This window comes from Enhydra lutris, unplaced genomic scaffold, assembly GCF_002288905.1.
Source record: "Enhydra lutris kenyoni isolate GAN:26980312 unplaced genomic scaffold, ASM228890v2 scaffoldscaffold16, whole genome shotgun sequence".
In the NCBI taxonomy this organism is placed as follows: domain Eukaryota; kingdom Metazoa; phylum Chordata; class Mammalia; order Carnivora; family Mustelidae; genus Enhydra; species Enhydra lutris.
Window position 1 is genome coordinate 33,782,808 of NW_019154100.1, and position 102,525 is coordinate 33,885,332.

Consider the following 102,525-nt stretch of genomic DNA (forward strand, 5'->3'; position numbering starts at 1 on the left):
TAGGAAACGAAGGAAGACACTGCCCTGCACTGAGGAAAATCTACCATTACCCAACCCGCAGTGTTCACGCACAGTCTTCACATTTCAAAAAAATAAACAATATGTCCAGGAAAGAAGCCAATAGCTTTATAATCTCCTAACTCCCATACATACAAAAGCAAGCTATAGCCCAGTATTCCTACTTATTGACACAGAATAAAGGTAGAACTGTTTGAAATTCCAAGATGAAATAACCTAGTATATAACTTGATACTAAGCTAGTTATTTAGAACGCAGGGAGAACGATTATATGGAACGAACATTTGTTGAGTGACTTAGCTACATGTGCCAAACACTTTAACACACTACCTTACTAATCCTCGTCATGACACTGTCAAATAGGTAGTGTGAGTTCTAATTTCCAGGTGAAGAGACTGAAGCTCAGTCCTGTAACATGACCAAGCTGAATTAGCACAGTGCCTGGCATACAGTAAGTACTCATTAAATACTGTTGGAATGGATGGTAGGTAATACACCTGGTAAATAGAAGTGCCAGGATTTAAAATTAGACTCATCTAGTTACAAAGCTCACACTATTTCCATCACAGTACACTGCCTTCTGTGAGAGATGATGCAGAATTGTTTTTAAATGGCTAAGAAAGATCACTGCCTGTGTAAACACGGTTGATAAATTCAGGGACCTGTGATTTCTACCTTCATATCGGAATTATTTCAATGTCAAAATGTATGCTTGGTAAAGGATGAGAAAAGATAGAAAACACACAGAGGATCTTCAAGTGCTTTTTTAATTTTCAAATATACATAGTACATGAAAGTAACACAATCCATAGTAGTACATTTTATCTGTATGGAACATTTAACTAGTTAATACTATTCTTCCCTTTCTGTTGTTGAATTACAACTTTTTAAAAAAATAGATTATGACAACACCATCAAAAATGTGTTAATTTTATGAATATTAGGTTTTATATTTTTTTCCTTTGTTGCCCCACACACCAAAACAAATTATTTGAAAATGCTAAAATAAGTAAAATGTGGCATGCTTTCTTAGCTTGCTCTGCATCCTGTGTTTAAAATATTTTACGACTATAAAAGTTGAAAATAATTTTATTGGTTTTCCTATGTCAATCCACATAAGTATACTTTTGTATTTTATTAGCTAATACAGCTCTTTTAAAAAAATTCTACCAACTTCTTTAAAATATTTCCTATGAAAATATCATCCAAAATGTATTTTATTTTTATGAATATTAGATGTTAAGTCTCCTTTCCTTCTTTGCCCCATACTTAGGCCCAAATAAGTTATTTGAAAATACTGATAAAATGGGGCATGCTTTCTTAGATGTTTTGTATCCTGTATTAAAATATTTTACAATTACAAAAGTTGAAAAATAATTTTATCAGTTTTCTTAAATATAATCTCTTAACTCCCATGCATGAACTAACCTATAGAACGAAGTAATTTTGTTAGTCCAAATGCAGAGGGCCAAGAACATAAGGGAATTACAAAAACTCCAAGATGACTAATTTAAAGCAGATATTAAAATACTACAGATGTGGCATATTTACTGTCTCTCCAGCAGAGAACGAGTGTTTATCTTTGCATTCGGCAGTATCTTCCAGGCAATTATTTCCCACTCTCAAAGCATTACTGTTGCACAGGTTTCATATTGGAGGAGGAGATATATAAAACATCAATTTCCTTATCCAAAACCAAAAATAAATGAGGATTTAGAAATATGTTATTACAAAGATGGTGATCAGAAAGACTATGTCCACTGAATTACAGGGCTGTGGAGATGAAAAATGCCTTTGCTTCATTCAGGATCTAGGACCTTAAAAATTATAAATTTAGCTGGATTTTCTTTTCTGCTTATGTTTTAACCCCCAAATTTGGTCTTGTACCATAGCAGTTTTTATTTTACTTGAATGTTAAAAGAAAATTCACTGGATTATAAAGACAGATTAATAACCTGTTGAACCTCAGCTGGGAACTAATCAATAGAAAATACTTATTTGGTTGGGTAAATACATTTCAAGACATTTAAAATGTTACTAAATAAGTTGTTTTTAAAAATAGTTAACTTGAAATAATAAAAAACTATTAAAAGCTAGTAAAGATCTTTCCCGAGGGTTAATAAAAGCAAAAACAACCTTAATAGACACGTGGTTACACACAAATTTCCTCACAGAGGTAAAGAAGTTGTGATTAGTATCAGGATTTTAAGGAAGTGTCATTTCAGGAACTACATTAATCTATTGTAAGTGGTTTCAAGAGTCTGAGCTGGTGCATGCTGGTACTGGAGAAAATCTGAAGCATCTAGTTGGGTACAAAAGGACTGACATTTACCTCTAAATTATTAAATGTCATTGTTCTTTTTTTCTTTACAACTTCTAGGATGGACATTTGTTTATGCAGTATGAAATGATTTAATCATTTAAATAACAAGCTTAAAAAGGCTGACATTCAATGGAAACCAATGAAATAATTTACCTTTTGGTAATCAAAATAACCTGAGATAATTTTTAATATCTTCTTTTTAAGGACCCCTTATTAAAGCTTGTGATTTTAATTAATGCAAATAAGGCAAAGTCATTGTTTTCTACACACTTGTTTTCACCACAGTGTGGTGGGTTTTGTTCTCAGTTAACCTTTAATACTCTGTACATACTATTCTGAAATACTGTGGTGAAGTAAGGCCTCCCATCCTTGAGCAAGACACTACATAAGGGAGGATTAGCTGTATTGGAAGGGTCTTCCACATCCCAAATTTCCAGCATACTGCAACCAGGCCTAAAAAAAAAAAAAAGGCACATATATATCCATATTAAAAATGTAGTCATATGCAAGGAAAATATATAAATTATAAAGTAGCTCTAAGATTTTTGGAGACTCTTTTTTATTTTATTTATTTGAGAGAGAGACAGAGATATGGAGAGAGAGCATGAGTGGGGAGGAAAGGGAGAAGCTCAGCAGGGAGCTTGACACAGGGCTCCATCCCAGGACAGGGATCATGAACTGAGCCGAAGGCAGATGCTTAACTGACTGGGCCACCCAGGCACCCTGAGACTAATTTATTTAATAAAGATTTTAAAGCATCATTTCAAAAAATGTAAGTTCAACTTTTAAGGATAAAAATGAAATTAAATATGTTGTATTTTCATGTTCCACTTAACCAAATAACAAGCATATTATTAAACTTAACAGTAAAGGTCCAATATACATTCATATTTACATATTTAAAAATTTATTTTCAAAATGAAATATAAATAAATATATTTTCTAGGCCGTATCACCATCCAAACATAAGGCTCATGAGTAGTAGGAGACAGATTAAAGGAAAGCTAATCTAATTCCTGATGAATTTCCCATTTTTGAGTTTCATCTGAGTTAGGTCAGCATGAAAACATATAGTCCAAGGTAATGAAGGAAAGCTCTTGTTGGCCAGATTTGATCTTCTCTACCCTTTCCTATTTTGGGTGGCTTTATAATTGGACTGACTGGGATACTAGTTCTCACTAGGGAATAACCCTGCATGAGAAGCAGGCAGTAAAGGGAAGAAATCAGGCCAAACTGGCTATTATTTTTTAACAGCTATATTGAGGAAATATTTATGTACAATAAAATGCACCCATTTATGAGTAAAGTTTGATAAATATGGACAACTGTGTATAGGTGTGTGAGCACTTCCATAATCATAATATAGAAAATTCCTAGCACTGAAACAATTTCCCTTGAACCCTTCTGCAGTGGGTCCCCTAGCTCCAGCTTAGCCAGGAAAACACTGATCTCCTTTCTGCAATATAGCTTGGCCTTCTCTAAAATATTCCAGATATTTATATTCACTGCAGCTTTCATATGTTATTCACAAAACAATTCCATTCCTTTTCCTTGCATCGATACATGTATCTGTATTTAAAATGCATGTCTTCAAGGGGACACATAGTTGGGTTTTGCTTTTGTATTCAGTCTACTAAACTTTGTCTTTTGATTAGAGTGTTTTGTCCCCATTCGTATTTGTGATTACTGATATTGTTTGATTTAGGCTTTTTTTCCTTGTTTTCTATTTGTTTCATCTTTTTTATTTTTAATGTCTGTCTCTCTTTCTTTTATGTCAAGCAAAAAGTTTTACTATATCATCCATTTCATTCATTGGCTTATGCATTTTTTTGCCTGTGTGTGTGTGTGTTTGTGTGTGTGTCTGGTTGCTCTAGATATTGAAACAGGCATCTTCAATGTATCACAGTTACTTAACATTAAACTTGGATTATTTCCAGAAAATCATACATTTTATTTTTGTTTACTCCCCTTGCTTGTGCTATTGCTGTCATATATATATGACTTACATTATAAACTCAAAAATATAATGGTATTATCTTTGTTTTAACTAGTCATAAGGTTTTAAAAGATTTTCAAAGGATTATATATATATATATACATATAGTGATTAATATTTATCCACATTTTTAACATTTCCAGCACATTTTAGTATATCCTGTATTTCTGAATTTTGAATTATCATTTCAATGTCAGTTGACTTCTACTTATGAAAAGAACCAGATGTTTATCATATCATTCTTCTCTTGCTTCAAGATTTTCTCTTTTCTCCTTGTTTTTCACCAGTTTGACTATGATATTCCATGATGTAGATTTCCTTGGGTTTATCCTAGCTGCATTTGTTAACCTTAATTGGATCTTTAAGTTAATGGCTTTCAACAAACAAAAAATTTTTGGCCAAGATTTCTTCAGCTATTTTTTTTTCCTCCCATTTTTCTTTTCTTTCATTCTTTCTGGTATTACATTACCCACGTGTTGAACTATTTAATAACACACAGGTCTCTGTGGCTTTTGCTATTCTTCTTCAATCTTCTTGATTCCTGTTCTTTGGAGTGTACTTTTTCATTTTTTTTTTTAAAGATTTTATTTATTCATTTCACAGAGAGAGAGAGATCACAAGCAGGCAGAGAGGGAGAGAAGGAAACAGGCTCCCTGCTGAGCAGAGAGCCCGAATCGGGGCTAGATCCCAGGACCCTGAGATCATGACCTGAGCCAAAGGAAGAGGCTTAACCCACTGAGCCACCCAGGCGCCCCTGGATTGTACTTTTTCTTTACTTACCCTAAAGTCATTGATCTTTTTTCTGTTGTTACATCAAATCTCTTGAGAACTTTTAAAGAATTGTCATTCATTTATTATAATTTTCAATTCTAGAGTTTCCATTTTTCTGGGGCGGGTGTTCACTGTTGAGAATCATATCTTGTCCCTTACTGATATCATGTCTTCAATTCTTTAAACATGTTTTCCTTAATTCCTTGAATATAATCATAACAGCAGCTTTGCAGTGTTTCCCTGCTCAGTCCAACATCTCAAACTATTTGAATCAGATTCTACTAACTTTTTTCTGGAGTATTGAAAAATCTTTAAAAAAAAATGGATTTCCAAATATAAAAAAAAAATTTTTTTTTCACAGGTCTGGTAATTTTGGGTTGGAAACTGAACACTAGAGAAAACAACTGGCAGTGAGTCTGGAATCTGTTTTGTTTTTCTGATGATGTTTTTTGTTTCTGTTCTGATAGGCAGTTAATTTGTCTGGATCTCCTATCTTGTGCAACAGCTATCTCCACTCAGATTTTTTAGGTTCCCGCTTTTTTTTTTTTTAAAAAAATTTCTTTTTAGCGTAACAATTTTTCATGTTTTTTCCCCACCCCCCGTCCTCTATGCCATCCGTGCCCTCTCTAATCCCCACCACCTGGTTCCCCCAACCTCCCACCCCCCGCCCCTTCAAAACCCTCAGATTGTTTTTCAGAGTCCATAGTCTCTCATGGTTCACCTCCCCTTCCAATTTCCCTCAACTCCCTTCTCCTCTCCATTTCCCCTTGTCCTCCATGCTATTTGTTATGCTCCACAAATAAGTGAAACCATATGATAATTGACTATCTCTGCTTGACTTATTTCACTCAGCATAATCTCTTCTAGTCCCGTCCATGCTGCTACAAAAGTTGGGTATTCACCCTTTCTGATGGAGGCATAATACTCCATAGTGTATATGGACCACATCTTCCTTATCCATTCGTCCATTGAAGGGCATCTTGGTTCTTTCCACAGTTTGGCGACCGTGGCCATTGCTGCTATAAACATTGGGGTACAGATGGCCCTTCTTTTCACTACATCTGTATCTTTGGGGTAAATACCCAGTAGTGCCATTGCAGGGTCAATTAGAGCTCTATTTTTAATTTCTTGAGGAATCTCCACACTGTTCTCCAAAGTGGCTGCACCAACTTGCATTCCCACCAACAGTGTAAGAGGGTTCCCCTTTCTCCACATCCTCTCCAACACATGTTGTTTCCTGTCTTGCTAATTTTGGCCATTCTAACTGGTGTAAGGTGGTATCTCAATGTGGTTTTAATTTGAATCTCCCTGATGGCTAGTGATGATGAACATTTTTTCATGTGTCTGATAGCCATTTGTATGTCTTCATTGGAGAAGTGTCTGTTCATATCTTCTGCCCATTTTTTGATATGATTGTCTGTTTTGTGTGTGTTGAGTTTGAGGAGTTCTTTATAGATCCTGGATATCAACCTTTTGTCTGTACTGTCATTTGCAAATATCTTATTTAGTAGATTTCTAATTATTAATTTTTAATTTAATTCTCTATGATTTCAAATCTTTTAAACATACTGAAGCCATTTTTGTGGCCCAGCATATGTTTTCCCTTGGTGAAAACTCCATGTGCCCTTTAAAAGAATGTGTATTCTGCAGAATGTATTTTCCTATACTGTTCTATAAAAGTAATTAGGTCAGATTATTTGATACTGTTTTATGTTTCTATCTTTTAATCCTTACACTCTTTTTATCTAATTCTCTCAGTAATGAAAGGAAAGTTAACATTTCCAACTATCATTGAAAATTTGCTTATTTTTCTTTATATTCTATACATTTTAAATTTAATTTTAATTAAAATAGAGCTCTGAAGTTCTGTTTAGATATACACATTTTAGAATTTTTGATGAGTTAATCCTTTCTTCATTATAAAATGTCCATCTTTTTGTGGTAATATGCTTTGTTTTGAAGTCTATGTTGTCGTATTAAATTTTAAATTAATGTGATGTGCACATGCATCAACATTATGATGTTCCAGCTTCTTCTTTTACACGATGTCCTTTCTTCCTAGATATATTAGGTATTAAAATTAGCCACTAAAACTTATGAACTTCACTTTTCCAAAATGTTTTATAGTCTAATGCCCAATTATCCATATGAGAAATGAAAATTCTTAATGTTAGACTTAATACAGCTAAGGACCTCTTAAGTCAAGGAATCTAAAAGAAAGGCCTCAAGATATCTGTTAACCATTTTAGAATTTTGTGACTTTTAGAAATTGAAAATTCAGAAGTTAAAAATTATACTTAGGAATGTTTTACTTACTATATCTTCTTGAGTTATTGAAAACTTTTCTTATAGGTCTTATAAATTCAATGTTATCCAGTTGTAGTAAAAGAATGCTAATGTCTCACACTACTGTAAACTCAAATATGTATTTCATAATTCTAATAAAAACTATCATAAAAATTTGAAAAACTATGAAGGAAAGCAACACTTAAGATGTTAAAATAAAAAAATCAGGAAGCTAAGATACTCTATAGTTTCTTAAAATTAGATTCTACTGAAATGATATTTATTTTCCTACATGAAACAATTTTAAATAAAATACCAGGATAGTACTTTAATAGAATTAATTTAGAATAAAAATTCTTTTTTTCAGTATTTTTAAAATTAACATATAATGTATTATTTATTTCAGGGGTACAGGTGTCTGTGAATCATCAGTTTTACACAATTCACAGCACTCACCATAGCACATAACCTCCCCATTGCTCATCATTCAGCCACCCCTCCAGCAACCCTCAGTTTGTTTCCTGAGATTGAGAGTCTTTTACGTAAGTTTGTCTCCCTCCCCATCCCATCTTAAAGAATCACAACTACTGTAATAAGGTAAAACGGTTGTTGCTTAAAGATATTCCATACCATACAACGTAGGGCTCATACTCACTTAGTTCTCACAACACACCATGCCTCTTCTAAAATGTAATAATTCACATGTAACTCCAACAATTTATCTCTCACTTCTTTTGCAGATTTTCGACTATATGTGGAATAAACTATTTTTGTCCGAGCCCTTTACATTCAAAACACAATTAAATATTTTTTAATAAGTTAGAATAGAATGGACTGAAACAATTTTGCTAGTAAATGAAAATCTCAACACTCACTGGGTGGAACACTCATATATATGACCTCAAGCAGCATGAACTGTTTGGGGAACAGCACAGATTATTTTTGGATAGCAGTTTCTACTTTCCTGCTTTTATTTTGCATATGCTAAAACTTACAGTGGTTTGAATTTTGTAGGTACTGCTTGTTAGTTTTTACCAGAACAAACATCAAGTGGCTTAGAGACTACAGAGTTCAGGATATAAATTTGCTTTGCATATGCATAAAGTAATTAATCTGCTCACGGAATACATTCGAATAGAGGTCAACAGAAAACAGATTTTGGTAGATAATTTCACCTACTGAAATTATCTGCAAAGCATATGAATTGAAGTTGAAATGTAGCAAATCATACATTTAGACAGAGGGCATCTAGTGTAGCAGTGAGGAAGCTTGACAAACAGGATCAGTCACCAAAATATGGTACAACAGATAATTTGGCCCCCAAATAGGAGTTTTTATGAAATCCTGAATAATTACCATTTATGCATTGGATATTTCTTTTTTAACTTACTGAAGTTCAATGAGTTAACATAGAGTGTATCATCAGTTTCAGATGTAGCTTTCAGTTATTCATCTGTTGCATATAACACCCAGTGCTCAGTACATCATGTGCCTTCCTTAATGTCCATCACCCAGTTACCAATCTGCCCACCCAGCATTGGACATTTCTCAAAATTTCAAGCATACAGGATGTACAATGTCCAAAACCAGACATCAAACTTTAAATGATTTAAAATGTCAACTGTAAAAATAGGCCAAAGATGCATTAACAGGAAAAGATTACGTTGACAATGACTAAAAGATTAAGATAATTGAGAGTTTCATAACTAGCTAACCAAAAACACCCTAAATTTTCATAAAAGCATGTAATATAGCAAATTTCATGTACTTTTCTATTAGAAAAGGTTAGTTGTAGGCCATTGGTAAAATAGAGAATGGTTTCTTAAATCAGGCAGAGGAGCTTGTGGGGTTCAGAGCAGGGGCTGGCAAACTATGGCCATGGGTTAGAACCATCCCATCTCCTAGTAGTAGTACTTAGCAGTTCTACTGGAACAAATAGAATAACATACAGGTTAGTCATAAATACATGATATTTTCATTTTGAGAAAAATTAGCATGTCTGGTTAAAACATTCAATCAGTTGCCAACCTCAAGTCTGCATCCTCGTAATGTGGGTGATTCACAATGGGGTGCAGGGTAGACAGCTTGACACTGGCCATTGTAGGCATGGCACCTGCAAAAACAGCATCTGAAAAACAAGGACATTTTCCCTAATGACATATTTTAAAGAACACCAAAGATCAGTACTTATCTATAATATTTGAACTCAAATTAAGAAACATGAAATACATTTAAATAATAACTATTGGCATTATTCTTTTTCTTTGCTCAATATTGTCTGCTATAATAATAGCCAACTTTGTTATCTCTGTGCCAGGAACTGTGTTAAATAAGTTTACTAGGATTAAACAACTTAATTTGTAGAAATTTATGAAGTGGGTTCTATGTTATTCTTATTTTGTAAATTAGAAAACTGAGAACCAATGAAGATAATTGACTTGTCAAGTCTATACACCTAGGTGGAACCAGAGCCCACACTCAGGCACTTTACTACAACTTCCTACCATGTTCAAGCTCAGTGTAAAAGATAATGCTACAAAAACACATAGGACCAGAAAGAATTACAAAACTTTATACTTGTTCCAATAATTTAAAATGCCAAGAACTGAGAGACTGTTACAAAAGGCAAGTCTCATGCTATATGTTTTAAGGTGAAACTGTGAACTGTAGTTTCTTGGAAGACAAAAATGTTTACTTACCTCCTGACAATTCTATATAATAAATTATTAAATAATTTTGAAGGTTAACATTTTTAATCAATATAATAAAATCACTAACAAGGCATATTATTCAGATCTACTGTAAATAGCTGAATGTTTACTTGCAAATCTAACTAAATATTCTAAATGTAACTTCGAGTATCTTTACGTATGACTTAAATTTGAAGATATATAAGTCAATCAATGTAGAAATGTATATTTATTATCACAAGATTCAATAATTAATGATGGAAAGTTCTTAGGCTAGAGCAGTGGTTCTCAACCAGATGTGATTTTATTTTCTAGGGATATATATTTCTGGAGACATTTTTGATTGGCACACTGTGGGGAGAGAGGTATTGTGGGCAACTTGTGGGTTGAGGAAAGGTATGCTGCAAAATATTCTTCAATGCACAGGCCAGTCTCTAATGTCAATAGTGCCAAGGCTGCGAAAATGTGAGTTAGAGGATCCCAAAGCCCAGGGACATAGTTATCAGAAAAAAAGTAGGGGAGTCTGTCCAGCAACAGCTGAAATCACTGAAGAGAAACCACCTATGGCAGAGAGAGGGGCAGAAATACTCTGCAAAGTCTTAATTCTTGTTGGTGAGATAAATATGAAATAGTCTTGGACAAGATCATGGATTACTTATAGAAAATACTGTAGAATACACTTATTCTCTGGAAAGGTTTTTTAAAAATTGAAATATGTCTGCTTGAGGTGATTTTTTCCTATAAAGATAGGAAAAAAAGTAAGCTAAAAATATTTTGGAGTCTTTTTGAAATTATTTAGTGAAGAAAATGGAGTATATGAGATTTTAACTCTTCTGTGCGCAAATGGTTTTACAGGGTTGGAAGAGAGAGTCAGCACTGACTGAAGTGATATAAAGGGCACTGTTGACCTCCCCACAGTCAAAAGTATCTTCTCCAATGTCTGTTGACAGGGTGTGAAATTTTGTTATTGAAAATTTACTTGTCATTGTTAGGGTTAAAATATGATAATGATCTAAAGCATTATAGTACATATCTATGAACAATCATTAATTCCTCATGTTAATTAAAATTCTTGGCAGTTATCTAGGAGGCATCTAAAGAGGGCACAAAATTGTTTTTTGAAAAGGTTTGACTGGTGGACACTACAATTAGCATGCTTAAAATCTGTGAGTCAATTCATGACTCTTGTGTGTCTGTTTCTACATGTCTGTATACTAGCTTTACATAGAACTAAAGAGCTACATACCTGGTCTGGTATTATATTTGATCCATTGTATCAGTTCCTCCTGAGGTAAATTATTAAATTCTCCTATTATGCTCCATTGATTATGCAGGTTTGCACAACCTTGTATTGACATCACTGTTAGGATGCCAAAGATAACATTCTCAAAACGAACTCTGCAAAAAAGCCAGCCAAAGAGCTGAAATGAAAGAAACCATTTATTTTTAATTCTTATATGAAGTGTGCTATAGGGCCAATAATAAACTCTCACCTTGCTACTAAACCAAGGTGGGTTGTCATTTGAGATTATCAATGCACTAATAATATACAGAACGATGGTCATCTATTGTTTAAAAATAGTATATATTTTGGAATTATAGGGCCTAATAAAAATGGAACTTTCTTTATCCTCAAAAGAATAAAGAAAGAAACACACCTCATCCTTCTAGTACTGATTTACTACCAAGGATTAAGATTAGCAAATCACAAAAATGTGAAACATCCTGGAACTAAATCCTGTAAAATACCTGTAATAATGTCTAACGGACATCTAAAATAACTATGGAAACCTCACCAGCAGTAACACATACAGTTACTATAGTGTAGTGGCACCAAAATGAATACCTTACCCGTCGAGAACATATCAAGGAAGCCATAACACACATGTGAGGTGTTAAAAACAACTTCAGCCTCATGATTAAAATGGCAAGGACAGTGAAGGCTAACAGTTGCAATGTGTGAAAAATCAGCTGTAAAAACAAAACGAAATGATACTTCACTTTATATATTTTTAAATTAATACATATATATTAAAACTATTATCATTCATTAGGACAAGGATCTTTTAATTTAATAGTAAGTCTGGTAATATTTATTCATTCATTCAACAAAGATTTAGCAAATGTGTACTAAATGCCACGTACTGTTCTGGAGGCTATGGATACAACCGTGAACAAAATAACAGTGAGCAAAGTCTGACCTTGTGAGACTTACATTTTAGAACATTCACTAAGTAGAGATAGAAATAGTCATCGCAAGTAAATGAATCCATTATAGTCTCTTAGAAAGTGAAGAAAGTGGAACAGGAGAAGAAGGCTGGGAGTACACTGAGTGTGGTGTGAGGCCACGAGCTGGAGCAGTTGTAATTCCAAGGAGGACAATCAGGGAGGGCCTCACTAAAGAGGTGGCATTTGAACAGCACACATGCAAGGTGAGGAAGTGAGCCACAGAGACATACAAATATTGAATGCTTCACAAGTTTGCATGTCACTCAGCCAGCAACAAAAATCAGAACAAAACACAAGCTAGATTATTTTTAAAGTAATGGAATCATATATATAAATATTTGTACTGATTAGGAGAACACTCATTTTATTAAGATGGGGTTCCACTGAGCAAAGATTTCAGACAAAATTTTTCTAACAGACATACTCATAAAATATCAGCCAGTTCTTCACTAGAAAAATAGACTATGCAACCCAGTCAAGTGTTAATAAATATTTATGTTCGAATTTGCTAATATTCAACAAATTAAACATTGACAATAATAAGGTATTTTCACCTATAAAATGGACAACTATTAAATACTGAGTGTTAGAGAAGAGTCCTTGAAACATACACTGATGTAATTTGTACATTTAGCATTATTTATCAAGATGTTACAAAAGAGCCAACCCCTTTGACTTAAATTTCCATTCTAATTTAAGGGAATAGTCAAGACCAAAAATACTGTACAAAGAGGATCACTTAAGTGAATTTTTAGTGGCAAAAACAGAAAAAAAAACTATGTGACCATTATAGAGGAATAAGTAAATTACCACATTTCCCACATGTCTATAGCCATTAAAAGATTATGTGTTAGCAGATTATCTAATAGCATGGAAAATTTTCAATGTGTTTAATTATATACACAAAAGATTAATTTTGTGAAAATCATCTATCTGTATATATACATGCATGGCTGGGGTGGGAGGGATGGAGATGGCTACAAAAATATGTACCTACAAATAGAGGTTACTTCTGAATGGTGATTTTTCTGAATTTTACTTTTTAAACATGTTATTTTAGATTAGAAATATATAACTTATGTTTAAAACAAAATGCAAAGCTGTGTTTTTTTCCTTTTTAAGTAAAGATGTTTAAAAATGGAATTTGTTAATTTTTTCATTATTTTTGAATCCAAAGTCAGAATGTGGAAGATTTATTTCAAAGTCAATCCTTCATTTTTCCTCAAACTCCTCTTTGGACACAGTTAGGGCCATGTTGTGGAAGGAACAGAAGACATTAACACACTTCACACCCAAATAGGTCTTTTTGTTTAGGACCATTAAATCACAGATTGGTAGATTACATGGGTCATCTTATTTAACCCTGTATCCGAAACAGAGATCTCTTCTGTCAATCTATGAACTGGTGCTTCACTAATTCCTGAAAAGGAATATGCATAGGAGTGCCTATTATAATTATGGATGGCTGTAAATGTTAGAAAATATTTTCTGAAACTGAATCAATGTCTCCCTATAATTTCCACACCTCTGCAACTGCACAAAATTAGTCTAACCTATTTGCACATAGCAGTTCTCTATTATTCAAATACTGTACTCATGACTTTGCACTAATCCCACCTTTACCCTTAGAAAGCTTTCTATTTTTAAGTTTAATGTTCAGAAACTTGGAATCATTAGCTCTATGGTGTCATAATTCTGGTTGTCTTGCTCTGAACATGGTACAGATTGCCCATGTTCTGTTAAAATGTTAGGCTACAATAGGTGTGGTCTAATTTATGCAAGTGTACATCTGACTTCTCCCAATATGCCTTCCTTTGGTTATTCTGAGTCACAGGATGAGACTGTCATTGTCTCTTCGAAATCCCATCACTTGTACTCTATTATTTTTCCCATCACTTCTACCTTAGCACCAACTTCTCATATGATCAGAATTAAATCTAAAGTAGTAACTCTTCTTGACTTTCCTTTATCACCTAAAAGCTGAAGGGACTCTGTCTGCATATGGAGACCTGAAAGATCTTCACCATTTCCTTATCTTCCCTGCACAACGTTTTTTTGTGGGGGAATGACATAGAACAAGCACTCTAAATAGCACCACTCATATTTGTCTTCTATTGTTATCCACATGCTCTAAACTCTCTTCCACTCACAAGCTACAACTGACTTTCTAGGAGCTCTCTTGCCATAGTTAATTTATCTCCTATTCTATCACACAGTTTTCTTTTTAACCTACCAAGTAGAAGACAGAAGGCTACAGTTAAAAAGCACAGTCCAAAATTCTGTACTGTATGTAACCTACTGTCAATTTGTTAGTACCTCTCCACATAAAAATTACTAGGAAAATCCTCACAACATCTTTTAGAGGCCAGAAGCAAGGAAAGAAGAGCAGCTCAGGAAACTGTTCACTCCCCATCCCTGGAATAAGGGAGTGTGACTGGGTAGAGTGTGAGGTGGCAGCTCCCAAGCACAAAGAAAACAAAGTGTAGAAAGTCAGTCCAAATGGCAGACTGACCCTGTCAAACCTACCTCCCACAACAGTTGTGAAGATGCCTTGAGAACATGGTAGAAATACCCTTCACTGGCACAGTTAACAGAGGCAGAGTATTAGTTGGAGCCCCTGAGGTCTCGGTCCAGAAAGCACACAAATTTAAAAGTGGGCCTTTACACAGGGCTTAACACTAGGCATCATTTTAAGTATCTTACATATAACTCATTTAATCCTATAGCCACCATGTGGGATAAATATTGTTGTTACTGTTGTTGCTCTGGTTGTTCCCAAAAAGATGTAATGTAACTTGGCTATGATCACACAGCCAGTAAATGGAAGAAGAGGGATCTGGGGCCAGCCAACTCTCGAGTCTGGGTGTTTAACCATTACACTATGCTTCCTTTCCAGTAAACTATTCAACCACATAGTTCTATTAATCTGAGAACATGGAAGGGTACAGACCCCCAACATATATCACTCAATCTATTTTTCAAAAGAAGTAATTCTTCCCCCAAATTCTGATTACCTTTTAAAAAGCCATCCTTTTGACTGACAGCTGAACAAAAATATTTACAATTAGATCTGATTATACCATTTCTTATTAACAACAAAGTCCAGGATAGAGTCTACCTTCTTTGCATATGAAGTCACCATAGTCTGAACATGTATCACTTCTTTTCTATGCATCAGCAATTCTGATTTGCCTGTAATGCTTAACATACCATGTTACCTTACGCCTCCTTTGTACATGTATATGCTCTGACCTTGGTAAAGTCCTCTAACATCAATAAAAAAAAATCTGTCCCTAACTACCCCATCTTCTTCACACAGATGTAATCACTTTTTCTGCACTATTTTTCTACCTATTTCCTTTATCAAGGCACATGTCATTATCTGTTCACATTGCCTGTCTTCCTAAACTACACATTAAATTCTACAAAAGCAGGGACCTGGTGCCTAACAGACACATAAAAAAGATTAAACTGATTAGAACACAGAACAGAAGAAAAATTAAAATGGGCAAAATAAGGATAAATGGAGAAATAAAAGAGAATAAGAAAATAAAATTAATGTGAGAAAAGAGGGCAGAAAATTAAGGAACACTGTGTTTTTAAAAGGCAGTGGGTTTAAAAAAATAAATAAAAGCAGTGGGTTTTGAATACCCACTGAATATAAAGTATGTATGTGCCCTGCTAGGTAAAACTGGGCAATGTGACACAACTGATTTGCGTAAACACAGTTCACGTTAGGCCGTAGCATGTGTTGAATGATTAACAGCACGGACTCTGCTGCTACATGCCCTAGGTTCAAAGGCCTTGGTTCCACAGAGCTAAGGTCCCTAGATCCCTTCAGCTTTGTGACCCTAAGTTACTCAACTTCTCCATGCCATAGTTTTCTTTCACCTGTACAACACACAAAACAACTGTACTTACCTCAATGGGTTGTTGTGTGAATGAAATTATAACTATATGTAAATCCCTTCCACAAATGCCCTGCCTATAGGAGGCAGTAAGTATTGACTACTACTTCGAAGGCACTGGAAGTGGACTGCCAGTGCTGAAATGCAAGCTTTATTATGAATTAGAGGCAGACCTGAGGAAAACTATTTAATTTCTGTAGGTCTCTATTCTGTGGCCAGACTGCTTTGCTTTTCTTCTTAGACATGTAGCTAGTCTCCATTTCCCAGCTCCCTGCCGACAAGTGTGGCCATGTGCCTGAGGTCCAGCTGAGGACAGGAAGTCCACATTTCCATTTCCAGGCCCAGACATCACAAAATCTCCAAAGCAGGATCTTCCCTGTTCTTTCTCCTTTGCTGCCTTCATGTAGACAAGGACATCAGCCCTCCAGGGCAAAGTCTTCCCTGTTCTTTCTCCTTTGCTGATGTGATGCAGACAAGCACACCGCAGATAGCCAAGCTATAACTGGAAGGCATCTGGGTTCCTCAATCACTGCTTGCTGGGTTGGGGGGTCACCCACTAACCAGGAACTCCTGGTTTTAACTTTATGTGAACAAAGAATCAAACTTCACTGAGTTAAGTCATTGAAATATTAGTGTTTGTCTCTGTTAACAGCTACTTTCGTCTAATTAAGAATTTTCTTATTTGCAGAATGGGAATAATATTATGAGAATTAAAACAGCACAGTACATGGCACATAGTAACTATTAAAAACATTTGTTATCATTATAGACTGTTTTTATTAAGTCCAAATTCAGTTGTCCTGTCTCCTATATTTAGCCTTTCTTTTAAGACTCAAAGCGTTATTTCTTAGGAAATCGTATTTCTACCCTTATGAGCTTTCTCTTCATATGCCACAAAATAATTTGGCATCATATAATGTGTTGTCTTATTTGTTTCATGTCTCTGTGGAAAAATTGTGCATATCTGAGGGCAGCAACACTCTATACCATCTTCTGTATCCCATAACACTCCAAGATTGTAACTGACTGCACATCAAGTCTGGGTGTGGCCAAAGGCCACCAGTCACAGGGCCTCGGATGTCTGCCCTGATGGGCTGAAGCTGACTAGCTCAGTGGGTTAGGAATTAATGCTTTTATTGTTGAATGAATAAAAGAGTGAATGAAAAAATAAAAGCAATTTAATTATGTTCCATGGTCATAAATAAGCCTTCCATTTTTCAGAAATCCTTACTACTATTCAAAAAAGCAAAAGAACACAGGGGAAGGATCAACATTTATTACCAATGCTGAACCACTGAACCACAGCTGACAGTGCATTGGCAGCAAGGCAAAACCTTTGTGAATTATCCTTGAACTAGAATTTAATACACAAATATAGCAAAGATTAAAATGAAAGCTTTACCTCACCATGTTCAAGGAGCTGTTTTCTGGAATAAAAAACATTCTCTATTTACTGAATGTCCATTATGATTACATAAATACAAACTTAATTTATTTGTTCTTAAGTTTAAGAAATTTGATTCTCTCTACTCAGTAAATAAAAATTAGACAATATCACTAAAAATTATAAAAATTTGAAAGGCATGATTTATAGTCATCCTATGTAAGGTATATTAAAAAAGTCATGCTTTGGTTAAGATAAAATAGATTTTACTGATTGCTGGAGACTATACCTCTAGAAAGATTTAAAGAAAAATAATTTCTATTAAATATTCAACCATGTACATAAAACTCTGAGCAACCTTGAGTGTTTCTTCAGAATAAACTTCCAGAAGAAAACTTACTGGATAAAGCATATAAATATTTTTAGTTCTACAAAAATTTATGTCTAAAGAACCTATTGAGCTCTGGGCACTGTGAAGTGAACACAGTCTGAATGGTGTTGATGTTGTTGTTCCCCTCTTAGCTTGTGTGTTACACTCGTACCAGGGGTATGGACTGCCTGTTTAGTTGCTCCATTGAGAAAGTGGAAGACTCTGGTTTTACATGCAGAGGTTTTCTTCTATTATGGATTTTGGGGTTGGAGAGAAAAGTAATGCAGCTCAAGTAAGACACTAAGAGGTAAGGAAGTTCAAGGGCACACACAGATCCAGAGGGTGTTTGTTTGTTTGTTTGTTTGTTTTTAAAGGCTGGTCAGGGGGTGGCCTGTCAGGAGAGCTGTGCCATCACCAAATCACTCTGCCTCTGTTGCAGCTTGGCCCTGACTTGCCTGGTAGAGGGGGTGGGTAGGGGGCTTCCCACCTGTCCTGAAATCTACTGGTCACAACAGGATCCTGCGGTGAGCGGCTGTGTGCAAGGGAGGACAGGCCCTGACAATAATTGCTGATGCAAATAAATCTAGTAGCTAATCTAAAATATGAACGTACAATGAAATCTGCAAACATACAGATGATATAAATTGATGAAGAGCAATAACAGATGTTCGAAAAAGAGAGGCTAAAGCAAAAGATTAAGAGAGCCGACAATTCTCTGAGGTAAAGGATGTTGTGAATGTTCAGATTAAAATGTCCCATGAACTAATAAACATGTAAAATACATACACTCATGTATACATATGTACATTCATATCTCAAACTCCATAAATTTCCAGAGAGCAAAACTTTATATAAAATTTCTCATTGGTAATGCTCAATGCTAGAAAAAAATTGTCTATAGAATTTTTAAACATTTTATTTATTTATTAGAGAGAGAGAGAGATTGAGAGAATGAGTGGGAGGAGGGGCAGAGGGAGAAACAGACTCCCTACAGAGAAGGGAGCCAGACATGGGACTCGATCCCAGGACCTTGGGATCATGACCTGAGCTCAAGTCAGATGCTTAACTAACTGAACCACCATGGCATCCAATAATTATCTACAAAATGCTTTAAATAAAAAAACGAAACCAGAAGTATCTATTCACCAAACCATCAACTTAATGTGGGCAAAGTAAAGGTGTTTTTCAAATAAAAATGCACCCACCAATCCTTGGGTTGAGGACCCATGCAATCCTCATTGATGCTAAACTCAGTTGCACAGACACTACACTGCTGAGCCTTCCCCAGGAATGGAAACAGCACACCTTACCCAGCTGGCTCCTTACACCCACCTGCAAGTGAATGTCTTTCCTCTCCAAAACCAGTCCTTAAAGTCAGAAAGAAGTGATTCCTCCATCAAATATGAAGACATCAATGAAAGGCTATAAGAAACATGAAAAAACAAGGAAGCCTGACACAACCAAAGGAACACAATCATTTTCCAGTAACTGACCCCACAGAAGTAGAGATCTGTGAATTGCCAAAGAATTTAAAATAATTGTTTTAAGAAAGATGAGTGAACTACAGAGAATGTAGACAACACAATAAAATCAGGAAAACAAGTCATGAACAAAACAAGTTTAACTGCGAACTAGAAGTTATAAAAAAAAGAACTAAAAAAAATTCTAGAAGTAAAGAATGCAATGAATGAAAATGAAAAATGCAATTTACAACATCAACAGGAGACCTGATCAAGCAGAAGAATGAATCTGGGAACTTGAAGACTGATAAACTGAAATTATCCAGTAAGAAGAGAAAAGGAAAAAAGAATGAAAAAGAGAGAAGAATGCTTATGTGAATTATGAAATGCCATCAGGAGAAACAATATTTACATTATGGCAGCCTAAGAGAGAAGAGAGTGAAAAAGGGCAGAAATCTTATTTAAAGATCAGTTGAAATTTTGCCAAATCTGGAGACAGATATGTATATCAAGTACATGAGGCTTCATAGTCACCAATACAAATTTAATCTCCCAAATTCACTAGATACATTATAATGAAACTATAAAAACCAAAGACGATGAATTGTCAAAGCAGCAAATTATCTCATATAAGGGAACCCCCATAAGGCTGTTAGTGGATTTCTCAGCAGAATCCTTGCAGGTCAAGAGAGGATGGGATGATATATTCAAAATGCTGAAATTAAAGGATCTGCCAATTAAGAATACTTCAACCAGCAAAGCTGCCCTTCAAATGAAGTGAAAGAATAACTCTCAGACAAACAAAAGCTGAGGGACTTCATTACCACTAGACCTGCCTTACAAGAAATGCTAAAGGGAGTTATTCATGCTGAAATGAAAGAATGTTAAGAGTAATCTGAACACCTATGAAAGTATAAAACTCACCATAAAGTTAATTATACAGTCAAATTATTAACACTGTACTGCTGTAATAGTGCCATGTAAATCACTGAAATCTAGTATAAAAGTAAAAAAAAAAGTATTTAAAAATGAATATAGCACAACAATTTGTTAATGTATATACCAATATAAACAGATATAAACTGTAACAGCAAAAGGATAAGTAAAAAGGCAGAATTTTTATATGTGATTGAAGTTAAGTTTTTGTCAGCTTGAAATAGACTGTTATAACTATAAGATGTATTATGTAAGCTTCATGATAACCACAAAGAAAAAAAATACAGTAGATTCGCAGAAAATTAAGAGAAAGGAAACAAAGCGTTATTATTACAGAAAAAGAATACAGCATGAGAGGAAGAAGGGAACTATGAAATGGAAAACAACCAGATGATAACAAGATAACAAGTCCTTATCTATCAATAACAATCTTAAATATAAATGGATTTAGGGGTGCCTGGGTGGCTCAGTGGGTTAAAGCCTCTGCCTTTGGCTCAGGTCAAGATCCCAGGGTCCTGGGATCGAGCACTGTGTCAGGCTCTCCACTCAGCAGGGAGCCTTCTTCTCCATCTCTCTCTCTCTGCCTGCCTCTCTACTTGTGATCTCTCTGTTGAATAAATAAATAAAATCTTTAAAAAATATACATAAATGGATTTAATTCTCCAACCAAAAGACAGAAAGTGGCTAAATGAATTAAAAAACAAAAAAACAAGGGGCGCCTGGGTGGCTCCATGGGTTAAGCCTCTGCCTTAAGCTCGGGTCATGGTCTCAGGGTCCTGGGATGGAGCACCGCATCGGGCTCTCTGCTCAGCAGGGAGCCTGCTTCCCTCTCTCTATCTGCCCGCCTCTCTACCTACTTGTGCTCTCTCTCTTTAAAAAAAAAAAAAAAAAAGACAATTACATGCTGCCGACAAGAAGCTCATTTTAGCTCTATGGACACATTAAGATGAAAATGAAGGGATGAAAAAAGATACTCATTCAAATGGAAACAAAAAGAAAGCAGGGGTAACTCTACATATCATACACATACACACACACACCTATAGATGACACATATCTAAACCTAGATCTCAATTTATATTCTGGGTGAAATAGACTAAGTTGAAACTGTAACAAGAGACAAACAAAGTCACTGTATGATGATAAAGGTGTCAGTTCATCAAGAGGATATAGCAGTTGTAAATCTATATGTAACCCAACATTGGAACACCTAAATAAGTTAAGCAAATATTAATAGATCAGAGAGGAGAAATAGAAAACAGTGCTAAATAGAAGGACTTCAATACCCAATTCCAGCAATGGGTGGATCATCCAAACAGAAAATCAATGAGAAAATACTGGACTTGAACTACAATTTAGACCAAATGGACCTAACAAATATACACAGAACATTCCATCCAACAGCTGGAGAATACATATTCTCCTCAAATGCACACAGAACATTCTATGGATAGATCCTATGTTAGGTCACAAAACAATCATTAACAAATTTAAGACTGAAATCATATCAAGTATCTTTTCTGACCACGACAGTATGACATTAGAAATCAATAAAGTAGGAAAGATAGAAAATTCACAAATACATGGAAATTGAACAATCTAATCCTGAACAATTGATGGGTCGAAGAAAAAATCAAAAGGAAATAAAAAATATCTTGAAACAAATAAAAATAACACAACATACCAAAACATACAGGATGCAGCAAAAGTTCTAAGAGAGGATTTTATGATAAGTGCTTACATCAAGAAAAGAAGATTTCAAATAAACAATTATACACTTCAAGGAACTAGAAAAAGAACAAACTAAGACCAAAGTTAGTAAAAGGAAAGAAGAAACAAAGAAACAAAGGTCGTAAGAGAAATAAAAGAAACAGAGACAAGAAACAATAGAAAACATCAACAAAAATTAAGAGCTGATCTTTCAAAAAGATAAAATTTATAAGCCTTTAGTTAGACTAAGAAAAAAAGATTTAAATAAATAAAATTAAAAAATGAAAGAGGGAACATTAAAATTGATACCACAAAAATACAAAGGGTCATAAGAGACTATTATGAACAATTATACACCAACAACTGGATACCCCGAAGAAAGAACATATTCCTAGAAATAACCTACCAGGACTGAATCATGAAGAAAAAGAAAATCTGAATAAAATTAAAACTAGTAAGGGGGGGCAGCAATGTGACTCAGGGGGTTAAGCGTCTGACTCTTGATTTCAACTCTGGTCATGATCTCAGGTCCCAGGAATTGAGCTCTACATCAGGTTCTGCACTCAGAGTGAAGTGTGGTTGTCCCTCTCCCTCTGCTTCTCCCCCCACACCTCCACTCTCTGTCTCTCAAAAATAAATACATAAAATCTTAAAAAAAAAAAAACTAGTAAGGAGACTGAATCAGTAATCAAAAAAAATCTCTCTCAAAAAAAAAAAAAAAAAAAAGAAGTGGAGGACCAGATGTCTTCACTAGAGAATTCTACCAAACATTTAAACAAGAATTAATGCAAATCTTTCTCGAATTTTTCCAACAGACTTAAGATAAAGGGACATGCTTAATATCATTTTACAAGGCTAACATTACTCTCATACTGAAGTAAAATGAGGATAATAAAAGAAAAGAATTTTGTAGGCCAATATCCCTGATGAACATAGATGCAAAAAGCCTCAACAAATACTAGAAACCAAATTCAACATCATATTAAAAGGATCATGCAACATGAGCAGGTGGGATTTTATCTTTGGAATACAAGGATAGTTCAATATACACAAATCGATAAATGTGATATGCCACATTAAAAGAATGAAGGATAAAAACCATATGATCATCTCATTAGACACAGAAAAAAGCATTTGACAAAATTCAAAACCCCTCCATGGTAAGAAGTCTTAACAAATTAGGTAAAAAATGAATGTACCTCAACAGTACAATGGCGTATAATATATGACAAGCCCAAAGTTAACCTCATCCTCAATGTTGTAAAATCTCTAAGTTGTTCTTCTAAGATCAAGAACAAGAAAAGGATGCCCACTCTAACTATTTCTCTCCACCTTATACTAAAAGTCTTATACTAAAAGTCTAATCAATGCATTAGGCAAGAAAAAGAAATTTAAAAAAATAATAAAGGTAAAAGTAAAACTATCTATGTTTGCAGATGACATGATTTTATATGCATAAAACCCTAAAGACGTCACAAAAAAACTGTTAAAACTAATAAATAAATAAAGTTGTGGAATACCAAATCAACACACAAAAATCAGCTGCATTTCTACACAATCACAATGAACCATCTAAACAGATAATTTAGAAAGCAATCTCATTTATAATAGCATCAAAAACAATAAAGCACTTAGGAATACATTTCACAAAGGAGAAGCTAGACCTCTATACTGAAAACTATGAGACACTGATAAAAGAAACTGAAGACAACACAAATAAATAGAAAGATATTCTATGCTTTTGGTTTGGAAGACATATGTTAAAATATCCATACTACCCAAAGCAATCTACAGATTTAATGCAATCCCTATCAAAATCCAATGACATTTTTCACAGATATAAAAAGAACAATTCTAAAATTTATATGGAACCAAAAAAGACCTTAAATTTCCAAGATAAACTTGGGAAAGCAGAACAAAGCTACAGGTATTACACTTCCTGATTTCAAACCATACCACAAAGTTATAGTAATCAAAACAGTACAGGTACAGGAATAAAAAGACACATAGATCAATGGAACAGAATAGAGAGCCCAACAATAAACCCATGCACATACGGTCAATTTATCTTTGATAAGGGCACAAACACACAATGGGGAAAAGATAGTGTTTTCAATAAATGATGGTTGGAAAACGATATTCACATGCAAAACCATGTAACTAAGCTCCTATCTTACACCACTCACAAAGATTAAGTTGACAGGAGTCTTAGCAATAAATTTTTGAATCTGGCAACCAAAATCACCAGCAACAAAAGGAAAAATAAACAAGTGTGACGACATCACCTAAAAAGTTTCTGCATAGCAAAGGAAAAAAATCAACAAAATGAAAAGGTAACCTATGGAATGGGAGAAAATATTTGCAAACTGTGTATCTGATATGGGGTGAATATCTGGAGTACATAAGGAACTCATACAACTCAATGGCAAAAAAATATATGATAATAATCTGATTTTTAAATGGGCAAATGACTTGAAAAGACATTTTGGAAAACAGTATGGCGGTTCCTCAAAAAATTAAAAATAGAACTGCCATATGATCCAGCCATCATACTCTTGGGAATATATCCAAAATAATCAAAATCCATACTTTGAAGTGATATCAGCACTTCCATGTTCATTGAAGCATTATTCACAATAGCCAAGATATAGAAATAATGTAAGTTGATGGACAAGCAGATAAAGAATATGTGGGGTGTGTGTGTGTGTGTGTGTGTGTGTGTGTGTGTATACACATACATACATACATGCAATGGAGTATTATTCAGTCATAAAAAAAGAAGGAAATCCTGCCAATTGTGATAACATGGATGAACCTGAAGGGCGTTATGCTATGTGAAATAGGCCAAAGGAAAAAAATACTTTATGGTATCATTTACATGTGGAATCCAAAAAAGAGAAAAAAGTCAAACTCAGAAACAGAATAGAATGGTGGTTGCTGAGGCTGTGTAATGGGGGCTAACAGGGATGATGTTCATCAAAGGGTACAAACTTTTAGTTATAAGATGAAGAAGTTCTGAGAAACTGATATACAGCATAGTGACTGCAGTTAATAATACCATATTATATAAAGTTTGCTAAGAGTGTGGATCTTAAGCATTCTCACACACAGAAAGGTAACTGTGAGGTGAGGGATGTGTTAGATGTGTTATTAACTTAATTGTGGTAATCATTTCATAATGTATCTATAATCATATGTATATACATCATATGTATTTGGCAAAAAATGAAAATTATGAAAGAAAATATTTGGAAATAATTTAATGATTTTGATGTGGGTGTTTCTAAGTAATAAATTAACCCAGAAAATGTATAGGAGTGACTGTAAAGAAATTTTAAACTTCTATAAAGCAAAAACCATTAATAAATTATAAACTAATATCCTAGAAGAAATGTTATATACATGTAATAGGCAAAAGGTTACTGTCTATAATATAAAATATCCTATACATCAATTTTCAAGTGGTCAAGAAACATAAATATGCCACGCACATTTGAAAGATGTGAAACTTTACTAGGGAAGACTGGTAAAATTAGTTCCTTTTTTTTTAATCTGTCAGAAAGAAAAAGTTAAATGTTTGATAATACTGGTGTTTACGGAGCTGCAAGGAAATGGACACTTTCAGCATTAGTTTTCAGTATTTATCGAATTATAAATATTCATACATTATGATCTAGCAGTCTTATTTCAATATCCTAAATACTAAAATAAGTATGCAAAGAATACATACAAATATGTTCTTACTCTTAGCACTGGTTGTTATGACAAAAAGATAAACAGAATCTTAACGCCCACTGATGTGGGAGTGGTTAAGTACTTGGTAATCATTCATGATGACAAACAATAAAATGTGGAGACCACTAAAAAGTATGAAGAAGATATAGGCAGACACCCAAGATACACTATTAAGTAAAAATAAAAAGTTACATAATAATACTGATTCTATTTTTTTATAAAAACACTGTTTTTGGAAATGTTTTCTAGAATGATACATACAAAACCATTTACAATCAGCACCAGTGAGGAGTAGATCCAAGGGAGAGAAACACTCCCTCTTTCTTTGAAATATTTCATCTGTATGTCTTACTATATGCATGTATTATTTTGTAATTAAAAAACTCCTCTACATCCCTCCCCCACCACACACACAATCCTGTCACTTCCAGGAATGTAATCACCTTCTTATTTTGAGCTAAATATCTTCTCCCTTTGGTCCCCTTGAGTCTGTCTTCTTCTACACAGCACCCTCTCAAATATTGGAAGACAGCTGTCATGTAATTCTCAATCTTCTATTATTCAATTAAATATCCCAGATGCCATCATGCATTCCTTATGTGAATAGTTCTCAGAGCTCTAAAAACACTCTTTTTACAATGTTAAGGCATATTGCTCTGAGGTCCCTCAGACCAGAGCAAAGTAGAGTAGGTTATTAAGCCCTTTGATTTGGATTTTGACAAATAAGATTAAACTATTTCAACCATAAAGTTCTATTAAGCCCTTCTGATAACCATACGAAACTGTTTACTGAAAATATAAGCATGGGGTACAGGACTGATAGAATCTCTCTGTACTATCTTCACAACTATTCCGTAAATCTGAAACTGTCCTAAAAAATAAATTTCGTTAATACATCAAATTTAATCATATATCTGCAAGTATAAAATGTAATTTAAGGTTTTCCTCATAAGGAGGTTTTCTTCACAATCTCACATGTCCTGTAGCAATGTGTGATTTGAGTTATATTTTTCTCACATATATTTATGCCCGCGAAGTTAGTGACTTCACTTAAACCACCAAAAAAAATGTGATACAGCAAATGGTTTTAATAATAAATGCAGAAAAACTACTTCATGAATATGCAGAGAAACAAATAATTATGTTTTCTCTGAAAGTTAAAAAAACAAGGATTGCTAAAACAAAACTTTAGCTTATTTCTGTTTATGGACTTTATATATTAAAATTAAACTAAATTGATTAAAACTTTGAATTAATTAAAATAGAAATATCTCCAAAACAAGTCCAAACACATAAAAGAGGTGTCTAAAAATAATATATATTTTTTAAAGAGAACATCTAAGATTGGTTCATGTCTCCTTTCTTAATCAAACTGCTGGTTTAATATACATTCATTTGATATTACAGTAGTTATTTAATAACGGAATACAGTATGATTTAAAAACAATTATGATATAATTACCTTAGATAAGTATTTGCAGATAAGACACACAAAACATCACGATAAGCCTGTGAATAGAATAAATTAACTTTTCTAAGGAATTATGTGACATTTAAAATGCTCTGATTTATAAACATAAACACCCTCACTAGAAAGAAGTGTTTTTATTGTTAAAGTGAGTCATCAGGAGCACTTTAATCCCACCTCTGCCTCAGGCAAATATTTTCGTGAAGTTCTAAATTCTTTTATTAAAAAAAAAAAAAAAAGAAAGAAAGAAAAGGGCGTTGGGGTAAATCTTTAAGGTCCATTTCAACTCTAAAATTCTAAGCTCTTACACGTGGACAGCTCCTTATTAGAGTTTATATTTTACTGGGAAGGAAGTGGGCTGCAAGTGGGGAATTGGTTTCCACCAAGGAGGCACCTTCTTCCATGTACTTTGAGACTATTTTATCTTAACCTTCCAAGCAAAGCAGGACTCTCTCTCTCCTTCCCCCAACCCTCCCTTGCCCCACCCGCCCACCTCCTCCCACCCATGCAGTTTATATTCCTGCTTCAGTAAACTTCTGATTCTTATAAAAATTAGCTGTGGCATATCTTCTTCCCTGATCTAGCTCCCCCGGAAATAACAACAGAAGGCCGAAGTGCGCTTACCACAATGTACCACTTGATGGTGAGGGAGGAAGGGAGGAGTGAAGGTGAATGTGGGGGCTTAACTGGGCCAAAGAGTTTTTAGCTGCATCCTAGGCAACTTAAAGGTATAGTAAAAAAAATTATGGGGAACTTCAAGTTTTACACTGTGCATAATATGTGGATGAATGTTTCAAGTGACACAAGTGAGATTCTGGTCACTTAGGCAAGCAAAAAGCCTATTTAGTTTAGTTAATAGAACATATGCACTCATAGGAGTTCAAAATTCAGTAGTTTCACAGAAAAATCGTACGATATTTGCTTTCCTTCTTTCTTCCCAGAAGCGATTTCATACAACTGAAAAAGTAAATGAACATCAGAAGTATTCTTGAGGAAAAAAAAAATAAGCCACAATGGGACAAATAAAAAGGAAGGGTTTATATGGAGACAGAAAAGTGTTACACTTTAATGGGTACAGGGAAGGGGACATGTCTGCGCACACGTGTGTGTGCATATGCAGTAAATGCACAAAAATGCCTTTTAATGCATATGCATGGCTTGAACTGTGGTGTGTTTGGGAGCTAGTACTATGTTTATGAGTCGTGGATCTTAATTTTATGAAGATAGTAATAGTGGATCTAGCTGTCATTTTCTCCCATGTTAGCGATATCCCCACTGAGTAGTTAATTCCTGCATTAGCTCCTCTAAGTGGAGCCTTCAAAGAATAGCACCATTTGTCATGATGAAACAGAAACAGGCTAGTGGAGAGTTAGATGGAGCCAAAGGGACACGGTGTGTAGTTACCCATTTCTTCTTACTACCCCAATCCTCTTTCCAAGTGGTCTCTAGGGAATTGGGTCAAGGGAGAAACCACAGAGATGTAGAGGCAGATGCCTTTCTCACTCAAATTGTTCACATTTTATGTGAAAACACAGGAATGAGAAATGTGGGAGCTGGAACTATAGAGAGAGGAAAAGCAATTTGACTTTAAATAAAGAAAACCAGTTTTAACAGGACCACACCTGGTATAGTAGTAGAGAAATGTTATTGCTATCGACTTGAAGGTATAAAATAAATACATACTGACTTAAGACAACCTCTAAACAATATAAAGATGGTTCAAAAATGCTAAAAACTAAGACCCAGTGTTTTTAGCTAGAATTTTAGATACACCACTCCCAGACCAAGAAAATCTGCCAGAGGTATTTTAGAACATTATTTCTTTTATCATAGTAATATTTCTTTTGTTGGGAAAATAAATAGAATACACAATGTTTTAAAGAATTTCTATACAAAATTCTCCTGTGCGTGTCTTAAAATGGATCAAGACTTGCTTGAATGTGCTTTATATTCAGAAGATACTGAACTGTTGTTTTCCTTCCACAGCTCCTTCGACAATTTTAATTCTTCAAACTGTGCGATTATTTGCTTGAAGCCCACCAAGACTGTAAGTTCCCAGACAGGAGAAGACCTGTTTTATTTGTCCCAGTGGACTAACACTGTGAATGTAGTTTATGGTACATAGTGGGTAACTGATTTCTTTTGAAAGAATAAGAATATCCTTTCTGATGAGGCTTTCTAAAAAACTCATATAATAATTTTTAAAAAACCATATAATAATAAAGAGAAAGCTGAATAAGAAATTTTTTAAGGGAGGTATGGATTCCTCCTAAAAATAAAATGGAATTCCCAGTTATTAGCATTAATGCACTATAGTCCTTATCTTGAACCCAAAAGCAAGTGAAAAAATTTTTTAAAAATACCTTTTTAAAGATAAAATAAGTAATCGTCATAACAACTGGAAGCAATAATGTCTTTGTATATCTCAATGGAGTCTGAAATAAAGCAAATTATTCAAAATAGTCATTTATTAAATTTTACAGTAAATGAGTAAAAATCTGTCAAATTGAGTATCTCAATGAAATTTTTTTTCTTTCTTTTTTTTTTAATATTTATTCATTTGACAGAGAGAGACACAGCATGAGGGGGAACCCAAGTCTGGGGAGTGAGAGAGGGAGAAGCAGGCTTCCCGCTGAACAGGGAGCCCGATGTGATGGGGGGCTTGATCCCAGGACCCTGGGATCATGACCTGAGCCAAAGGCAGCTGCTTAACCACTGAGCCACCCAGGTGCACCTCACAGTGAAATTCCTTAAAGGTAAAAATGTTTTTGTCATTAATGTTATATATATTTATCAACCTTCATCTTCTACTACAAGAATGAAAATTATAAAAAAATTATATAAATGTAGCAAAGATTTTAACAGTAAAAAACATTAAACCAGAAATAAGCTATGTCTATTATTTTTTCCTTTCTTTTGGTTTTATCTTTCTTTTATTTACATAATATTAATTCTTAAATTTTATGTTTACTGATCCCCAGACCCTACATTATCATTTCCTGAGCTGCAAAGTTCCATTATTTTCATTGGTGAAACTAGAACAAACAAGGAAGAAAGCCAGTCTATGTAATAACTGTAAATATGAGTAAGCAATAAAATAACATCAGCAGCTAAATAATTCTCATGACCCATTATTGTGGTCTGAGAGATTTACCATGTCACTGAATTAAGTACTTCTTGAAGGCAGGAACCAAGACATTTTCCTCCTTGTAGTCAGCAAACTGCCTCACAGATAAATAAATAGTACTCATAATAGTTTTTGAGTGAATGTATGACTGGTTGGATAAAAAAGAGAATAATGTATGATTAGTAGTATACCTTTCATGGCAGCATCTTGTTAAAATTTTTTTATAATATTTGGAGTGTTGAGTGAAATAAAACTAAAGTTTCTAAAAATCAAAAGAGAATTTGGATTTGAGCAGGTGACCTAGATTATTAAAAGTAATTGAACTGTATGGGACACCTGGATGGTTCAGTTAGTTAAACATCTGCCTTTGGCTCTAGTCACGATCCCAGGGTGCTGGGATCAAGCCCATCATGGGCTCTGTGCTCACTGGAAGTCTGGTTCTTCCTCTACCTCTGACCTGCCCCTGTTCAAGCTCTGGCTCTCTCTCGTCTCTCAAATAAATAAATTAAAAACAACCTTTTAAAAAAATACATGAAAAATATATTTATGTTAAATATATTTAAATATATTTATATTAAAGTATTCAAATATATTTAACATAAATATATTAAATAACATAAATATATATTTTATATATTATAGAATATGAAATATATAATATAGAATATAATGTATAGAATATAATATATAGTATAAATATAAATTATTTATATTGAAAATGTATTAAAAAAATGAAAGCAATTGAACTGTGGATCAGAGAGTATGTTCAGCACTCTTCCTGGATTATCTCATTTAATCATCATCAATAACTCTTTAAGATAGAAGTTACTATATGACTAATAAAAGTTATAATAAAAAAATGATAAAGTTGGATGTCTCTGGACAAAAATTGTGAGTTTCAGACTACAAGGGAAATTCAAGAGCAAAAAACTATCATACCTGTAGAAAAGGAAAAAAAATCAAAAAAATATTCATACCGCTTTTTCCATGAAGTCAAATTCAGGAGCACAGGTGTAAATTAAGGTATCAAAATCTGTATACCTTAGGATTCTGGCTGCTATAAGGTCACTCAAGCGAATCTGAGAAGAAAATAAAATAAAATAAATTAAAATTACCCTAGGAATTATGGTCAATAATAATTGATTTGTTTTATTAGTAAAGTCTACAAAGGAGATAATCCAAGGTCCACAGATGCCCCTCAAAGAAAAATTTTTAAAAAATCCATGAACTATACATTCCTATGTACTGAATTATGAAGAAAACTGAAAACAAAGGGAAATATCACAAAAAATGAAAAGAAGAACAGAGGTCAGAAAAAATTAAACAGAGATGATAATATAAAGAGTGAGCTAAGACCAATACTCACTGGGCAGAAACCACCATGCAGTTAATCATGAGATTTTATAATCAGCATTTATTAGGAAGGAAACTATCTCACATAACCCTTTCACTACATATCGCAAATCATGATTAAATTTTCTATGTGTTGTTATTTTCTCAAAGCCTCATACACTGGTTACAATTTTTGGTGCTTGTTGAATTTTCCAGACATACACTCAAGCCATTAAACATAAGAGCTATTCATCATAAGAACTGCAACTACAAACACTACTTTGATTTAGTTAGTTAATCTCCAAGGCCTTTGAAATAAACATCTCCAACCAAACTCAATGTAGAACTCCTGTTTTCTACGGATTATTTATTACCTACTGTCAGTGAGACAATTATTTTTCTACTGCATTCTCAGAAGGCCAAAAAAAAAAAAAAAAAAAGAAAGAAAGAAAATATCTGGAATGTAAACCTTAATTCAAATTATTGTGCAGGAACAAAAATTATTTTATATCAAATGTAACAACTGTCTGGGTTTTCATTTATTCATGCTTCCCTTAACTATCAGTAGCAAGGATAATTCAGACTTTTCCAATTTGAACTAGGCCTGATGATTGATAATAATTTAACTAAACCACATTCATTTCAAGTCTCAAAACTGTCACGTACAGGAATTCACTTAAGAGTACCAAGAGTGTGGGTCAAGCGGGGAGGAGTCAAGATGGCGGAGGAGTAGCAGACTGAGATGACATCAGTTTGCAGGAGTTCAGCTAGATAGTTATCAAACCATTCCAAACACCTACAAACCCAACAGGAGATCGAAGAGAAGAAGAGCAGCAATTCTAGAAACAGAAAATTGAGTGCTCGCTTCGGCAGCACATATACTAGAAACAGAAAATTGACCACTTTTGGAAAGATAAAATGACAAGGTGGAAAAACTCACCACAAAAAAAAGAACAAGAGGCAGTACTGAAGGCTAGGGACCTAATCAATATGGACATTGGTAATGCATCAGATCTAGAGTTCAGAATGACGATTTCTCAAGGTGTTAGCTGGGGTCAAAAAAGGCATGGAAGATATTAGAGAAATCCTGTCTGGAGAAGTAAAAGCCCTTTCTGGAGAAATAAAAGAACTAAAATCTAACCATGCTGAAATCAAAAAAGCTATTAATGAGATGCAATAAAAAATGGAGGCTCTTACTGCTAGGATAAATGAGGCAGAAGAGAGAATTAGTGATATAGAAGATCAAATGACAGGCAATAAAGAAGCTCAGCAGAAGAGAAACAAACAACTACTGGACCATGAGGGAAGAATTCAAGAGATAAGTGATACCATTAAGATGGAACAATATTAGAATAATTGGGATTCCAGAAGAAGAAGAAAGAGAGAGGGGGGCAGAAGGTATATTGAAGCAAATTATTGTAGAGAATTTCCCTAATATGGCAAAGGGAACAAGCATCAAAATCCAGGACACACAGAGAACTCTCCCCAAAATCAATAAAAAATAGGTCCATACCCTGTCATCTAATAGTAAAACTTATAAGTCTTAGTGACAAAGAGAAAATCCTGAAAGCAGTCTGGGACAAGAAGTCTGTAACATACAAGGTTAAAAATATTAGATTGGCAGCAGACTTATCCACAGAGACCTGGCAGGCCAGAAAGAACTGGCATGATAAATTCAGAGCACTAAATGAGAAAAGCATGCAGCCAAGAATACTATATCCAGCTAGGTTATCATTGAAAATAGAAGGAGAGATAAAAAGCTTCCAGGACAAACAAAAACTAAAAGAGTTTGTAAACCCCAAGCCAGCTCTACAGGAAATATTGAAAGGGGTCTTCTAAGCAAAGAGAGAGCCTGAAAGTAGAAGACCAGAAAGGAACAGGGACAATATACAGTAACAGTCATCTTACAGGCAATACAATGGCACTAAATTCATATCTTTCAATAGTTACCCTGAATGTGAATGGGCTAAATGCCCCAATCAAAAGACACAGGGTATCAGAATGGATAAAAAACAAAACCCATCAATATGCTGCCTACAAGAAACTCATTTTAGACCCAAAGACACCTCCAGATTTAAAGTGAGGGGGTGGAAAACAATTTACCATGCTAATGGACATCCAAAGAAAGCTGGAGTGGCAATCCTTATATCAGCTAAATTAGATTTCTAAGCCAAAGACTATAATAAGAGATGAGGAAGGACGCTATATCATACTCAAAGGATCCATCCAACAAGGAGATCTAATAATTTTAAATATCTATGCCCCTAACAAGGGAGCAGCCAACTATATAAACCAATTAATAACAAAATCAAAGAAACACATTGATAATAATACAATAATAGTAGGGGACTTTAACACCCCCCTCAACAAAATGGACAGATCATCCAAGCAAAAGATCAACAAGGAAATAAAGATCTTAAATGACACACTGGACCAGATGGACATCACAGATATATTCAGAACATTCCATCCCAAAGCAACAGAATACACATTCTTCTCTAGTGCACATGGAACGTTCTCCAGAATAGGTCACATCCTGGATCATAAATCAGGTCTCAACCAGTATCAAAAGATTGGGATCATTCCCTGCATATTGTCAGACCACAATGCTTTGAAGCTAGAACTCAATAACAAGAGGAAACTTGGAATACATGGAGGCTAAAGAGCATCCTACTAAAGAATGAATGGGTCAACCAGGAAATTAAAGAAGAATTGAAAAAATTCATGGATGCAAATGATAATGAAAATACAACTATTCAAAATCCATGTGACACAGCAAAGGCAGTCCTGAGAGGAAAATATATAACGATACAAGCCTTTCTCAAGAAACAAGAAAGGTCTCAAATACACAACCTAACCCAACACCTAACGGAGCTGGAGAGAGAACAGCAAAGAAAGACTAAACCCAGCAAGAGAAGAGAATTAATAAAGATCAGAGCAGAAATCAATGAAATGGAAACCAAAAACAAAACAAAACAAAACAAACAGTGGAACAAATCAATGAAACTAGGAGCTGGTTCTTTGAAAGAATTAATAAGATTGATAAGCCCCTGGCCAGATTTATTAAAAAGAAAAGAGAAAGGACCCAAATAAATAAAATCATGAATGAAAGAGGAGAGATCACAACCAACACCAAATAAAAACAATTATAAGAACATATTATGAGCTACGATATGCCAGCAAATTTGACAATCTGGAAGAAATGGATACATTCTTAGAGACTTATAAACTACCAAAACTGAACCAGGAAGAAATAGAAAACCTGAACAGACCCATAACCAGTAAGGAGATTGAAACAGTCATAAAATTCTCCAACAAACAAGAGCGCAGGGACAGATGGCTTCCCAGGGAATTCTACCAAACATTTAAAGAAGAATTAATACCTATTCTCTTGAAACTGTTCCAAAAAATAGAAATGAAAGGAAAACTTCCAAACTCATTTTATGAGGCCAGCATTACCTTGATCCCAAACCAAAGACCCCATCAAAAAAGAGAATTACAGACCAATATCCTTGATGAACAAAGATGTGAAAATTCTCACCAAAATACTAGCCAATAGGATCCAACAGTACATTAAAAGGATTATCCACCACGACCAAGTGGGATTTATTCCTGGGCTGCAAGGTTGGTTCAACATCCACAAATCAATCAGTGTGATACAATACATTAATAAAAGAAAGGACAAGAACCATATGATACTCTCAATAGAAGCTGAAAAAGCATTTGACAAAGTACAGCATCCTTTCTTGATCAAAACTCTTCAAAGTATAAGGACAGAGGGTACTTTTCTCAATATCATCAAAGCCATCTATAAAAAACCCACAGCGAAAATCACTTTCAATGGAGAAAAACTGAGAGCTTTTCCACTAAGGTCAGGAACACAGCAGGGATGTCCACTATCACCACTGCTATTCAACATAGCGCTAGAAGTCCTAGCCTCCGCAATCAGACAAAAAGAAATTAAAGGCATCCAAATCGACAAAGAAGTCAAACTATCACTCTTTGTAGATGATATGATACTTTATGTGGAAAACCCAAAAGACTCCACTCCAAATCTGTTAGAACTCGTACAGAAATTCAGTATAGTGTCAGGATATAAAATCAATGCACAGAAATCAGTTGCATTTCTATACACCGACAAGACAGGAGAAAGAGAAATTAAGGAGTCAATCCCATTTACAATTGCACCCAAAACCATAAGATACCTAGGAATAAACCTAACCAAAGAGGCAAAGAATCTGTATGAGAAAACTATAAAGTACTCATGGAAGAAATTGAGAAAGACACAAAGAAATGGAAAAATGTTCCATGCTCATGGATTGGAAGAACAAATATTGTGAAAATGTCTATGCTACCTAAAGCAATCTACACATTTAATGCAATCTCTATCAAAATCCTATCCACTTTTTTCAAATAAATGGAACAAATAATCCTAAAATTTATATGGAACCAGAAAAGTCCTCGAATAGCCAGAGGAATGTTGAAAAAGAAAGCCAAAGTTGGTGGCAGCACAATTCCAGACTTCAAGTTTTATTACAAAGCTGTCGTCATCCAAACAGTATTGGACTGGCACAAAAACAGACACATAGATCAATGAAACAGAATAGAGAGCCCAGAAACAGACCCTCAACTTTATGGTTAACTAATCTTTGACAAAGCAGGAAAGAGTATATAGTGGAAAAAAGACAGTCTCTTCAACAAATGGTGTTGGGAAAATTGGAGAGCCACATGCATAAAAATGAAACTGGATCATTTCCTTACACCACACACGAAAATACACTCAAAATGGATGAAGGACCTCAATGTCAGAAGGGAATCCACCAAAATCCTTGAGGAGATCACAGGCAGCAACCTGTGATCACAGAGAGCAACCTCTTTGACCTCAGCCACAGCAACATCTTCCTAGAAACATCGCCAAAGGCAAAGGAAGCAAGGGCAAAAATGAACTATTGGGACTTCATCAAGATCAAAAGCTTTTGCACAGCAAAGGAGACAGTCAACAAAACCAAAAGACAACTGACAGAATGGGAGAAGATATTTGCAAATGATGTATCAAATAAAGTGCTAGTATCCAAAATCTATAAAGAGCTTTTCAAACTCAACACCCAAAGAACAAATAATCCAATAAGAAATGGGCAGAGAGCATGAACAGACATCTCTGCAAAGAAGACATCCAGATGGCCAACAGACACATGAAAAAGTGATCCACATTACTTGGTATCAGGGAAATACAAATCAAAACCACAATGAGATCCACCTCACACCAGTCAGAATGGCTAAAATTAACAAGTCAGGCAATGACAGATGCTGGAGAGGATACGGAGAAAGGGGAACCCTCCTACACTGTTGGTGGGAATGCAAGCTGGTACAACCACTCTGGAAAACAGCATGGAGGCTCCTCAAAAAGTTGAAAATAGAGTTACCCTATGACCCAGCAATTGCACTACTGGGTATTTACCCTAAAGATACAAATGTAGTGATCCGAAGGGGCACGTGCACCCGAATGTTTATAGCAGCACTGTCCACAATAGCCAAACTATGGAAATAACTTAGATGTCCATCAACAGATGAATGGATAAAGAAGATGTGGTGTGTATGTATGTATGTATGTGTGTGTGTGTGTGTGTGTGTGTATACATATATATATATATATATATATATATATATATATGTATAAAATGGAATACTACACAGTCATCAAAAGAAATGAAATCTTGCCATTTGCAATGATGCGGATGGACCTATAGGGTATTATGCTGAGCAAAATAAGTCAGTCAGAGAAAGACAATTATCAGATGATTTCCCTGATATGAGGAATTTGAGAGGCAAAGTTGGGGGGGGGTTGGCGGATAGGGAGGGAAAAATGAGACAAGATGGGATCGGGAGGGAGACAAACCATAAGAGACTCTTAATCTCACAAAACAAGCCGAGGGTTGCTGGTGGGGAGGGGAGTATGGAGAGGGTGGTTGGGTTATGGACACTGGGGAGGCTATGTGCTATGGTGAGTGTTGTGAAGTGTGTAAGCATGATGATTCATAGACCTGTACCCCTGGGGCTAATACATTATATGTTAATTTAAAAAAAAGACTATAGAAAAAAAAAATAGAGAGTACCAAGAATGTGTGTGTATGTGTGTGGGGGTGTGAGTGTGTGTGTAAGATTTGTAATCAGTTGGGTGACAATGTGGAGCAAGGCAGAAAAGAAAACCATAGACCAAATCAACATAAATAAATAACTTAGGAGGCTTCAGTAAAGTTTACCATAAAATGTACAGCCCCTACAGTTTAAAAAGTTAGGAACAGAAAGGGAAAGAAAAAAGGAAAATGTGTCAGACCTACCAGAGAACAGCAGCAACAACAAAAAAAAACCCTAATGAATCATCATGCAGAGATAGCAATAAATGATGAATAAATCCTTACATTTTGAAATTTTATTTAACCTCAACATGCAAGTAAGCTCAGTTCTCTTGGAGAGTGATAGCACTTTACCATTCAGTGAGTAAGTAACATAATCTCTGGTTAAAGGTGAAGAAACTTCAGTATTACACAGGTTCCGAACTGGATAGTACTAGATGAAGTGCATTCCAGAGTAGGTTACTGTATGATACACTCATGTACACTCATATCCAAACAGTAAGTGTCAAGAATCAAAAGTAAATTCCTGCACTGTTTTCTGTTCACCTGAACCAATTAGCTAAGTAGGGGCTTTGGTTTGACAAAGGCTATTCTGTAAGACACTGGCTTTAAAACACACACCACACATCAAGGATGGGTCCATATATTTTCCAGAAGCTGAAAAGATAAAGAATTTATAACATTTCCCATTTTCCTTTTATATTACTAGAAAACTTTTAAAATATCAAGTCACATCTTAATTTTAGTCTGTAATTATACACCTATAAAATGACATTGAGATTGTGAGAGTTTTATATTTCAAAGTGGAGTACAGACTTCTCATATGTTAACATTTCCAATAAATGTACAATTTATTATTTTAAACAAATGATTTTTTAAAAAAGATTTTAAAGTAATTTACACACCCAACATGGGCCTTGAACCCACCTTCCCAACAAGAGTTGTGCACTCTACTGAGTGAGCGAGCCAGATGCCCCATTTGTATTTTAACTGAAATACAAACACATAACTACTTAAGATATTATTAATATTTTTCCTGGATAGCTAAGTCAGCATTTATTGATAGGTTTTTCTTAGTGGGTTGAAAAGATCATTGAACTGCACGGTTTTATTACTGACTCAGCCAATAAATACCCCTAGGTCTTTGAGGAAGGCACTTAATCTCTATAAAATAAATAGGTAAAAATAGATGGTTTCAAAGTTTTCATCTATCTACATATTTGCAGGAATTTTTAAGCTTTAACTAGAAAGTACTTACATGATCTGAAACACCTAAGATTTTAGATGTCAGAAATTTCAAAATAATTGTTCCACACAACCAAGCACAACCTTGAATCAGCTAGAAAATAAAATTATAAAAAAAATTAAAAATGACCCAGTTAAAAAATTTAATTATATCAACAAATGTTACAGGAAAATTTTAATCATGTAAAGAATATTAATGATGAGGTCTAAAAAAAGATAGAAAATTCTGTTTATAAAGGCAAAGAACTAGAAGAGATGACACTGTTATAAAATATGTAACAACCCTAGGGTTCTACAAATTCTAAAGGAATATTTTTAAAGTTGTTTCTTTTCAATTTCGGTGAAAAAAGGAGCTATATGCATGTTTCCAAATATTATTTCCTAACTGAAAGTTCTTTTTTCAAAAAATAGGATTAAATTATAAAAAATTCTTCTATCAGTCTTTTAGAAATATATCCCTCTTCAAGAAAGGAAAATTTGAAAACTTAAGCTTTTATTTTAAAGAGAGAAATAGAAACTAAAACTTACGTGGGGTTCTGTTAATTTTTTATTTGTTTTTTTGGTTATCCTTGATTAGAAAAGAGCACAAGTATGGACTTCTAGATAACCTGAGGGAAATTATAGTGGCCTAAATCCTAATCTTTCCACACTTATCCAACAAGTAGAACAATGCAACCACAAATATTAAAAACAGGTAACAGTACAACTTCATATTACCTGTAAATAGAAAGAAACACCATATATAGCAAAGTTGAAATTCAAGTCCTGATCTAAGCCTTTGTAGAGAATGAGGGCTCTCAAAACCATATGTAAGAGGAAAGAGGGAAATGAGGGGTCCCAAACTGAGCTGAAATAACTTTAGAAAAAGAAAGTCCACTTTATGTGTGAGAAGACTGGAGAATGGGCTATAGAGCAGGGACTTCAAGTGTTCAGTATAAAAATACAAGGACACTACAAAAAAATTAACCTACTTCAAGTTCTGGAAAGAGAGGAAGGGGAAAGAAAAAGAGAGAAACCCTCCAGGATAGTGTGTGGAAAAGGAAATACGCAAGAAGGGAGAATTAATTATCCAGAAAAATAAATGAGGATCAAACAAAAAACAATCACTACTGTCACTAAAAGATGAATGAAGGAAGTTATTGTTAATTGATAAAAACCACATTTTGTTACATTAACAAAAAAGGCTGCACCTAGATTAGAAAACATCTGCTCTAACCACAAAATAATAAGGTGAAAGAGGTCTACAATAGCTATAATATAGCTTCTATAAGAAGTTAAAAAAAATGAGTCAAGCGTATCAGTTTATGATCTTTGCTCCAATAAATTAAAATCTCACAAAGCAAAAAAAAATCTATAATGCAGAATTAAATGTTGAGTTACCTAAGCTCAAATAAGCATTCAGAGAGGTTAAAAAAAAAAAGAACAAAAAATTTGAAAACTAAGGACAGAAATGGACACCCCCCCCCAAAATTGAGAATACTTAACTAAATATAGAAAATAAATGGAAGAAGAGGAGAAAACGGGGCACCTGTGTGGCTCAGTGGGTTAAAGCCTCTGCTTTCAGCTCAGGTCATGATCCCAGGGTCCTGGGATCGAGCCCCACATGGGGCTCTCTGCTCAGCAGGGAGCCTGCTTCCTCCTCTCTCTCTGCCTGCCTCTCTGCCTAGTTGTGATCTCTGTCTGTCAAATAAATAAATAAAATCTTTAAAAAAAAAAAAAGAAGAGGAGAAAACCATTGAAAAATGAAGACAATCTCAAGGTAATAAAGGAGAAGAGATTCAAATAAAAATTCAAAAAGAGCACTGAGGACAGAAACCCCAGGGAATAAAAATGAGATTAAAGAAGGTAGTAAAAGAATCAGAGACAGTGGCAGAAACAGAGGACAGGCAATGTACTTACAATAAGAGTACCTGAAAAAGAACAGCTACAATCCAAGAAAACTTCTTAGACATAAAAGACCTGAATTTACATTTGGAAAGGACCCACCATGTACTGACGAAATTGATCAGTATGGTAAACTACCTCAAGGTATTGCCTAGTAAAATTTAAAAATGAAAAATTCCTTAACACTTCTAGTCACAAAGTCCACATAACTTAGAAGGGCAAGAGAATTTGGTCTGCATCATATATGATTAAAAAAACATAAAAGCACATCAACGGTGTAGAAGCATTTTCAAGACACTCGAGAAAGTAGAAACCAGGAACTTTATATCTAACACAACAATCATTCACGTATAAAGATTATAGAAAACTAGTTTCAAGCATGCAATAACTGAGGAAATAACTTTCCTGATTATATAAAGAAAGTTAAAAATTAAAGAGTACCATGGAATGAAATATGGAGAGAAATAGTAAATACAATAAAAATATATGTAACATTTATGACATTAATAAAAATCTTTAAATTCTCACAAAGCAAGACCCTCCCTGTGCTGTACAAAGAGGTACAGAAACAGATTCAAAGAGGTGACAAAGACAAGAGCGACCAAAGCAAATAAGGATCATAGTTTATAATCCTGTCATCACTAAATTCACACCAATAAGCATTAGATTTAAAACATATCTTGACATTAAAAGACACTTCATGAAGAGAATGTGTAGGAACATTTATCCACTGAAAAACAGTCTTTATAAAGCAGAAGTTACTAGACATACAAGGAGAAATAGAAACACACTAATACCTAAAGATTTAAATTTACTTTTTCAATACAAGATAGGTCATGGGCAAATAATACATAAAGCTGTAACAGAACAAATTTTCTTAGTTTTCTTTCATCTGAGAATATCTTTTATTTCCCCTACACTCCTAAAAGACACTTTCACTGGATGTGTAATTTGTGGATGACAATTCTTTCAGCATTTGACAAACATTATGCCATCTCCTTCTGGCTCCATAGTTTCAGATGAGGTTACCGTAATCCAAATCTGTTTTGCCTGATAGGTAACACATTGTTTCTCTCTGCCTAAATTTAAGATTCGTCTTTAATTTTCAGAAATTTAATTATGATGTGCCTTTGCGTGGATTTTGTTGGGTTTATCCTACTTAGGATTCACTGAGTTTCTTGACTCTGTAGATTTAGGTCTTTTATCAAATTTGGAAAGTCTTCAGCCTTTACTTATTCAAGATGTTTTTAGTCCCACTCTCTTTTACCTCTCCTTGTGGAATTTCAATGATATGAATATTTAGATGTATGTGTGTATATGCATCTATCTGTCTATCTATCAGCAAGGACAGAGCGGTAGCAATGAGGATACTCAGCATTCAGATCTTTGGTTTCTAAATACCATACAGAGTAAGATACACAGTATAATTTTTATTCCACAGGCATGAAAGAATTACTTGGGACTAACAAAGATTTGGGGGAGGAGGTTGCAAAAAAAAGTGTCAGTTCACAAAACTTCTTTGCTTTACCTTTCTGTCTTTTATGAAAAAAAAAAGGCATAAAAATCCACAATATCCTTTGTATTGTCTAGATGACTGACGTGATTTGTTTTTTTTTTTTTTTTAAGATTTTATTTATTTATTTGACAGAGAGAGGGATCACAAGTAGGCAGAGAGGCAGGCAGAGAGAGCGAGGGGGAAGCAGGCTCCCCGCTGAGCAGAGAGCCCGATGCAGGGCTCGATCCCAGGACCCTGGGACCATGACCCAAGCCGAAGGCGGAGGCTCAACCCACTTAGCCACTTAGGTGCCCCTTGTTTCTTCCTTTTGCAAAAGACTGACAATATCAATTATATTGACTTCAAAATATAAAGGTAAGCTGAACATTAATTATATCTCAACTTTTTTCTCCTTAGATTTTTGTTCCTATGAAATTCTTGAGTTGAAAGCATAAGTTTTTTACTCTTTCCAGTCTAAACTGTAAATACTTAAGACAATAAATTTTCTTCTTAGTACAGCTTTGACATAATTCCCTAAATGTCTTTGTACACTGTTCTATTTGTTGTCATTTTTCAATAGTTTGTAATGGAAATTTTTATTTTCTTTTGAGTTCAGTTATTAAATGAGATCTTTGAATGTTCCATTGATTTCCTGGTTTAATCTTTTAAAATCATTAATTTTTCTGAAGTAAAAATCATCTAATAACTCAACTACACAAATATCCCTACATTTTCATCATTAGGGATGGGAGAAAGCCTCCAGCAGTAACTGGCAACTGTCCATTTTGTTCTTTTGCATTCTGATTAGGAATCTACCTGATCTTACCATAACTTCTCCAGTTTTACCTTATTAATATATCATATGTAATCACATAAATTTTTAATATAGGTTTTATTTTTTAATACATATACATCTACATTAAAGGCCAAGAGAAAAAAAGGAATGTCATCTGTCCAATATTACAAGAATTAGTAATTGCAATGCCTACCTGATAATATACTTATTTTATTTGGGAACAAGACACACAAATATAGAGGTAACATGGGCCATCCATTTGCATATTTAGGAAGAAGTCAAAGAGATTAGGTAGTAGCTGAGTTGAGATAAGAAGGGACTGGGAAACTGTAGGGAAAATAGTATAAGGACAAAAATAATAGTCTAAAGTAGGAAGCAGAAGAACAGACAGATGACAGATGCAGAGGAAAAAGAAAAGGGAAAGTAGGTTCAGGACTACAGACTGAGTTATTTTGAAGAGAAGGTTAGTAAATCTAAAGAGAGAAACTCAAAATTTATAAAGCAAGGTAGTAAGGGTATAGCAAGATGAAAGTAAAGAGAGGTGTGAGCATAGTGCTGAAATAAATGAACTCATTTCTTGATAATGACTTGTAGATGTTGCTATGAGCTATTTCTCTCCCTATGTGAGAAGGTATTGACCATAAGTCATTCAATTTTTAAGTTATATTGTCTATATTCAGTCTATAGAAATAGAGTTGAAGAAATGGTTGAAACTATTGACTCTTACCCAAAAGTTGAGTTCAGACACTCCCAATCTTTGAATTTTATTTCTCTTTAGAATTATCACCTAAAATGCACATGATATAAAATGAAACAATTAAATAAAATTGACATTTTATATGAATGATACATTTCAAAAAGTATACAGTGACCCACTTCCATCTTGGCTATCACCACCCATTCTCCTTCTTAATTGTTGATTTTTCAAAATTTGGACCTGGAAAATTTCCTTGTAGTGAGAGCTAAATGCTTTGTGTGCCAAAAAGTTGCTTTTAGGGTCAAGTTAATTCCTCACTGAGTTACTTGAGATGTCCTGTGCAAGCCAATCCTCTCAGGGTATAGATGGTATGTGGGAGGTGTGTCCATGCAAAATTAGTGGTCTAAGTTAACATAAAAACCTTTCCTCTCTGAATTCCTAAATAAAATATTTTAAAATGCTTAAAATATGCCTAAGTGAACGTGTAAGAAAGAAAACGAATTTTCCAGGTGCCAGAGAAAAGCAGACGACTTTAAAAAACTGAAACAATTAGGAGAGAATATAGGGTAGTCTTAAAGGAGGACAGCAGAATAAAGTTTTCACTATGGACTTGCACCAAAAGTAGAAAAGGGCTTGGGACTATGGAAGGTAAGAATGTGGACTTAAGACAGGCATAAGCTGGGGCCCTCAAAAACTATACCCTCAGTCCATCTGAGGTGCTATCAACTAAATGTTTATGTTCTACACCAAACATATGTGTTGAAACTCTAATCCTCAATGTGACATATGGGAAGGGGAAACCTTTGGGAGGTAATTAGACCATGTGGGTGGAGCCCTCATGAAGGGGACTAGTGCTATTATAAGAAGAAATATGGGAGAGATGTCTCTCCACTATGTAAGGATATGGTGAAGGTATCTGTCTGCAAATCAAGAAAAGGGCCCTCACCAAGAACCAAAATGACTGGCACCCTGATCATGGACTTCCATGAAAAATATGAAAAATAAATTTCTGTGTAAGTTATCCAGTCTGTAATATTTTTACTACAGCAGCCCAAACTGACAGACACTCAATTAGTAGGAGTACTCCTCCTACCATTGCTACAAGGTGATACAGTAGTTGTTTATTCTCAAGTTTGGGAAGGAAAAAAAAAAAACTTCCTATAAGAAACTGAAATCTTAGGCCTGTGTATTATATAGATTTTGAGTGGAATTTTGCATCATCTAGTTAGTTCAAGGTGAGCCAGGATTCCTGAACTTCCAACAACAGGAAAATATAAATGTACCAGATTATACACTGTAACACTGTAAATACAAAATGTAGGCACAACCTACATGCCCAAACATCGAAGAGTAGTTGAATTATCTATGGAACATCCACAGTGCAGTACTATGAAACTATAAAAGGAATGAAGAAGAGCTCTGTGAAATTATATAGAATGATATCCAGGATAGATTGTTACATATCCACAACAGGCTGATAAACCAAAGTGCTGATAAACCAACAGGCTGATAAACCAAAGTGCAGCAATATAGTATGCTACTTTTCATGTAAATAAGAGGAGATATAATTTTAAAAATATGTAATGTTTATTAGTGCAAAAAAGAAAAAAAAAACAACTAAATGGGCAAACCAGAAAACCATGAGATATCTTACAAGAAAGGTAAAACCAAGGTGAAAAGAGAGGTGGAGAAAATGGGGTAAGAAGAAATGGGAGGGAGTGACATTTTCTGAATATAGCTTTTTGTATATTTCTTATTCTTATAAATGTAATATTTTATCCCCAAAATAAATTATTAAAATCAATCAAGATGGAATTTCTGCTTCTGATCAAGTTGATATAACAAGAATTACACATACTCTCCCATCTGAAATAACTAAACCCAAACAAAATAGATTATAAAAGACTACTAGATGCTAACAAATTGGATTACATAGAAGAGATACATTCCTAGAAGTATACAATCTACCAAGACAGAATCATAAAGAAACAGAAACTCTGAGCACCTATAACTAGTAAGGTGATTGAATAAAAACAAAAAGAAAACAAAAAATTCCCAACAAAGAGAAGACCAAGACCAGACGGCTTTGCTTGTGAACTCTACCAGACATTTAAGGAAAAATTAATGTCAACCCTTCTTGAACTGTTCCAAAAAACTTAGTAGGAGAGAACATTTCCAAACACGTTTCATGAGGCCAGCATGACCCTGATACCAAAGCCAGACAAGGACACTACAAAAAAATTAACCTACAGACTAATACCCCTGGTGAACATAAATGCAAAAATTCTTAACAAAATACAAGCAAACCAGATTTAACAGCACACATTAAAAGGATCATACACCATGATTAAGTGAGATTTATCTTGCAAGTAGGATGGTTCAACATATGCAAATCAATTAACCTAACACGCTACAATACCAGAATGAGGGATTTTTTTTTTTTTAAGATTTTGTATATTTATTTGACAGACAGAGATCACAAGTAGCCAGAGAGGCAGGCAGAGAGAGAGAGGAAGAAAAGCAGGCTCCCTGCTGAGCAGAGAGCCCGATGCGGGCTCGATCCCAGGTCCCTGAGCCGAAGGCAGAGGCTTTAACCCACTGAGCCACCCAGGTGCCCCCAAAATGAGGGATTAAAATCACAAGATCATCTCAATAGATGCAGGAAAACATCTGATGAAATTCAACATCCTATCACGATAAAAACTCTCAACAAACTAGGAATAGAAGGAAATTACCTTAACATAACAAGAGTCATATTTGAAAATCCCACAGCTAACATCATACTACATGGTGAAAAACTGTAAGCTTTTACTCTAAGATGAGGAAAAAGGCAAGGATGCCAACTTTAATGATTTTTATTCAGTATAGTACTGGAAGTCCTAGCTATAGCAATAAAGCAAGAAAAAGAAATAAAAGGCATAAAAATTGTAAAGGAAGATGTAAAATTCTCTCTCTCTGCAGATGATGTGATCTTCTATGAAGAAAACACTAAATATCATACACACACACTGTTAGAATTAACTTTTAAAAAGTAGCAGGATACAAAATCAACATACAAAAATATGTTGCATTTCTACACACTAACAACACTCTGAAAAGGAAATTAAAAAAACACTCCCACTTACAATAGCTTGAAAAAGAATAAAATATTAAGAATAAACTTAGCTAAAGGTGTGAAAGACTTAATACACTAAACTACAAAACATCACTGAAAGAAACTAAAGACACAAATGGAAAGACAGTATTTGTCTTTCTCTCTTATTTCATACAGCTTGGTGGCACGTTTGTCAAATAACAGTTGATTTATCAGTAGTTATTAGTAATAGTACTAAGTATACAAATCTTGTTTCATGTAGTTTCCTAGATGTGTGCTACATTTCAAAATAAAGTGTTTTCATAAAAAGAGGTAGATGATTCCAAGTTCTCTACTTTGTACGGATAACAAAGCTTGATAAAATGTTGAAAATGTTTTTGAGGAAAAAGAAAAAGGAGGGATTACTTGGGATGAGGCCAAAGAAAAAAAAGGCTTGGGGAGCAAATTGTTAAAATATAGGGATGATCTCAAGAGTCAGTCAATGCACCATATTTGAAAAAGTGCCGTATTTTGGTATTACTGTGGTTCATATAATTTCTGATCATTGTGGAAAGAGAATATGTCAGAAACATTCTAGTGGAGGAAAACACTCCATGTTCTGTTTCATGAATATTAGAAGTGTGACTATAAAGCAATGAAACAATTTTACTGAACCACCATTCCAAATACATATTCAAATGAGTGTTATCCCATGGAAGTAAGCCACATGAGTTACTTTATAGACTATATATAAAGTATTGTTAGACTATATATATATATATGTGTGTATATATATATATATATATATAATTCTAATCACGTTGCCATTGCTCAAAACAGTTTGAAACTCCTTTTTCCAAACTGCCTTCAGAGATAATTTAGTTATGGTCAAGAAAATCAGTCTAGTTACTGTCACACCATATTCTGATCAAGATCTAGATTACCCAAGATCTAATCACCTACCTTGTTCACAAGGTTTTGGTCATTTCCAAAATTAAATCCACCCTTGAAAGATGAAGATTTGCCGCCAATGAAGATATTCAAAAGGATGTGCCATAGTCTGTGAAAGCATTTCAGAGGAGTTCCAAAAATGTTTTGGGAAATGGTAAACGTCATTGCAGTAACTATATAGTGTACTGAAGTGATGTAGAAGGAAATAACTAATTTTTATTATAAATTATGGCATAGTTTTAAAGTAAGTCTTTTTACCTTAAGATTTTAAAAAAATACTTACCTGGACATTACTTTAAAGAGATAAACTTAATATTGTATTCATTTTTCAAGAATGAGAGAGAGAAAAAGCATTATTTGGGAAAAAGTTTTTCATGTGAGTAAATAATAATCAAGGAAAGGTACTATTTATTCTCCTAAACTTACATTACATGAGTAAACCTACTATATGACAGTTAAAAAAAAATCTTCATGAGCTTAGCAAACACTTACCAATGTCATTAACAAAGATGAAGAATAATAAGAAGATAAATACATTGGATTTCCAAACATCAATACAAAACAAAGGAGAACTGAAACCTGCCAATTGAAGAAAGGAAATATCTGTTTTATTGTTATTAGATATATAGCATAATGCATACTTTGTCTACAGGCATAGTCATTTCTAATACAAACTTCATATGCATAAATAAGATTAACAAACAGATAGAGTCCAGCCAAATGATAATAGAATTTCAATACATGGATAGGTTCTAAGTTTTTCAATACCATAAATTATATATAGAATTTAATCTTATTTCTCTGATACTTGATATAAAGAAAACAGAAAAAAAGCCCTAGTGCTTCTATTGATTCAATAATGGAATGATATACTAAGAAAGACTTAGTCATGAGTATTAATTTTCTGATATTATTTTTGTTGGACTACTTGAGGATTTCCATCACTAACAAAGCTTTGTTTTATTTTCTTATCTAAAATATATGTATGTGTTTAGAAACTGAGATTTTAAAAAGTGCAAAAACAAAATTTACAGTGTCATATTAATGCAAAGTGCCAAAAGTCTCAGGTCTTGGGGAGAAAAAGCAATTTCAAGTGTAGTGACAATAATAAATAAAACATTAACATTTTAAAAAGTTTCACCAGAACATAAAACATCTGAATGTTATAGATCTGAATATGATAGGTATAGATATATAATAATGTAATCTATCCTTCTGGATAATATCAATACCATGTATATTAATTAAATACTACTTGCAAAGAGGTACCCCATAAAATAGTCAGTAATGTTTTACAAATCCTGAAATCTTATTTTAATATTTGACATTTGAATATTAAAAATGTTACCATGTTCATATAAATGATCTTCTGAAATTTGTTTGGCTCAATGTATCCCACAACATACATGGGAAATAATGAAGCTATCTGAAATAAAAATATTAAAAAAGCAAACATGAAAAAAAAGTAAAAAACAAACACTTCACTGTTCATAAGTAAATATAAGAGTTGCATTTATTTCCAATAATGATAGTCAAAATAATTTGAACCAACCTTATCATTAAGAACTAGAAAAGCTAGGGAAAAAATATTTCAAAACCTGTATGAAATCCACAGATTACTAACAAAGCAAAAAAGAATTAGGAAGTTAAAACCAGAGAAGAGATGAAAACATACAGTGATGAGCATGATATTTTAAGTTGCTTTTATCCCAGAAGTATCTGCCAATTCCCACAGAAGCAGTCTAATAGAGGCAGTTGAGAGATTTCAATGGACTCAGTACTCAGGACACACCAAGAATGTGATCTCAGCTAAGTCCCAAGCTTTGGTTTGGGCTGTTGTATGAGCCAGGGAGAACGAGAAATTAAACAGCCTTCAGACAGACTAAAGCCCTCCTTTGAATTAGCTCATTCTCTCACTGCATGTGATGATTCAAGGTTGCTAGTGCCTTTATTTGCCTACCAGAAGCAACTTTCAATCTTCTCTGGAAGAAGTTAATATCAACATAGTCCCAAATTAACTCTGTAATTATTCATGTACAATATCCAATACCACATCAAAACTAACCAGATAGAGGAGATAAGACATCATCACTATGACAATAGAAACAGATCCATAAAGAATCTACTTCATGGGTCCATAGATATTTTATGTAAAAAGTCAGATAGTAAATGTGTTATACTCTGTGGGCCATATACAGTCTCTGTTGTATATTCTTCTTCTATTTTTTTAAACAACACTTTAAAAATGCAAAAACAGGGGCGCCTGGGTGGCTCAGTGGGTTGAGCCGCTGCCTTCGGCTCGGGTCATGATCCCAGGTCCTGGGTTCGAGCCCCACATTGGGCTTTCTGCTCAGCAGGGAGCCTGCTTCCTCCTCTCTCTCTGCCTGCCTCTCTGCTTACTTGTGATTTCTCTCTGTCAAATAAATAAATAAAATCTTTTAAAAAAATAAATAAATAAAAATGCAAAAACAGCTCTTTTCTTGAAAACTACTCAGAAACATGTTTGGCATCATCAGACATAGACTATCCCTTTGATATGTGCAAAGAAATAACAGATAATACTGAAAATTCCCGGAGAATATTGGAAGCCATAATAGAAAGTGAAATGTGTAACTAAATATTACAATAATCACTATTAAGAAGTCAGAGATGGATTTAAAAAACAAATTGAACAGAATCAAACAAAGAAGTGATAAATTGGAAGGTAGAAGAAAACATTTAGAAAAAAGTATAAAATGACAGAAATGAAAAATATATGAAAGAACATAATAGATACAGAACATATAGTGTAAAGATCTAATATATTTTACTGTATATCTCAGGATGGGATGAAGGAATGAAATAAAAGCTATATTTAAAGAGATTGTATCTGAGAAGTTCCCAACATTTGTAGAAGAAATCAAACACTAATTCATAAAATATTACAAATCCCCAAGAAGGGATAAATTAAAAAACAAACAAAAACTTGACCACACTTAGGCATATCATGGTAAAAACTGCTCAAAATCAAAGACAAAAAGAAAACTCTAAAAAAGCTGGATACTAGCTGACTTTAAGACTTCCCCAAAACTGCAGTAATCAAGACAACACAGTATTGGAAAAATAATAGACAAATTAAACAATGCACTAAAACAGAAAGCCCAGAAACAGATCCACACAACTACAGGCAACTAAATTTTTGACAAAGGAGCAAAGGTAATTAAATGGAGAAATGACAGTCTTTCCAAGAAATGGGCTGGAAGACTTGGATATCCATCCACAAAAGATGAACCTAGACCTAGACCTTACACCTTTCCAAAAAAAATTAACTCAAAATGGGTCTTAGACCTAAATTTAAAACACCAACTATAAAACTTCTAAAAGATAACATAAGGAGAAAACCTAGATGACCTTATTTGATAATGAGTTTTTAGATATAAAATCAGAAGCATGACCCATGAAAAAAAATTAGTAAATTGGACATTCTTAAAATTAAAAACCTCAGTTCTGTAAAAGACGCTATTAAGAAAATTAAAAGACAAGGAAGAAACTGTGAGAAAATCTTTGCAAAGCTCATATCTGATAAAGGTCTGGTATGCAAAATATACCAAGAATCCTTAAAACTCAGAAATCAGAAAATAGCCCAATTTAAAAATGGGCAAAAGGGGGCGCCTGGGTGGTTCAGTGGGTTGAGGCCTCTGCTTTTGGCTCAGGTCGTTGTCCCAGGGTCCTGGGATCGAGCCCCACATCGGGCTCCCCGCTTGGCGGGGATCCTGCTTCCCTTCCTCTCTCTCTGCCTGCCTCTCTGCCTACTTGTGGTCTCTGTCTGTCAAATAAATAAATAAATAAAAATCTTTTAAAAAAAAATAAATAAAATAGAAAAATTTTTAAAAATGGGCAAAAGATCTGAACAAATACCTTACCCAAAGAATATATACAGACAGCAAATAACCACATGTAAAGCTGGTAAATGTAATATTCCATTAGGCCACTGTATATTAAAGTAACAAGGACAATCTTCTACATACCTACTACAATGGTTGAAATCCAAAAACCTGATAAAATTGGCAATTTTCTTTTTTTAAAGATTTTATTTATTTGTCAGAGAGAGAGAGGGAGAGAGAGCGAGCACAGGCAGACAGAATGGCAGGCAGAGGCAGAGGGAGAAGCAGGCTCTCTGCCGAGCAAGGAGCCCGATGTGGGACTCGATCTCAGGACGCTGGGATCATGACCTGAGCCGAAGGCAGCTGCTTAACCAACTGAGCCACCCAGGCGTCCCTAAAATTGGCAATTTTTTATAAAATTAAACGTAGCCTTACAATACAATCCGCCAATCACACTCCTGGGTATTTACCCACTTGAGTTAAAATCTTACATGCATGCAAAACCTGCAAACAAATGTTTATAGAATCACCGAAGACTAGAAGCAACCATGATGTCCTTCAAGAGGTGAATGGGTAAACAAATTGTGGTATATCCGTACAATGAAATATTACTCAGCAGTATAAAAAAATGAGCTATCCAAAGTCGTGAAAAGACATGCATATTGCTAAATGAAAGAAGCCAGGGTGGAAAGGCAATATGCTCTATGATTCCAAGTACCCAAGATTTTATTTGGGTTACATTTTATTAAATTGAAGGTTGCAAAGCTCTACCGCTAATTACAGTATTACCATTTCTTTTATTTTAGAAGACTGCATTCATAGTCATTATTATGACTGGGCCCAGGAATTCTTTTGTTTGGGCCTTCGGAGAGAAAAGTCCCATGCAATTTAACATTCAGTAGTAATGAAGTTAGGGGTTCACTGTACAGTTCAAAAATTTTTTAAGTACAGAAACAATGAGTAATTCACCCAAGAATCCCAAGGAGATGTTTGTTTTAAACAGCTGAAGATGGTAATACTTTGAAGTAATAATCAATTTACCTGAATATAGTTTTCCAGGGCTTTGCTTATACCTTAGTTGCTTGGAGTTTAAAACAGTTTTTTTCTTAAAAACAGTGCTATAAATTCAAATTCCTTCAATGGATACTAGAGTACCAATGGTATCTCCACCCTAAGGGAACTAACTTGCTCGTGGTAGGGAAAAATAGGCAAGGACAAACCGCTCAGCAAACCTCTCTTCAACACATTATCAAGTGCCTCATAAAACAAGCTCAGCACACCAAGAAGCTACCATCAAATCTCAGAGTCAGAGAAGGCATAAATTGTTACAAGATCAATAGATCAGCTACCCAGAATTTGGAAGTTTAGGGCTAAAATCTTACTCTCAAACCTTTTGTCATTTCTTGTTCTCTCAGCCTAAATATCCCACTACCCACTTCCTCTCCCCAAAATAGACAAGGTAGGTTTAAGTGGCTCCAGGTAATATTCTAGGTAATGGAACCCTTTTTATTATGAATTTATTATGAATAAATAATTATTTACTAGAATCTCTACCAAGGACTCTCCTATTACTCTCCCCCCCCCAGGATTTATTAAGATATAATTGACTTCTAACAACATATAAGTTGAAGGAGTACACATATTGATTGGATACACTTATCTATTACAATGTGATTACCACTGCAGTGTTAGCTGAAACCATTATGCCACAAAACTCTTTTCATTTTAGCAATAAGAACATTTAAGATCTACTCTCCTAGCAACTTTCAAGTACATAAAAAAATAGTAAACTATAATCACTTCACTGTGCATTAGATCCCTAAAACTCATCTTCTTTTTTCTTTTCTTTCTTTTTTAAGCTCCACACCCAGCATGGAACCCAAAGCAGGGCTTGAACTCACAACCCTGAGATCAAGACCTGACCTGAGATAAAGACACTTAACCAAATGAGCAACACAGGTGCCCCCATTCATCTAATCGCAAAAGCATACTCTTTGGCCAGTAGCTTCCTATTTCCCAACCTCCACCCCCACACACTGGTAACCATCATTCAAGTCTGTTTCTGCTAGTTTGGCTTTTTTAGTTTCCACATATAAGTGATATGATACAGTATTTATCTTTTTCTGCCTGACTTATTTCACTTAGAACAAAGGCCTCAACGTCCATCTACATTGTCAAAGCTGGCAGGATTTCCTTCTCTCGTATAGCAGAATATTCCATTGTGTTTATGTTTATGTGTATGTGAGATATATATGTCCCATTTTCTTTATGCATTTATTTGTTGACACTTAGTTGTTTCCACACCTTGGCTAGTGTGAACAATGCTGCAATAAACATGGAAGTGCAAATATCTCTTTGATATTCTGTTTTCATTTCTTTTGGATATATACACTTAAGAATGGAATTGCTAGATCATATGATAGTTCTATCTTTAATTTTATAAGGAACTTCCCATAGTCTTTTCCAGAGTGGCTGGCCAATTTAAATTCACACCAACAAAACAGAAGGGTTCACTCCCTTCCTATTACATCCTCTCCAACACTCATTATCTCTTATCTTCTTAATGATATTAATCCCTTATAAGATACACAGATAAATAAGATTGGATCCAATTTAAAAGCTTCTGGACAGCAAAGGACACAATCAACAGAGTAAAAACGCAATGTACAGAATGGGAGAAAATATTTGCAAAACATATATCTGATAAGAGCTTAATATCCAAAATATATCAAAGAACTCATAATACTCTAGGGAAAGACAACTTTATTAAAAAATGGGCAAAGGACTTGAACAGGTATTTATCCACCAAAGATATGCAAACAGCTAACAGATATTCTCAATTTCATTAATTATCAGTGAAATACAAATCAAAACCACAATGATAACAATGTTTATTCTTCCAACCCATGTGCATGGAATGTTTTTCCATCTTTTTGTGTCTTCTTCTATTTCTTTCATGAGTGTCTGTAGGTCCTCTAGTATAGATCCTTTACCTCTTTGGTTAGGTTTATTCCAAGGTATCTTATGGTTTTTGGTGCTATAGTAAATAAAATCGATTCTCTAATTTCCCTTTCTATAGTTTCATTGTTAGTGTATAAGAAAGCAACTGATTTCTGTGCATTGATTTTGTATCCTGCCACATTACTGAATTGCTCTATGAGTTCTAGTAATTTGGGGGTGGAGTCTTTTGGGTTTTCTATATAAAGCATCATGTCATCTGCAAAGAGAGAGAGTTTGACTTCTTCTTTGCCAATTTGAATGCCTTTATTTCTCTTTGTTGTCTGACTGCTGTGCTAGAAGTGCTAGGACTCCTAGTTGAACAATGGTGGCAAGAGTGGGCATCCTTGTCGTGTTCCTGATCTCAATGGGAAGACTCTCAGCTTTTCCCCATTAAGAATGATATTCACAGGGCGCCTGGGTGGCTCAGTGGATTAAAGCCTCTGCCTTCGGCTCAGGTCATGATCCCAGGGTCCTGCGATCAATCCCGCATCAGGCTCTCTGCTCAGCAGGGAGCCTGCTTCTCCCTCTCTCTCTCTGCCTGACTCTATGCTTACTTGTGATCTCTGCCAAATAAAATAAAAATCTTAAAAAAAAAAATGATATTCACTGTGGGTTTTTCATAGACGGATTCCGTGAGGTTGAGGAACATTCCCTCTATCCCTATAATCTGAAGAGTTTTAATCAGGAAAGGATGCTGTATCTTGTCAAATACTTTTTCTGAGAGGACCATGTGGTTCTTCTCTCTTCTCTTATTGATTTGTTCTATCACATTGTTAAAATGTCTATACCACCCAGAGCAATCTATACTTTCAATGCCATCCTGATCCAAATACCACAAGCATTTTTCAAAGAGCTGGAACAAATAATCCTAAAATTTGTATGGAACCAGAAAAGACCCTGAATCACTAAGGAAATGTTGAAAAAGAAAAACAAAGTTGGGGGTATCACGTTGCCTGATTTCAAGCTTTATTACAAAGCTGTGATCACCAAGGCAGCATGGTACTGGCATAAAAATAGACACACAGACTAGTGGAACAGAGTAGAGAACCCAGATATGGACCCTCAAAACTCTATGGTCAAATAATCTTTGACAAAGCAGGAAAAAATACCAGTGGAAAAAAGACTGTCTCTTCAATAAATGGTGCTGGGAAAATTGGACAACTATGTATAGAAGATAGAAACTCGACCATTCCTTTACACCATACACAAAAGTTAAACTCAAAATGGATGAAAGACTTCAACGTGAGACAGGAATTCATCAAAATCCTAGAGGAGAACATAGGCAGCAACTTCTTCAACATCGGCCACAACAACTTCTTTCAAGACATGTCTCCAAAGGCAAAGGAAACAAATGCGAAAATGAACTTTTTGGACTTCATCAAGATAAAACGTTTCTGCACAGCAAAGGAAACATTCAACAAAACAAAGAGGCAGCCCACAGAATGGGAGAAGATATTCGCAAATGACACTACAGACAAAGGGCTGATACCCAAGATCTGTAAAGAATTCCTCAAACTCAACACCCAAAAAAACAGATAATCATGTCAAAAAATGGGCAGAAGGCATGAAAAGACACTTCTCCAATGAAGACACACAAATGGCTAGCAGACACATGAAAAATGTTCATCATTATTAGCCATCAGGGGAATTAAAATCAAAACCACATTGAGATACCACCTTACACCAGTTAGAATGGCCAAAATTAACAAGACAGGAAGCAACAAATTTTGGAGGGGATGTGGAGAAAGATGAACCTTCTTACACTGTTGGTGGGAATGCAATTTGGTACAGTCACTTTAGAAAACAGTGTGGAGATTCCTCAAAAAATTAACAGTAGAGCTACCCTATGACCCTGCAATTGCACTACTGAGTATTTACCCCAAAGATACAGATGTAGTGAAAAGAAGGGCCATATGTACCCCAGTGTTCAATAGCCACAATTGCCAACTGCAGAAAAAGCCAAGATGCCCTTCAAAAGACGAATGGATAAAGAAGACATGGTCCGTATATACAATGGAATATTATGCCTCACCAGAAAGTATGAATACCCAACTTTTGTATCAACATGGATGGGACTGGAGGAGATTATCCTGAGTGAAGTAAGTCAAGCAAGGAAAGTCAATTATCATATGGTTTCACTTACTTGTGGAACATAAGGAATAACATGAAGAACATTAGAAGAAGGAATGGAAAAGTGAACTGGGGGAAATTGGAGGGAGAGATGAACCATGAGACACTGTGGACGTTGAGAAACAAACTGAGGGTTTTAGAGGGGAGGGACTGGGGAGGACGGGTGAGCCTGGTGGTGGGTATTATGGGGGGCACGTACTACATGGAGCACTGGGTGTGATACATAAACAATGAATCTTGGAACACTGAAAAAATAAAACTAAAAAAAAATACAACACAATGCTGTGTTATCTCATACTCATTAGGATGGCTATTATCACAAAAACAAGCAACAATTAATAATGAAGGTGTGGAAGAAAGGGAATTCTTTCACACAGCTGTTGCATATGCAAAACTGTGCAGCCACTATGGAAAACAGTATTAAGGTTCCTCAAAAAATTCAAAACAGGGCACCTGGGTGGTTCAGTTGGTTAAGCGTCTGCTTGGCTCAGGTCATGATCCCAGGGTCCTGGGATCAAGTCCCACATCAAGATCCCTGTTCAGTGGGGAGTCTGCTTCTCCCTCTACCCTTCCCACCCTGCTGTGATCTCTTTCTTTCTCTCTCACTCAAATAAATAAATAAATAATCTTTTTAAAAAAATTTCTGTAAGAAAAATTAAATAGAACTATCCTATAATCCAGGAATCTCATTTCCTAGGTATTTAATTCATTCCTACGTATTTAATTTTAAGAAATGAAAATAGAGTCTTGAAGAGATTAGCATTCTTATGTTTACTGTAGCACTACTCGTGTATCCAAGGTGCGGAAATAACCTAAGTCACACTCAGTGAATAAATGGATTAAAAATGTGTCATACACATACAATGGCCTATCATTAGCCTTAAAAAAGAGCTAAATCCTGTAATATGGAACTATATGAATGAGGCATTACGTTAAGTGAAATAAACTAGTTATAGGACAAATACTGCATGATTCCACTTTATGAGGTATCTAGAATAACCAAACTCACAGAAGCACAGAATAGAATAGTGATAGCCAGGGCTGGGTGGAGAGGAAGAAATGGGAAGTTGCTGCTAATCAATACATTTACAATTTCAGTTATGCAGTATCAGTAAACTCTAGAGGTAAGTTGCGCAACACTGTGCTTGTAGATAACAATACTGTACTCTACCAGCACTGACAAGTCTGTGAGGGGCGGATGTCTCAAGTTAAGTGTTCTTACTACACACACAAAGATGCACTTAAAAAATTTTAAGACACATTACATAAAAATAAAAAGAATGTTTAACAATTGTGGACATAATATTGATCAAAATATTTAAAGTAATAATTTGCAGAACTAAAAGTAGACATCAACAGATCATTGGTAAAGTTGAAAATTTTAAGACACTCCTCCTCTAGTAGGTGAAATAAACAAAAATAGTAGATATATAAAAAATTTAATAGCAAAATTAACATATTTTGCCTAATTAACACATGTAGGACTATATACCTAAAAATACAAAATACTCAATCTTCTAAAATGCAACAAAAATAGAAAATTGAATGTACTCTGTTATCTAATTGCTTTCTATATATGGAAACAAATCTAATGAAACATCTGTAAGATTTCTAAAAATCTATGTAACATTATTGAAAGAAATTAAGCAAGAACTAAATAAATAGATATATATCATTTTAATGGCCAGAAGACAAACAATTTTAAAGATCTAAAAAAAACTCAAAAAGATTTTTTTTACTGAAATGATACTTTTCTTCAAAATGAAAAGGAAAAGAATATGTATGGAACCTCCTAAGATTTCATCTAAATTTGGGGGGTGGAGGAGAAACAAGTCTAGAACACAGGTTTTAAGAGACATCAGGAGAAAAAAATGCAATTGCTTACTGCTTGTCTCCTATTGAATACAACTCATTTAATAGAATAGTTGCAGTTTGTTAAAAGGAAGTTCGTAAATTCACCTTGAGAAGAAAATTAATCTTGACGCTAATCATGAAAAACGTGTCATATAGGTACTTAGAAAGCAATTAGATAACACAGTGTACTCAGTTAATTATAGTTTTATAGTTTCACAAAAAAGTACAGAAATATTCTTCAAATGCATATTTATTTTATTAATGCTGCACGAAAGCTGAAGGCATTTTAGCAAGGAAGTAAGGTAATTTAGTCAAGTGTATAACTTTCAATAGAGAAGAGTTCAAAGGCCTTAGAGCTGCAACAAAAAATAAATTGGAAAATGCTGGAGCTTTGCAATTGGACAGAACTTGATTTTAATTTAATCTTTAAGTCTTTGTGTCTTTATCTGTAATATCAGTCTGAATGGACTCCTTGAGGATTAAATGAAATAAACTCTAATACTGAAGTAGAGCATATGTTAGTTTCCTTTTCTTTCCTCTCATAGACCAATATTGTTACGATATCTAAGTCTAGACCACTGCCCTTAAGAATCACAAATAAGGGGTGCCTGGGTGGCTCAGTGGGTTAAGCCGCTGCCTTCGGCTCAGGTCATGATCTCAGGGTCCTGGGATCGAGTCCCGCATCGGGCTCTCTGCTCAGCAGGGAGCCTGCTTCCCTCCCTCTCTCTCTGCCTGCCTCTCTGTCTACTTGTGATCTCTCTCTGTCAAAATAAATAAAATCTTTAAAAAAAAAAAAAAAGAATCACAAATAAGCTCTGGTTAAGAGAAACATTCATGGGTGAAAATTCTGCTCAGTTGCTGAAATGTTACTTGAATTACTGGTTGAAAAGAGAGCCCTCTCATTTAGATACAAGTAAGAGTCAAATTCTGCTGTGAAACTGTAGAAAATGGATTTTTCTTCTTCCCTCCAGATGAAGGTTTCAACATGCTCTTGCAAATATTAGCCTCAAGGTGAGTAGGTCTGAGGGTGGGTGAATTTTTTTTTCCCAGAAAACAGAAAAGAGTTTTCAATCAGTTCAGGTCTTGGACCAATTTTGTTCCTGAAATCAGAGATGATGGCATTGTGCATTGAAAACATAAAATTGAAACTGAACTAAAAACTTTCTGTATGCTAATTTTTGATTCCCTGTTACTTATACATAGAATTTAACAGAGATGGACCGTGAAGACATTATGCTAAGTGAGGTAAGTCAGACAGAGAAAGACAAATACTATGGTATCACTTACATGTGGAATCTTAAAAAGCCTAACTTGTAGAAACGAAGAGTAGAATTGTGGCTATGAGGGGCTGAGGGGTGAGGGAATACAACAGACATTGGACAGAGGGTCCAATTTGCAACTAGAAGATGGATAAGTTCTAGATATCTAACACAGAGCACAGTGATTATATTCAATGCTGTATTATACACTTCAAAGTTACTTAGAGACTAATTTTAAATGCTCTCACCACAAAAAAGATATAAGAGTTATGTGGCCTAATAGATATATTTAACACTAAGGTGGTAATCATATTGAAATATAATAATGTATCAAATCAACATATTGCATACTTTAAACATACAAAATATTGTTTGTCAATTACATCTCAATAATTAAAGAAAAAAAACAAAAAAGAAAACTAAAAGCCTAGCACATCTTTTGAATGGAGAGAAAATCATTAAAGCAATATCAAAATTATCCAAACAGCTACTTAAACTGTCTCATTAGAACCAGTGGATTAATAAATGTGCTTGCAAGGAAGTGACGCACATTAGAAATCTATGTTGGCATGAGCAAATAATGGAAACCACAGACTTTCCGTGTTACAACCTGGAAGGGCCAACTATAAGGAAGTAAAGCAGAGAGAATACTTTAAACATGCAGCACCAATTAAGTTGAGTTTATAGTTTAATTTTTGTAACTAACCAGCAGCACAAGCCTTCTTGGCACAATTTCTCACTGCCAATAGAGAACATTATTATTATCAGTGTTGGTTAGTTAGGTGGAAAGGAGTTCTAACATAAAATTGGATATCATGAAATTTCATCAAAATTTTACTACTTTCCTAGCTCAGTTTCTTGCCATTAGCTACTTAGTTGTTTTGGGGAAACAGGATATGGCCTCAAATTCACCCAAGTAATGTCATGATTGAAGCTCTGAGAAATGGTGTCCATAAAGACCCTATTCTTCAGACAAAAGAACCAACAGTTAGCTAGATTAGAAGCAGATACCCTTTACCATGAAGAGCAGGCTTCGCCCTTATCATGTTGTGTAACTTGACATCCAAAATGATTCCTAAGATAAAAGGAAGATCTACAGGCAAATATATAGAGATCATCTCAAATACACACAAGAAAAACTTTGAATTAAAGTAACAGGAAAAAGTCTTTTGCAGGTTGATCATTAAGATCTGCCTAGATAAACCAATACATTAATAGAATGTAGATTTATATAATTTTTTTAAAAATCATACACATATAGAAACTTTATAATTATTCCACATTTTGAAAATCTATTAGGGCAGAAACATAATGACATTATAAAACTTCTAAAAAACAACTAAGTACATCTTTCATTCAACTTAAATTAGCTTAAAATAATCTTACCTGCGTAAAAAGTATAAACTGAGCAAACTGCCAGGGAAGCATAAAAGCAACATTGGAAAAACAGAGTGCAATATAATGCCTTCTATTATTGTTCGAGGTCCTTAATAGAGAGAATTGATACCGGTAAGTTTTACCATAAAAGTAGTCTATCACTAAACAGAAAAACTAACTGAAAAATGATGAAATCTAATGACCACTTACCTTTGATGTAAGATAACAAAATACAGTTGAATCTAAAGCCCATTAAGAAGAACTGAATATAACTGGGTTACAAAAAAACTTAGCATAAAACAATCTTACTTAGAGCTTTAAATATTGTAACTAGTTTATCAGTAAATAAGATACCTTAAACATTAAAGTTTCTTCTCCTTTCACTAATGCATGATATTACAAATTTAATACTCCAGCGATGTGGTCAGAAAACAGTGTGAACTGACCCTGCGTATCTCAAAATATGTAGCCTATACAAGCAGCAACAGTTTTACATACCACTGCTTTTAGATTTCAAAAAGCAATGAAGAAAATTCTAAGTGTTGGTGCCATATTAACAACTATGAGAACATTTTAAAGGAAAAAATTAAAATAATGACTGAAAAAGAATTCTAGAATGCAGTTACAAACTACTGCATATTGAAGTTTAAACTGTCCAGTCTGGGGTGCCTGGGTGGCTCAGTGGGTTAAAGCCTCTGCCTTTGGCTCAGGTCATGATCCCAGGGTCCTGGGATCGAGCCCCGCATCAGGCTCTCTGCTCAGCAAGAGAGCCTATTTCCTTCCTCTTCCTCTGCCTGCCTCTCTGCCTACTTGTGATCTCTGTCTGTCAAATAAACAAATAAAATCTTAAAAAAATAAAGAATAAAAAAATAAACTGTCCAGTCTGCAATGGAAAGATGTATCAATTAACCAATACCTTTTACCACAGATAGTTTTAGTGTCTTTTAGAATATGAAAAAAGAAATGTAAACATTTTGTGTAAATAATAAAACTGTAGCTGTTCTTTTTTATAAAAGGTGTACTCGATTTTTGATAAATCCTTATAATATGATATATAAATTTTCAAATGAAAAAACTTAAAAGTTCATATTGTTTAGGGATATTATCACAAAATATATTAAGTTCTCAGTTATCTTTTATTTACCAAACAAAGTGACTTTTGGTTAATCTACAGAGTATATAGCTTATGTACTCAAGGCTACAATCCTAAATGTTGTAGTTAACACATTTCATTCCATGAAACCCAACTGGTCAGACTAAAATCACTTCCTAAAATTAGAAAATAAACCATCTTTCCAGGAATTTAGATCACCTAAAACGTGTAGTCTAGACTCAGTGGAAAGAAATTTTTTACATAGTAAATTTAGATTATTTTCTCAACTGGATACTCTATTTTAAAGTAACTAAAAGGGAAAACTAAATTTAATAATTATAACTTAATAGGTTGAAGTATATTTTAAGAAACTTAACTTATAATTTATTTAGATTTATTTTATAAATAAAATCACCTGAGAATCAAAGTTAAAATGCACATCTGAAGTACAAGAAATGGATATGAAAAACTTTCCCGGAGAGGTGGTGTCCACATTACACGAGTAGCCTGAAATCAATAAAATATTTACTTCATTTTATGTTCCATTGCAATAAATATTAATCTAAAAGTCATTAGTAGGCTGTTCAAATAATTTTAAAACTAGGCTCATTAATTTCTGAATGCCTGGGATAGCTTCTCCGTTTCTGGAGCTCTCTTAATGGGCATATAGGCATTAGGTAGAGAGCCATTAACTAGCAAGACCAGACACAAGAACGCCAGACGTAAGAAAACCTAAAGGACAAAAAAAGGTGGTAGTTATAGGAGTGGTGAGGATTTTGGAAATGAAAAACCAGATGCACATTTCAGCTCTGCAGTGAGGACACTCGCATCCCAGGGCTTTGGCATGTATGTATGCCCAGAAAAAAATCTAACCAGGTATCACTTAGGGCATTCGAAAACACCAAGAGAGTTTATACATAACAAGTTTAATGAGTATAGACACACACTACAAGTAATTAAGATTGTGTCTGAATTTGTGAAATATGCCTTTAAAAGAGTTAACTGTAAATTTCTAAAAACAACTGAAAGTATTTTGAAATCACTAATGTGATACATAAATGAAAGTACTGACACTTTGTATAGACTTTAAAACTAATTATTTCTAAAATGTAAGTGAGAATACTATAAAAGTTTTGTATCAATAATTCTAAAATTCTAGAAAGAGTTAAAACTCTTATAAACTCTTATTACTCCTCTTCCAAGAAACGAAAACTAAATTTTAAAAGATGAATTATGGTATGTATAAGAAAGTTAATTCATCTGGCATACTCAAAGATAAGATTTTGTCTTTACATGAACATATTGGTAAGTGACAATGCATTTGTTTAAGTTTATATATTTATGTATGTATAATTTCTTTGATTCCTTTGCCTGATTTTCTAAAATTCACCAATTATTTACCTTTCCTAGAAGTAATGGATAAAAACTTCAATCCTATGTAACCTGTTCCACAACATATTACATATTTTGTTTTCAAAAGCTAGTAGTCATACTCTCTCACTTTTCACTGCCACATCTCAATCCCCGAACAGGATCCAGCACAGGTTACATATTCAGTATATTGCTGAATGAATCTAACATATTCTAGATAAGTTTCTATGTGTTCTTTGCAGGTGAACTATATCCCATTTGACTGGGTTAGTAAATTTCTATTTTGAGTTCATCATGTTGTGTAATTGTAATTGAAAAGGCAGCACATGATGTAATAGAAGGAAGCAAGGTTTTAAAGCCAGACAGATGGAGAACTGAAGCTCAGTTTCACTAGATTTTGAATTTGGAATCTTGTATGAGTAACATAACAACTATAAATTTCAATTTCATATCTTCTACTCGTAAGGATAATAACCACCTTCCATAAAAGTGTGGTAGGAGTAAATGAGATAATGTTTATATAAAGTGCCTGAATTCAACAGGTACAGTATTTCCTTTTCAGCAAAATACAGTATTTGGTTTTTCTACAAAATATAGGTACACTAAAAATCAAGCAAGATATTTCATTCATAAATTCTATTATGTAAAAATGTGGACAAACATGATTAAAATATGACTATTAACATAAAATATTGCTAAGTCCTAAATAACATTCAATTATATATTGTATTGATGAATATATTTCCTTGTTCTTATACAGCACCTTCTATCTTAAAAATTGTTTTCTAGAAAACAAACCTCTCCATGGTTGAAAAAGTAGCACAAAACTGTAATTAGACCTCCAAGTTGAGTCCCACTGTTAAAAAAAGAGTATACATTAATAATTAATAAAATATAGTGTTTTACAAAATTACCTTAGAATTTAAAGTCATATTTAAATGCTATAGTACTAAACCATGTAAAATAATGCCAAAATTTCAGAAGTACACATGTAATATTTTAATCTTGAATGTATAAGTATACAAAGTATACATATAAAATAATCTGAATTTTATAATTTGTTGTATTTAAGGGGAACCCTCTTACACTGTTGGTGGGAATGCAAGTTGGTGCAGCCACTTTGAAAAACAGTGTGGAGATTCCTTAAGAAATTAAAAATAGAGCTACCCTATGACACTCCAACTGCACTACTGGGTATTTACCCCCAAAATACAGATGTAGTGAAAAGAAGGGCCATCTGTACCCCAATGTTCATAGCAGCAATGGCCACAGTCACCAAATGGTGGAAAGAACCAAGATGCCCTTCCACGGACAAATGGATAAAGAAGATATGGTCCATATATACTATGGAGTATTATGTATCCATCAGAAAGGATGAATACCCAACTTTTGTGTCAACATGGATGGGACTAGAGGAGATTAAGCAGAGGGAAATAAGTCAAGCAGAGAAAGTCAATTATCATATGGTTTCACTTACTTGTGGAGCATAAGGAGTAACATGGAGGACATGAGGAGAAGGAGAGGAGAAGTGAGTTGGAAGAAATTGGAGGGGGAGATGAACCATGAGAGACTGTGGACTCTGAGAAACAAACTGAGGGTTTTGGAAGGGAGGGGGTGGGGGGATGGGTAAGCCTGGTGGTGGGTATTATGGGGGGCACGTATTGCATGGAGCACTGAGTGTGGTGTATAAACAATGAATCTTGGAACACTGAAAAAAGAAAAGAAATGAAAATGATTTCTTAAAGTTGCCTTTTCTTCAGATATTGTCATCACTGTATCCACAGCTTTACACTTGGAAGATAATAAATACCCCATGAATGATGGAAGAACAGAAGGAATGAGCTCAAAACAAGCAAAGCTAATGGGAAGTGATTTACCATTAATAGATTTTCACTAAAGGAAATTCAAAGGATGCCTTTGAAAAGGAAGAAATTGCGAGGAGGAAGGTGTTAGAAGCAAAACAACTAACTGCAGCCTATAGAATGTAGGATCATGTGGATATAAATCTAAGCAAGATTTGACAATATAAACAGCAATAATAGTGCCTGCTGTGGAAGGGTAATAGAAGCACTTAACTATGATAATAATTTTAAGATGTGAGGGGCTATTTTGAAGCAAATTGTCCTAAAATTCTTTGTACTGATTAGAAAATCAGTACAAATCAATCAATTTTGGACTTGATCGATAAAGTCAGATATGCATGTTACCATTTTATCATTAACCACCAAAAGAATAGAAATGGGAAATTTTTATTCTTCTTTCCAGGTTAGCTCCAACAGGAGAGAGTGGCCAGGGTAAGATATAAAAATTTACCCCCAATTCCTATTTCTTTTGTTTCTCATATGCCATCACTTTCAATCTCTTCACAGTTTTGGCAACACTTTTATAACCAACATTTGTTATATCTACATATCCTTCTCAAAGACTGGAGCCCAATAATGTATTGATATTACAGAACTGTGTAGCCAATTTAGAGAAGACCATCACCTCCTGAGGAGCTCTCCCAATGAAAAATATTAGTTAAAAAAAAATTTAGTCTGTGTAACATTTCTGTATTTAAAAAAAGCATAATATGAAATAATTTCAAAAATAGAACATTTTAAAGCCTGCCAACATAATCTAAAAGTAATTCTTTTCCCTCAAAATGCTGATGAGTTTATATTTTCCTATAAGGCATACATAAGAAAGTACATAAAATTTTCTAGTTCCTAGAACAATTATGGAGTGAACATACTTGTAACTAAAAGCATAATTATCATTGGAATCAAAAATTGATCACACCCTGAGTCCCCATGTGACACCCCTTCAGAGAGCCACTATCCTGATTTTTGTGATTATTAACATAACCACATCTATACACATATAGATACTATGATTTAATCATTCTTAAACTTTATACAAATGGAAGATGCATCTTTTAAGTTTGTGCTTACCTTCATCATTCAACACTATATTGTTAATATTTGTCCATGTTGATGTGTGTAGCTATAGCTCACTCATTCTCAATATTCTATAGTATTCCACCGTATTAACGAACTGTAATGTGTACATTTCTCTGTTGTTAGACATTTGAGTTGTTTCCAGTTTGCAGCTGTTACAAACTATGCTGTTATATTCTTGTACATACTTCCTGGTGTATATGTACAAAGTTTCTTAGGCATATGTATACTTACATATCTATATGTATTAGTATAATTGATACACAATGTTACAATAGTTTCAGGTATGCATCATAACGATTCAACATCTCTATACTTATGCTGTGTTCCCAAGTGTAGGTACCACCTGTCACCACATAATGCTATTACAATGCTATGGACTATATTCCCTATGCTGTACCTTTCCTCCCTGTGAATTATTCATTCCATAACTGGACGCCTGTATCTCTCACTCCCCCTTCCCTATTTTGCTCATCCCCTCTCCCTTCCCCAGTGGCAACCACCAAGTTTGTTTCCTTTATTTATAAGTCTATAAACTTTAAATAGGAATTGCAGAGTTAGAAGATATCTACACCTTCAACTCTACTAAATTATGCACAGTTTTCCCAAAATAATTGTACTAATTTATATGTCCATCTGCCATGGATAAAAGTTCTTTTTGTCAATCTAGTACATATAAAATAGTATGTTGTGGTTTAAATTTGTATTTTTCTGATAATTAGTGATGGTGGTCAACTTTACAAATGTTTATTGGCAATTTGGAATTCTTCTGGTATATATCTGATCACGAATATTTTGTCTACTTTTCTATCGGGTTGTCTGTCTTCTTAGTCTTTGTCTACCCTCTAGAATATATATATTCCATGAGGACAGAGATTGTTTGTATTCCTGGCACCTAGTGTAGTGATTCTGGTCACAGTAAGCATTAAATAAATTAATTAAATCATTGAATTAGACTGTAATGTCTGGATACCATGTTGGGCATATACTTTGCAATGTTTTCCCAGTCTGTGGCGTATCTTTTCATTGTATAGTATATCTTGAGGAACTTAAATTCTTCCTACCAAATTTATTAGTTTTTTTCTTCATGGCAAAACTTTTCTTAAGTTTTCTTAAGTTCAAAAGAATCTTTTCTTACCTCAAGTTGCTGGTATTCTTCCATATAACATTCTAAGCATTTTATAATTTTGTCTTTGTATTTTTTAATCTAACTAGAATTTAATTTTCATATAGTTCTAACTTCTCTGTTTCTTATGATCTTCCAATTATTCCAGCAGCATTTATTGAGAAAATGGTCTTTACCTACTGATGTGCAATATTCACCCTATCATATACCAAGTGTTTTTAAATGCAACAAGTGTTTCTGAGATCTGCTTTATTCCACTGATCTACTTGTCTAATCCCTATGCCACAATCACATTGCCTTATTTACATCAGTTTTATAATCAGAAATGATTACTAAAGCTAGTCCTCCTATCTTGTTCAGAATGTCTCCATTATTTTAAGCCCTGTGCATTTCTGAACAATTTTAAAATTGGTATTTACCAAGGCAAACAAAATTGGCAATGTATTGAATCTACAAATCAATTCAAATAACTCTCAACTTTTAAATATTGTCTTCTAATCCATGAATTATTTATAGTTAGTTATATCTCCATTTATTTAGATCTTCCCAAAAGTCTCTCAATAAAGTTCTACAATTTGGGGCGCCTGGGTGGCTCAGTGGGTTAGGCCGCTGCCTTCGGCTCAGGTCATGATCTCAGAGTCCTGGGATCGAGCCCCGCATTGGGCTCTCTGCTCAGCGGGGAGCCTGCTTCCTCCTCTCTCTCTGCCTGCCTCTCTGCCTGCTTGTGATCTCTCTGTCAAATAAATAAATAAAATCTATAAAAAAAATAAAAATAAAAAAATAAAGTTCTACAATTTTCCCAAAGAGGAAAAAGAGGTCATATATATTTCTTGTCAGATATTTATCAAAAACTTTATGCTTTCAATACTCTTCTAAATGACATCCTTTTAAAATTTCACTTAAAAAACAAAGTATAGATTTATAATGTCTGCATACTAATTTTTGTATTCAGTAAAATTATAAATTCTTATTATTTTAATACTTTATCTATAGTTTCTTTTGAATTTTCTACATAAAATCATGTGATCTGCTTTTAAGGAAAGACACTTGTTTCTTTTTTTCAAGTTTTCCAGTCTTTATACTTACTACTACTTTTTCTTGACTTACTGTGCTGGATAGGATACCTGGTACGATGTTGCAATGTTATAATTTTTTATTGGTACTACGCTAGTATTTTTATGCTGAAAACTTCCTAAAATAAGAAGTGTGTATCTACATTAATGTCTATATAGACATAAAGCCTACAAAAACCCAATATGAAAACTCAATACTTACTGAAAGATTAGATCTAGATTTTTAACTTTAAATGTTGTGCAGTTCCAGAATAACATTATAAAGAAAGCTGATGATCAGTTAGGAATATATTCTGCTGCAAGAAACAAAACCTAACAAAAGTGGCTTAAATAACATGGATGTTTATTATATCATTCAACAAGAAAATGAAAGGTAAGTGTCTGTTGGCACTGGTTCAGCAGCACAAGGACATTAGGGCAGACTTATGTTATGTTTATGGCCTTTCCCTCATGGTCACAAGATGACTGCAGCAGCTCCAGGTATAACACACTTAAGTTCAAAAGCAGGGGCAGAGAAGGGGCAACGGAAATCTGTCCTTTTGTGAGACAGAAAAATGCTTTCCTAGGTGTAAACAAAACCGATTTCACCATATTTTTCACTGGAAAAACTAGCTCATATGCCTATCTCAAGAAGCAATGGAGAGTGGGAAGCAAAATATGATTGTCATAATTAACTTCAGCCTATCATCTGAGACTGGACATATTGCTACCCCAAACCAAATTGTGGTACTATTAACAACAAAGACAGGCTATCAAATATAAGTGTCTGCTACAGTGATACACATTTTCCTCTACTGCTTTCTTAATTTCACATGTACAGACATTAAAATTAGAAATAACCTGCCACTAATGCCAACCAAAGATTCCCCTAACATTATAATAATTTTACATATTGTCTAGAAGTATTCTCATTAAAAACTTTGTTAAGGAATCTTCATTAGTTTTAAAAAAATCCCCACAAGGGTAAGAGAGAGGCCTTTAAGATATTTTAGTGACAGCTCTAATTTCTGATTGCATGACATTAGCTAAGTTTCTGAAAAAATAAATTTATAAAATTTCCTATTAATCAATTAATCTCATAATTATCCTCATCATTTAATCAGAAAATGTCAGCCAGTCCTTATAAGCCCACTGAAATATCTCTTAATACAGTAATCTTACCTCAGGTATGCACCATATAAGAAGAACAATCCCATCATTATTCCATTTAAAATAAAAATCACAGCAACATAAAAACAAGCAGGGTCTCCCAATCCTTTAAAAAGACACAGATTATTCAGTATTTAATGAATAAAAGACTATAAAGCAATCAGGCATAATTATCTCAGTGCTTTGTAATCAAGGGTTCATGAACTTGTTGAAAACATTTGCTGTTCAGAGTGCTGAGCAGCCCTCTATTTAATAGTTACATTAGTACTTTCCCCTTACCTAAGGTATTATTATACTGTAATGATTAGTTGGTGCTTCACTTTGTTTAGGTGATGCTATTGTTCAGTGTCTAGAACTCTCTGTGGAGTCACTGCATGCATTACCGGAGAAAACCCACTGCATTATTTTTATCCTTTGCTAGGTTTTAGGATGAATTAAGATTTGGCCCCTGACGTCAAGGAGCACATTAAGTCTATATGAGATGACCTAATTATTTGATCCATTACTACGTATGGATAAACCTTAATTCTTAATATATCCCATGTATAAACCTGTGTGTGTGTGTGTGTGTGTGTGTGTGTGTGTGTGTGTTAGTAAGAAAATACTCTTACTACTGACTGAGATAACAGAACACAGAAAACTTAAATAGCTTGCCAAAAATTATTCAGGTGTAACTGATGGAGCCAAGATCTGAAGGATGGCTTTTGTGATTCCTTCTATTGTAATAACTTCATGACACACCACCCCTCTTCCCTGTTAGATCACCTTAAGTTCTGTCATAGGCCCTCTTCTTTTCTTGGTCTGCATATTCTCCTTAAAAAATTCTTTAAAAATATTTTTACTTATTTTATTTAAATTCAATCAGTTAACACATAGTGTATCATTATTTCAGTTGTAGAGTTCAGTAATTTATCAGTTGCATATTAACACCCAATGCTTATTACATCACGTGCCCTCATTAATGTCCATTACCCAGGTAACCCATCTCTTCCACCTACCCTCCAGCAACCCTCAGTTAGTTTCCTACAGTCAAGAGTCTCTTAAGAGGGTTTGTCTCCCTCTCTGATTTTGTCTTATTTTATTTTTCTCTCTCTTCCCCTTCTGATACTCTGTTTTGTTTCTAAAATTCTACAAATGAGTGAAATCATATGATAACAGTCTTTCTCTGATTGACTTATTTTGCTCAGCATAATATCCTCCAGTTCCATTCATGTTGATGGAAATGGTAAGATCATCCTTTTTGATAGCTGAGTAATATTTCATTGTATGTGTGTATATATATATATACACATACATACATACATACACACTATATCGTCTTTATCCATTCATCTGTCAGCGGACATCTGGGCTCTTTCCATAGTTTGGCTATCGTGGACATTACTGCTATAAATATTGGGGTGCAGGGGCCCCTTTGGATCACATTTGTTCTTTTTGGGTAAATACCTAGTAGTGTGCAATTGCTGGGTCATAGGGTAGCTCTATTTTCAACTTCTTGAGGAACACCCATACTGTCTTTCAGAGTGGCTGCACCAGCTTGCATTCTTACTAGCAGCGTAACAAGGTTCCCCTTTCTCCACATCCTTGCCAACATTTGTTTCCTGACTTGTTAGTTTTAGCCACTCTCCACAATGCAGGGATAGAGGAAACATACCTCAATATCATAAAAGCCATATATGAAATGCTTCCACAGAGAATATCATTCTCAATGAGGAAAAACTGAGAGCTTTTCCCCTAAGGTCAGGAACACAATAGGGATGTCGACTCTCATCACTGCTGTTCAATATAGTACTAGAAGTCCTAGCCTCAGCAATCAGACAACAGAAGAAATAAAGGGCATCTGAATTGGCAAAGAAGAAGTAAAACTCACTCTCTTCACAGATAACATACTTTACGTAGAAAACCCAAAAGAGTCCATCCAAAAATTGCCAGGTCTCATACGAGAAACCTTAAGGAAATTCTTATACTTCCAAGGCTCCAATGATCATCTGTACACAGATGACTCCAGGTTTAGAGTCAGACCAGAACTTTCTTCTTTCTATATGTGTCCAGGCAGGTGGTCTCTTGACATCTCCACTTTGAGGTCTCCCAGGTACTTCAAACTACTGTAGCAATTCAAACCTGCTACTTTTAAAATGTCTTTACCATTTGAAGAAACTCGATTACTTAAGCCAGAAACCAGTGTTACATGACTGCACCCTCCTTCCCCTCTCTCAACAATCGATTACCAAATCTTGTCAATTCTGCTTCTAAAATCTCCCAAATATCTGCATTTCCCAGTTATTTGTCCTGCAGTCAGCTGCTGAGAGCATAACAGTCTTCCTTCTGTTATCACTGAACCCACTTTTGTCTTTTACTAATATCTTTTCCATATAACTGGCAAAATAATGTTTTTTAAATACTAGCTTATGAAAATCCCTCAATGAATGAGAAAATCCTTAGCCTGCAAGTGGCCTTTCCTTTTCTGACCCTCGCTTACATGCCCAGCATCGTTTCACAACATTTTTCCCTCTTTCTCTGCACCCAGAAGTCTAGCCTTTTTTCAGTTTTCTCTCATCTTGGGACTTCTGAATATTCTTGTTCTTATTCTTTAGACACTTCTCCCTTACTGCTAACCTTAACAACCTCATTTTCTTACTTGTAATATCCATCAAGTATTACTACCAATCCTCTTCTTATGTGTAAACTCTATGAGGGTGAGGTCCGTGTCTACCTGGGTCAACCTGATTCCAACAGCAAATACTAACCTATCACTTTGTAACAACTTAATAAATATCATATATGTACATATATACAATTAATGACAAAAAAGCAACATTTTAGAAAGAAACATGCCTTCACAGCTTTGAACTTCATTTAAAGGTTCTACCCTGGTGACATTCCAGCAGGTCTTAGCTTCTAGCCCAAATAAATTCATTATTCCCACAAATATGCGATACCAGAAGGCTATAATCACCTACAAAGACAAAAACAAAAAGAGATGATAGAAGAAAAGATCCTATCTTCATAATAATTTTTCCAAAATACTATTTTATAATGTTTTCCTTTGACATTATAAATTTTGACAAATTTATTTAAATCATTTCACTTGGAAAACATCATTTAAAAATTATATATATATATATATATATACATACACACACACACTAAAGTTGTATATTACTAATTAGTGAATTAGTGCACATCTACGAAAATTTGTTATGATCACCATCTCTGCAATATATTCTTGTCATCAATTCTATAACATAAATAACAGTAGCTATAAAATAGGTAAATAGCATATAATTAAAACATGATGGTGATTAACAGGAAAATACAATGATTTATAGGAATATTTCATAACATTTCATTTATTGAATTTATTTGCGACACGGACTAAAAAATATAAAACCAATTGCATATGGAATAATAGCTCCTGTGCCCATTAAAACTTTTTTTTTTCAGCATAACAGTATTCATTGTTTTTGTACCACACCCAGTGCTCCATGCAGTCCGTGCCCTCTCTAATTAATACCCACCACCTGGTTCCCCCAACCTCCCACCCCCCCCACCTCTTCAAACCCTTCAGATTGTTTTTCAGAGACCATAGTCTCTCATTGTTCACCTCCCCTTCCAATTTCCCCCAACTGCCTTCTCCTAACTCCCCATGTCCTCCATGCTATTTGTTATGCTCCACAAATAAGTGAAACCATATGATAATTGACTCTCTCTGCTTGACTTATTTCACTCAGCAAAATCTCTTCCAGTCCCACTAAAACTTTGACCAAACAGGTTTAATTAACCAATTCTTCCCATTCTGCAAACCACTTTGTGAAGTTTAAAGAAAAAGGGAAAAGAACAACCATAGAAAACTACAAACAAAATGCTCATGCCTAGGAGATTTGGGAAAAATTTATAGATTTGGGAAAAATAATGCAAGATCATTGGGAAAAGAATAAAAAATAAAATAAAAATAGAGTTCAAAGTGAAAGCAAAAACCACCCAGCACTAACTATTTTTAATATGTTGGTCATCACCCCTCCATTCTTGCCCTTGGTATGTAAAAAACACATAGCTAGATCTAGTTTTCAATAATATTATATAAGATGTTATTGTAATACACAACACCAAACATCATAAACATCTATCCATGAACAAAAAGTATAAATTTATTATTTTATCACTTTTACAAACTTGACCTTATATAAAAAATTGTAATATATATTCTACGTATTTATCATCCATGTATAAAAACTTACCATATTAAATGTATGTTCTAAATCTAGAATTATATTCCTTTCTGGAAATTAGTGTGATATAATAAGAAAGCACTGCTTTAAAGTCAGAATTGAGTCGAATTCTGACTCTGTTATCCTCTGACTCTTTTGATATCCTCAAGAAAATCCTTCAACCTTTGAACCTTGGCCACCTCATTTCTAAAATGATGTTAACAATAACCATCTTGTAGGAGTGCTGGGGGATTAGAGCTTACATGCCAGCATGTAGTTAAGCCTTAAATGCTTTGCCTTTTCAAAATATATTATTCCAAATTTAACTCTTTATCTTTGGGAAAAATTAATCTCCTTATGAACACAAAAAGTATGGACATTCATTTCAACATTGAAGTACCATATCAGGTTGCAAGCATAACTAGATCTTCTCCATACTGTATCTATGCAATGTGAAATAAGACTGAATGATTCCTTCTTGCTTCATCCTTTATGATACTATCTATTTATGATATCATGATTACTTTTCCATAACATCAAGGAGATTGAAAACTGCTAATTATTCAGTATCTTTGAATAAGTAAAAAGAAAAAAAATTAGCTCATGTCTTGGAGAACATACTGTTAGAAATTAATGGGACAAGAAATAAGCATTTTATTAAAGTTCTAAAAATAGCCCTAAAACTAGTGTAATAAGCTAAATCTTCATCTTACATACACAGAATAAGTCAACATTAACTAAAATTGAAGATTCGAGAAGTAAGTTGTCTTTTAACTTTTGCACTTACACCAGGGTCCTACAGAAGAATCATCATCACAGGAAACAAGAACAGAAGAGTGTCTCTGAAGTGTAAGCTGGGATATAAAGAAAGCTGGTGCAGAAAACAGCTTCCTTCATCTTAGATCTTAGGTGTATACTACACAGTCGTTACTACTGAAAATTACCTTGAAAAATACTTACAGAATAAAAAAAGGGGAAGACACCTGGGTGGCTCAGTCCTTTAAGCATCTGACTCTTGATTTTAGCTCAGGTCAGGATCTCAGGGTCATGAGATCAAGTCCCACTGTCATGTTCCACACTGGGCATGGAGCCTGCTTAAGATTGTCTCTCTCCCTCTCCCTCTACCCCTCCCCTGTCTTTTTTCCCTTTCTAAAAAACAGAAATAAAAGAAATTTAAATAAAGAAATCTGGGAAACACCCAACTACTTGGAAATTAAGCAACATAATACCAAATATCCAATAGATCAAAGAGAAAAATCACATGGGAAATTAGAAAATAACTTGAACAGAACAGAAATAAAAAGCAATATATAAATAGTTAAATAACATGAATTTCTGCTTTGGGAGAGATGGAGTAGATATACTTTTTGTTGTTTCTCCTGGAAATTACATAAATCAAATATAAGAAGACCCTGAAAGGTAGAGAGAAGGCAAACCACCTAGGGATCTTAGGACCCAAAGAACAACATGGTGATACGTTTTCTGGATTTTACTTTTACTTCATTTTGAGATTTGGAGTTAAAGAGCCTGAAAACCAGAAATACCAAACCAACCAGACACAAAAAAAGACTGACAAAAGCCTGTTCTCTCTACCTAAAGGACCAGGAAAGTGGCAGCCTGGGAATACATAAAAATGTTATAAACAATTTTCTCTCTCTTCACCCAAATAGCACAGAAAACAACAAAAACCTATAAGGTCCCACCCTCACCAACAAAGGTTAAATTGGGAACCTAGACTTCAACCTTCTCTAAGCTTTTAACAAGTCATCTTAATTCACCCACTAAGATGTTGCAACAGAAAGCCAAGAAGGAAGCTCTCTATCTCCATGGTGTCAGTATAGACTATGTGAGGAGCTTGGACTTCTACCCCAACCAGCAATAAGCCATTCTTTCCCCCTCCCAGTGTGGTAATGTCAGAGGAGGCCTACTGGAGTCAGGGCTTTCATAACCACTCTGGGGTAACCAGGCTATCCACACAGTGGTGTCTGTAGAGATCAGAGTTGGTCAGAGCTCTGATCTCACTCAAAGGTAATGAGGAATAAATACTTCTACCTTGGGATCAGCAGAGGCTGGGAGAGAAACCTGAACTTTGATACCCATCTGGCAATAACTGGATAGCAGACATCCTCATTTCTTTGCTGGAGTGATGCCAAAGAAAGCCACTTAAAACTAAGGTTTAAATAAAACCAGTTTCATAAAATAATGTACATATATCCATCAGCTGATGGACATTGATGTCCAATATGATGAAACTCACTCATCATATCAAGTACTATAAAGATTTCAAACTGAATGAAAAAAAAAGAGATTCCAACAATGAGATGACAAAAAATTAGAATAATTGCTCCAATTAGAAATTATGAATGTGCTGGAACAAAAACTCAAAAAGTCTCAGGAAAGAAATAGAAGATATGAAAGAAACAAACAAATATTTCAGAACTGAAAAATACAATAACCAAAACTAAAACACAGTGGATGGGCTTAACTGATGAATGAAAGGATAGAGGAAAATAATCCATGAACTCGCAGACAAAGCAATAGAATTTGCCCAATCTGGGAAACAGAGAAAAAACAGATTTGATAAATAAATAAATAAGGTTCCCTAGGAACCTCTGGGACTATAAGAAAAGATCTAACATTTGTTCTCACTAAAGTCTTGAAAAGAGAAAAGAAGAAACCAAAGCTGAGCAAAACAAAAATAGGATAAAAAACAAAGAAATCCACACCACGACAAATCACATTTTTTAAAATGTTTAAACATCACATTTGTGAACACTTGTGAAAACTAAAAAAATAAATAAATCAGTAGGTAGATATATAAAATAGCAACAAGGAAGAAAAAAAATCTTACCTAAAGGAGAAAAACAATTCAACTGACAATAGATTTCACATCAGAAGCTGTGAAAGACCAGAGTGAAGTAGCATATTTAACAAATGCTGAAAGAAAAAACCTGTCAACCTAGAATCCCATATTCGGCAAATAAATAAATAAATAAATAAACAACCTTCAAGAATTAAAGAGAGTTTGACATAAAAGATGAAACAAAACTAGTAAAGTATGTTTCTAGCAGACTTAGCCTAAAAGAATGGCTAAAGAAAATTCTCTAAACAGAAATGAAATGATAAAAGACGGCATCTTAGAACATAAGGAAGAAATTTTAAAAATGGATAAGATAAACTTCTTGAGTTTTTTTTTCCAAAGATTGTATTTATTTATTTGACAGAGAGAGAGATCACAAGTAGACATAGAGGCAGGCAGAAAGAGAGGGGGAAGCAAGCTCCCCATTGAGCAGAGAGCCCAATGTGGGGCTCAATCCCAGGACCCTGAGATCATGACCTGAGCTGAAGGCAGAGGCTTAACCCACTGAGCCACCCAGGTCTCCCGACTTCTTGAGTTTTTTAAAAATAACTTTGAAGACTAAAAGAAATATCACAGTACTGTCTGATGTGGTATTAAATGGATGTATTTAAGATGATTATATTATAAAAGGAGAAGGGTAAAGAGAGGTATACTTGATATTAGCCAAAAGGCAGAGAAGCAATGAGGGTAAAGAGATGTAAAGACAGGTAAGTTTTCTGTACCTTATTTGAGCTAGTAAAATGATAACAGCAGTAGACTGTAGTAGTTATGTAAAGTTATGTATAGGTAATATATCTAATACATAGCTATAACAACTAAAAATGCTACATAAAGTGATACATTCAAAAAGGATAGATAAAATAGAATTTAAAAATCTTCAAATAACCCACAGGAAAGCAGAGAAAAGAAGAGATAAATGAAAAACAAAAGACAAACAGAAAAAATAAAAGACTGAAGCTGAAACAGATTAATAATTACATTATGTGTAAGTCATAAAACACAACAAATAAAAATGTAATATAGACAGATTAAAAAACATGACTCAACTATAAGAAACAGACTTCAAATATAAGGATAAAGGCAGGTTGAAAATAGAAGGATGAAAAACATATCATGTACATATTAATCAAATGAAAAAAGTTTGTTACTATCAAAAAATTAGACTTCAAGGCAAACAAAATTATAAGCAAATGGGGTAGGGTTATTATATATTGATAAAAATCTAACAAGAGGATGTAGCAATACTAAATGCAATGTGTACTAAACACACTGTTATAAAATATATGAAGAATAACTGACAGACCTAAAAGGAGAAATAGATGGATCCAGAACTATAGTTGGAGACTTTAGTATCCCTCTCCCAACAATGGATGGATTATCTAGACAGAAAATCAAAAGGATTGAGAAAATATCACCACCACTATCATTGCATAGGATCTAGTCAACATTCATAAAATACTTTACTCAATAATGACATAAAATGGAGCTTTTTCAAGTGCTCACAGAATATGTCAAGATGAACCATATTCTGGGCCATAAAACAAACCTCAATAAATTTAAAAGAATCAAAATGATACAAAGTATATTTTCTAAACACAATTTTTTTAAAATATTTTATTTATTTATTTGAGAGACAGTGAGAGAGAGCATGAGAGGGGAGAATGTCAGAGGGAGAAGCAGTCCTTGCTGAGCAGGAAGCCCGAGGCAGGACTCAATCCCGGGACTCCGGGATTATGACCTGAGCCGAAGGCAGTAGCTTAACCAACTGAGCCACCCAGGCACCCTACGCACAATGAATTTAAGCCACAAATTAGTAACACAAAAATAAACAGGAAATCTCCCAATACTTGGAAACTAAAAAAACCCACTTTTAAAAATCCATGAAGCAAGGGGCACCTAGCTGGTTCAGTTGATAGAGCATGGGACTCTTGATCTTGGGGTTGTGAGTTCAAGCCCTGCACTGAGTGTAGAGATTACTTAAAATTAAAAAAAAAAAGTTTTTTAAAAAATCCATGAATCAAATAGAAAATCTCAAGGGAAATAAAAATATACACTAAATTGATTATTAATGAAATACAAAGTTTTCAAGTCCAGCATCTTAGAAGCTTATTAGTTGCAACTCCATCCTAACAAGTAAAAAGCTGAACAAACTGAAAAATGAGCAACTCTTCTTAGATTCCTTCCTTTGACTTTATATAAGCAGATTCTGGCATCTTTAAAATTTAAGAGGAATTTTTGATACTCTGCCCAACTATAAGGACACATACAATCAATAAGCCTTAAAGGTTCCCTCCTTTTTATAACATCACTGTATTCACTATTTTTATGACAAAAAAGGATCATTCTACAAATATTTTTCCCCAAACAGTACTCACCTCTGGATAAAGATGGAAGCGTTTCACTGTATTAATTACAAGGGGATATTCAGTAAGCCTGTCATTCATTATCATCCAGAGTCCTTCCAAAAACGATGGTGCTTCAATAATGGTCTTGAAGTAGGAATAATAAAGTCCCTTAAAAATGCACAAATTGTTGATGTAATTAAATATGAAAATATTTGAACAATTTCTTCTGAATAAAAGGAAAAATCAATAATAAGACTTCCTATTTCTCCTTGCTACTGCATTGTTGGGCTCAAAAAAAGGCATGCCTTTTCAGGTTACCACTGTGCTATTCTTTCATATTTTCTGCATGTTTGAAAAAGAGTGGGAGGGATAGTTAAATGTTTTAAGGAGTTTTTCTGACCATGGCTTAAAACATAACTACAATATATTTTTAATTCCAGCACACCTGATTTTGCCCCATTATGAGATGTCTAGAGGTTGAGATCTGATGAATTCTGGCATAAACAGAGATGCTTTCGTGTCCTTGTGCAACTCTGCATATAGATACTTTTTTTCTACCTCTTAAGAAATAACATGCAATGATCATAAGCAAAAATGAGACAGAACTTAATGTTTGCAACTTACTTACTTCCTAGCTCCATCTAACAGCTCTGCACATGTCAAATGTTATGTCAAAATAAATGTCAATTGACTACTGTTGTTCAAGACACAATGCAGTCCTGAGAAAGGGATTAACTTAGTGTATTATTCCAGCACAGGAAATAATGACTTTATTAGGCCAGCCAAAGCGCTGTTCAGTTAAAACTCAGAGATTAACGAAAGCATGTTGTTTCACATTACTTTCTTCATCAATTTCTTGCTTTTCTTCCTAAAATCGAAAAGCAAATAAAGGGCCACACTGTTTGTAATACACGCTCCCAAAAACATTAAAATAATCTTTAACTCTACACTCATGCATGTCTATACAACTACTTTGTCATCAACAGATGAAGCAATGCCAGGCTACTAAGTTGAAGTTCTGTTTTAGCTGATGTCTGAAAGAGCATTCCTCGGAGTTTTGATTGGTAAAATATGAGTTCACATAAAGATTGTTCCTTTTGGCTTAGAAGGACAAGACAATACTACAACTAAAGGATATTTAATATGCATAAGCCACTATTTAGAGAAATAAGAAATACACAGATATGTTTTTATTAATAACATCTATTGTTTTTGTGCCAAGTACTGTGTTAATATGCTTCATTCATTATCTCCCTTCATAGTCAATAAAATCCTGTAAAGCTGGCATTATTTCTAGACAACAGATGAGATTACTGAGGATCAGAGGTTAACTGCCTAGCCATCACATAAGGAAGCAGAGACCTGCTATCTGAATCCAATTATCTGTCATCAATGCCCAGACTCTGCCACAACTACACAATTTATTTAAGAATATCTTATATCCTCTTTTGGGAAATAATACCTACAAAACACTAAAAATTTAAATACCATGCAAATGCTCATGTATTCATTTTTTCAAAGAATTAAGTGGGAGGATATTAGGGTAAGATCTAAAAAGCCGTGGTTAAGGTACCTCCATTAGACAAATATGCAGAGACAGAAAGCAGAACAGAGGTTACAGGGGGCTGGGGAGAGAGTTAGTTTTAATGGGTATAGTTTCTGTTTGAGGTCATAAAGTTCTGGAGATGAATGGTGGTGAGGACAAGCAATTTCTGATAACATTCAGTATCCCTATATCACTTCTTAAATGTTGTCTTTTCTCTCCTTCTTCCCCAGCTATTCTAATTGATCTTTTTTATATTAAAAGAGTCTGCATTAGAAAAGTAGGGTAATGAGGTAAGTAAAAGAATCCCCAAACATTTTCTATTTACATAAGAAACCTAGGCTATAGTTTGAGAAACAGTGCAACAAAAATCCATTTCAGTTCCTAATAAATGTCTACCTTATAATCTTACTATTGTTAAACTACAAATTAATTTATTATAAGAAACTAACCATTTCAGTTCGAAAAGTCATCTCCCGTTCTAAAGATGACAGGTGGGAAAAATGACGATCATTTTCAAAAAGTGTTACTAAATGTATCCTAGAAAAAAAATGAAGCACCATATTCTAAGAATAAGAACATTTCAAAACCAGTACTAAAATAGTTAACTAAGTATTAAAGTACAAAAACCACAAAAGGAAAAAGAATAAATTTTATAATAAATGAGATAATTTTATAATTTTCTTAGTAATTTGTGTATTTTTAGGCATTTATAATTTAGTGTAGCACACAGCTGAAATTCCTTACTTCTTGGTTCTTAATTATAATTGTTTATCTAAACTCCTGTGGTTTCTCTGTCCCCTTCCACTCTATGCCTCTAAGTCAGAACAGAGGCAAGTTTTTAAGTTTCATAAGTGATTCTATTTTAACAGTTTTGAGAAATGTCTCTGTCACTGATGAAAAACATTTGGAACACTGCTTTAAATAAAATTACTTTACATTAAAGCAGTTTAAAAATAAAGAGAATACCATGTAAGGGATCAACTTGCAAGTGCCAAAGGACAAAGAACTATACTTTAAGATATTTGATTAGTCCAACTCAAGAAAAAGCAGTAGGCAGTAAAAATGGGAGCATATGCGAAAGTAAAGTTAGTCAGCAATTATGCTACCCTAAATTTAAATAGTAGATCTTTCCAAATAAATAGAAAACAAAATTCCAAATATCAACCCTGTCTTCCACTCACCTTGATTGACATGTGAGATGTATGTCAGGGTATCAACAGCTTTAGGAAATATTTCTTCCCAGTACAGTCTTAGTTCTAAAATCAAAATCTCCCTGCAGACTAAATGGCCAGAACAGCACTGTCCCAGAAGGATATGAACACACACTTCCCAAAAGTAAAAATTCCTGAGCTCAGGTAGAAATGAAAATACATCAGAGGAAAAATATTATTTTACTTATAATTTTTACAAATAGACGACTTGTGTAAAGTAAGGTACATTATACACACACTGAAAGTCTCATTTAATCTGTATTACTACAGCCCAGTCTTTATTTTCATTTCTACTTGATTTCTAATTGACAGGTGTTACCTCTAAGCTTATGTCACTAAGAACACATAATTACTGTAAAATAAGAGTTTAAGATGAAATAAAAATGCAAAGTACACTAGGAAAAGCTAGAGGTTAAAGAAATAAAGTAGTGAATTCTTCAGTAACAGAAAAATATTTTAATTCCTAAGTGCTATTCCTCTAACACATCTGTTTTGTAAATTTTGCTACACATACTTTTTCAAAAAAATTACGTGTAAACTGGTGCACAAACACATTCTACACACATAGCAAGTGGCTATTGTTTTATTGTACGCAAACAGCAATGTCAATTTTAATCCAAATGTTTTTATTTGTTTAAAACTGAAACAAATCTTACCAGTGCAAAACTCCCACAAAGGCAGCTGGAAAAACAAAAAAAGGCATTAAAAGCTGCTTTATTATAATATACCTTTAAAACAACTATTTCAAATGCATTCCGTTATATTCCTGAAGAGCAGACACAGGAAGATGGCTAGCTAATTCTATCTACATAAAATAGGAAAAATTTACAAACTGACATAAAACAAATTATGAGTAGCGCCTTCCCTCTGCGGGGGGGAGGAAGAGTTCAAGGAGCAAAGGGAAGTTTGGAAGACGATGTTGCATTTACATAACTTGCCAAAAAAGTGGTGAAATCATTAATGATTTTGACCTTTGGAGGGGATTTTCAGTTTATTCTCTCTTCTCCCTCTTATTCTCTATTTCTTTACGTAAATTTTTTAAAACAAGCACATATATATACACGGTGCTCAGCTCAGTCCTTTCAGAAGTGACTCTAGCTTACAGGAGCCATTCTAAACCATCTTCCCCAGGGCTCTTCAGATATTGTTTTTTTTTTATTTTTTTTTTAAGATTTTATTTATTTATTTGTCAGAGAGAGAGAGGGAGAGAGAGCAAGCACAGGCAGACAGAATGGCAGGCAGAGGCAGAGGAAGAAGCAGGCTCCCTGATGAGCAAGGAGCCCAATGTGGGACTCGATCCCAGGACGCTGGGATCATGACCTGAGCCGAAGGCAGCTGCTTAACCAACTGAGCCACCCAGGCGTCCCTCTTCAGATATTGTTAAATGCAGGGAATCACTTCCTCAGCAGCACACCTGAAAGTCCCTATTTATGGAGTTTTGATTGCTCCCAGCCTAGTGGCCTCGGAGATTCATCTAGAGTCGCCCAGCCTGCACCCTATGCGTGAGGCTTTATCAGAGGGTGTGGAGATGGGTCAAACAGGATCACTATTTTGGGTATGGGTTTCTCAGGAGCTCCTAATACTGTCTGTCCCGTTTGCTGGCTGGGATGCTGCTTGTTTTCAAGGATACCATAAAACTGGGAGGGGGCATAGGATAAGGCCAGATTAAAATGCCACTAAACCCTGCTGTTCTTATACAATTGCAGTAGTGTTTTTAAATACATGCTCTTTGAGTAAACCTTTGGTTAACTTATAAAGTTTTGAAAAGTTGATTTTGACAATTTTCCAAATATTTTGGTCACTATCGTGGAGGAGTAAATTTACTCAGCTATTCCTAAAGTCCTGCCTCCCCTCCAAGATTCTATAATAGTACTTCTTACAAATGTCCCAAATACACTTGGCAAGTCATTTTAACAAACCACCAACTTTACCCTCTCAAAAATTCAAGAAATTATCTTGACTAACAAAATAAATGTGAATCGATAAAGAAATTAATAACAAACTATAACTTCAAAAAAAAAATTCCCAATCATGCTTCTCCAGAGCTTATTCTCCATATTCCTAACCATCCTGGGCTCATTCCTACCACTCTTCAATACTTCTCAGAAGACCATGATCAGCAAACTACAGCCCATGGTCTGTTTCTATACTGTCCACAAACTAAAAATGCTTGTCACAATTTTAAAGGGTTGTACAAATATGGAAGAAGAAGAATAAGCAATGGAGACCATATGTGGCCTGTGAAGCCTAAAATATTTACTACCTGGCTCTTTATAGAAAAAATACATACTACTTATGTTAGCTCTTTCTAATATGTAATATACCCTGAACCACTTTGAAATTTGACCTATACCTTCTTTCTAAAATTAAACAGATGCCTTTTTGATAAGGCTTCATTAGCTTTAAGATACATATGCCATCCTATTTCAGCCATGTTTCTTTTCTCATTCTTACTCTCTAGACAATCACATGTATTGGCAAAAACTCTTAAAAATGATGTTAAAGGAAAGGGAAAAGATCAAATATCCTACTAAATCCATCTAGCCTACCATATATCCTCAAAATACTCTTGTGTCTTTCAATCCCTCCCGACTCCACATTCCACACCTGAAAAAATGATAAAGTGTAATGATTCCAATATTCTAAATGCACGAAGTTTTATATTGCCTCTTCCAAAGATGTGATAAAAAGCATGTCTCCCGATGCCTGTATCCTGTCAATCTCACCTCTGAAAGGGACCTAGCCTTATAGTTCATTGAAACAGAGATCATTTGATGTAAGTTCTCCCAACTTCCCTTATATCCACTTTTAAAATTTCTCTACATACTAATCCTTGTTTTTCTATTCTCTACCATCTCAGCCAAGGAAGTATCTCTTCTCTTTCCTAGTTAGCTTCTCAAATTTGTGTCTCTAATTCCATCCTTCTCAAATATTCCAAGACTTGGCTCCATCAACTATTTCCTCTCTTGGAACCTAATCTCACCCTCTCCCCGAGATCTTTCTCTACAGCCTTCAATTCTCCTAAGCCTTAAAACATTTCCATTGATCTAAAAGCCCTTCAAACTATGACATATTCTGTCGCCCCCATTTGCTGATGAGATTCTTAGCCAGCTACTTTCTTCTAAGTTCCTATAACTTAAAAAAAAAAAATGACCAATGACATTTTAGTTAGCAACATCAATGGCCTCTTTAAAGTCTTATGTCTTTCAAACCTCTCTGTAGGATCTTGAATTTCTTCATCTTTTATTACACCAACTCTTCTAGTTCTTCCATGCTTCTGACCACTCTATTTTAAATGCTTTTCTGCCTCTTCCTTTTCCTCCCATCTCTTAAAACTAAGTATAAGGGGTTTTCCCAAATATCTCTGTTTTGCCCACTTTTCTTTCTTTGGGAGTATCAATCTTCAAGTTTCAATCCACTTCTATATGGATAATTCCCAAATCTACAGTCCTCGTGCTAAACTTTCTCTCTTTCCTTCCACCTCACCACCTACCCAGTCCTCACAAGATGTTTCCATTGCTCTCACCTCTGTCCTCTCTTCTCCATTCCTGTTGTTAACTATCTCATTAAAACCACTATTGCCTGGATTCCAGTATTCAATTATTTCTTTTTGCTTCTTTTTTCCATCCATCTCCAGTCTATTTTACAAACCACTGTTAGGTTAATGATGTTACTCTATTTAAAAATTATTCAATGTTAACATTGTGAATGTACTAAATGCCACAGAATTATTCAGTTTAAAATGGTTAATTCTATATGATGTGCATTTCATCTCCTTAAAGGTTTTTTTCTTAAAGAATCAATCAGTGCCTTCTACAGAATTAATTTCAAATTCCTTAAATGAAGTTTTGAATTAGACTTTTCACAGCTGGTCCCCGCCAACCTTTTGAACTGCCTTTCCACTTCCTCCTCCTTTTGTGTCTTTCCTTTTCACCTTACTTTACCTTCAGGTTTTCTGACTACTTTGACTTCAATTATGCCATTCTGCTGGCTTCTAATACTTGTTCTCTGCCTCACAGATCCAAATGTTAGCCTTAATGTCACAATTCTAATCCCACCTTTTCCTAAAAGTCTTCTCTGATCTCAATTCCCATCTCCCATCCTAAAGTATTAGTTTGCTCTTCTGAACTCTCTTAGCACTTAATATACTGGGTCATTATTTCACACAGCACTCACTGAGCACTGCCTTCGGTGTGCCAGACATGGGTGCTCAGGAGCTTGTGTTTGGGATGGCAAAACGGCCTGGTATCAAGAGCATTCTGATTCTGGATGTGGGATGTTATCTATTGCTTTAGTTAGACACCTGATAAAATGTAAGTGTGAATTCCCATCTATTATTCCTCTGGTACTTGTAACATCCCAAATGTGGAGACACCTCCTTCTTTAACATCAGCAGTCAACTTATGATGAAAAGAAATCACAACAACTTATATTAGTAGACATTTCTCTATGTTTCAATGTCTATCAGTAGCCAGTCTGATCAAGGACTAGGCTCAAATTTGATTCTAATGAAACAGCAACAACATTTAATTTAACTCAAAGCAACAGAAAAGGAAGAATGTAAATGAAGAAAATCTTTCAAGAGCTTAAACTAGAAGAAAAGTCCCCAAATCTAGGCAGTGAGGTTCCACAGCAATATGAAAGTAAATGAGTACTGACATGAGAAAATATATTGTCTGATTTGACCTTATTTCCACTATTAAAGATTCTCAACTAATTAAGCAATGCTTTACTTAAGATACAGAGCATATGTGCCCACCATTCTTAAACCTGCGATAAATGGTTGCCCTGACTAAAATGACATTTTGTTGGTGACAAAGGGGTGATCACTACACCCCAAAACCCTGGAAAATGTTTTAAAACAAGAGCAAAGGGAGCTGGAACTCTTGTCCGAGATTTTCTCGAGTTTGGACATTGTCATTAGGACGGCTAAGCTTGTTTGTTAAACTGATCTTTAAGACTCACCCAAACCACCTGACACCCCAGGCTCAGAGGGCACCCTCCAGCCTTGCCACGGCCTCTCCCGGCCCGTTCTGCTCACCTATGCCCAGAGAGGTCCTGCTGTTGACCTGCCGTCTCCGCAACTGCTGCACCTTGTCGCGGAGCTGCTCCAGCAAACAGTTGAGGAACTGGAAGCGGCCGAGAAGGAGGGTCTTTGCGACCACCTCCATTTGCATGCAATTCTGCGCGTTCGGATTTCGGGTCCTCCGCGGCGAGTAGCCTCGGGCGCCCCCCGGCAGGATCCCCCCGCCTACGGGCAACGGAGGCTGCGGCTTTTCCACCTGCGCCTGCGGCTCCTCCATCTCCGGCTCCCCGGCTCCGGTGGCCAGGCGCCGCCGCCTGGACGGCATGGCGCGGGAGGAGTGCGCCGGCTCTGAAGCCGCTTCTTTGAACTTACTCCTCGTCTGCCCGACCATTTTCTCATAGTCCCTGTTCGGATGGAGCTGGGTCTCTCTGGCGCGGGCCCCGCCCGGTCGGGCGAGGTCCCTAGGGTCCTAGTTCGGCTCACAGCCTCAACGACTTGCCCCGGCCGCCGTTGCCGGCCGCCCGGTCGTCATGACGACCGGGAAAGCTGAAGGGCGGGGCCTGAGATCCCTGCGGCCCTGCGCTGCTCGTGCGTCCTCCACGCGCCCCGCGCACCATCTCGGCGCGCAGGCCACGCGCACGGCCTTAGGGCTCTGCGTCACGTGCATCCCCCCAGGCGCACCGTCCGCCGCGCGGCGCCGACGCACTGGCCCACGCAAGTCCCGCGCGCATCCTCGCGCGCCCGAAGACTTGTGCCCCGCTGGGCTGCAGGGTCCGACGCGCTGGTGGGGAGGTCGGAGGAATTCTCTTCGATTTCTTTCTTTTTTTCCAGTACAGGCTTAGCTTTTTTATTTTTACCAAAAGGTCATTTCTACCGAAACGTCTGGAAGTAATTAAAAGGTAAGCGATCTTAGTTGAAAGAAAGAGCCATAGAAAGAGCGAGGGAAGAAAGGGGTGCGCCTCCCACTTTGGGAACAGCTTTCTCCCTGCCCTGAACACCTTGCATTGGACATTGAGTTTCTCCTACATAGTGGGATTGGCCCACGGCCATAGGCAACATGTGGCAGAACAGGCCGAGCCAGGTGAGTCTAACCTCAAGGCCCCGGGTTGGCCCAACAGCTGGCTGATACCGGCTTTCCCTTTGGAGGACGGCGTTTATAAATCCATTCTTGAAGTATGTGGGCCTTGAAATTGAAAGTGATTTTATCAGAAAAAAAAAATGTGTTTATTAAGGAATAGCAGAGAAATGCAATTCAGGACATATGGGCAAAACGATAGGCAAGTACAACAAAGGAGAGAAACTTTGGAGAAGGAGCCAGTTGAGAGGGGTTATTTTGAACAAAAATCCACTGGACAACATTAAGAGTGCACGGTGAAGAGGACTTCTCATTGGAAGAGTTGCCGGCTTAGCGAAGTTCTTGCGGGAGATAAAATTTACACCTTTTCCTGTTAGGGCTTTTAAGGGATGATTCTTTGTAGTTGTTGAGTCTTCCGTTCGGGGTCTGTAGTTCACCTCCACTGGCACAGTGAGGGAGCTCCCCCTTCTGGCCTATAGACTCCATTTGAAATGAGGTTTCCTTTTATTAATTTTCACAAGTGAAATTATGTGTCCCAAGAATGTTGCCAAGACAGAACTCCTTGCGCATAGAATCATTGTGCTCAGTGCTCTCACCTTCCTAAACCAGACCCTACCAAGCCCCATAGTCACTACATAGCCATACATGATGCCATAGCAGCTGGCAAAGCTTTATGGACGGGGTTCATTGATATTTTCCACGTCCTCTGGCACCACTGGAGTCCACACTGTTTCACTTTCCATTTGTTTTGAACTCCCTAATCCCCACCTCCCCCATCTAGTAATCTATGGCTCATTATGGTCAGATTAATTTTCCTGATACAACATCTCTCAGAAATGTTCATGGTTCTCATAGTCCACAAATGAAATGTAGTGTCTTCAATAATGTGCCCCAATCTGCCTTTTCAACTTTAATTTTCCACTTCTGTGGACACAGATCTTCCATTAATTTTGAGTGAGTTTAGAAGGAGTTTGAGTTACGCTCTCTGGAGATTGTGAGACTTCATAACTATCCCTTTACTCATACCAGAAAACTACCATATGCATTTCTCCCTGTGCATCTGAGTTCTTTCACCTTCCAAGCCCCAGCCTACATTAATTCCCCCTTCTCTAAAGGTCTAAAGCAACTATCAACAAGTATTCATCTTGTTACTTATTTAAACTCAGTAAGTTCTGTTACAAATTTGTTTTGTAAGCTTTATTCAGGGAGCATTTCTACATTCCTGGCACTATGGGTTTTTTCTTCTTCTTCTTCTTCTTCTTTTTTTTTTTATTGGTGCTTAAAATATTGTCTCATTTAAGTCATATAGTAACTTTGTACAAGTTAGAAAACTGAGGATCAGGGCTATAGTAATTTGCCCAAGTTTTAACAGTTAATAAGTTGTCCAATAGTGAGTTTAAAATGAAAGGTATTTATAGGGTGGCTGATAAAAATATATTATTGAATAAATACGCAAACTCAAAATACCTTATTTTTTTAAAAGATTTTATTTATTTATTTGACAAACAGAGATCACAAGTAGGCAGAGAGGCAGGCAGAGAGAGAGGAGGAAGCAGGCTCCCTGCCGAGCAGAGAGCCCAGGACCCCGGGATCATTACCTGAGCCGAAGGCAGAGGCTTTAACCCACTGAGACACCCAGGTGCCCCCAAAATGCCTTATTTTTATGTTTTAATATTTTTGAGAACAGTAAGTGGAATGTTATATTATTTTTATTAGAGTTATATTAGATTCATAAAACGAACTGGGTAGATTTGGACCTTTTTGTATTAGAACATCTGGTTTGGGAACCTTTTTTATCCTTTAATCTTTCAGTTTCCTTCATGGTTATTGGTCCATCTACATTGTCTGCCTCTTCTGGGGACAATTTGAGAAATTTGTATTTTCCCTTAGACATTTCAAGTTGGCTGAATTCTGCATCCTACTCTACCTGAGGTTAATATGATTATGTGTGTTTAAAAAAAAAAAAGTGATTGCCCGATGAATCTGTTTATCCATAAACTCTGTGTGATTTTAACAGATGTGTTTCTTTTAAGCTGTATGTTGTTGAAAATTTTTAAGATAATCTGAGGGTCCTTGTTTATATAGATTATTCATTTAAGTGATTTTATATACTTTATGTTTTTTTCATGAGGGGTGGGCATTTTTGTGGGAAGGAAGGAGTGGCTGCTACTGGGAAGTTGACCAGATGTCATTTTCAGTGCCATTTTCCTATATAGTTCTGTAGTGAACGTTCTGATTTTGGTTTCCTACCCTTCCGTTTATGTTCCATTTCTTATGTTACACTTTTTGGTCAATTTGTTTGCTTCCTGGAATTTCCAGTTGCCTCTTGGATCACTGATTGTATTAACAGAATAAAGCATATTCTTATATCCTTGGTTTAGCCCTTGAAAGTACTAATATGGTCACTTTTTCTATTTAAAAAATAATTTTTATAAGAATATTCATTGTATTATTGTTTCTACTGGTGAAAATTAGAAACAATCTCAACATCAAATAATGAATTATAGAACACTCATGCAGTGAAGTGTCCCCACATTGACATATTCATTCATTTGAATATTGAATAATATTGAAAATACTCATGATATAGTGTTTAAGGTGTAAGAAGCAGAATGTATATGATTTAGGCATATAGTAAATACATGATTAAGTATATATCAAGTTCCATTTTAAATCTTTTACATAGTGAACTCATACGTGGAAGATTCCTGTGGTGTGACCTTAAGCTAGTAACTTAGCCACCCTAATAGTAATCTTCTGAAAAATGCTGAAGCACCTAAAACAAATACATGCTTAATTTTAAAAAAAGTTCCTATATCTTGTCTAGATGACCGTATTAAAATTATACAGGTCAGTATTACTTAATATTTTGCTAACCTGAATTCTTTTTCATTAAATTATATTTCTGTGCAGTTCTATTACTAGACAGTAATATGAGTTCTAGGTTCATTAGTTAACTTTAAAAAAACTGAGAGACCGTTGCATAAATATGCGTTTTCTTACTAAGAAGAGGAATAGATTTGTGTATGTGAGGGAAAACATAGCTGAATAGAATCATGGCACATTTTCATCTTTCTATAACTTCCAACAGCAGTCACTTATTTTACTTAGTTATTTTGAACAGTTATTTGAGTTGTATATTAGCTACATTCTTATTAATGACAATATCTTAAACCAATATGCCTGATACTTATCTATGATGAACTGATAATTAAAATAAAACATTATAATTTGAGGGGCACCTGGGTGGCTCAGTGGGTTAAGCCATTGCCTTTGGCTCAGGTCATGATCTCAGAGTCCTGGGATCGAGCCCCACATCGGGCTCTCTGCTCAGAGGGGAGCCTTCTTCCCCCTCTCTCTCTGCCTGCCTCTCTGCCTACTTGTGATCTCTCTCTCTCTCTCTCTCTCTCTCTCTGTCAAATAAATAAAATCTTTTAAAAAAAATAATTGATATAATACAATATATTCTTGAATATTGTATCCTATTTAAAGTGAATATGCCTCGTGATTTAGCAAGTCATTTCTCTTACCTAGAGATTTCTAATTCAGTCTGTTATATAAAACTCATTTGTTTTCTCTTTGTCTCTCTTAGTAAAGCCATTGGTAATTTTTAACCCCCAAAAATGCAGTGAAACAAAATAACCAGCAGATGGCAATAATGACTTATAAATCAGAATTTTAAAAATTTCAGTAGTTTTAAAATTTGTTCTTAAAAAAAGAAAAAAATCACTATTCTTGTAATAAATCAGTTTACTAAATATGACATGTAGGGAAACTCCAAATTTAATCCCACATAAAAATAATTCTGTTGCATATTTTATATATCAAATGATTAAGATACTCACGACCAACATTTGGTTTTTGAAATAATAATGACTGCTTAAATTTATTCAATTAATTTTTTATCAAGTTTAAATGTTTGAACTTCACATAAATATAAATTGAAGTGGATAGCTAAGTTATATCTATATCTAGCTTGATTATATGGATCAGGAAAGAGAGGTAATTCAGAACATCATTTTGAAAAGGTTAAATTTTCCACTATAATTTAATAACTTACCAAACCAATTTCACTTTAATTAATACTCTTCTGCATAAAAGATGGGTTTTTATCTGTGTTGTTTCACACTTTCTTATACATTAAGGTACTTTTTTCCTCTTCAGCGGTACAAGGAGTTGGAATTGGCGTCAAAGTGTGTACCTCTAGCCTGTCACCATTAGATACTTCCACCAAAGATGGTAGCAGAGTTTTTAGGATCTCATAATTATGTCAACTGTAATTGAACTGCATATCCAAGATTCTTTTAGAGCCATTTTATTTAGTCATTTCTTCCTTTCAGTTAAGAAGTTTTAGAAGGGTGAACCAAATGAAACTCTTCTATTTTTGTAGGACTTCCTATAAAATTGCAAAGACAAAGAAACTTTTTAATTTAATCATGTATCTCTTTTCTTTTGTCTCCAAAAAATAGGATATCTATAGGTATGTGCTTCTTGGTGACTGTGGGTTTTCTAATTGGTCTGTTTCTATATGTTAAAAGATCTTTCAAATTCTTCTTCGGCAAGTTGCCTCCACTAAAAGAAATGTTTTTGCACATGTGTATTTTATAAAACAACTACTTCAGTCTAAAACCGTTACACATCTTGGATTGATTCATTTTTTAAATAGTATGTTTGATGCTGTTGATTTACTTTATAGATCCTCCTTTAATTCTAGTTGGATGCAGATGCTGCTTCATAGGAGAAAATGGAAAGTCACCAGGTTGTGGCTAAGCATACAGCTTGAACGTAAACACGTCTGTATGTAGTGCTTTGCATGAGGCTGCCTTTTCATCCACATGAGAAAGGTACCAATGATAAGCTGGAATTTCTAGGAGTTCTACTCTATTTTCTGTGTCCACGAGGGGCTTATTCTCTTTCTAAAACTGGAGCTCCTTCTGCCATCCATACTCTGCTCAGTTGTTACCAAGCCTATATTAGATGAAATGAGATCTCTTTGCCCTTGACAGCTTTATATAGGCAGAGTTCATTCAAAGTATTTGATTCTGATTAGTATTTGTACAAATACCTAAGTAGCAAGAAAAATAAGCGTCTTGAGTCATACAGTGCCCTGTATCCAACTCTCTTCTTACCACTGCTTCCCTTCTATCCTCATTTGTGTCCCCCTGCGTTCAGATTCCACCCTGAGGGTCTTCCTCTCTGCAGTCTACCCCACAGTTTATCCTCATCCTGTACTCCAGTTGTTCCACTTCACTGTCAGTCCAGATGAGCTAAGCCTATCTCCCTCTAACCTGTTCAGCCCAGCCCCAACCTGGCCTCCCCTCCATCCCTGGTCTCTGTTCTGGGTCCTCCCTGCTGTCCAGCCTTTTGGTATCATGGACTGCATTACTTCTATGCTATAGCAGAACTAAGTTGGAACCAGACTATAAGGGAGAAGGAAAAACATCCCTAAGTGAGTGATAAGTGTTTACATTAAAACCACCAGACTCTTGCTTTGGGCAGCAGAGTCCTGCTTTCACATAGATACTGACCCATCCCCAAAAGATAAATTTCCTATTTTTTGCCATAACCTAAAACTCTTCTTGAGATGCTTACCAGTGACAGTACTATAATCTACTAAGAGAGGATTTGTTGGGTTATGCAGGTTTTATGTTTCTTGATTAAGGTTGTTTATATGGGTTCAGTAAAGGTAATGTAGACTTTCAAAAAAATTTTCTTTTTTTAGTATATGTGCTGCCGAAGCGAGCACTCAAAAAAATTTCTTAACATTTAGAAATATTTGGGGCACCTGGGTGGCTAAGTGGGTTAAAGCCTCTGCCTTCGGCTCAGGTCATGGTCCCAGGGTCCTGGGATCGAGCCCCGCATTGGGCTCTCTGCTTAGCAGGGAGCCTGCTTCCACCTCTCTCTCTCTCTACCTGCCTCTCTGCCTAATTGTGATCTCTGTCTGTCAAATAAATAAATAAATCTTTAAAAAAATTTTAGAAATATTTGAGGGGGTAGCATGGTATCTCAGTTACGAGTACAGACGGGATTTGAATCCTGGCTATCTTGCCTATCTACATTCTGAGCACTAGTTTTCTCTACACCATAGCTTTTTCATACCTCAAATGGAAATAATACTAGCTCCTACCTCAGAGAACTGTTGCATAAATTAAATAATGTATATAAAGTGCATAGATATAGCAAATGTTCTATAAAAGATAGAAGTTAATGCCATATCAAGGCTCAGGGAAGAGAGGGAATTATTTATATCATATTTTTCCTGCCCTAGGGAGTCCAAAGATTTAGTTACGATTCTTTCTAGGAAAAAAACCTGGAGGGGATAAAAATAAATTAATATAAATGGAGGGTCTAAGGCCATACAGTGCTATCAAATAGGCAGTATTATCTTCCTTTTACAAGTTAAAAAAAAATGAGGTAGGGAGAGGATTCTAGAATGCCCACTCTTAACTCACAAGTATGTAAGATTTATTCCTCTTGAAGTCCTCAAAGTTGACAAGTTGGGCACTAAAAATGGAAATAAAATACTTGCTGCATAGCTTTTTCTATTATGTTTTAAAGTAACAGTGAGCTATAATTCACATACCATAGAAGACATTCTTTTAAAGTGTAGAATTCAGTGATTTGAGTATATTCACAAAGTTGTGCAACCATCACTACTAGTTCCATGTTTTCACTACCCCCAAAAAAGGCCCCCATGTCCGTTGGCAGTAATTCTCATTCCTCCTTCCTCCCAGCCCCGGGTAACTACTAATCTGCCTTCTATCTCTATGACTATACCTATGCTATCTATCTCTATGACTATACCTATGCTAGGTATTTTGTATAAATGGAATCAAACAATATGTGGTTTTCTGTGTCTGGCTCCTTTTACAGGTTTTCAAGGTTCATCCACGTTGTACTATTTATCAGTATTTCATTTCTTTCTATACCTAAATATTCCATTGTATAGGTATGCCAGATTTTACCCAGTTGATGAACGTTTGGGCTTTTTCTACATTTGTCTATTATGAAAAATGCTGCTGTGATATTCATGTACAAGTTTTTATGTGGACATGTGTTTTCATTTCTCCTAGGTATTTCCCTAGGAGTGGAAGTCCTGGGCCATATGCAACTCTGTTTAACCTGTTGATGAATTGCCAGGCTGTTTTCCAAAGCGGTGCACCATTTTCCCAAAACCGAGGTACAAGATTTATTTTCTTGAGCCTCTATTGTTTGTTAATCTACTTGTCTATTATTCACCAATACCATACTGTCTTTATTACTTTAATTTCATAGTAAGTTCTGAGGACGGGTGTGGCCAGCCTCCAACTTTGTTCTTCTTCAGTATTTTTTTTGGCTCTTCTGGGTCTCTTGCCATTCCGTATAGAGTGAGTTTGTTGGTAGCCACAAAAGTTGTTGGGATTTTGATTGGGATTATGTTCAATCTGTAGATCAAGGGGAAAAAAAACTGACATTTTGAGAATATTGAGTCTTCTTATCCAGAAACATGGAATATCTCTCCATTTATTTAGATCTTTGATTTCTTTCATCAGAGTTTTATAAAGTTTTCCTCATATAGCTCTTGTACATGTTACATTTATATATATATATATAATATATATATTACATATATATAAATACTTCAGTATTTTCTTTTGCCTTTTTGGGTGCTGATAATAAATAGTGTTATGTTTTTAATTTCAAATTTCAGTTGTCCATTGCTGATACACGAGAAAGCAATTTACTTATTTATATTAATCTTGCATTCTACAACCTTGATGTAACTTCTTACAAGTTCTATGAGTTTTTCGTTGGAAGCATGTTAATGTTCTATGTTTTTTAAAAAATCGATAAGAATGAAAAGGAAAAAAATCTTTAAAATTGTAAGCAACTGGCTGGCTTGGTTGGTAAAGCATGTGACTCTTGAACTTGGCGTCATGAATTCAAGCCCCATGTTGGGTATAGAGCTTACTTATTAAATAAATAAATAAATGTTTATTATTAAGAAAAAAACCTATTAGAAACTGGAAAGTGAACCCAGTTGTATTGTGAATGACTGACATAACTATACAGGAGGATAAAAAAGAAACTGATCTAAGTAACTGCTAAATGTGTGACCTGACTGTATTCCCTTAGTTGGGGGTGGCGTGGCAGGGAGCAATTGCAAACAAAAATCTAAACTCTTCTTAGGTTTGTTTATTGAAGTTTTATGAATGAAGCAGTATGAAATTATTTGGGGTATATGGTAGAATTGAGTAAGTATGTTGATGTTGGGAGCCAGAGAGTTCTCCCTGTGGAAGAAGACACATACAGATATAGAATAGGTCAAAATCAAGGGGAAAAGGCCCTATGGGAGTGCACTGGAATTGGAAATAGCAACATAACCCCATGATGTCTTACACATCCCGTACACAAACACGTGTGTGTATGCTTATATACATATATATCCCCAATTCTGTTGGCTGAGATGGCCTAGACACAAACATACCCTAGTGATCACATCTGGCATCCAGATTTTGGTTTCTAATATAGTTCCTCAACTAAAAGGAATCTGATTCCTTGGAGAAATAGCTGGTTCCAGAAAGCGTACAAGATGAACCTCGAACAATGTTATGCCAGAAACTGAAATGCAAAAACACACACACTAAAGAACCAATTAGGGCATGTCAAAAGGACACAGGAGCCAACTTGAGGGGCTCCAGATGACCAAATCTGGGGTGATTTGAGCATTAAGATAATTGAGAATGGTAATCATAAAATATTGAAAAACAGGAGTTCTTTTGCCATGAAAGAGACAGGCCAAAGAACTGTACTAGCTTAAAGGACTGAAGAAGCATGTTAACTACAAGCAAGATGCACTCCTGCACTGGATCTGTGCTGAAGGAAGAAATATTCTACAAAGGACATCACTGGGTCATTTGACAAAATTGGAATACAGATGATAGAACACGGCATTTTACCACTGTTAATTTTCCCAAATTGTTAACTCTCCTGTGGCTATTTAATGGAATCTTCTTGGTTTTAGAAAGTGCACTTGGAATTACTTAGGGATAGTGAAGCATGATATGTGAAGCTTACTCTCAAATGGAGGAAAACAATTTGTATATATTACATTTGAGGGGGGGCTACATACACTACCTCAGTGTGAATGCAAATGACCAACCAAATAGGGGGAGGTTCACGATGGGTGAATCTGGGTAAAGAGTATTTCTTTATACTCTTTATACTATCCTTGCAGCTTTTCTGTCAGCTTGGATTTATTCCAAATAAAAGATTTTTTAAAGGTTGGTGTTTGGCATGCACAAAAAATTAAGAATAATAGAGCAGGCTTCTGAAAGCAGAAGGTATGATAACGTCAGATATTCTGAAGGACTGCCATGTGGAAGGATTAAGACTTTGAATTTAGCTAATCTTATTTTATATCGGCCTGCTTTGTGTAATACCATTACAGCACATTCAAGGGTTCAGGGCTGGAATGAGAGGTAGTTCTTTAAGCTTTATGGAGTCTTCAGTATTATTCCGTACAGAGAGGCACAAAGTCCCATGATTCTAAGTGTTCATCAGGAGGAGTTAATGAGTGAAAGGGATTAGGTGTAGAACAGGAACCAGTGGGAACTTGTGAGCAGTGTCTTCTCTATAGGCTTCCAGATACAATTAAAGACAAAAAACAAACTCTGTATAGCAATCTTGTTGGCTGTGTCTGGCCTGGGAGTGGCCAGCTATGACCCCTAATCTTACCTAATCCATTTTTTTTTTCCAGGTGAGCAAACGGGTACCAAAAGTCATGAAGCAAGTGTATAAGATAAAGAAAGGTGTAAATGTGTGCATATATATCAAAACACACCATTTTTAATGAAAGAAATTAATATCCGCACATGTGTACTTCTGTACAATTTTGGGTAATATATAATTTTAAGCTGTTTACAAATAACATGTAATGCTTCAAATATTACATAATGTTGATAATACATTTCTAGCAGAAATAAATATATTGCACTTAAAAAGAACTTCATTAGATGTTACTTCATAGTATTAGGCTTATAACTTCTTTTTTCATAAAACATTTCCCCTGCCCTTCCCCCCACCCCCAACACACACACTTCATTACAGTGACTGTTCTCACGCAATTCATTAAGCAAATGAACACAGCAAACGACAGAACTGTGATAGAGTCTACTAAAGAGGCTATATCCAATTTTATACTTCAGGAAATAAAAGACATTCTTTCATGTTTCTGAAAATAAGAAAAAAATGAATACACATTTTAATGTATCAGAAGTAAAATACAACAAATTGTATTTTTTGTCCAGATGTATTGTTTTACCAATGTTTTTATTTTCTTATTATCAGGGGAAGGGATTAGAATTGAGGGAGGGACAGAGAAAGAAGGGCCAGAAAATACTTAAGGATTATTTGCCTATTAAATATTTATAAATGAACCTTTGCGTATTTAAGCATGCTGAAGAAAGATAAATATTAGAATATTTTATAACTGGCATGGAATATTAGGGAAGAAATTATTTTATGGTTTTCTAAAGTTTTAAGAATCTGTAACCTTCCCTTTGCTTGCTTACAGAAAATCCTTGCATTCTGAAATAATATAAAAACATGTAAAATCCATTCTTCCACCCAAGCTGTCTAAAGGAGTCAGCTGAAAATCTTTTCTATGTCCACTGCTTTCTTTCTTTCTAGTCTAGACTAGGGTATAATAGCTTTGTTTTTAATGATTATCAATTTCATACATGTTTATTAATGTAAAGTTTCCTTACTCAGTGGAAGACTGAATAAAAATATTGTTTTTCTTGCAATATGTGACCCTGCACATTACATAACTGAGTTTTTGGAACTTTAGTTGCTGAGTCATGGCTAAGTTTGACTGCATATTTAATGGGGTGATAAAGTCATCCTATCCATTTTATTTGAAGCTTATTTTTCTCAATAGAATTCAGCTTAAATATTAGTAAGACAGGCTGAAAAGCTAACATGAAATTTAGAAATGGGTTAAATACCCTAACCTCTCTCTGAAAAATCCATAGGCAGTATGGGAATAGGGATCCTTTTCTTCCAAAGCTATTTTTTCTTGGGCATTTGGAGGGTGTCTTTTTTCTTTTTTTGCATGAGGGGCTGGAGATGTTGTGGCTGGAGAAGTGTAGTAACAGATGTGGATGAGAGTGGGGGAGGGGAGATCTTGGAATACCCCAGAAGTTAATGTAACTTCTATAGTATGACTCTACACAGGGTTTTTCTTAGTATCTTTTTAATACCTCCCATTCAGTGCCATCTACTAGGAATAACAACAAACCTTTGTTAGAAACTCAAAAGGACTCGCAGTGCAACCTAAATTGATTAATATAGAACTTGTAACCTAATAATTTATTATATATTAGACACCAGATGGATATATTTAACAACTTATATACTGCTAAGAGTGGACAGAGGTGGGGGAAGACTTGAAAAAGTAGTAAAAGAAATAACTGAACTTACTCAGCATTATTGATACATGTTTTAAAAATAAATCAGGTCTGCAGAACCTACTAAGATATGAATTAATCCCTTCAGGTTAGATAAAGCAGTTCTGGAAGGGCCTCATTTTAGCAGCACTGCACATTAGCCATGCATTTTGATACTGTAATAAACCTTGGGGGAAACCCTGGATTTATTCTAAATATACTATAACTCATGCTCTGAATTATTCAATTGGCTTTCCCACTATCTAGTTCTTGCAATTACTTTTGGTAGGATAGATTTTAGACTTTAAAATTTTAAATACCCAAAGAGTTAAAGAATCACAACTAGAATAGCTCAGAAAGACCCCGGTTGGAATAAATTTCTACCCTTGCTTCTCATGGCTAGGATGACTTTGATCAGTTTAAGCTCCATTGTACCTTGTGCTTTTTATTTCTGGTTCAAATAATGCCAGATACTTCAAGAATACATCCAATTTAGAATTTCAGGTGTTATTTCCAAAGAGCATGCTTTGGTATCCTAGTTTTTGCTTTTCTCTAAGCGCTCTACTTATTTTTAGCCTTATATTGCTTAATTACAATATCAAGTTATGAAGTCAGGAAATACTGGCGTAAAACCATATTTAGCAAAAACATACAATCCTACTTTAAGATATGTCAATTGGGAAAAATGTCTAAGTGGTATTGAACTGATCCTGCCATTCTCATCGGAAGGATTCACTTTAGTAGACCAGTAATTTACCAGAGTATCGAGTAGCATCATGTTAAATAGCATCTAGTTTTGTTATTCCTGCCATAAGCAGCAGTACCGTGTATTGAAAGGAGCACTTGGCAATAGACCAACTATTAAGTGTCAAATCCCTATCCTAATCTGTATGGTTATTTAAACATTACTCAGAGCTGCTTTTTTAAAGAAATGCATTATCTATGCTGTGTCTGTAAACAAACTACCTGTGGATACTGTAGCATAACATGCAAGAAGTTAGAAATTAGCCTATGATGTCTGCATAGGACCTGGAGATGCTTGGCTGGCACAGCCCACACTTCTCCATAAGTAAACTGTGGGACATAGTGGAGAAAAACAATTGACAAGTCCAGCAACAATGGCATCACATAGACAGGCTATGCCATTATGCCTTGTCTCATAGACTATAAATGCCCCAGAAAAGCATTTGGTATGGAAAAGCATAACAGAACAACCAAATAAAATTCCATGCAGTCTGATGTGATAAGTATATTGCGTTTACTCCTGCTTCTACTCTCAGCAGTGATATTTCCCATCTCTTTTAACAGGTTCAGTACTTTTACAGTCAGAACAAAGTAGATACAAAATTTAAATTAGGTTAAGATAGAGTTTTGGGGAATACTATAAAGAAGATAGGTTGTATCTCATAGCTAGACTGTATTATATCTAAACTTGAAGGACTATAAACTTCACTAAATTTCTGTTGTTAAGGAATTGGACTGTTAAAAAATTCCATATACACTTCCCTGACTGTAAATGCTTAGATACATGTTGCCACCCAATACAGAGATTATATATCGCTAAAATATCCTCAATTACTAAACACTAGAGGAAGGCTTAAGAAGACATTAAGAATGCAAAATAGAGGGTAAATGCTTTACATTGATTTACAAGCACTGCCAGTGTTTTAGTCAGGGGGTCACTGAGTTGACCTATGATTTCATATAATGGACTAGAAAAATGGTAAAGGAGTCACTGAATGAACGGTAAGAAAGAAGGACAAACTAGATATAGGTGCACATAAGTCCTTGTAAGCATAGGTTAAATGGTGGCTATACGGGCATTCAGAATGGTCATTCACAAATCCTTGTCAATCAGTGGTAACAGCTAATCTAATAACAAAGCAGATTTACCAAAAATGAGAATTTGGCCCAGGACATTTTACCACGCAAAAGGTCTCCCAAAGCTAAACTAAAAATGAAGAGACCTTTGGTACCCGTGGCAGAGAAATTCCCTTCAGAACAGGGCAACTGTCTTGTTATTGCAGACTGAGAGAAAGTCTCACGTGTCATCTCCTAGAGGCTTTAGAAATGTTCCTCAGTGAGTAAGTCAGTAGTGCACTTAGAATGCAGCCCAGAAAAATAAAACCTCAGTTTTACGATGTAACACATAGAGCCTCTTGCTTCAAAATTGTGTATAGGTTTTTCCTACACAAACGACAAGTAATTGCAAGAAAGAGAATTAGGAAGAAAGAAGACAAGACTGGGAAAAAGAGCTTATCAGGTACTGGCCCCTCAGTATTACAAAAAGAACTTTGTAAAGTCATTACTACCTATTCATCCACAAAATAGGATGCTTCAGCATTGTCTCAGCCCCTTCTCCAGCAAACTAATACAAAGGGAAACTAAACATGCTTAAGCTACAACACTACAAATGTTTCTCTATTGGCTCCCATTTTTCTACAGGGAGAAATGGACTTAAGTTAGTCACTATGCATTACAGTCAGTATGTTATATATATTGCCTCTTTGAAGATTCTTTTAACCTGTGGAACGCAGAAAGAAAACCATATCTACACATTGATTTTATACATT

General features: G+C 35.0%; 1 protein-coding gene across 1 annotated transcript; it reads right to left on the minus strand.

Annotated features, from left to right (window-relative positions):
• Positions 1 to 2,510: 2,510 nt before the first annotated feature.
• Positions 2,511 to 87,839, minus strand: LOC111147366 (probable C-mannosyltransferase DPY19L2). Its single transcript, XM_022503370.1, has 22 exons — positions 87,464 to 87,839; positions 83,079 to 83,103; positions 81,661 to 81,748; positions 79,696 to 79,833; positions 73,088 to 73,208; positions 70,265 to 70,358; positions 64,764 to 64,821; positions 63,010 to 63,101; positions 61,511 to 61,610; positions 49,367 to 49,444; positions 48,511 to 48,597; positions 44,025 to 44,084; positions 39,136 to 39,216; positions 31,389 to 31,490; positions 29,648 to 29,719; positions 27,279 to 27,325; positions 17,624 to 17,648; positions 11,936 to 12,055; positions 11,331 to 11,505; positions 9,423 to 9,522; positions 8,050 to 8,175; positions 2,511 to 2,794 (listed from the first exon to the last, which is right to left on the minus strand). Exons 1-22 carry the CDS (start codon positions 87,837 to 87,839, stop codon positions 2,644 to 2,646), a joined length of 2,316 nt encoding a protein of 771 aa, XP_022359078.1. The 3' UTR covers positions 2,511 to 2,643.
• Between the last annotated feature and the right edge of the window lie 14,686 nt (positions 87,840 to 102,525).

Excerpts from the sequence above, each read along its gene's own strand:
- LOC111147366 (XM_022503370.1), bottom strand. The coding sequence starts at position 87,839 with ATGGTCGGGCAGACGAGGAGTAAGTTCAAAGAAGCGGCTTCAGAGCCG. Across the intron at positions 79,834-81,660 it reads TGACTTTTCGAACTGAAATG|GGACTTTATTATTCCTACTT; the intron begins GTTAGTTTCTTA and ends TGCATTTTTAAG. Across the intron at positions 29,720-31,388 it reads TTGACTTCATGGAAAAAGCG|ACTCCATTGAGATATACAAA; the intron begins GTATGAATATTT and ends GCTTTATTTCAG.